This window comes from Scedosporium apiospermum (genome assembly GCF_000732125.1).
Source record: "Scedosporium apiospermum strain IHEM 14462 chromosome Unknown SEQ_SAPIO_0087, whole genome shotgun sequence".
NCBI classification, from domain to species: domain Eukaryota; kingdom Fungi; phylum Ascomycota; class Sordariomycetes; order Microascales; family Microascaceae; genus Scedosporium; species Scedosporium apiospermum.
The window spans coordinates 236,732-361,546 of NW_015971788.1; the positions used below are offsets into that span (position 1 = coordinate 236,732).

The 124,815-nt window shown below is 52.4% G+C and overlaps 24 protein-coding genes and 6 pseudogenes across 24 annotated transcripts in view; 18 read left to right on the top strand and 12 right to left on the bottom strand.

Moving 5' to 3' along the window:
- Nucleotides 1–517, bottom strand: part of SAPIO_CDS2788 (uncharacterized protein) — a gene marked incomplete at both ends in the record, with an annotated part of 1,040 nt that extends 523 nt beyond the window's left edge. The window contains one exon of the mRNA XM_016785721.1: nucleotides 171–517. Coding sequence (XP_016644503.1) covers nucleotides 171–517 — 347 coding nt within the window. The remainder of the gene's footprint in view (nucleotides 1–170) is intronic.
- A 4,964-nt stretch (nucleotides 518–5,481) lies between these two features.
- SAPIO_CDS2789 (Oxidoreductase) lies at nucleotides 5,482–7,863 on the top strand (the record flags this gene model as incomplete). The annotated part of the gene is made up of 3 exons (XM_016785722.1): nucleotides 5,482–6,030; nucleotides 6,090–6,237; nucleotides 6,323–7,863. 3 exons carry the CDS (start codon nucleotides 5,482–5,484, stop codon nucleotides 7,861–7,863), a joined length of 2,238 nt encoding a protein of 745 aa, XP_016644504.1.
- Nucleotides 7,864–10,315: 2,452 nt separating this feature from the next.
- Nucleotides 10,316–14,005, top strand: SAPIO_CDS2790 (Histone deacetylation protein rxt3; the record flags this gene model as incomplete). Its single annotated transcript, XM_016785723.1, has 2 exons — nucleotides 10,316–12,642; nucleotides 12,700–14,005. The coding sequence occupies 2 exons, from the start codon at nucleotides 10,316–10,318 to the stop codon at nucleotides 14,003–14,005; spliced, it is 3,633 nt and encodes a 1,210-aa protein (XP_016644505.1).
- Nucleotides 14,006–14,489: 484 nt separating this feature from the next.
- Nucleotides 14,490–14,825, bottom strand: SAPIO_CDS2791 (annotated as a pseudogene; the record flags this gene model as incomplete).
- Nucleotides 14,826–17,653: 2,828 nt separating this feature from the next.
- On the bottom strand, nucleotides 17,654–18,102 carry SAPIO_CDS2792 (uncharacterized protein; the record flags this gene model as incomplete). The annotated part of the gene is made up of 2 exons (XM_016785724.1): nucleotides 17,654–17,817; nucleotides 17,883–18,102. The coding sequence occupies 2 exons, from the start codon at nucleotides 18,100–18,102 to the stop codon at nucleotides 17,654–17,656; spliced, it is 384 nt and encodes a 127-aa protein (XP_016644506.1).
- A 4,273-nt stretch (nucleotides 18,103–22,375) lies between these two features.
- On the top strand, nucleotides 22,376–23,989 carry SAPIO_CDS2793 (uncharacterized protein; the record flags this gene model as incomplete). The annotated part of the gene is made up of 3 exons (XM_016785725.1): nucleotides 22,376–22,679; nucleotides 22,764–23,547; nucleotides 23,614–23,989. The coding sequence occupies 3 exons, from the start codon at nucleotides 22,376–22,378 to the stop codon at nucleotides 23,987–23,989; spliced, it is 1,464 nt and encodes a 487-aa protein (XP_016644507.1).
- Nucleotides 23,990–24,634: 645 nt separating this feature from the next.
- Nucleotides 24,635–25,877, top strand: SAPIO_CDS2794 (Diphosphomevalonate decarboxylase; the record flags this gene model as incomplete). The annotated part of the gene is made up of 2 exons (XM_016785726.1): nucleotides 24,635–24,693; nucleotides 24,761–25,877. The coding sequence occupies 2 exons, from the start codon at nucleotides 24,635–24,637 to the stop codon at nucleotides 25,875–25,877; spliced, it is 1,176 nt and encodes a 391-aa protein (XP_016644508.1).
- Nucleotides 25,878–26,559: 682 nt separating this feature from the next.
- SAPIO_CDS2795 (Uncharacterized protein) lies at nucleotides 26,560–28,377 on the top strand (the record flags this gene model as incomplete). Its single annotated transcript, XM_016785727.1, has 2 exons — nucleotides 26,560–26,931; nucleotides 27,049–28,377. The coding sequence occupies 2 exons, from the start codon at nucleotides 26,560–26,562 to the stop codon at nucleotides 28,375–28,377; spliced, it is 1,701 nt and encodes a 566-aa protein (XP_016644509.1).
- Nucleotides 28,378–28,978: 601 nt separating this feature from the next.
- SAPIO_CDS10920 (cytochrome c1 heme lyase) lies at nucleotides 28,979–29,861 on the bottom strand (the record flags this gene model as incomplete). The annotated part of the gene is made up of 2 exons (XM_016785728.2): nucleotides 28,979–29,255; nucleotides 29,329–29,861. 2 exons carry the CDS (start codon nucleotides 29,859–29,861, stop codon nucleotides 28,979–28,981), a joined length of 810 nt encoding a protein of 269 aa, XP_016644510.2.
- A 639-nt stretch (nucleotides 29,862–30,500) lies between these two features.
- On the bottom strand, nucleotides 30,501–32,180 carry SAPIO_CDS10921 (GNAT-type acetyltransferase; the record flags this gene model as incomplete). Its single annotated transcript, XM_059463232.1, has 2 exons — nucleotides 30,501–30,620; nucleotides 30,717–32,180. 2 exons carry the CDS (start codon nucleotides 32,178–32,180, stop codon nucleotides 30,501–30,503), a joined length of 1,584 nt encoding a protein of 527 aa, XP_059319215.1.
- A 3,438-nt stretch (nucleotides 32,181–35,618) lies between these two features.
- SAPIO_CDS2797 lies at nucleotides 35,619–36,056 on the bottom strand (annotated as a pseudogene; the record flags this gene model as incomplete).
- A 1,656-nt stretch (nucleotides 36,057–37,712) lies between these two features.
- Nucleotides 37,713–39,677, top strand: SAPIO_CDS2798 (uncharacterized protein; the record flags this gene model as incomplete). Its single annotated transcript, XM_016785729.1, has 2 exons — nucleotides 37,713–38,880; nucleotides 38,950–39,677. 2 exons carry the CDS (start codon nucleotides 37,713–37,715, stop codon nucleotides 39,675–39,677), a joined length of 1,896 nt encoding a protein of 631 aa, XP_016644511.1.
- Nucleotides 39,678–41,776: 2,099 nt separating this feature from the next.
- SAPIO_CDS2799 (Phosphate-repressible phosphate permease) lies at nucleotides 41,777–43,911 on the top strand (the record flags this gene model as incomplete). The annotated part of the gene is made up of 4 exons (XM_016785730.1): nucleotides 41,777–41,852; nucleotides 42,054–42,572; nucleotides 42,650–43,632; nucleotides 43,711–43,911. The coding sequence occupies 4 exons, from the start codon at nucleotides 41,777–41,779 to the stop codon at nucleotides 43,909–43,911; spliced, it is 1,779 nt and encodes a 592-aa protein (XP_016644512.1).
- A 1,354-nt stretch (nucleotides 43,912–45,265) lies between these two features.
- SAPIO_CDS2800 (uncharacterized protein) lies at nucleotides 45,266–51,475 on the bottom strand (the record flags this gene model as incomplete). Its single annotated transcript, XM_016785731.1, has 12 exons — nucleotides 45,266–45,639; nucleotides 45,714–46,482; nucleotides 46,612–46,716; nucleotides 46,873–46,983; nucleotides 47,433–47,533; nucleotides 47,611–48,388; nucleotides 48,469–48,813; nucleotides 48,892–49,981; nucleotides 50,062–50,501; nucleotides 51,169–51,206; nucleotides 51,292–51,384; nucleotides 51,460–51,475. The coding sequence occupies 12 exons, from the start codon at nucleotides 51,473–51,475 to the stop codon at nucleotides 45,266–45,268; spliced, it is 4,260 nt and encodes a 1,419-aa protein (XP_016644513.1).
- Nucleotides 51,476–51,892: 417 nt separating this feature from the next.
- On the bottom strand, nucleotides 51,893–56,187 carry SAPIO_CDS2801 (ABC multidrug transporter; the record flags this gene model as incomplete). Its single annotated transcript, XM_016785732.1, has 3 exons — nucleotides 51,893–54,906; nucleotides 54,979–55,936; nucleotides 56,092–56,187. 3 exons carry the CDS (start codon nucleotides 56,185–56,187, stop codon nucleotides 51,893–51,895), a joined length of 4,068 nt encoding a protein of 1,355 aa, XP_016644514.1.
- A 3,010-nt stretch (nucleotides 56,188–59,197) lies between these two features.
- SAPIO_CDS2802 (uncharacterized protein) lies at nucleotides 59,198–61,012 on the top strand (the record flags this gene model as incomplete). Its single annotated transcript, XM_016785733.1, has 5 exons — nucleotides 59,198–59,408; nucleotides 59,700–60,041; nucleotides 60,124–60,478; nucleotides 60,564–60,871; nucleotides 60,945–61,012. 5 exons carry the CDS (start codon nucleotides 59,198–59,200, stop codon nucleotides 61,010–61,012), a joined length of 1,284 nt encoding a protein of 427 aa, XP_016644515.1.
- Nucleotides 61,013–61,428: 416 nt separating this feature from the next.
- SAPIO_CDS2803 lies at nucleotides 61,429–62,811 on the bottom strand (annotated as a pseudogene; the record flags this gene model as incomplete).
- A 4,019-nt stretch (nucleotides 62,812–66,830) lies between these two features.
- SAPIO_CDS2804 lies at nucleotides 66,831–68,681 on the top strand (annotated as a pseudogene; the record flags this gene model as incomplete).
- A 541-nt stretch (nucleotides 68,682–69,222) lies between these two features.
- SAPIO_CDS2805 (uncharacterized protein) lies at nucleotides 69,223–71,075 on the bottom strand (the record flags this gene model as incomplete). Its single annotated transcript, XM_016785734.1, has 3 exons — nucleotides 69,223–70,273; nucleotides 70,336–70,612; nucleotides 70,682–71,075. 3 exons carry the CDS (start codon nucleotides 71,073–71,075, stop codon nucleotides 69,223–69,225), a joined length of 1,722 nt encoding a protein of 573 aa, XP_016644516.1.
- A 5,529-nt stretch (nucleotides 71,076–76,604) lies between these two features.
- Nucleotides 76,605–82,466, top strand: SAPIO_CDS2806 (annotated as a pseudogene; the record flags this gene model as incomplete).
- A 1,742-nt stretch (nucleotides 82,467–84,208) lies between these two features.
- On the top strand, nucleotides 84,209–88,119 carry SAPIO_CDS2807 (uncharacterized protein; the record flags this gene model as incomplete). Its single annotated transcript, XM_016785735.1, has 5 exons — nucleotides 84,209–84,938; nucleotides 84,996–85,268; nucleotides 85,332–87,307; nucleotides 87,371–87,706; nucleotides 87,781–88,119. 5 exons carry the CDS (start codon nucleotides 84,209–84,211, stop codon nucleotides 88,117–88,119), a joined length of 3,654 nt encoding a protein of 1,217 aa, XP_016644517.1.
- A 3,427-nt stretch (nucleotides 88,120–91,546) lies between these two features.
- On the top strand, nucleotides 91,547–93,283 carry SAPIO_CDS2808 (annotated as a pseudogene; the record flags this gene model as incomplete).
- Nucleotides 93,284–93,854: 571 nt separating this feature from the next.
- On the bottom strand, nucleotides 93,855–95,354 carry SAPIO_CDS2809 (Uncharacterized protein; the record flags this gene model as incomplete). Its single annotated transcript, XM_016785736.1, has 3 exons — nucleotides 93,855–94,121; nucleotides 94,220–94,326; nucleotides 94,415–95,354. 3 exons carry the CDS (start codon nucleotides 95,352–95,354, stop codon nucleotides 93,855–93,857), a joined length of 1,314 nt encoding a protein of 437 aa, XP_016644518.1.
- Nucleotides 95,355–99,590: 4,236 nt separating this feature from the next.
- SAPIO_CDS2810 (Uncharacterized protein) lies at nucleotides 99,591–100,677 on the top strand (the record flags this gene model as incomplete). Its single annotated transcript, XM_016785737.1, has 2 exons — nucleotides 99,591–99,845; nucleotides 99,907–100,677. 2 exons carry the CDS (start codon nucleotides 99,591–99,593, stop codon nucleotides 100,675–100,677), a joined length of 1,026 nt encoding a protein of 341 aa, XP_016644519.1.
- A 380-nt stretch (nucleotides 100,678–101,057) lies between these two features.
- SAPIO_CDS2811 (uncharacterized protein) lies at nucleotides 101,058–105,987 on the bottom strand (the record flags this gene model as incomplete). Its single annotated transcript, XM_016785738.1, has 4 exons — nucleotides 101,058–101,113; nucleotides 101,173–101,224; nucleotides 101,281–101,768; nucleotides 101,970–105,987. 4 exons carry the CDS (start codon nucleotides 105,985–105,987, stop codon nucleotides 101,058–101,060), a joined length of 4,614 nt encoding a protein of 1,537 aa, XP_016644520.1.
- Nucleotides 105,988–108,056: 2,069 nt separating this feature from the next.
- SAPIO_CDS2812 (uncharacterized protein) lies at nucleotides 108,057–109,120 on the top strand (the record flags this gene model as incomplete). The annotated part of the gene is made up of 5 exons (XM_016785739.1): nucleotides 108,057–108,077; nucleotides 108,168–108,207; nucleotides 108,288–108,677; nucleotides 108,748–108,828; nucleotides 108,987–109,120. The coding sequence occupies 5 exons, from the start codon at nucleotides 108,057–108,059 to the stop codon at nucleotides 109,118–109,120; spliced, it is 666 nt and encodes a 221-aa protein (XP_016644521.1).
- A 1,436-nt stretch (nucleotides 109,121–110,556) lies between these two features.
- SAPIO_CDS2813 (uncharacterized protein) lies at nucleotides 110,557–111,450 on the top strand (the record flags this gene model as incomplete). The annotated part of the gene is made up of 2 exons (XM_016785740.1): nucleotides 110,557–110,743; nucleotides 110,855–111,450. The coding sequence occupies 2 exons, from the start codon at nucleotides 110,557–110,559 to the stop codon at nucleotides 111,448–111,450; spliced, it is 783 nt and encodes a 260-aa protein (XP_016644522.1).
- A 1,260-nt stretch (nucleotides 111,451–112,710) lies between these two features.
- SAPIO_CDS2814 (F-box domain protein) lies at nucleotides 112,711–114,061 on the top strand (the record flags this gene model as incomplete). Its single annotated transcript, XM_016785741.1, has 2 exons — nucleotides 112,711–113,484; nucleotides 113,567–114,061. 2 exons carry the CDS (start codon nucleotides 112,711–112,713, stop codon nucleotides 114,059–114,061), a joined length of 1,269 nt encoding a protein of 422 aa, XP_016644523.1.
- A 1,402-nt stretch (nucleotides 114,062–115,463) lies between these two features.
- Nucleotides 115,464–117,991, top strand: SAPIO_CDS2815 (Histone deacetylase; the record flags this gene model as incomplete). The annotated part of the gene is made up of 5 exons (XM_016785742.1): nucleotides 115,464–117,046; nucleotides 117,129–117,189; nucleotides 117,269–117,364; nucleotides 117,424–117,598; nucleotides 117,675–117,991. 5 exons carry the CDS (start codon nucleotides 115,464–115,466, stop codon nucleotides 117,989–117,991), a joined length of 2,232 nt encoding a protein of 743 aa, XP_016644524.1.
- An 870-nt stretch (nucleotides 117,992–118,861) lies between these two features.
- On the top strand, nucleotides 118,862–121,008 carry SAPIO_CDS2816 (uncharacterized protein; the record flags this gene model as incomplete). Its single annotated transcript, XM_016785743.1, has 4 exons — nucleotides 118,862–119,091; nucleotides 119,308–119,318; nucleotides 119,368–119,845; nucleotides 119,916–121,008. The coding sequence occupies 4 exons, from the start codon at nucleotides 118,862–118,864 to the stop codon at nucleotides 121,006–121,008; spliced, it is 1,812 nt and encodes a 603-aa protein (XP_016644525.1).
- Nucleotides 121,009–124,815: the final 3,807 nt, after the last annotated feature.

Sequence of the window (124,815 nt, forward strand, 5' to 3'; positions counted from 1 at the left end):
TGCAGAGTCCGTAAAACGGTGACCTGGCTCTGCTTCGCCATCGTCCTCTCCGAAATCTTGCTTTTCTCTGGGAACAGTCCGTTTCTCACGAGCTACAAACCCGGGGTATCGACTGGATGTAGCTCTTCCTGCGGGTGACTATCGGGGACACTTTGGGGTAGAAAACTCACTTTGCCCATCGAGAAGAAAGGGTAACATCCTGCCCGTTGGGCCAGGCGACAGTCAAGGGCGCCTGGGACATGCCTCCACCCCATGAAAGCCCTACCCATCCCTGACCGACTGGAGCGATGAGCTGGATAGCAATGTCGAAGTCTCCTCCCGTCGAGGTATCGGCAATCGCTATTCTAAAAGCAGACCCGCCTTGAGTCGTGTACTGGTTGTAGCAGAGGCTTGTCGTCGGGCTACACCACCTGGTAAGAGTGGCTTGGCGCTTCTCGATGCCATTATTGCCTTCTGACGAAGTAGGGAAGGCCGCAACAAGGCCCAGGAGGGTCTGCAACGCGAACATGGGCTTCATCTTTGTTGAATCGCTACTTGGGTTGAAGGATCCCGGTTTTCTAGGTTAGGCGAGGAAGCGCGGAGAAGATGAGACTGCGGGTATAAGCCGTTCGACACGTTAGCGGTCCGGTGTCTGAGGGTGAGCGATAAAGACGGACTCCGGCGAATGCGATGCGCATATCACGAGGTTGAATAGGTCGTTGTTGTTCCTCCTCTTGTTAACGACGTACGTCAGAGAGGCAACCACCGCGAAAAGGATACAACCTCTCGAGCTTCCCGTTCTTACTTTGCTCTTCTCGATCTCTCTTCTCGAAGAAATGAAAACCTTTCCCTATCTCTTAACCAGATGGCTTTAGATTTCAGGTTCCTGTCCTCCTTTTGTACTCTAGAGTCGCAATCTCGGAGCTCTTTTAGCCGATTTCCCCTTTCCAGAATCCCCCAGAGAATGTCCCCATCCATCGTGCCGCGCAAGGGAACAAGGATAGTCGAGTAAGGAAACGGAAATCAAAAAAAGAGCCCCAAAGTAAGGATGAAAAGTACTACGAGGATACATACGACCTACATAAGAGCCATAATCAATAGCTCGGTCAAGACCCACGATCCATCGTACAGCAGACCTGATAGACAAGGTCACGATAGAGTACCATGAGTACCATGGGAACTCGAAGAACGGCCTACGCAGATGGACGCCGGGTGGTGGCTTCCGCTGTCCGCCTGACGATTTGGTTGCGTTCGCAAAATGCCGGCTAATAAAGGAGGATGGAGTAACTTAATGAAATGCCATATTAATGGTGATATGAAAACACGGAAACCGACCCCGCGCTCAGGTTCGGCGATCAAAGAGACGAAAAAGTAAACGGTAGGGAAAACATGGCAGGAAATACTGGAGAAGGAAGGAGGGAGAGAAAATAGTTTGCCTCTAACGATATTGGGGAAACACCCGTGTCGACTTTCTGGGACTTCACGATGGTGGATCCTTGGTGAGTCGGCTGATCGGCTTGGAGAGCCTCATTCGGGGTTCCCTCCATTGATTTCCCTGGCAATATCTGTGGACTCCCAGCGATGGAGAAAAGCAGAAGGGGTGGCGGAACCCACATTGGGACGGGCGCGTGTGGTCGAGGTTGTGGTTCCCTCCTTCACAACATTTTGAGGTGCCCGTGACGATCATAGGATCCTCATTAATCCTTTTAACGATGCCCACTTATTTCTTCGGTCTCAATGTATGGCATTTAGAGTTCTTGACTAAGTCTTTCTTGCCTTCTCCTCCGACGAAAGACTTGGCGTCTGGCATTGATCCATCCCATGAGGAGGACACGCCACCTCCATTGCGGAAATCCGTCCTCTCCTTACCGTCACCCCGTTGGTTTCCCCATGAGGTGGGGAGGTCGAATGGAAACACCCTTGGTTCAAGGCGCCTTGCACCTGCGTCAATACTGAGATGTACAATACGAACCGGGTTTGACTAGCCATCACCGCCTTTGCGCATATCTTCCTTGGGAATCCTGTCACAGCGACAAAAGGAGGGGGAAATGTGGATTTAATGCCACCCAACTATCCTCTTCAGTGGCAACTTGTATGATGGCTTTTCCATGGGAGGCGTGACAAGAGGATCTCGTCAAGAGGAGACTCAATATCACGAGTCTATCTTCCTACATTGCCAACACCCCGCCGTCGATATGTGCTTTCGCATGACGATATTAGATTCGAGCTCCTGCAATGGATGGGCAATATGTAGGTGCAGCCGAACGACGCACGAGGGTCGTAGCAACTTCATCGAGAATCTGTACGAATGATTTGAGAAAACGAAATAAATTTCCTGGATGTTACTATCCTCCGTCACAGGTAATCTGGTATCAGCCTTTTCGTCTTGTCTCGACTACCCCCGAAAGGCTATTTATTGTTCGAGAAGGAGTACCGAATGACTTCGTATCTCATATAAATGCACACCGCGGGAAGGCCATGCCGGCTATCAGACTGCAATATTGTAGTGTAAGACGACCGATTGATTCTGCAACTGGGATTGGATATCTCGTTTCATCGACAGGGAACGATTTTCCTCGACAAGCCGACTCGACCTCTCCCCACGCCAACGACAGTCGCTCGTCTCTCGTCCAAATGACCATGGCTTCTGGGCAAGGCGAAGATCCTTACCACAGAAAGAAGAACCAAGACGGACTGGTGACTGCAGCAATCCAATGTGAACAGACATGTGCTCTTGCGCCCGCTTGAAGTTGTGGCGAATGGGAACAAGTCCAAACCGAGGATGCCAAGCTGAGTAAATGAAAGATATCCCTGAAGATGTCCATTTCGTATATTGCATTCTTAATTAGATTTGAGTGGGTGTTGGTCACTTTAGTACACCACTATATTCGAGATATTTTTTTTTTTGTTATTAGGGGCATTGCTTTAGCAGAGGCGCTCCATGAAAGGGAGCCTTCCTGGCGATATCGAGACGGCCGCGGAGAGCGCTTTGCCTCATGGCAAGAATAGAATCTAGATTGAGAGGGAGAGAGCCGGGCGTCAAATCTATTACTGTAAAACGAACATCCCGTTTGACGGAAGTCGTGGATTTCGTTCTTCGTGGACATCGGGAGAAAACTTGAAAGCTGTCTCTGTACGGCAGCGCCGCCAGATGCCGCATCATCTGCGGCTCGTCTCCGCAACAATACCAGAAAGAATGCTTAGAAAAATCTAGGGAGCTATTGGCTCTCAAAACATGGGGTACCCGGGGTAGACCACGGCACTCGAGGTGGGAATGCTCGTTGCACTGCCTGAAGATTCATCAATCAAGACCAATGCCATATCCTTATGGAGGCGTTTGCTTTCTATTTCTTTGCCCTGATATCCTAGCTTATTCAGGGTATTGATTCCACCTGCTACTTTGGCCACACACATCATGAATGTGGTCATGTGCAGACGGTCCGGGCGACGAGGAAGCAAGGCCCGGGAGAGTAGCAAAAGTGGTAGGCTTGGTTGGGAACAATCCGGGTTCCCACTCCTCCTTGCGATACTATTTCAAGATCCTGGGGACGCTCGATTTAGTAGCTACCCACCCCGCCCCACTCGAGAGGTATGAGACGAGAAGTAAGGACACGCAAGATTACGATGGGAGGGCGGCATGACGGAGCTAGTCCTCACTTGGGAGATCATTTAGGAGGAAAACTCAGTCAAAACTATTGTCTAGGCTGGGAATACTAGAGGGCTGAGTGGATCGCCGGCAAAACAGGAGGGATGGTTGTAAACATGGGGAAAGTCGCCCAAGCTGCCCTCCGGTCCATCGATTGGATCAGAATCCATCCAGGCTGGTTGTAGGGTCGGGGCTCGCTTGTCGACTCCATTCACTTGACATCCAGTTACTATTCAAGGTAGCCAATCCAGAGGCCCGATGCACGATTGCTGGGTCAATTTTTAGCAACACCGCTTCCCCCATGTCGACTTTCGTCTCTGGAGGATGGTGCGGCTTAGATGGATAAAGGGAGATGGGCGGGTGGGTGTAGATGTCCTCTTAGTCGAGTGTTCTCTGTTAATAGCCGGCCGGCGCGAGGGCGACCCTTGCGCATTCGATGCAACCGATCTTCCAAAATATCTTCGGTTCCCTCTTAATCAGACGTGAGCTGGCTTGTGGGGAAACTGTTTGTGTCAATCCCGCAACCTCCACATTGGTAAGGATGCGATGTAGAAGAGCTACGAGTTGCGTATGCAGCGTTGTTTGCTGGCGTCATCAGTTCAATATCGGGCTATAAATTCTCAATCACTTCTTTTCAAGAAAGGGAGACGTGGGCCAAGACTTTGTTTTATTGCCAAGATTCGCGTCATTTATCAGGGGACGGCTATTCGGCTGGGGAAGCAAATACACTACGGTGGTTGAGAGAAGGAGAGAGATTTATTAGGAAGGGAAGTTAAGAAATGAGAAAACAAGAGTCTGGAAAGGTGTCCTTGGCCGTTTTATTACATTGGGAGTCTTTTCTTGTGAGTATTTGGATGAGAGAGTTTGGGATAAAGGAGAGGTCCAATGAGATAGAAAGCTGCGCAACCTCCAAGCATACTTTTCTAATAGGGCTGAGAGTGCACGAGGAGAGGCTTCATGGGGAGAAGATAGGAATAGGAACGACCTTGGCGTTGAGTGGATGCCGAGGACATATTTCGTAGGGATATTTTTCGTTCAATGGCCAATGGCTAAGAATCGCTGAATAGGTGGCCTTCCCTTGACAAGGCCAAGACGGTGTCAGAAGTGAGGAGGACCAAGTGGAGGTCACGGACGTCACCCTCCTTCTCTACATGATGAGCAGCATCATTCAATGTAACATTGGTAGTGAAAGGAAAGATCATGGCGGTTTAAAACTTATCGTCCGCAAACAATTGAAGCAGGTACCTGGGCTCCCCGTAAAACCCTGCGCTGACGTGAGATGGTCGAGATAGAAACGTAGCACAAGCTCGCCCGTCATGTCATCATCTCGGTCTCGCCTCCGCTCGGTGAAACAACATCATTGGCCATTCAGCTGCCTGGGAATGGAGGGATCTAAACGCTTGGCGAAAGGCCGTCGTTGAAGGGCGTATCTTATTCGTCTGTTGTCCGAGATTTTTGTGATGGCGGGTCGGATCATCAACGGCTGAAGCTGTCGGGGGTGGGCGGCGATGGTCCTCAGTGCCTGCCGAGAACATAGCGGTCAGCCTTACGGCTGACGATATGTGATAAAAAGACTGTTTGGTGGCGGGGGCTATGTCAAGGAGGTGTCAGATTGCGATTGTGATATCAGTTTGGAGGTAAGCGGAGGTCAGATTTGATCAGATATGGATATCACAGCATTATATGTAGATATAGAAGATGTCTTCGTCGCACCAGCATTCCAGTTGCAGCTTAGCATACTAAGACACTCATACTTTCTTCCCCTCTTGATACCTCTTCACTTGAGCCAGACTAGACGTGTTGAGATAAGTTTCCAGTAGCACCACAGTCCTCTGGAAACCCGCCCAGGCGTCATAATGACTGGAATCCCTCCCTCCAGTCCATCGGCCTGGACTCTAACCACTGACCAAATCCTTCAACAACTCTCGGATGCCCTCGGAAAACATCCCGATGTAGCTTCCGACTTCCCAGGCCTCAAGTCCCTCCTCGACGACTACCTTGATGACAAAATTGACCTCCACCGCATCGAATTCCATCGACGTCTCCTGCGCATATTCCGCGACGCGCCCCGTGATGACACGTATCAAGGTCTCCTCGGGAAACTCGAGGAGCCTGAACGCGAGCGGGTGTCGAGGTTCGTAGATGGCGGCGAGGAAATTGAGAAGTGTGGGTTAGGGTTCGAGCATACGATGAGTCTTGGTGTGAGGGAGCATATAAGGGAGATGATGGGGAGAGACTCCGTGAGGATTGGAAAGGAGGGCCCTGTGCACGTCGCTGGTTTAAGCAGCGAGGAGTTGAAGGAGAAGGATGGAGTGTTTCATCAGTTTGTACATGGGCTGGCGTCGTTGTTCAAGTGTGTGCACTTCTCTGCCGTGAGAGAGATGCTACACCCAGACGAAGTTATTGTGAGTGAATCGCTGCAACCAACTGCTGAGCGAATACTGACTCTGTAATCTCTTGCTAGGTCTACAGGGACACCGAGTTCCACAACTGGGGCCTTACTGAGGCGTATACACCCGTCTACACGTGTATCCCATCCACTGTCGCTGGGGTCCAGAGGATCGTGCGATATGCAAAGCAGCACTCCATGGGTGTTCGCTGCGCCGGTTTCCGTAAGTTTAGCCCACGGCAGCCCCTTTTCACAAGTGAGGTGGTCGATGTCAATTTCTAACAAGACCCTCTCAGGGCATTCATGAGCTCCGATGTTTGGACGCAATGGGCAAATACTCATCTCCTTGCTGAGCATCCAGGAGGCTGCGGTAATCCCAAACACCACAGCCTTCAGCTTCGTCCCGCAGAGACCGCCCACGGAACTTGAGTCTATCGAGGTTGCTCCAGGGACACCCCTTAAGAAGGGTAATACCCTTGTCCGAGTCGGCGCAGCAGTTACCAATGAGCGGTTGAGGCGCTGGTGTGTGGAAAGCAATAGATACACGCTTCCCCTCAACGTCATTATGGTAGAAATGACCGTTGGCGGGACCAATGGCGCAATTTGCCACGGCTCAGGGAGAGCGCAGCAAACGCTTAGCGATCTCGTGAGGAAGATTGAATACGTTGACGCAAATGGCAAGCTCAAAGTCGTTGACGATCCGGAGCACCTGCGGGCTGCTAGCGGATGCTTTGGTTTAATGGGTGTCATTACACACCTCACTCTTGAGTTCTCGCCGATGACCTACGCCATCCTGGAGGCAAAGCACATTCCAACTATCAGGGCCGTGCCTCCTCCTCCCGACATGAAGGAAGAGGACATCCCGCCTGCTCTGAGATTGCCTCTGACGCCCGAGGAACGGAAGCACGACCAGGAGCAGTTTGAGCGGCATGCCGTCAGCGACTACTATAACGAGTGGTTTTGGTTCCCCTTCTCTGATACGGTCTGGGTCAACTGTTGGAACCACACGGCAGACGGTGAAGGCGCGGATGATTATCCAGATGGCGGCGCCATCTTTTTCTCCTTCGTCACCCAATTTGCCCTCAACGTCCTCCAATTCGCGCCTACTCTCCACGAGTTCATCGATGACCTTGGTCTCAACGAGGCTGCCACAACACTTATATCACGAGCTGCCAAGTTCGCGCTGCCTGACGAGAAGGTCAAGACCTACCTCACAGACGCGCAGCACTTCCAGCGAGGGATCCAGAATGTGAGGGTGCTCAACCTTGAAGTTGAAATGCCTCTTGTGCCTAGCAAGGAGGACCCGAAGAAGCCAGACTGGGCTATCGTGCAAAGGGCTTGGTGGGATGCCATCCTCAAGTGCTACCAGCACAGCGATACATGCCCGCAACGCATGCCACTCGAGATGCGGGTGATAGGAGGCAGCAATGTCATCATGGCGCCGCAGAGGGGCAATGACTTGGGAACATGCGCCATCGAGATTCTCACGCTCTACTCGGCCAAGGATGACTGGGTGCCGTACGCGCAGGAGGTGCTCAATAAGTGGATGTCGCTTACTGATTCTGATGGCCGAAAGCTGCGGATTAGACCCCATTGGGCAAAACAATGGTCCGAGTTCAAGGTGGATGGAAAGCCTTGGGCTGAGAGGCTACGCGATGAGGTTTACAAAGAGGAGATTGTCGAGTTCAAGAGGACGCTTGCGAATATTGGGAGATTGCATGGTTGGGGACTTGCAGACTTGAAAGCGAGATTCTCCAACGACTTTTTCGATTGGTTCTACTTTGACGATGTAGTTGCCGATGGGGTCAATGGCGTTTCCCGTGTGGATGTCGGCAAGGGTGGTAAGTAAGGTTGGGGAGATTTCCATCTGTGTCTATGAGTACTGAGTAGCTATTGATTTGATATCAAAAGTACACGAATTAATATTAGTCCAGAACCAGTTACTCGAACAAATGAGACTAAGAAGTAAACTGCCTGGGGCATTGTAGTCGGTGAGCTTCGGGTCACACGACAAAAGGCTGTTTCTCTGGATGAAATGGGGCGGTGACGGTGAGACAAGGAACAGTCCCAGGCGCAATTGATCTTGGAATGCCTTCGACCCGAGGGTCCAGATTCGGACTTCGCGAGCGTGTCGTGAGCTTACCCCGCTGGCTGTGGGTTGTGGTCATAATATGGGCGCATTAATCCCGTTCTGCCCCTGTTGGCACCCGAGATGCGTGTCGGCAAAGGGAAGGGACAGTCGTCGTCTGCAGGGATCATTTCACACAGAATCATAGCTCAGTCAGTCGAAACACTCTTTACAAGTAGACAGCGAGGAGATGCCTTTTCGTATAATATACGAAGTAGTCACTATGACGCTCGGCTATGGTATGGGAAAATGGGATGCAGAAGGAACATCATATTGATCCATCAATATATTCATATATTCATGATGGTAAATAGAATCGAGCCCCTCGCGACTTCCATGACGATGTTGAGTGTCGTGTTAGCGCGTCACATGCTTCATCGTCGTTGTCTGGGTTTAACTTTTTGGAGAAGGACCAACGCAAACCCTTTCAGGGGATCAAGCATAGCACTTCTGTTGGAGGAAAGTACAGTGGAGAAGTTTGGAGTCTGAGCAACGTTGGGAAGTTGCGAATTGAAATGCGCATCTAAGTTGAGGTCAAGCCCCGAGTAATCTGAGTAAACTCCTTCGTACATTGTGATCTGTCTCTGATCAAATTGTTTCTGAGGACTTGAAACAATTCAGTGCAGTTTACGACATCACATTGATCAACCCCGAATCAATCTTGAGCAACCGTCGGATCAAGATTGATGAAAGATGGGGAAATAGGTGGAGAAATGCACCACGCCTATTCAGGATTCAGGCACCGTGCCGTCCCAAGTCAGATCCAGGTCCTCCCTCCTGTCCAGGTCCCGTTGCGGTTGCAGAGGTTTGTCTGGCTGTCCATCCTGTCAGCATGAATCCATCAATGCCGTCCTACATACCAAAGCCGGTTCGCCATTCTCACCCGCTCAGCATCCCGTTGGTTCGTCATCTCGGGGTATTCCGCCGTCGTGGTACCGTTGAACACTAGCATCCCCTACCCCAACCCTTCGTTTTAGACCGATAAACATAAAACTCTTTTCCCGCTCTCTTCGCTTTCCTTTCGATTACTCTTGGCAGACTTTCCGTCGACAAACTTTCTCATCGTTTGTTTCTGTCACCATCGCCATCGCCGGCCCCATCGGATCAGCCTTTTGTCGCGTGCCATCGGCGGCAGGCACTCTCCCATTGCCACTACCTCTGCCACTACTTCGTACCATGCGAAGCCTGCTGGCGACCGTGGGACCCTAGTTGACCCCTGCACCTAATTACCGATGGACAGTGGACGCCTCATCTTCCATCCCTGTCGCAAAGCTTTCTAATTTTTCTGTTTGTTCGAGACTTTGAGTCTTGTCAGTCAGGTTCGCCTCGAGATCGCAAACATTTCCTAGCATATCCATGCAGAAAAGCGGACAAAGCGATCGAGTTTGTTGATCGCAGCCATCCGAAGAAAACGGCGAAACGACGATTGACCCGAAGCGAAACAAAAACAATAGATACCTGTTGTTTGTTTGTTCGATCTCATGACCACCCCGAAGTTTTGACATTTGGCACCCTGTCCTGTCCAAGCTCCGCTTCTGCCACGAGTCGACAACAACATTGAACACACCGGCGTGCAGGTCCCAGCGACTCTTAAACTTCCATTTCCTCGACCTCCCGCCTTCTCTGAAAATCGCGCGAACCATCCCAAAACAACTATTTGCTTCCACGAAAATACCCATCCTGCCAGTTTTCGCTTGCGACAACTTTTTTCCCGTAAAATCTTCGATTCTGTGCTGGCCGACGAGGGCCGCCATGTGTCACGCCTAAGTACATAAATCCACTCTTCACACTCGCCGAGCTGCAGCCACTCAGGAACCCTCTCAAGGAATTCGACCCGACCCAGTCGCAGTCCCCGGCTCCAAGTTTTCTCCACTCTGACTCCAGGTCTCGCCAGCTGTTCCTGATCCCCCGACTAGCTCCACCCTGCTGCTTGGCGCCCAACCAACCACCCTCGGCACAAAGTTTTCCACCGCCAAACTTTAGCTCCAAAAGGCTTGCGACCTGTCGCACCCTCGCACTCTTCCCGCTGTGTGTTGTTTTCTTCACATCTCATAGGCCAGAACAGCGACTACTTTGTGGCCTTCTGCCCTGTTTCCACAAGGTTTTTTGGGGGGAAACGAGGGAGGCGAAAAATAAAGGAGAATAAAGAAACAAATCAGAAAGGAAGAGGACAATGGACCAACGACAGCGTCTCCCGGCGCCGCCACCTCAACAGCTCCCCTACTCGCACCCGCAGCAGCAGCAACAGCAGAACCCACACGCGCAGAACCAGAGCGGACCCACTTCCGCCTATGCTTGGCATCCCTTGCCCCAGCCAACCTCTTCGGCGACAACATCAAATTCTCCCGCAAACATCTCCAGCTATCCGTCGCCATCGAATACCGCCACACATGCATCCTCGCACAATTCCCACTACCCCGACCATCAACGCCATCCTTCCGATCCCGCATTCTATCCCTCGGCCGGTCGCTCCTATTCAGTAGACCCGGGCTCCAACTCGGATTCGAGTCAAGGGTCCCGGCTTCCTCCGCCGTCGCAAACAAACCACGCTAGGCACAAGAGCTCATCATCTGTACCGTCTGCGCCCCAAGCATTAAATCATACCATGCCGCCTCCGGGCTCACCTCTTCAACAGCAGCAGGCGCTTCCGCCGCCGCCGCCGCAACAACAACAATCGCCTGCGCAGGGCCAGCAGCAACAACCCGGCCCTCACGCTTCGCATCAAATGGGTCACTATGGTCTTCCGCCTCCGCCGAGGCCCTCCATCCCCTCGAGGCAATCCTCGACCTTTTCATCTGGTCGCGAGTTACCTTCGTTAAATTCTATCGCCAGGACCGGAAGTACTGGGAGTACCATGTCGATTTCGTCGATGCTTGGCGGACCCCCATCTAGCTCTCGGGAGTCTCACCCCCCTCCGCCACCTCAACAACAGCATTATCCTCCGTCGTCTGCCACGCCCTCATCCAATGCAGCGTACGCACCTTCGATACATGCGTCGCCGAGGATGCATTCGACATCGACAGAATATCCACCTTTTCGCCGGCCGCAAACCCCCGACCATAGTCGGCCTTACGATCCGAGAGCAACCGCCGCGCCCTCACCCCAGACCGGCGGACACTATACACCCGAGCTGCAACGTTATGGGACACCACAATACCATCAGCAACGGCCGCCGTCGATGCCCGACCAAAATCGGGACTCAAGGATACCAGGGAACGGGCTTCCTCCGCGACCTAGTAGCCAGCCAAAATCCTTCCCTAACATCCATCATCCGCCAGCCCCCGTAGAACACTCCCGGCCTCCTCCTTCAGACGATATATATAGTCGCCGGGACGATCCGAGTCGTCGACCACCCTCTTCTGTCGAATATAATCCCGAACGAACAGGCCTCAGGCCCGTTGGCTACGATGATAGATATAGGATGGATAGGGACCGACAACACGACGCCGAGCAACGAGAAAGGGAGCGACACGAACGCACCCTGTCGACTGGTGAAGCCGGAAGGCCACATCCCGTGCATCCCGACTACCCCCCTAGAGGCCATCAACCTTATGGTGGCCCCCATCCCGATGTCCGCGACCCTCGAGACCCGCGCGACCTCCGTGACCCCCGTGATCCCGCGAACTGGCAACGGCCGACAGCATACGACCCTTCTAGACCGCCGTACGAGTCCCCCGGCCAGCACCAACCGAGGCATCCCGACTACCCTTCCACTTCCGCCCCCGCATACCCAAGTCATCCTGCTCCGGTCTATTCGCAACCGCCGCCGGCCAACCAATATCCTCCTCATCCGCAACAACCCCATCACCAGCCGCCTGTGTCTCAACCTCCGGGCAGTGGCGCGCCACACGCGAGATACGATGCATCTCCCGAGAGGCCAAGAGTTAATGTCGTCCATCCACAACAACCACCTCCGTCGGCACCACATCACCAACAGCCGCTCCCACCACATCAAGCACGACCACACGACGAGATGCCCCGAAGCATGCCATACGGTCCGGCTCACCCGCCGGGTCCGTTTGATTCGTCGCGCCCCCGACCGAATGAGGAACCGCCGAGCCAGCACATGCAAAACCGCAATCATCTCGCTATCCAGGAGATCAACAGAACAAAGGGCCGGATTAGCCCCTTACCCCAGGCCGTGCAAGGTGCCCAGCCTCAGCTTCCAGGACCAGCCGGCGAGCCAGGTATCAAATCCGAGTTCGGCCGCGTCTTTTCAGGTCTCGGCGGCGGTATTGGTGGTCTAGGCGTGTCGAGTCCGGTCACTTCAGGCCCGCCGCCAGCTCCATTTTCCAATTCAACGTCACGACGAGACGAGGGCGAGCAGCCGGTAGCGCACGATTCTCCTGCCGATGGGGCGAAGATGGTGCGCGAAGGCAGTCGGGGTCGACGGCGCAAGCTGAAGGAGGAAGATCCACGGGAGGAGGATAGCAGCGGACGGCTCACCCCCGGTGGGAAGGTCAAACGTCCGAAAACTCTTCCCCATCATCACCACCATCAGTACGTTTTATCTACTTCTCCCATTTGTATTCCGCAAGCTAACCATGCCTCCTTCAGTCATCACCACCATCACCACCATCATCACCATAATCATGATGGCAGCGGTCAACCAGCCGGGACACCATTCAAGACAGGCAAGGGCGGGACCCCGATACAATCCCCAACTCTTATTAAAGACGCAGCCATACTAAGCCATCTCCCTCGCCCAAACATCGGCACCTTGGCCTCGGCTGTCTCAAAGCCCGTACCAAGCCCCGTGCCGGTTATCCCGCCCAAGCCGAAACAAATTGTCAACTCAAAAGCCGTCCTTGATTCCGTGGCTGACCGACCCAGGCATCATCTTGGCGACACGCTCTATGAGCCGATTTTCCAACCAGCGAGACTAGTACCAAACGTTCCTTCGAGCCGAGGCTTCTCGACTACCCCCAAACCGTTACCTTTTGATAGGATTCGCGATAGGGAAAACTGCACTATTACCGTCAAAGTTGCGAGGATACATCTTACACCGAGTGCGCGGGAGGAAATCACGGCGCGCCGGGCCCTTTGGGGCACGGAAGTTTACACGGACGATTCGGATGTAGTAGCGGCTTGCATCCACGGAGGTTGGATCCGTGGCGAGTGGCCAGAGGATATTGACGTCAACATGATAGATCTCGACCATGGCATTCCCAACGACGGCGTCATTGAAAAGGATGGCCGCCGTAAGAAGGAGAAGGAAGCCGAGGCGAAGGCTCGGCAGGATGCCAACGAGGCTTCGTATCTCTCAGCTCCGCCAAAGACCGGACCCGTCCACGTTCCCTCCGATCGCGATATGCATGTCACCCTTCTCGTCCTGCCCAAACTACAGAAGTACGCCAGTACGACACGGTTCGGTATACAATCTAGGGAGTTTGGCGGTACTACCAGGCTCCACGACGGACGAAGACCTGTTGAACACGACGGCTTGAGTTTCATGATCCTCGGTGTCAGGTGGGTCGAAAACGGCGCCGGGGCTCAGAGCCGACTTCGAGGGCAGGCCCGTCGGGAACGGATGAGGAAAGCGATGAGAGAAGTCAGCCTCACTTTCCAAGGCATGAATGGGGTGGAGCTGGAGCACGGCAAGGCCGTCGTGAGGAAGCTACGCTCGGAACTGGAGAATGGCGTGATGATTAAAGACGGAGAGGCCAGCGAAAAGGCACGCGTGATGCAGGATGATGAGAATAAGGAGAATGGCGATGTGGTGGATAAGGAGAACCGTCCTTCTGATGCCAAGGATGCTGGCAGGGACAAGGAGGACGGTCCAGTCACAAATGGGGACAGTGGTGATAAGATGGAGGGCGTAGAGAAAACGGATGGGAAGGCTACGAAGGCGGTGCAGGCGTAAGGAAGGACTGGATGTGTTCGGATTTGCGGCTCATTTCTTGTAATATAGATATTAATACCCGCTCCTGTAATATTTGAATCGATCTATTAAGCGTCTATTGAAGATTGTACAGTTGGTATACATCAGTCCCTTTCGCCCTCTCTCGACGTATGGCGAGGAAAGCTATCCCATGCATACTGAAGGTGCATGTCCGCGATATTCTTCACGATCGGCTACCCCAGCAAACTAGCCACTCATTGGTGTTCCCTTTTAGACCGGAGGGAACCGTAGAATCGAGCAAGGGTCGTGTCGGAAAGTTTTCGAAGCAATTCGTCGCCAAAAACTAGCTCATGCATAGCATAGATCAACCGTAAAAGCTCGAGCGTCTCCGTTTCGGAACAAGAAAAACAATAACCCCTCGCAAAGAAAGTAGCAGGCGCAACGAGTTCACGTTCTCCCGTCCCAGGGGATCCATATAACACGTCCGCGCAGCAACCCCCAACGCTCAAAAGTCGGTAACCTTCCCATTAAAGCTCCAATCTCCCTTAGCACCCCACCTCAAGGGCTCGACCTTGGGGCCACCAGCCTCTCCCGTCTTGGGATTCACGTCGCCCTCGAATTCGGGCTTGGCATTCTGGAAGAAAGGGTCGTCCTTGTCCGGGGTGGTCGCGGGGGCGGATTCAGCGGCTTTTTGAAGGGCTTCGAATTCGGCTTGTTGCTCGGCGGGGAGGCGCGGTGGGGAGGGAGTCGGGGGGATGGGGTGGGAGGAGTAGGGGCGGAGGAGGATGGTGCGGCGGGGGAGACGGAGGGGGAAGCGGCGGAGGGCCAGGAGGGACGACATCTTTTTGTCCTATCTGGTGTGGTACGGTACTTTGTAGAGGCTTTGTAGTACTGGCTTGTGTGGTGCAACGGAGATTGGTTGATGTGTGACTGGAGGCCGTCCTCTCGTTAGAGTGAAGATTTGAAGATTTGCTTCCCTCTTGCCATGATTCAATTGTTTGGACCTTCAAGTCTAAGTGGCAACGTGATTACGTGATTGACCGAGGTTGAAGGAAATACTCCCATAACTACATTTTCTTGCACCGGATACTCAAATATTATGAAATTATCCAAACGTTTTAGCCAGTATCCGATCTGTGCGACTTCCGAGACAACCATATCTCGGCCTTCTTAGATCATGGGAGAGTGTGTCGTGCAGCTGGATATCGCTTCAAGCCTAATTCCTTGGAATTATTCCTATTCCAACTATAAGCGGAAGATTTTGGAGTTCTGGCTCGACGTTCTTGGTTTTCGGCTCCTGCTGCATTGCCAGCACCACTGGGTCTCCCACTCACAGCCGACGAAGTAAGCCAGTATCCTAGGGCATTCGGCTCTTGCCAATCGGCCTTTACGGCGTCGGCATATTCATAGCCATGTTATCTACTATGAGAGGAGTTGGCACCGGTCTCGGGATGCGCACAAAAAGTCTACCACGATGCGATCTCGGACTTCCGGAGTCAAAGAACTGTTGAGCCTCCTCCAAAACATGGACTCGCTTCATTCACCCGTTCATATAAGTTGGGCTCCTAAACCGCAGGGACTAGCTTTGCTTCGGAAGAGCAAAGCAACACTCGAAGAGATAGAACTGAGGATGCAGAAATTCGGGATGCAGACTCCTGGCTGGTTGGCAAGAAGGAATCTTCTCAGGTCTTCTCAGACGGATTTTCGATGGTCGTGTATCCGTTAGAGCCTAGGTCAAAGGTAAGTTCCAACGGGAGAGGGGAGTCATTGTAAATTGTGAGCGTTGAAAGCGGTGCTACCCATTCTGGTATTAACGAAATGTCCATAGAAACATCTGCCTCTCTGTGCTGCTGATCTGGCGTCCTGTTCTGGTTTCTCGGGGACTGTTTGGATACCATATCCGCAGTGGTGGGCGCGAGACGACCTGCCACGCCGTATGGTGTCTAGGCCAGAACAAGTGCAATTGAATGGACTTTAGCCACAGAACTGTAGGACGTAATGACATTAGCATGCTCCCTCCGTGCAGTTGAAAACGTGGAGGAGTAACAGGTGTCAATGTTCTTCAGCGACGGAATTAGGCGAGAATACTCGTCGTCTCCGGACATCCTGGAAGTTCCTCAACAACGCAATGGGCGCATAGGGGCAGAGATTTTATTTTTAACAGAAAATCAACATGCTGTCAGCGATCACAAGAATGGTGTCTCAGCATCGAATAGGATGGCCAGGCGGGCAATGGCACTTGCCGCAGTGTACGAAGTGTACGAAGTAAGCTTTTCTATCAGGGTCCACCCACCGGCGGCCACCACCTCGAATTCCCGAGAGCTCTAGATTCCCAGGTTGAAGCGTCTGATCGCGACAAGCATACCCGGACTCCAGTGATATGGCAAGACGCAGACCTACGAAGTGGGTGATACGATGGTAGGGGAGCTTGGGGAGATGTGGCAGGAGATAGAATTACTGACAGCGACGACAAGGACCTCCTCCAGGCCGCAATGTCTAACGTAACATGGCTGGTGGTCGAGCACAGCCAAGCCTGCGCGCACTCGCATTGCATGAGAAGGTGTTATCGTGGTCGAGTTGGTAGTGGGGAGAAAACAAGGAAGGATCGTGTCGGCGTTCCCCGTGTACAGCGCCAAGACAAGTAGGATCCAACGAAATATGGACTTGCAGTGAAGACATTCTGGCCTTCCTCTGGACCCTTACTCTTACTACTCAGTTTCGCAAGGGAATGGGACCACACGGACGAAAATGCCTACTTCGCATGTTGCCCTTTTGCCGTCAGAATGGTCGATGCCCCCAATGAATGTCCCCACCGGGAAGTGGACCAAGTTTGGGGGTGGGGGAGGAGCATCTTGTGTAAACTAGAAGCAGTCGGCAAACCCGTCGTAGTATGAAGTAGGGACCTGAGAGGATCGTCTACAGTGAGAGGTCCTTTTCGTCCCTTGAGACGCATGGGGAGCCATGCATCCTGCATTAAGCTCAACCGGCTGGTAGTGGAATGCTTGGCTTTTTGAAGGAGTGCAGCAGAGTGGCCAATGATAGGAGGTGGAGCAACACTTTACCACCTTCCAAGATTGGTGACGAAGCTCGAGTGCTGGGTAGGCATTGTGGCACCATCTCCCAAGATGAATTCATGAGAGCGCCGGGGACAAGGCTTGACCAAGGCACCCCAGCGTTTGCCAAGGCTGACTGGCCATCCATCACTGGGGGTCGATAGTAAGGAAAGATAAGTGTGACGTCTGATTAGCTACTACTACATGTATGGTAGGCGGGAGACAGGATCTTGAGGGTAGCGGGAAATTTGGCTCAGTTGGGGCATTACGCCCGAGAACTGGAAATGCAGAGAGCTGTTTTCATGAGAGGACGTGAAGAGATCTGATGTGGATCTCCAGAATGGGGGCTAGCCTGGCCAGGGGTGAATGGGCAGTCTTCCGCACTAGGCGATAGGAGAAGAAGAAACGGGCCGATCGAAGAGACCTGCCCCACACTAGTTCCTTACTTTTTGCTCATATCAAACCCTGGGAGCTCCAGTGACAAGTTTCTGGGCTTCGTCCGTGCGTGCTATGGAAGGGAGAGCTATTGCCATCTCTTGTTTGATTCGACCGCAAGATCGCAGCCTCAATCGTCGACTGCAGCCCTAATTATCCTCACTTCCGACCAGCGTCTGCCCTAGAGGTGAGACAAAGGCTTATGGGATCTTGATTTCGATAACTCCTCTTGCTCCTTGGTAATATCCGGCGCTGCTCTCTCCCTTTCGTCGATCTCCTCAGGTTCACCAGTCTCATCGTTAATCCACGTATAAATATAGTCATCTTCAGTGACTTTCTGGTTATCTATGAATATCCGCGATTAGTTTCTGGACGAAGTTGATGGGAATCCTTATGTTCATGAAACTCACCCCAGGGCTGAAACTTCGCCAGTTCGCTCCATTCTTTCTTCTGGATATGCTTTGCAGCTTTGCTGAAGGTACCCTGGGGCATATAAATCTGGTGCCAGATACCATTTCCATCTTCATATGTCATCTTACTTGGCTCAATCACCTTTGTATAAGACCAGCCTGGTCTCTCTGATTTCCCCTCCTCGGAGCCTACTCTATCGATTCTCTTGTTATCTGCCATGGCGGACTCGAGGGTTTAAAACTAGGCGTGGAGAATGATGTGCAAGATGCTTTAAAGAAGGGACTAAGACCGCTGTCATACAGGTGAGATGGCAAAGAAGTTAGGCGGGACTTCTCGAGAGAATAGGGCGAGTGGTTCGGAGAGGCAGAAGAATATCATGTGTGCAAGGTGCTCTGGGAGGGTTCGAAATCGAGGCCTCGAAACCTTTGATGCGTCACGGCACTCGACGCGACTAAACTAATTTACACTTTTGCATATGATTTTTCAGTGACGTGACATCTGGAAATCGAGCATGGAAGACTGTGACCAAGGCAAAATCTTGAGTTAAGTATGCGACTTGAGCTTACTGTCTTAGCTCCATCTTGTGAGTTGAGGTTGGCTTATCTTTCCCATGATGAGGTCAAAATTCGGTTAATGAATTACGAAGGACGATGTATTAGACATCATTTCTCGCCGTGACCAATCTCTACTCTATATAGTCCAAATTGTAGTCTTCTTTACCGTCGAGGGGATCCGGGGTTTGTGTGAGTCGAGAGTTTTTGCTGGAGCACCTGCCTCAGCCAACGGGCGCAACTCATACTTCGTACATGATGGTGGCGAAAGAAGCGGACGGGCTTGGCCATCGGAAGTTGGTTCGTCCTGCTCAGCTGCATTTGCCGAAGCCGAAGGAGCGCTGCAGGACAGGGTGTCATTAGCGGCGCCAAAGAATCGCACGGACGACATTCCTAGAAGGGAAAAGATAAGTAATATCAAGAAAACATGACCAGTCTGCCCTGAGATTCTAGGGTTCGCTTCGCTGGGAGCTTGAAAAGCGCGAGTTCGCCTTGAGGATACTTTACTGTGATCTACTTCGTAGAATTCAATAAACAAGTGATTTGGTGGCCTTGTTGACGTTGGGGCAAAGGTAGGAGGGGAAAGGTTATACTTGACAGCTTTGACCGCTCGATTACAACTTGATGCGGCTTGCGGTCTCGAGTCTACCATTAACCCTAGAGGTGAGACTGGCGCTGACGAGATCCTGATACAAGCAACTCCCCGTCCTTCTTTGTAGCGTCCGGCGGTGGGCCAACACTATAAAAAGTCTGCACGTACGTTTAGGGAGACTCACCCCAAGGCGGGAACTTCGCTAGTTCACCCCATTCTTCCTTCAGGAAATGCTCTGTAGCTTTATCGACGGTGCCTTTCGGCATATATATATATATATATGGTGCCAGACACCGTTGCCATCTTCGTACGTCATTTCGAGTTGGCCGTATCGAACAGACATAGAGCCAACCTGGTCTCACCGGAGGCGGGATGGTTTGAGGCAGGTCTGCCGCGTCGATTCTCTTGCTATCTGACATGGCGAACGGGTAGGTTCTGTGTTCAAGAGTCGACGGGTCAGCTGCTTTGACGGGGCAGGAGTCGTTGTTGTCGAGATGAGATGACAGCAGCAAGTTCTTCAGAAGAATGCTTTGTTCTCGGGAAAGTTGCTCAATTGATGCCTTTAAATATGCGTCATGGTATGCTGCACCAAATAAAGTTTACACTTCCGCTTGTTTGCTTACTCGATATCAAATGTTGTTGGCATTCCCAGTTTCCCCGCTGAGCTGCTTCGCCAAACTCAAGCCTTGTCGACATATGAGCCCGTATCGCCGCCTGTATGCTGTGGCATTTGATGCTCGCTTCAACATCTACATCTCACTAGTCAATGAACTTTGCATCATACTTCGTATTTTACGTATCATTCATCATCTTGGCCAACCCAACCGGTCTTTAATACCAGGCTTCTGGTCTAGGACGTAGTGTGCAGTTGAGGCCAGTGAAAGAACCTGAGATCGTCTTGGATCAATTGATCTGCCTGCTTTGGAGTAGCCAGCCACTTTTACCGCCCCGAGAGATATTCGATTTGATGATAATGAGGCCTCGCCTGGCCCTATTATCTGCACGTTCCACTTACGAAGCACGGCAGCCAGGCGTTGACTCCAAAGTACCTTAGTAGTCGGTAAGCAACAAAGAAGGTCTTGGTTAGGTGGAAGACGCGATGTTGTGGGGTGAACCTGGCTCGTGCAGGCTTAAACCAGGCTTGGTGACAATGCCAAGGTAGGCGTGCCTGGTCGCAACGTTCGCTGGCAAATGGGCTAATTACATTGCAATTTTCGGCCCACAGTGATCCCACCTTATCAAAATTCCCTCGGGGGAGCAGGACCGGGGAGGATGCCTGGGCGACGGGAGTTATCGGAAATGCTAATGGACGAACTTTTATGTAAGTAGATGGGAGACACGAGGGTGACGCCCAGAAGGCTAAGGCCCAAATAGTGCAAGCATGAAACGATGGGAAGCGGAGGATTCGAAGAACCAGCTAACATAGGGCCCCAAGGCGAGGATAAGGTATGGGCAGTGGACACTGCGCACTACTCGTATAGGTGTCAGTCTCGGAGCTAGTCGAAAATCGTCTTTAGCGCACTCACCTGCCCAAATCATCTTGCCTCCTGAGTCTGCCCACATGCGCCCAGACAAGTAAGCTTCCAGAACGAAAAATCCTCCGGCGCTTATCTCGACCCGACCACTGCCCTGCTGCGATGCTGTGCGCCAGCGGCTGAGACCCTAATCAGACCTTTGTCTCGGGTGCGACCACAGCCCAATCCGTGAACTTTGCAGCCTGGCAATAAGCTGAACGAATCTGCCTCGCGATCGACAGGCTTCCCCGTCTTTGATCGTCCTGGCGTACACCCCCCGCACCGAATTGCCTTGATGATCATCGGATGAACATAAGCGACAAGCAACCAGATCGAGGGGAAGAAAGCCTTCAATCCCACCTTCCAGACCGGGTAAAAAGAGGAGCATTCACGGACACCTATCAGTGAAAGTGAAGGAGCCACATCAAGTCTTGGCAGTATTAAGGCAATTGAAGTGGGGGGGAGGAACATTTGAAAGTAAGGAGACGAGTTGATGGATCTGAGGGGAGGATAGGACGAAGTACGAAGTACAGGAATCCGCCGAGACCAGGCCAAGCCTACACCTGCTTGGCTGGCGCCTTCCTATTCCTATCTCGACCGTCTCCCTTGCCTCACGTCTCCTGCTCCGTGTTCTCAAAGGAGGTAGGTTTCAATGCGATGGCTCTACTCCAAGGCCATGAGAAATGAGAATAACTGCTCACGTGTGGCCATGCTTGCCCTTGTGCAGAAGATTGACTCGGGGCTTCTTTCCATAACCAGTTTAAGCTTATTATCCCGTACGCATAGTTGATGAAGTACCTCTACTCAGTATTGCCCCTTCGCAAGAAGAGAGCGAAGAGAATGGCGGGTCTTGATCGATTCAAACGTAATTTTTATTATGGCATCGATGTAACAATACTCCAGATCCAGCCACCGGACATCGCGCGAGGTGCAAATCACGATCTACAACGTCCTCCGTGTCTAGCCGGCCACCGGGGGGGATCAGGGCTAGGAGGAGTTGACGCCACCGCCGAGAAAGAAAGGGAAGGCAAAAAAGCGAAGGATAAAACAGAAACCGCGCAAGAACCACGCAACGAGTCGAGGAAATAGGATTCTTGTGAGCTGTCCGGCCGTCTCCACGCATCGTCGCGTGTTCCTCCAGGCTGTCTCCATTTCCATTCTCTGGGATCAGGCGTTCATGAGATAAGAACGGATGAATTTACTAATAATATCGAGCCTTGTAATAGTACCACCGCCTGCTATTGATGGCATGCCTTTTCTAACCAGCTGGACCTACTGGACTTCCACACTTTAACCTCCCCCATGTTCCCCATCATTTCCCCAGCAAACCTCTTGGCTTTCTGCCCTGCTCCAGTCCCATATGTCCCTTGTGATGTCGCCCTCGAACCCCCTCCCTGGTTGTGCCCGCACCAGTGCAACACATAAGATAACCCAGACCAGTAGGCAAAGTCTTGGCTTGCATCGAGAACGCGCATTTGTTATCTCTTGCACTGCCAAATCAAGCAGCCGGGAGACACCTTGCCACACGGCCAGTCTGCCCAGACCGGCGGATTTGCTTCTTTCTCCACGAGTGCAGCGTTCCCCATCTCTCCTCCCGTGTGTAGCCCCGTCTTCCTTCGCTCGAGACTTGTTGTGATAAGAAACGAAAGAGCGGTCCGCACGTAAATATATTATGTACATATATTAAGGACGGCCTCCGCCTCGCACTCTATTCAGACACAACTTGTATCCTTTCCCGCTTGTGCTTCTCCTCTTCCCTTCATCAAGCTGCCTCACTCCTCTCCATCTCTCCTTCCTGTGACATATAAGTGAGCAACGTTCGCATATCCTCGCGAATGGCTACCACCACTACCACATCCACCAACGAGAAGAGGGCGATCTCCGACGATGCGGGTATCTCGCCCGTCTCTTCGCAGGCGGAAGGGGATATCAGAACTGAGGTTGTGAAGGAGACCATTCCTCAGCGCTTCTGGCGATATACCACAACTCCTGGCCATGCGTTCCAGATCGTCATCGCCGCCGCATTGGCAATTGCCATCGGCATGGCCGTAACCTCAACTGTTGACGATATCCCGTCTGCGGTTCCGACTCTTGTCGGCATTCCAGGAACACTATGGTTGAGGGCACTCAAAGCTGTTGGTACGTCACTTCCCACACACGCAATTCCCAGAAAAGCACTCTGCGTTTTGAGTTGCACCCCATGTTGATTAACGCCTTGCTTAGTCCTTCCTCTTATTGTCACCGCCATGATCCTTGCTATCCAGAGGCTGCGCCAGATGAGCACCAACGGAGGAAGGAAACTCGCCGGCTGGGCGGTCGGCTACTATGTCCTAACCACCATGCTCGCCATCGTCATCAGCTGTATCCTGACGAGCCTTGTATGGCGCCCCATGTTCACCGTCGTCGACGAAGACTCGCTCTCGCTCGACAACATTTCCGAAAAGGACGCCGCCAAGACGGAAAAGCAAGAGATTCACCAAGTCGTCCTGCAAATGTTCGAATCTCTCGTTCCCGCCAACGTTGTCAATTCTCTCGCCACCGATAGTCTGCTTTCCGTGCTGGTCATGTCCATCGTCATCGGCTACCTCATCGACTCGGAGCAGTCTGCCATCTATCGCGTTACACTTGAGGTCGAATCCATTATCACCAAGATCATCACTTGGCTTATCAAGATGGCTCCTGTCGGCGTCTTCTTCCTCATTCTGCCCAACCTTTTCAAGCTCAACATTTCCGAGATTGGCCAGAACCTGGGCATCCTCATGGGCTGCACTCTCACGAGCATGGGCATCCACCTCTTCATCGTTTTACCCATCCTGTTTTTCTTGTTCACGCGGAAGAACCCCTACACGTATTGGGCCAAGTGTTCGCCCGCCTGGCTGACTGCTTGGGGTACTGCTTCGTCGGCTGCCACGCTATCCGTCACTCTGAAATGCGCCAAGGCTCGAGGCGTTCCCCACACCGTCGCCGACTTTGCCATTCCTCTCGGATGTCTAATTAACATGGACGGGTAAGTCATTTCTCATTCCTGTGATAGTGTTGGGAGGCGATCTAATTTGAATTCTGTCATCAATAGTACCGCCATCTACTTCCCCGCCTGCGTCGTCTTCCTCGCCGCGACCCAGGGCCACGAGCTCCTGCCAACCGACTATGTCGTCATCGTGCTGCTCTCCACACTCGCCTCCATCGGCACGACCCCGATCCCTTCGTCCTCTCTCGTCCTCACCGTCATGATCGCCCAGAGTGTCCGGGTGCCCCTGACTGGTATGTTTGCCGTCATCATCGCAATCGATTGGTTCATCGATCGTTTCCGAACGGCCATCAACGTGAGCGGCGACCTGTTCGCAGTCTCGGTAGTCGCGAAGATGACGGGCATCAAGGATGAGGATTCGAGCCAGATGCTCCGGAATGAGAATGAGACGGAGTCGCTGAGGAACGATGCTCGGGTCTAGCAAGATTGAATAGTTGTTGTATTTTCGTAGCTTGAGTTATATATGAAGAAAAAGAAAAGCAAATATTTCACAAAATGTTTTTCGCCATTTGTCCGTCGGTGTTGGCATTGATCTTGCCGCCCAGTTTTCGTCCCGAGAAGTTTTCGGCACGAAATTTGTTGAGGGTGCTGTTCCTCCATTCGAAGAAGTTGAGCTGAACTACCAACCGCAATGTAGTAAATGAGCTCTCCCTTTGTAATGTATTCAGTACAATTGTAGCTAAAATCCCTCAGAAATGTGACTCCTTGCTTTCGTTATCATCGTGCAGTGTTCGTCGGCTTCAAATGTAGGCTAAGCAGCTGTGGACAAGCGCCCCCAGTTGTGTTCCTGGTTCCTGGGCGACCAGAGCTGATCGAGCTTCAATTCAAGTGACCCCGCCCCCACTGCAAAGGGATCAAATAGGACGACTTTGGCGGTGACAACTCTTCTCCTGCCCAACATTTAGGCCGAATCCTAATAATTGACGTTGAGGCTGGCAATATTTGATCTAGCGATCCCTTATTTTCTATAATTGACATAATTGGCACCATCAGTGTCTTCCTTTAAGCTTTCTCTTCCCCCCCCTCGTCACAGCCCCGCCTCTTTCTGAGACCGCCCTTTTACACCATGGCCGCCAAGGTATACCGCGCCAGCACGACGGCACCCGTCAACATTGCCGTCGTAAAGTGCGTCGATAGAACACTTCCCTCATCCTCAGAGTGTAGAAGGCTAACATATCTACCCTACCCAAAGGTACTGGGGAAAGCGAGACCCCAAGCTCAACCTCCCCACCAACAGCTCCCTCTCCGTGACCCTCTCCCAATCCGACCTCCGAACCCTGACCACGGCATCATGCTCCGAGTCCTTCGACCGTGATAGCCTCATTCTCAACGGCGAGGAGGCCGACGTTTCGGGCGCCCGAACCCAGGCCTGCTTCCGCGAACTTCGAGCCCGCCGCGTAGCCCTCGAGGCCAAGGACGCCTCGCTACCCAAGCTCTCCGCCATGCATCTGCGCATCGTGTCCGAGAATAACTTCCCCACAGCTGCTGGTCTCGCTTCCTCAGCGGCGGGCTTCGCCGCTCTGGTTCGAGCCATTGCTGATCTGTATGAGCTGCCCGACTCGCCCACGGAGCTTTCCCTCATCGCGAGGCAAGGGTCCGGATCGGCGTGCAGGAGTCTTTTGGGCGGATACGTTGCGTGGAGGGCTGGTGAGAAGGAGGACGGCACTGATTCGCTCGCCGAGCAGGTAGCGGATGCGTCGCATTGGCCCGGCATGAAGGCGTTGATCCTCGTCGTCAGTGCCGGCAAGAAGCTCGTTCCTTCGACTTCCGGAATGCAACAGACCGTGGCCACGTCGTCGCTATTCAAGCAGCGAGTCGATGCCGTCGTGCCCGTTCATATGAAGGCCATGGAAGAGGCGATACGCGATCGCGATTTTGCCAAGTTCGCCGAGGTGACGATGAAGGACTCGAACTCGTTCCACGCCACCTGCCTCGATACCTACCCGCCCATCATCTACATGAACGAGTATTCCAAGGCTGCCATTCGCGCGGTGCAGCTGATCAACGAGGCCGCGGGGAAGACTGTCGCGGCTTATACCTTTGATGCTGGCGCGAACCCCGTCATTTACTACCCTGAGGAGGAGTCCGAGGCCGTAGTCGGCACTCTCTTTAGCGTGCTCTCCGAGCGACCGGGATGGAAGGAGCCCGAAGCGTACAAGGGATTGAAGGCTGCGGTCGCCCTCGATGATATTGGTTCATTCCTGGCCGAAGGTGTCAACCGTGTCATCATGACTGGAGTTGGAGACGGTCCCGTCAAGTCTGACCAGTTCTTGATTGCTGAGGATGGAAGCCCAGTCAAGACTAATTAGAGGCTGAGCAGGTCTGGCTTTGGAAAAACAGTGGGAAATGAAGTCTTGACATAAAAGCAGCATATATAGGGTCCTTAAAAGTGGCCGTGATGTCTCAATTGATGAATATAATCGAAGTCGGTCTAGGCAAACAGTTTCCTTGATCCCCCTGTTTTATGACCGCAGTGAGTGTTTCGCCTATTTAGGATTTTGGCCGGGATCCTGACGACACGTCAATTTGTTTTCTCCCTCCACGTTACATCTCCATTTTCACCACAGTCGCCAAAGCATCCTAATCAATTGCCAGCTACGTATGGATAACAGGTGGTTTTCTAAACATTGATATCCGATGAAGTTTTCCTCATCGATGTGTCGATGCAGCAACCTCCATCGCTCCTTCTTTTCAGATGAGCTAAAGTGGGAACAGCTCGTTCCTTCCCAATCCTCCCATGACCAAATTCTGTGAATCACAACAACATCAAGGAAGGAGCTCTTGAGAGATGGAGCAAGATGTGAATTGCCCTTTACAGAGTAGAGGCCACAAAAAATCACTACAAAATCCAAAACAACCTCTGGTGGTCAAGATTTCGAAATCTCTTTCCTCCCACACCTTGAACCATCACCATCTCTTTACTTTCACTCCTCATCCATTCATCATCAACCATAACCAGTTTCATCAAATCAAACCTTATCACAGTCCACAATGGCAAGAAAGAAGCGGTCTAAGGCCAAGAAGGCTAACAATGCTGTTGTGCCTGAAGTCCAGGGCAATGTCCAGCCCATCACTCGACTTGGAGACCCCGGCAATCATGAGGAACCTGTGAAGGAGATTCAAGATATGAGGCCAATCGATGAGCCTGTAAAGGATTTAGAGGCTACTGCAGATGACACGACACCTGCCCTTAATGAACCAGAGTCTGAGTTGAGGGCTCTTGCAAGGGATACGCTTGGCCTTCGTGATGCAGAGTCTGATGCCGAGATAAGTGCGAATGCGAAGTCTTTGGACATCATGGAACTTGACAGGGCAGGCATACTCCAACGTGAGTGGGTTGATGCAAATACTGATGTCTTGAAGGTATGGCCATCTCTTCCCCAAGGCTACCATCCCCGAACACTACTGTCACCATAATTCCTCTCATCAAAACACGTTATTCCTCTCCTCATCATGCCCTTCTCTAACTCCAGTTCCCAGGTTGAAACTCCTGCTCCTCCTAGTAACATGGTTCGCAAGTCGATTCGACCCTGGATCGAGTGGTGCCAGCAGACTCTGCGTGAGGGTCTACTGCCCGTTGGCTACCCTTACTCGGTCTCCGAGGACTATCTCGCCTATCAGACATATGATTCCCTCCAGGCGTTCTTCAGTACCATCACAAGCATGCTCTCTGATCGTGCTCTCCTCGAGGGCCTTGGTGTCGGCGACGCGAACACCTCCACCACCTACGCGCTCCTTCTGAACGTTTTCAAGGACTGCGTCTCCCGTTTGGCCACCATTGGCTTTGCTCAGCAATATGGCCTAATCATCGAGCCCGAGTGCAAGCGATACCGCTTCATGGCCGATCTTCTGAACGACGGCGCCTTTTTTCTCAATCTTGGCAGTCCCCTTCTTGGGCCGATCGGCAAACCTATCCTTCTCGCCGTGGCTGAAGGCCTTCGCGCTATGTGCGGTGTGGCCGGCAACGCGAGCAAGGCGGCGCTCTCGAGCCACTTCGCGCTCCAGGACAACCTTGCGGAGCTGAACGCAAAGGAGGCCAGCCAAGAAACTGCCGTTGGTCTCGTTGGTCTTATTGCCGGCACTCTTGTGGTCAAGCTTGTTCAGGATCGCACCGCCGTTTTCTTTTTGATGGTCGCCCTCGTCCTAGGCCACCTCTACGTGAATTACCTTGGCGTTCGAGCCGTCACGCTCCGTACCCTCAATCGCCAGCGTGCTACCATCATTTTTAGCCATTGGATGAGACATAGCTCTGTGCTTTCTCCCGCTGAAGTTTCCGAGAGGGAGAACATTCTTACTTGGAGCCCCATCATCAGCAATTTTACCGGACGCAAGAAGGCGATCGTTCTTTTCGCTAAGAACTACTATGAGTTCAAAGATGGTGGCCATCCTGACATTTGGTTCCTCCAGCGGCCCACTTTTCTCATCACGGTCCGTTACATTGAGAAGAGCGGTCTGTTCCGCGTCAAGATTATGCTCACCTATCGAGCTGAGCCTATCGACGCCGTGAAAGCCTGGTTCCTGGCTATGGAGATGATTTGGGACCTCCCCGCGGACGGCAAGTTGATGGACTATGAAGGCTGGGAGCTGGCCGTCCCCAACGTCGACCCCGATGTCGAGACAGATGTCGACACCGATGATGGAGCCGAGAGTGAATACTCTAACCATATCTTGAATTTCAACCATCCCCTGTTGTTCAAGAAGCTCGAGGCTGCCGGATGGGATCTTGGTACTTCGTCCATGGAGACGGGTAACCCCGTGCGAATCAAGATTACTCGACGTAAGGGCAATGAGACCAAAAAGGATCAGTGAATTGGTGCCGGTGTTTTTGCATGACGGCGTTTATTGGGACTGTCACTTCTCGGAAGATACCAAACGACACAAGGCGAAGGCGCATTTGTAAGTTCATGAGCAATGATGCAATGAGCCAGTTATTTCGGAAAAGAAACAAAAATTAGAGGGGGGAAAAAAAAAAAAAAGGATAAAAAAAAGATAAAAAAGTATTTCAGGACTGATTCTGGAAAGGTTTGACTATTCTGTGTATCTTAGGAGGATAGCAAGTAGCGTTCAGATCAATGATTAGTTTCTGAACAAACCTGTGTTCATTTGTTCGTGTGCGTTTTAGCTCTTGTACATGTTTCCTCTTAGACAAACTCAAGAAACACATAAACACCAATGGAGGGATAGACCGTAACGACGTACTTCATATCAAAAGGGAGATGTTGTCTAATTAGATCTAGATATTCCAGCCCAGTTCATATTCTATGATAGCAGGACATTGATGCAAATACTCCGAAAGTGAAAACAAGAATATGACACTCCCCATACGCGCCATTTCCGATGGTTATACAAAGTCACAGATATAACATACACTCATCCTAACAAAAGACGCCCTTTATTTCGCGCGTCTCCTCTACACGACTCCAAGTCCCCTCAGCACCCTCATCTTGACACCCTCCCACGTATTCAGCTTCGGCCGCACATCAAGATAGAAGCTCGGCCCGCCGGTAGCGCCCTTCGCCCTCCCGGCGTAGAAATCTATCACGTAGTCGACGCGCGTGCCGCAGCGATCGACGATCCAGTCGTGGCGGTCGAAGGGGGCCGTGTAGCCCAGGAGGGTGTTGATGCGGGCCTTGGGCGACATGCGGGTGCTAAGACCGGCGAAGGAATGGAGCTTGGGTCCGTCGCAGCTGTACGTTTCTCATAGTTAGCGAATGCGTCTTCAGCTCTAGAGGTTGGAGAGGGGGAGAAGAAGAAACATACGCAGTCCCAGCAGTATAAGGCGTCTCCCACTCCAAAATCTCCTTCCACGCCCTCTCATTAACAGCGTTATGTATCGGCACAACAGTCTTCATATCCGCTGCCTCAGCGCCATGTCCCTTCCTACGCATAGCGTCAAAGAACATCTTCTCCGACGGATACACCCAGTTCCCTGACGCTTCGTCCTTGCCAGTTTCCGTCTCGTGGTTCACCGGACAGCCCGTCACGGCGTTGGGGTCTGAGGAGCGGGGGATGCTGGAGACGACGCGCGAAGTGTCGAGCGAGGGGTCGTGGGGGGCTGCCGCCGGAGTGGGAGCCGGCGCTGCAGGCGCGGAGGATGTGAAGGGGATGTAGGAGACGATGGTTTGCGCCCAGGACTTTGGCGTCGGAGCCGGAGCCGGCTGGGATTGGGGTGGGAGGGGATGCGGCGCTTGGGAGGAGCCGCCGGCGCGGGCTTGGGCGAGCCAGGCTTCGCGGGACTTGTGGTCGACGGGACAGGCGGATGCCCCGTCGCTTGGGGCTTTGGAGTCGGCCATTGGCAGGAGATTATGGTTCTGAGGTTCGGGGATTTGCAGGTTCTTGCGTTTGCGCCAGGCTGCTTCACTAAGAAGCAAAGGGCTGCTCTCGAAGCGGTTTCTGCTCGAGATCTTTGAGAGGACGCCGGGAAGACGGGACCAAATTTTCTAAGGGCAGGAGCGAATCGGAAATAATGTATATCCAACCCAGTTCGCACTGTGTGATGGCGTCACTGACCAAGCTCAAGCACACTTGTACGCCAAATTTATCCCAGGCGCCGCCTGGATTTAATAGAAGGCGACATTTTCTCACAAATTTGCTCACTTCAAGAAGCCATAAAAAGGGAAGAAAATGATGAGGGAAATGAGAGAGGAAGAAAAAAAAAGGAGGAAAAAACTGCCTCGAATATAAGTGAATGCTAATCAGCTACTACTCTCGAGAATCATAACGTCGTGAATTCTTCTGAACTCCTCATCTCATCGAAAATGCACGATTCTAAGGTGAATTGGGAGTCCCGGTAAGACTCCTCAATCCCCAGTCTCCACGGCTCCCCGGGCCAAGAAAAAGGAAAGAATGCAAGGAAGAAAGAAGAAGGAAAACGGCCGTAGCTCTGCAGACGACCTCGTCCGCGTCCCCATCGACCTTCACAACAGACAGACTTAGAGAGCAGGCCCTTCCCAGTCCTCTCGTCTCATCCGAATAAGCCACGCCTGTTTATGCGGAAACGCAATCTGCCGCTCCCTCGAGAATCCCGCCTTCTGAAGATGAGAAAGGAACCTATACCACAAATTAGTGCCGGCCACACACAACAATAATGCCAAACAATGGAAAAATCCTTCCTCCTCCTCCTCTCCCCTAGGACAAACTAACCTCTCGTTATCGACCCGCGGCTCCAAACAGATGCTCATCGTGCGGAAATCCGCCGTCAAGCACCAATGCACCAAGCTCGACAGCCAAGTCGGCACCCTCCCCCGCGCCCACTCCTCGCCGACCAGAATATGCAGCCCGCGGTCCCAGTCGGCGATCAAGTCCCCGAGCTTTTGTCCTAGAGGATCCTCCTTGACCCAGTATATTTCGAAATAGCCGAACGGTACGCCGTCCCACATGCCGATGACGGGGAACGAGTGCTGCGACTTCACGGCGTTGAGGAGGAAATCGGGGGTGAATTCGCCCCAGAATTTAGACACGCGAGGCTTTGAGAGCCAGGATTTCAAGAGAGCGGTGTCGGAGAGTTCCCGGAGGTGCGTATGTTCGGGGGGGTTGGGCCCCAGAGGGCCGCGATATTGCACGGGTGTCGCCGAGGTCGAAGCTACTCGGAGCGACAGATAATGGCCTATGCTCGGCACGAATCGGGAATAGAATATCTCGCCCATTCGCGGGGGCTTCGGCCGCAGGGGATGCCGCACATTATTCGTAGTCGTATAGGCGAGCGGACCAGGAGGGTAATAGGTTGGTAAATGCGAGCTGGAGTAAAATGGACCGGAGGGAACCGAGGTGGGCGGTGCCGTGAAGGTTGTCGTGGGTATCGAAAACATGGCGGATTGGTCGGCGTCGGCGGCGGCGATCAGCGGCGACAGGGGTGTGCCAGGCCTGCTGCTTGGCGGGGATCCCAGGAGGGAGCTGCTGCCAAGGTAGGTATTGTGCTGCAGGCTAAAGAGAAAGAGGCGACCGGGGATCTGCCAAAACATTTTCTTCGACACGAACATGCGGGACCACGACTCGGCCGACTCGTCGCTGACGGCGGAATCAGCCGACGCGATGAGGCCCATTCGCTCAAGCTTGGGTATCAGGTTCCTGCCGCGCAGCACGCCGTCCTTTTTAACGTTGATCAGCCAGTCGCCTTTAGGCTTCGCGTCGTCGGGGGTGTTCTTGGAGGCCTCGGTGCGCAGGTAAGGAAGCGGCTCGGGCTGGTGGAAGTACCAGTACAGCGTAATCCAGAGCATCATGGCGATTTGGCGGGTTGGACTGGCGGGGGCCTTGTACTCGGAGCTCGAGGGGAGGGACACGGATGAGATGAAGAGATTGTCATTTTGCAACGATGGCTTTGTATAGGGACGGATGCGTAGGTGCGAGCCATTGGCGTGGGAGTGGGCGTGGGCCGCAACTCCGTCCAGATGGTTGTTTGGTCCGTGGCCGTTGATCGGAGGCGAATCATGATATCCGGCACCGACGCCGAGGGGGGACACTTCTCGCTCTTGTGTATTTAGGACCACGGTCCAGCCAATCGGGTAGGGATTAAGTTGATTGCTTAATTCATTGGATTTGAAAAAGAGACCAGAAAAGACGGGTTTGACTGTGAAGCTCTGGCCGTCAGGCAAGTTGATGACCTGGGGCGCCATCCTCAAAGATATAGAATAGATTGGAGATATCAGCGATGGCAAGGTGGCACGTGGGAGTTACCGAGGGTAGGTTCGGAAAAAGCAGAGGAATGATTAGGAGCACCAAAGGTTCAGAGGGTGATGATCTGAGGTTTTCAAAGGTTGAGACGCGTGACCTCAAGAGGAGGAGGAGGCGACTGTGCGATATGCGGAGGCGCCACAAGGACGCTGAACGCACGATGGTGACGTCTAGCGAAATTTGCGAATTCGCCGAATTCCCAGGGAGGGAGCAAAGGAAGGGAGGAGAGTTGGAGGAGGAAGCTCTGCTCCAACCAACGAGCCAACCCGATCCGAAACGAGGTCGAGGTCGAAGCTACAAAGGCTAGTGAGAGTAGGAGACACTAGTTAGTACTTTAGAGTGACAGCATGAAGTCTGGAGTCGGGCGAAGGAGCAAGCTGGAATGAACTGTAATGTTGTAACTTGAGATCTCCAAGGCGGGTATTAGCGGGGTGGTTTTGGTGGCGGGCGGGGGAGCAATTGGCGATGGATCCTCAGGTAAAGTTGTAAGGTCGTCCACCAGCAGACGTCAACGATCATTCGATGTAGCTCCAAAGTAGCTTCTTGTATCACCCTGTCTCACTCGGTAGCTTTAGCTGTAACTCTTTGTCTGGGCGCCAGCTCAAATTCAGCCTCGGTGCTGTGTTATTGCCGTGGGTATCAAAAGACTTCGGTGTGGGCTCAATCAAATCGTGCCGTCATCGGGTACTTCGCAGTTGAATACAGGAACCTTCTTTTTTTTTTTTTTTTTTCCTCTTTTCGTCGTATTGATCTCTTTGATCCGTTTTAGGGCGGCCAGGTTCACTGCTCTGCTGCGGATCCTAATCCTACACTGAGCTACAGTGAGAAAATAGGCGACGGTGGGCGGCAAGACTAGCTCAAAGGAGTCAAGTGCCCCCGAAGCTCTGACGAAACGGACTTACAACGAGCTCTCTTTGGTAGTATTTATGGTTGAGGAGGTCAGACTCAGAATTTCCCCAACTCCACTGCTGATGGACCCGAAGCGGGCTCGGATATAGCGGGCGACGGGAGGATACGGCCGAGATCGCTGCCGTGCGTGGACGAAGTAATGGATGTATTGATGTATACGAAGTAGATCGACTTTGTTGTCGTAATTGTGCGTGCGTAGGATTCCGAGCTTGGGAGCCGTTTTTCAAATTGAGCTGGGAGGATCTGGATCCGGGTCTAGATCTGGAAGAGACCAGGGACAAGGGGGTTAGGGGGAAGGGGGCTTAGGCCAGATCGCTTGGCTATGCTCGGAGGGGAATGCCCGAAGATAATCTCGCAAAGATAATCTCTCTTCCAGATAATCTCTCGGCTGCGGTAACACACAGGCCCAGGTGCAGGCGGCAGATGGGCTGGTCTGGACAGAGAGGGACGTCGAGGCTCTATTAGTACGAGCGCAGGCTTGGGCAGAGCAGTCAGTGGGGTGCGACTTCGCGTTGGTCTGTTCTCGTTCTTATATCGTGTTGCAGAACGGGTTTAGCTGTGCTAGTTGATTTGTGCACCAGGAACAAGAACAGAACAAGAACAAGAACGGGAAAAGAAGGTGGAATGAATGCCGGACCTAAATGTTTATTTAACTTTCATGTTCTAATCATTGCTTCTTATATGCATGTTCCAGATCAGCTTCGGCCCCCGCTTGTAATTGTAGTGTAGCGTGGTTCCCCTAGTTTCCTTCCATCGTCCAGGCACAACGGCTTAGCATTTGGACGGGCTGGCTGTGTTGGCTGTGTTGGCTGTGTACATCGTCGTAGTTTACCAAATCTGGATATCATCAAGCAGGAACAGGAACGAACCTCCCAAAGCTTCGAGATTGGTAAACAGTCTCTGCTGGTTCGTGACATTTGGCCATAGCCGGGTGATACTCTCCGCCACTAGGAGCTTGTTTATCTAACGAGTCGGTCACATCAACTCACTAGACTTTGCCCATCTGAGATACGGCGACGGTGATTCGCCGAGCCATCCAAGACTGCCTTCGGCTCCCCGCGTATGCGGGCTCGCTTTCTTACTGCGGGAGCGGGATCTGGTATGTTTGTCGCGTACTACCGTGGGGTGTCTCCCAGGATTCAAGATGAATCATTGTTTCTTCCGCTGTCGTGTCGCGCCAGATCCCTGTCACCATGCAGCCTGCCTTACGAGTACATGTAGTACTATTTCCTAGTGGACCCGGCCACCAAGGTATTGATCGTCGTTGGCCCAAGGAGTGGAGGTTTCTTTGTGTCATCGACAAGGTATGAACTTTCCTCTCGTGGGGGAAACCGAGAGGGATGATGATGGTGATGATGCGATGAGAACCATCTTCACAAGAAACTAGATCCTCCATACTCGACCCTTCCACCGTGACAAGGTAATGGATCTCATAGGAACGGGACGAGGTCCTCGTGATCAATGAACCGAATCTCCCTCACTTACAAGAGTTCCATGGCCAACTCTGCCCTCTTCATCTCTCTCTCCAACACCTCACACAGCCTCCCCCAACGCCCGAACCCCACCCCCAAGCCTGCACGCGAGATGCACTTCCTCCTTGATCCGGTCTAGACTCGAATGATTGCGATACAAACCGGGTTGGATTTTCTGACGAGTACTGCTAACGGGAGCGGAGCTGTTCTCGAAAGCTGGAGCCTGGTTCCGAAAGGGGATATCCCACCCTCCTCCTCCCGGGCTAAGATTGACCAATCGATCGAGACGTTTTACTCATCAGAATGTCAGCTCTTTTTCGCAACTGAATCTGCTAGTTCCGCCCTCGGCGCGTAAACAGCTTTTCATATTGACTCGTTTGATTGTTTCGTTCTAATGTTCTTGTTTTGTGGACTAGGAACTCTGCTGACATCAAGCGTGTGTGGTGCAGTGTGCTGTATCCAATATACTCTGGATCTCTTGGGCGGACATTGCCAACTCTTCTCGCACTTGCTCCGAGAGAGTGGAGGGGTTCAATTACGGTTTGGACTTTCCATCTATTGAGACAGCTCCCACTTCTGAAGAGCTTAAGTCTGTTTAAGTCTGTTTTCATCGGTCATCGACCAGACCCCCCCAGACCTCCAAGAGATGGCCTTTTCACGGATGCACTCATAAACTTGCTACCCGTGAGCCAAGAAATGGGAACGACGATATCACTATTGGGAGACGTGGTTCGGCGAGATCTTGCATATCGGGGCCCTCAAGTGTGCAAGCCTCGATGTCATCCAGTTTATTGACTGCCCAGGCATGCTAACAAACTGTTTGCTCAAAGACAATGCCGCCTTGCCTGCCATGCGGAACGCCGCGAAAACAGTTTCCTTACTCGCCCCTAAGGGCCCTTGACTCCGGTTCTACCGTATATTGTTTCCAAAAAGCGCCGGCCTTCTTGATAGCCCAACTCTGCTGAGCAGTCCCTTCTTCGCTTCTTCGCTTCTTCCCTTCTAACCCCTACCTCCATTGTAATCAGCACCGCCAGCTTTCCTCAACCTAGCAACGATATCCGCCTCATCCAAATCCGACTTGTCATTCGCATCAACCTGTATACTATGATGGCTCAGCACCTTCTTCACCTCCCCGCTCTCGATGCTAACCCTCGCCTTCCTCATAACCTTGGTATTGTCCCCAATCCAAATGACAAGCACAAACTTGACCCTCGTGCTCTCCGAGTCATTGGCGTATTCCACCCGCACGTACGCGTACTGCACCTGGCTGTCGTCGAGCTCCTCGCGCAGCTCCGAGAGGCCGCCCGATCCCGTCTTGGTCAGCTTGAGCTGGTTGCCTGTCGGACCGTTGCCGATGAGGAGCCAGTTCGTCGGCTCCTTGTCTGAGCGGACGGCGTCGTATGCGCTGGCTATCTCGGGGGAGTTGAGGCCAGACATGGCTTGTATATTCTCGGGGGTAAAAAGGGTCGGTGCGGGGGAATTTCGCGGGGCTTGCGTCAAAGGAGAGGGTCGCTGGTTGTCCCTCTGGCGTTGACGGGCCGATGGTTCTCGAGTGTTGTCTTTGATTTTTTGGCAAGATTTTTTTTGGGGGAGAGGAGCTTCGTGGTAGGAGAGCTTTGCGACAAGTCGTGTCAGAGGCTTGTCGGGGACGGGTTGTTCGGTCTCGTGCCGCTGCTCGGTGTGGAAGGAGGCGGAAGCCAAGTGATCAGCCAGCGATGCTGAACCCCCTGTCTCAGTCCGTCTTGGAGGGGTCGATCGCCTCCATTGAAGCATTGTAGTGGGGAGTTTTCTATTCGCTACTGACATAACCGGGATAGTATGTAATTTATCTGATTAGAGTGAGTATCGCCTTCACGGTGTCAATTCACGGATAAGTGCATGATTCGCTTACGCCAGACATGTCAACACTTGATAGAGACACAAAGACAGCAGAAATAGAACATACCGGGCCAACTTATACCAAGGAATTGGTTCTCTTCCACAGCTGGCGTCACCTTCGCAGTGGTCCCAGCCGATGTCAAGACCGCAGATTCTATGAGCGCTGAGAGCACTGTTCGTTTGCAAGAATTCGATCTTGGCCATACCTTACCAGCAAAAACAACTATTGGCGACAAGTGAAAGACAAGTGTGCCTTCATAATAGTCTTTGGCCGACCTTTGCTTTGTCTCAGAAACAAGCCTTTGGCGGCTGCTTCCGTTGTTTCCCATTGTTATCCGCAATTTCCGTCCGTCCTTGACCTTCAACCCTCTCTCCTCTCTTTAGCCTCCATGTTGCAAGACAGACTAAGCTGCTACTTTATGCCCAGTATGGGACAAGATGTAAATATTTTAATTAATGCACTTCCATTCAATTTCCTTTAGAAAGAGGACAGAAAGGGGTGGCAGGGAGGGATTAGCCTTCCTTCTGCCTTGTCTGCGGATTGTAGTACACAGCCATTTACACTCTCCCCAACTTACACGCTCACTTACACGCTCACACGAAAACACCCTTTTGTGATCCCTTTGAAGGCGCCTCTAGTACCTGACTAGGTAGGATGACTTCTTTCCCTTGAGCCCTAATCCACTTCATCTCTTCCCAACCACACTTTTCTTTCTCCTTACTCTCATCACAATCACAGAACCAGCACACTTCTAGTCCTGGAATCCAGATTGCCCTGCTTCACCTCTCACCTTTCACCTTTCTCTGGTAAGTATCAGATTCTCTTTGTCAACCGGATTCCTCACTTCTCTCATAGGAGAAGACCCTGTCAGTGCTGAATCTTCTTTGTAGACCACAGCTTGGTTCAGGGATCAAGCCCACAGTGTGGCTATCAACCCCCTTTGCCCATACGGCAGAACTCCAGCAAAGGAGAAAGAAACCCACCCAAAGGAACATCGTCAGGCCAACACGGCACCTCTACCTTTGTACAGTAAGTATCAAAAGGCCAGCTTTCCTCGGTTGGCGTTTCCCGTTTTGTTTTCCCCCTTTCTATCTCTCTCTTCTCATTCACCCTCGATCCTCGTCTGATTCCTCCCATCATCCTCCGATCGAGTACGGCATTCTAACATTCAATTCTCTCATCTCTCCCTAGTCCTTCGGACGAACGATGTCAAGATGGCGTTCACTACGCCCGCATTCGTCCCTATGAACCCACCTCTCCCCATTGAGCCGCCTCGTCCTTGGCCTGCCTCGGACGGTACGGATATCCCTCTTTCTGAGTTCATTCAAGACATCCTGCCCAAGGCAAATGATCCTCATGACCCTCCTCCCTTCCAGCATGGTAGTGCTGTTGACCCCCCCACTCTTCGTGTTGGCGTTCCCAACACCATTCTCTTATTCCCCGGTTCCTTCAACCCTCCCCACCATGGCCATATGAAGCTCCTGAAGCAGGTCATGGAGGGGGTCGGCAAGGACCTGAATGTCATCGGTGCAATTATCATCATCGACGATGATGAGAGGCTGGCCGAGAAAGCCAAGAACGGCGACTTGAACCTCAAGTTCTCGCAGAGACACCGCGCTCGTTTGTGGCATGGCGATCGTCGTCCGCCTGTCGATTGGGTTTGGATCTTTTCTCACCCGGAGAGCAAGTGGTGGAAGTTCCGTTCTGATTTGGCCGAAAAGGCCAAGAAAGACAAGTACGACATTCGCTTTATCCATCTCGTTGGACCGACTCAGATTACGGGGGACTCCCTCCCCGATACCAAGACTTGGTCTTGTGACTACATGATCACGTCGGATACGGATTACAAACCGGGCCAAATGGGTGTCTTGGACGTTCCGTCTGACAAAGCTTATGAATGCAGCCCTTGGATTCGGGCCGGCAGTGTGAACAATGATATCCACCAGCTTGCTTGCGCCAAGTTCAACGTTGACCCGACCGTGGCCACGCCCTACGCTTTTCTGCAGTACATTCACAATGAGTCGCAGCGCATCGGCGCCACGGCCTTGAGCAATTGGGTCTGCGAGCGTCGCGAGTATCCTTTCGGAACGATCCGCTACGTTCCAGCAGTCAGCGCCGATGAGAAGCGAGGCATTCAGTCTGAGCATGTTCGGAAGTTGATCGTTGACACCGATGTTAAGAAGTTCCTCCATATCTATCCAGCTCTCGCCGCGGCGGTTCCAGAGCCCAGGCTGATGCTCCTGTTCGTCCGTGATATTCGGGCCATGGAGAATCCTCATCTGTATTTCACGATTTTCCCACCCACTCCCAGAACGCCCGGAAATTCGTCCAAGAAACCGGCCAAGAAGTCCCCCAATGAGGCCTCCAAGAAACCCCTCGGCGGTTATGATGGCTCCGAGGACCCTCATATTTAGGAAAACAAGACCCAAGGAGGTCCGTCTAACCAGTCAGCTCGAAAGAGATTCAAGGACAGCGAGAGGACCAACAGCGGTCCTCACCGAGAGACTAAGAAGGCCAAGTATGATGACTTCGAGTACGAAGCTCTCAATGAATTGAAGAGGGTCATCAACCGTGACAAGACCGAAAACCTTCATGCCAGTTCTTGGCGCTCGGGCTGGATCCCTCTCGGCGATTTCGCTTATCTCGCTGAACTCAGCAAGGTATTTGATGATTCATCCGGCGACGAGAAGAAGCCCATGCCGGCCGATGTGCCGGCCGACGTGGATAGCCCCGTACAACAGCGCACGGCTCGTCGCAAGGCTTTCGCTGCCGCTGCCGCTGCCGCTGCCTCTTCCGATACACAGGCCGGCAAAATGAAGGCTGTCACGACCATGTCTAGCAAGATGGCTTTGAGGTCGAAGGCTTCGGTTTCGGGTCTTAGTGACAACTACTATGCCGAGCTCGCAGAGGCGGCCTCTGTTGGTCATGACGGTCAGCCCGCTGGAATGACTGATTCGACCACGACCACCAAGGTCTTCGCCGTCAAGGCGTCGTCTGATGGCCAGGCTCCACGGACCCCACCTGCCCAGGTTACCTCGAATGAGCCATCCAAGGGAAGTGCCGGCGAGCTAGCCAAGACAGAGATGAACATCGATGGATCTCAGCCGTTCAACATCGTCGACTGGTCCCATCCTAACGGGGGTGTCTACCTGCGGGGTCCCCCCGGACAGCAATCTTGAGCATTATTCGCTCGTATTACACGGCTGATGGTCCGTCCTCATGCAAGGTATCAAGATGCATGTATATTGAGTGGTGGGTGGTGGGGAAGGGATTGTATTGTTCGTCTGAGACTGTCTTTGTTTTTTACAGTTCTTACCCTTTTCATTGTTCTATCGTCCGTCTACCTGATGGACGGCGTCGGCCATGGGGTTTCTTCCTCGTTTGTTCTCACCTTCAGCGTCGTCGAATCAGGCAAGTTATACACGCACTTTCCTCTTTTTCGACAAGAGCTGTTTGAAGTGGCATGGCATTTTACTCAACCCAGCAGTTCGGGTTCCTGTTCGCCTCGTCTTTTACATCCAGAGGATGTTGATTCTCGTTGGTCAAGCCTGGGCAGGAGGAGTAAATCCTGGTTATGGCTGGTAGACTATTGATTTTGAAGAAGGGGGTCTGTTTCCAAGTTGTTCTCCGTTGAGGATCGAGAGTCCTATCACGTTTTCAATTCGTTTTCTTTCTTTTTCTGTCCATTACACTATTATCTCGTACCTTGCGTACGATGCGTATGTATGACACAGCTAGTCAATAAAGTTCATCCTTCCCCACCCAAAGTTCTGCAAGTCTGCAGGGGAGATTCGAGATTCCCCCCACCTCAACCTCATGGCCTTTCGGAAGACAGGAGATGGCGTATTCGTAACTAACTTTGGTGCTACTACTTTGTACTAACCTTGCGCAAGGGATAGAGATCCAGCGAACCGGATCATGACCATGTGGGTGGGAATGGACGCTGTGGTTGAACCATCATAACAGGGGTGGAGACGGCGCATTCTGCAAAGAAAGGTCAAGCTTCGAAACGCCTTGGCTTTGAGGACCATGGCTCTGTTTTACTTCACAGTTCGTATCATGGCATATGGCATGATGTGATGGATGCGATGGATTTAGCGGCAGGCGCATAATTCAGGCGAGCGAGCGCAGGTCCACGAAGAAGAGAACCGGGTGAGGAGAGAAAGTGGCGTTAGATGATGATGCCTGTAGATGTAATTATGGAGCACGGGGAAGCAAGGGAAAAAGCAGCATGAGGAGAGGTTGAAGATTTCAATCGCTTCAGGTTGTGCGTTGCGTTGCGATGCGTGGGGGCGAAGCGCATCCGAGTCGGGGAGGACGTGGTCGAAATGGAAGCTGCGATTGGTCCGACGAGTCCATCGCCAACGTCGTGTTATTTCTCTCTGACCAGACTGTCGGGCTCGGCGGATGGCACAGGCTCGCCCGATTCTGCCACCGAAGGCAATGCATGCGCATAAACCGACTTTTATGAAGCCTCGTCTTGTTCTCGTCTTTGCTTTTTTCCCCTCCTCTTCCTAGTCTCCTGGTCGAGGATAGGAAACGTTTGTGCACGATGTGCATCGAGTTGATCATCTTCCACGCCATCCGCACATCCACCATCCCACCGCGACGTCCACATCCCACCTGGATCCTCGCCCTTAGTTCTACATCGGGATGCCGAGCTTGACAGGTACGCGGAACCAATTAAACTAGAATGGCCTAGTCCAGCCTCCAAATAAGACTGCAAATTCCGTTGCCGCAGCCGATTGGGAGGGAAGCACCCGTCCATCCGTGAGTGACCGGGCCAGTTAATGCCCTGATACCATCCCCCACCGAGTCACTTTGCAGACTCGAAAGCTTGGAAGGATCCGAGCTCAACGTCCCAAGGCCCCGGATACAAAGTGTTGCCCACGCTTCCTCTCCTGTGCAGCGCATTGGACCGGATCCCTCCAGCTCTCCAACCTGGCCGATGGTAAGCTAGAACGTCTTCGGCACGGAATTATTACCACACTTATCTTCAACTCTTCTCCCCCACCTCCTCGCCTGAGGATGTCTCACCTGTCCTCGTTGGACACAGACCAACAGCCTTCCCGATTTCTGTTTAAACGTCGATTGTGTCGATGGTGGTGTCGAGGAGTTAAGACGCTGACCTTCTTCGACTTTCTGATCAACTTACTCGCTTCTAAGAGATCTATGATATCGACGAGTTAACGCAATGGATTATTACATCCGTTGATCATTGACCTGGGATACTTAAACACCACTCACTGGCTGATTTCTTGAACGCCGTAAAGACGACATGGCCGCCCTCTCGCAGTACAATTACATCTTCTTCATCACAGCCATCCTGGCTTTCCTCGATGCCTGGAACATTGGTAAGTGTATTCGATGTCGACGAGTCATTTTCTTGGTCCTCGTGAAATATACATCGAACAGCCAAGTCATCGTCTGTACTACGATATAGCCTCAGGGCGCATCAGTTGCCTTCCGACCAATATCAATATCACCAATCATATACCTACCAATGAACAACATGGGAGTACGTACGGCGCTCAGGAACTAACTCACTTCACCAGGCGCCAACGATGTCGCCAACTCCTTCGCCTCATCCATCTCCTCACGATGTCTCACCATGAAGCAAGCCGTCCTAGTGGCTTCAATCACCGAACTCGCCGGGTCTATCTCCGTAGGCTCCCGAGTCGCCGACACCATTCGAACTCGAGTTATCGACCCATCTCTCTACGCCGAAACCCCCTCCGTCCTCCTTCTCGCCATGATGTGCACCGTCTTCGGCTCCGCTGTCTTCCTTACTATCGCCACTCGCTACGGACTTCCCGTCTCAACGACCCATTCGACGATCGGGGGTCTTGTTGGTGCTGCAACCGCCTCCGTGGGCATCTCGAAAATCAACTGGGGAGTTTCGGGCGTGTCGCAGGTATTTCTGGCTTGGATCATAGCACCAGGTATTGCTGGGTTCTTGGGAGCCATTCTTTTCCTCTTCACGAAGATGGCGGTGCTCGCGAGGAAGCAGGCTGTGAGAAACGCTTTATTCTCTATTCCCGTCTACACCTTTATCACCGTCGGTGCCCTGACGAGTAAGTCACCGTTCCCTTCTCCCCGATGTCCTCTCTCTCCCTCGTATTTCGCATGCTCGCTAACGACATCCCTTCAGTGCTTGTCGCCTGGAAAGGAGTCCAAGTGGTCGAAGAGCCGTCAACCGAACTCATGATAATCCTCGTCTTCACCATCGCTGGCGGTGCCGCCATCATCGTAGCCCTCTTTCTCCTACCCTACCTCTGGCGCCGCATTATGAGTGAAGATTGGCCCTTGAAGTGGTACATGATTTGGCAGGGCCCTTTCCTACTTAAACGTCCACAACCACCCCCGACACCGCCGGGCTTCAACAAGCTCAAAATAAAAAACTATTACCAAGGCCACCTCACCCCCGAAGAGCTCTTCTACGTCCGCGCCTCCGACACCCTCCTCAAATCCGTCCAAACCAGCCCCGACGGATCCTGCCCCATCTTCCTCGACAACGACGACGACTTCGTCCTCCCTCCCCCGGCCCAAGCCGTTCCCTCCATGCACGGGGCCATAGTGGCACCCTCTTCTTCCTCCACCCGCTGCCAAACCCCCAACAACGACCTAATCCCCCCCAGACCCCCGGGCCACTGGACAACCCCAAAAGTCTTCCTCTGGAAAATCAACCGCATCCTCCTCCACGGCCTCGAGCAGGACGTCGTCCGTCTCCAAAAGATCAACTCCGTGCTGACGTGGGACATCGCCACCATGCACTCCAAAGCCCAGCGCTTCGACAACCGCGCCGAACACGCCTACAGCTTCCTCCAGGTCATCACGGCCGCCGCTGCCAGTTTCGTCCACGGCGCCAACGACGTCTCGAACTCGGCGGCTCCACTGTCAACGGCGTACGAGGTCTGGCTGCACAACGAGGTGCCGATGAAAGTGGGCGTGCCGATCTGGATCTTATGTCTTGGCGGCGGCGCAATAGTCTTGGGATTGCTGACATACGGGTACCACGTGATGCGGAATCTGGGTAACCGGTTGACGTTGATATCGCCGTCTCGAGGGTTCTGCATGGAGCTGTCTACTGCTATTACCGTGCTTATGGCCACGAGGCTGGCTCTCCCCGTTTCGGTATGTCTAAGCTTCATAGCCCGTCCCTTTTCGTGTTCTTCAAACTTAAGATGTCGCTAACATAAAAATAAAAAAAAGACGACGCAATGTATCACCGGCGCGACGGTGGGAGTTGGTCTTGCCAACGGCGACTGGCGCAGTATCAACCCACGCCTCGTCGCCTTCATCTACTTTGGCTGGATCATTACTTTACCAGTCACAGCATTCCTATCGGGTAGCATGATGGCTATCATTCTCAATGCGCCAACCTGGGCGACCGGAGTGGTCACCCCAACTTAAAACGATGCGGCACGCGCCATTGAGATGTATATCTCTTTATTCCGTCCAGAAGACGGATAATCTACGTAACCTGGAGGTTCTCGAGGTTTTGTACATACTGATCAGACATATTACTATTTCCTTTTCTTCTTCTTTTTCTCTCTTTTGTCGGATATTTACAGGGAGGGTATCTGTCAGATTTTTGGGCTTTGGAACTAGGACAGGGACTGGGATTGGGAATACAGGACTGGGAATAACACTTGTGATAGATACCCGTGGACAGCGAGGCGCAGTTGGAGTCTTTTAGATCAACATTTACTTACTCTCATGATACTTTTGGCCATGAATATTATAAAACTGTCTCTCGCTACTCTTCTCCTTTCGCCGCTAGGCTGACTCGATTTCGTGAGGACTGTCCGTTAAAAGGCGTCGCCCCCAGCATAGCTCTCGGCAGGGGACTATGAGCGGACAGAATCGCCTCTACCACATGAGTAAAAGAGGAGAACCACTCTATTATACAACATTCTGTTTTTCAAACTCGCGGTATTCGTCCGAGGGTGGAGATATCCTGGGCAACCAGACGCCGGGTTGGCCACACGACACGATGGACCGCTGGCCGCAAGCAAAAGAGAGAGAAGGGAAAAAAAAATAACAAATAAAAATAAAACTGTTAAATTAGAATAAAAATAAATAAATAAAATCAAGATGAAGAATGAAAAAAAATTATCGGAACCCGCCAGTGCCACCTTATCGAGAAAATCCTATTACTTCCCGGTCCGACCAGGGGTCGAACCAAGAACACCTCGAGCGCTTTCAACCAGCTGCCAAGAGGGACGGGGTTAACCAGTTGCTTAGCTGGCGGGTTCCTTAGGGGTCCTGCACAATATTTTTTTCCTATATAGTTAAGTTGGGATTTCGATGCGGTTGCCGTGGCTCCTTCCTGATGCTGTTCTTTCCTTGGGAGTGTGAACGCTATGCGACCCCTTCCTCGCCAAATGGATGACGACGTTTCAGGGGGATTCCGGGATTTCTAAGCTGATAGGTTGAGCGAGCGTACGTTCCGCGGAGGGGTTCTCCATAGAACAGCATCGGCCTATTTGCCCATCTGCTTGTATCTTCCACTGGTGATGGTTTATAGCTAGGTCCCTCGCCCATAGCCTAGTGTCACATAAGACAGATGGTTACGAGCGTTCCCTATTAGGAATGAGAAGTGATTGGCAGGAGATAGGATAAGAATGGTGCTTACAAGTGAACATACAGAATTTGATCGTAAGTTGAAGTTGAGGAGTCCATCCAACATTCGTCATGAAGTTAGCTGAGAATTGACTCACGTCTAAGATGCATCTGAAATATCCATATTCCTGCCCAGAGCCACTCACTCCAATTTATACACTCTCGCCGCATCACTCCACCTCCCTTCTCTCATCGGATCCAACTCCCTCAGCTTCGCCAACCAACCCTTGACCTCCTCCTTCTCATCCCCATCAATATCCTCGATCCCCGCCTTTGCTAGAATACACTCCAGTAGCGCCTCGTAGATCCACTTGACATCAAGATAATCCTCTAGCAGGTCCTTGATATCCTCCACCTCCTTGGCTAGATAAGCCAATCTTTCGGTCGCCGTGAGATGTGGAACGAAGCTCTGCTTCGCGTCCTTGGAAACAATGTTAAGAATGAGGAACTGGTGATAATACCACAGAGACTGGTCCTCGGGGCCGACATTGACGCCGCCTTGGATAAGTTCAAGCTCTTACCAACAAAACCATGTGAGTGAACGAGTCCCAAATGTTTTAAGCGACGGCAGAACGGACAGATTTACGTACCCTTTTCAAGAAACTTTGTCCTCGCAGCATCGTCGGCATCCCGCTCATCAAGTAACCGCGGAATCAATTGACTCCGATTATGCCACGCCGAAAAGTTGGACAAATCCTCGTGGATCTTGGCCGTCGTGTACTGGAACTCCGACTCCACCATACTCTTCCCTGCGAGCGCCGGGTCCTCGAGCTGTGCCACAACTTGCCTCCTGTATCCCCAAGCGTGAAAATTCCTCCTATCTTTGGTCAACATCTTACTCGCCAGGTCAAGCTCCCTCTGCCAGATCTGCCTCGCCGCAGGAACCGCCAGCAGCGCGATAGCCTGGTTGAGTATCCACAGCCTATGGTTCCATATCCAGTAGCATTTCGGAAACTCCATTAGGAGCGGAACGGTAAACATCAACTCGTCCTTGATAACCTCAAGATCATTCCGCTGTTGTTGCTCCTCGACCTTCTTCTTATCATCCTCACCAGAGTCGTCGGTTTTTGTCTCTTTGCTAGCTGTTGTACCACTCTTCCCAGTTGTCCGGTAGCGTAGGCTTGGCGGGGTCTCTGTCGAGGAAGAGGTAAATGAGCCTTCGGAGGAGGGTATGCCAGTGCGCGCTGCTGTAGAACTCGGCGATGCCCTCGAGCGCGAGGGCCCATCCGACGATCTTGAGAATATACCAGATATTAGGCACCGCCTGCGGACGTTCCATATCGTATAGTATTCGGGGTTCGTGCGTAGAAGCTTCGTGGAAAGATCGAAAGTGTCTCGGCTGTAGTTTTGCTCGGCGACCTAGTGTCCCTCATTCGCATTTAGCCACGTTTGCTTTCGTCACAAGGAAAAGGCGGATTGAGGCATCGACGATGGTAGGCAGTCTGTAAAGATGAGGGGAAGAGGGGGAATGGAAATGGATAGACTCACCCGCGCGCGTATTGTGTCTTCTAGGTCGCGGTACTTTTGAATTCTCGTCTGGTCCTGCTGGCGTTGTTCGGCGGTGCGATATTGCTTCGTCCGGGCTATGCCGTGCTCAATGCGCCCAATACACGTTAGCCTTTCCCTTGTTCGTCCTTTTCAAAAAGACAGATCACACCCTTCGGCGGCATTCAACTAGGAGAGTCGAAAGTGACGCCGTCCTGGTATCTCTCCCATCTGTCGAAGGAAGGTTTGGAAATGGGAGCTTACACTGGCCATCTCGAAGGTAAATTGCAGTGAGGGGTTGGCTTGCTGGGTCAAGGAGTTCGGGACGAGGGGTTCCGACGTCTCCTCGGAGGACAAGGGTCGCTTGAAGGTGGGCTGAGGAGAAAACAACCCGGTCAGAAGATCGCACTCTTCGAAATTTACCAAGATACAGGTTTATTCGGCAGCCTAGCTCGAGTTCATTTCACTCCCTAAGCTACTCTTGCACGCAATCATCGTCCTGAAGACATTCGATGCGTCGATTACGTAGGCGGCTTTCTGGCTCTGGGCCGCCAACTGTTGTCACTTGCTTACTGAAAGAGACCAGAAACTTCTGAATTTCTAACTTGCCAATATCTTCGTCCTCTAAAAACTCCAAGAATGCATGTTCGCCATATATAGCGAAATTCCAGTACTACCTTTCCAGACTACGGTGGTGGCGGGACCCTCTTCTTCTTGAGATAGCGACACATGGAGAAAAAAAAAAAATCTAAGCGAAACGCACAAAGTACTCCAACAAATCAATCTAGGCCTGCAGCTGACATGGCCAAGTATCCAAGAGTAACCGAGACAAGAAGGGTAAGTATGCTGCTTGGTACACCAGCGCTGATAAAGTGCTTGACAGACAGGTATCGTCTTCCGGTGGCATCCTCCTTCATAATAGCGGCTATAACACAGGCATCAGGATCGCATTCTTAAAGAAAGGATGGGGTGAAGTAGAAAAATATGAGGAGGAAAACTTACTCATGTTCGGGAAACCACTCGTAGGCAGACCCATGGCAGCGCTGCACATGAGTACGCCCGCCATAACCAGAATGTTCGGCGTCGGGTTGTCCATTCCGTGGCCAACACTGTTAAGCAGCGGCAGGAAGATGAGAGCAGCCACAGTATGACTGATAAAGGTCGCAATGACCAAGATGAGGCAAGAGAAAATGACGAGCACAGAGTACAAGCTCATTCCCTCGACCTTCTCTGTGACGATGCTGCCGACAGTGTAAAGCAGGCCTGAAGACTCGACTGCCCTGCCAAGAGACAATCCACCGGCAGCGAGCATAATGATGGTCCAGGGGAAGTTATTAAAGTCCTCCTTCGTGAGAATACCGCTGCCGAAGAAGAGTACCATGGGGATGATGGCGATGACACCCATGTCTCCAAAGATGTCCTCGAGGGACTTGCTGGCACACCAGAGGCCGATCGTGCCTAGCGAAACGAAAACGACAAACCACTGGATGCCAGAGAAGGACTCCTTGATGGACCGAATCGGCGTGAGCGTCGTTCCTCGGCCAGGCTGGAAAATGATGAGAAGCAGGATCCAGATGAGCAAGATAGAGACGAATCCGACGGGGATGACGATAAAGAACCATTGGGGCCAGGTGGGTGGCGGCGTCATGATGCCCATGGCAACGACGTTTTGGGGCGATGCAATCGGCGAGAGCATACCGCCAATGTTGGCTGCGAGCGCGATTCCGAGGATCACGGCTTTGGACATGTTGGACCCCGATGGTAGCGTTCGAAGCATGGGCTGCTCGGACAAACCTTGGTCAGCATGCCTCGAAAACAATCAAAGGCAGGTTCATCTTGCTTTTCTCCCCCCTCACTCACCTCGATGATAGAGAAACAGAGAACCGGAGCAGCGACATTGCTAATCAGCATACTGGCAAAAGCCGCTACCATCATCGTGGCCAAAAGAACCACTCGCGGCGTAGTTCCCGCCTTACTGAGAACAAAGGTCGCGAGGTATTTATCAATCCTGCACTTGGAAAGCGCGGCAGCAAGAGTGAAACCACCGAGCAAGAGCATAATGACGGGTGTCCACATGGACGAGAAGATGTACTTGGCCGCCGCTTTGGAATCGAGCCTCTCCTCGGGCATCACTTCCGAATGTGCTACACGAAGCACGACGCAGAGGAACGGGATGATGAGCGAGGTAACGAATAGAGGGATGGCCTAATTCATGTGTGGTTAGCATCATTCAAAATACTCTTCTAATCGAACCGTCATGCCCGGAAAAAGAAAGTCGCATACCTCTGTAGCCCACAATGAACTAACAAACACCAGCAGGGCTAAGCAATTTTGCTGTTCGGGCCGCTCCATAATGGGCATCGTCAAGACAGCGAAGAAGACGAGGAACACAATGATCAGAGTGAACATGGCACTGTTCGCCAACCATACGGGAAGCTGGATGCGTCCAAACGGAGTTCTCACATCCTTAGTGACGGGCAGCTTGACATCGTCACCTTGGAGACCCGCAGCTTGCTCTGTCCCGAGGATGGCCCTGCCTAGGCGAGCAGCTTCTGCTCTCCTCTCCAAACCAATCATATCCCTCCACACGGTATTGCGCTCCCATACGACGTGCTCTCGAAGATGAGAGCGTAGGTCTTCCTTTGCTACCTCCAAGTCACCCTGCGTGGCAATGGTGGCGTATGCCGTCTCCATCTGAGATATCCTATCCTCCAACGCCCGCCGCGTCTCTGGTCTGAATGGGTAGGCAGGTAGGACGATCTCATCCATGTAACGGGCGCGGAGCTCCTTCTGGAGGATCTTGTCGAATTTCTTGAGAATTTTGCTGAACCCCGTCTTGTTCAGCTGAATGTACGACTTGAGCTCGCACAATTGGACATAAAGAGCCGTTATTCGCTTCTTCAGCACGATGCCCGTGGAGTAGGCTAGAGATCGCTCGGCAAACTCGTCGCTCAGGGTGGTGCTTCGTCGGCGAAGGGCTCTCCCAAACTCAGCTGATGCCGTCATAAGCCCCGTTATGCTCCCTACAGACTTGCGGCGGCTAAGAGCGCCCCTTGTCAAACCGACCGTCTCGTCATCCTCGTCGCTATCATCAACGCCGTCTGATATATGACTGTGGACACTGTACCGGCGCCCGTCGGCGCTCTCGGCGTCGAGATCGAACTCGCTAACGTCGGCGAGTAACTTTTCGACTTCTTCGTTGAGCTCTGCCTCTTTCGCCGTGTAGAATGACGTGATCTTGCGCAACTCGGGAACTAATGCGCGCTTGAAGATGACTTCGGGGTCTTCGCCGCCGACCAGAGGTCTCGCCTCGGCGTCCATGGCGGCGGCAGCAGCGACGGCATCGTGGACATCCTTCTCAAGCTGGTATATTCTGCACGAAGGGGAGTGTGTTAGCTTACCCAGGGCCCTGTAACATAGAAGGAATAGAGGGCACGTGAGGTGTCAACGTACAGCTTCTTTAGGTTGCTGTAAGAAATATACTCGCTGCTCCAGTCGGGCACGGCATTAAACTGAATGCTATGTGAAAACTTCATTTCGTCTTGCTTGTCGAGCCAGCGGGCCTTCTCCTGTCGCTTCGCTGTTCTCCTGGCTTGTTTTTCAAGATTGTCTTTCCGAGCCTTGATGGCGACGTAATCGTCGAGCTCGTATTCTTCGAACGTCGAGTCGGTGTCACGAGCAGCGGCAGGGGTAATGGAAGCGGTAGCAGGTCGGTTCGCCGTTGTCGATGGCTGTGTCGCAGTCGAGGCTGAGGCCGTCCCAAGACTTGCGATCCCTCCTCTTTCCGTTGCTTGTTGAAGACTAGGAGTACCGGTCCATGGATGGGAAGCAATGGGGTTATCAGAGGAGGGACGCTCGGAAAAGGATTTGAGCGTAATGGTTAACGATTGGTGCTAAACTACCTAGCAGCCTTGGAGGGAGTGGGAATCGGAACAAATGCGGAACGGGGGGGGGGGGTCAATCAGAAAGTCTCGATGTCTGTCACTTGTCTGGTTCCGTCAGATGTGGATTTGCAGAAATGGTGTCGGTACTGTACATACACTACTGTACTCGTCAGATAAGGGGAGTTTGGCGGGATTCGGAAGGTTTCTGGAGGGCTGACTGGGGCCGTTGGGGGGGGATTGGAATCCAGCTGTTCCTTGTGGCGGTGGCCACACGACACAGGCTAGCAGCCTTTTTCGTGCAGGTGTAAACCCAAAAGGCGACGCTTGGCAAGGGACCTGGCCATCAATGCCATCTCCCGTGGGGCTTGATTCTTGAGTCCTTGACTAAGAGACTTTACTTCACAGTTCAGTTCGAGTTGGAGGTACCTCGTTGCACGGAAAGGTGGTAGGCAGAAGCTCGCCTGATGCCCCTTGCACGTCCGCATTCGCAGGCTGACTCCTCGTGTGACGCAATCGACAGGAGGGAAAGATGCAAAATGTTGTGCCTCTCGTTGGTAGATCAAAAGAGGCCAAACTGGCCCGGAGCCAATGAAACAACCCATGTGCATGATTGGTTCGTGATGCTTCGAGTGAGAACTTCAGAGACACTGAGACATCAGCTTAGTCATCCACTCACGAGTCTCTTCTCCAGTCCCTCCTTCTCCCTCCTTCTCCCTGAATTTCTCGTGAAATTCCCAGAATTCAGGGGCGTCGAATCAATCAACCCAGCACTCAACCACCTCGTGATACAGTAGCTTACCACCCGTCCTCATGGGATTGGACACGCCAGTGACAACTTCATCTTGGCTCGTGGGGCTCGGTGGGTGGTCTTGCTTAATCCGGCATGGCGCAGCTTGAGAGTGGGAGTCATGCTTTTACTGGAAACTAGTCTCAGCCGTCTGCAGTTTTCGTGCATTGCCGCACCTACAAAGTACGAGGTACATGTGTGATGTGTAAAATCTCCCTGAGGGTGCCGATCGAAGCGTGATTGATTGCATTTCGATTACAGATCGATGAGAGACCAACCAGGTCAACCAGGTTTAGGCTGCATATTACACTTTTGCCCATCTTTTTCGTGAAGAAAATCTTCTTATTATGGTATGGTTGAGAGATGATGCTATGCCCATGTATGAAATCCAAATCCCATGTAAAGACACAAGGAGAAAGAGAAGGCAAAAAATAGGAAAGAAAAATTTTTACTCCGAGTCAGATCTTAGCGCCCCGAACCAAAGGCCAGAAGGAAAAAACTTCATCCCAACCGCCTCCGGTCCTTTTCTAGTGAGAAAGAAAAAATGAAGAAAAAAAAATAGTAAAAAAAGTTGACCCGCAAACAAGTCGGTGGATTCAAGTCTCGAGACCGTCTAATGCAGTTGTTGATGCAGCGCATTCGCCCTATAGCTCTCGCTCCTCACAATCAGGTCGTCATGTGTGCCCCGATCTACAATCCTGCCTCCCTCCACAACAAGAATCACATCGGCTCTCCTCACCGTGTGGATCCTATGCGTGATGGCCAGCACGGTAATGCCCCTCGCCGCCCTCTCCAGCCCCTCTTGCAGAGCCTTCTCGTTCTCTGCGTCAAGGGCGCTAGTGCTCTCGTCCAAGAGGAGGAGTCTAGGCTTCCTCACTAGGGCTCGGGCAATGGCCAACCTCTGCCTCTGGCCACCTGATAGCCTGGAGCCGTTGGGTCCGCACTCGGTGTCGTATCCCTGAGGGAGGGCCATGATCACGTCGTGCATGTTGGCGATCTTGCAGGCCGCCTCGATCTCTTCTTGAGTGGCATCTTGCCCGGGCTTGGCTCCGAGACCAATATTGAACTTGATGGTGCCGTCAAACAACGCGGGGTCTTGCGGTACGATGGCGATCTGATCCCTAAAGGTCGCGTTTTCCAACCGGCCGATATCGACGCCGTCAAGCTCGACCACTCCGGAAGGAGTATTGTACATACCCTGAACGAGGGACATGATTGTAGACTTTCCCGCTCCGGAGGGTCCAACAAGTCCGCAGAACTTTCCGGGCTCGAGCTCGAAGGACACATGTTCCAGGATTTTAAGTTCAGGCCTGGCAGGATACGAAAAGGTTACGTCCTTGAAAGCGACCCTGAGGCCTCCGTGTCCGGCAGGAAGACCGGAGCTGGCGGGTGCTCCTACCGCGGCCTCGGCGTCCTTTTCGCTCTTGGGTTCGTAGTCGGGAAGAGGTGGGCGCTTCTCACCCTCTCCTAGGCCTAGGTCGACGAGGTTGAGAACGCGAGAAGCTGCCAAGCGAGCGCGGGTCACCTCGGGAGCGAGGGCAAACATTTGTCCCCAGAGCTGAGCACCAACCAGCATGGCCACGAGAATGGTAAAGAACTGCGTAGGACCGTACTCGCCCTGGATGATCAACTTAGCACCCCACCAGTAAGCGAAGGCGTAGATAAAGTTGCCAACGGAGTAGGCGACGGCAAGGTAGAGGTTGACGTAGGCGCTGGCGCCAGCCATCTCCTTGCGCGGCTTCTTGAGAACTCGGCGGTAGGTCTGGTAGACCTCCTGCTCGAGCGACAGCGTGGCAATCGTCTTGATGGAGTTGACAGCCTCGACCGTGATGCCCACGGCTTTGGAAAAGGCCTCCGTGTGGCGCCTCTGGTGGCGGGCGAGTTCTAGCATTTGCATGATACCAGCCCCAAACTGAATAGGGATCAGCACGAGGCAGACAAGGGCGATCTTCCAGGCCATGATATGCGAGAGGATGATGGCGACGAGCAAGTTGACCGTGACGGCGATGAGAGTGCCCATGACCGATCCGCTGAAACCCCCAAGCTCGGTAGTGTCCTTGGTGATAATGGACAGAAGGCTGGATGGGTCCCGGCGGTGGGATTGATGAAAGTCCAGACCCTGCTTGAACAGGGACCTGAAAGAGAGAACTCTCAGTCGGTACAAGAGCTTCTCGGAGATAAGACCAAAAGACGACCAACTAGAGAAGTTGGCCAGGAACTCGACGCAGGCTATCATGAAGAACAGTCCAGACATGAGTTTACCCAGAGATCGAATCGTGCTCGGCTCTGTGCATGAATTGACCCTGCCAACCGTCTGTCCAAAGATGACACCGGTAGCCGAGTAGGTACAGCCGACAATAAAGGCGGCAACGCATCCGATGAGGACAAACGGTATGTTGGGGCGAATGAAATAACCAATCTTCTTCACCACAGCACCTCCAGGCATGTGAGCCTTGAGGGCATCGTCGTCTTCCTTGCTAGCCTCGGATCCCTGTTCCGAGCTAGGGGGAGGCTCAGCGACGCCCGTTTCACTCTTGACGGTATCGATACGCTCGGCCTTGCTCAGCTCGAGGGAGGCCTCCTCTCGCACCGTCGAGGCATTGTCGTCGTCATCTTCCTTATCCAAGCTCTGGAGCCGCACAAGCTCGGCGTATTCGCCGCCGAGTGCGACGAGCTCGCTGTGAGTACCTTGCTCGACGACACCACCAGCCTTGAATACGATGATGTTGTCAGCATTCCTAATGGTTGAGAGACGGTGCGCAACGGAGAGAACAGCGCGGCCCTGGGAAATGCGCTCCAGGTTGGCTTGGATGCGCTGCTCGGTTGCCGAGTCCAAGGAGGCAGTGGCTTCGTCGAGGACGAGAATCTTGGGATCGCGGATGAGAGCTCGAGCCAGGGCAACACGCTGCCTCTGACCACCGCTGAGCTGCGATCCCCCAGTTCCGACAGGGGTACCAAAGCCGTGCTGAAGCTTTTTGATAAAGGGGGCCGCGTCGGCAAGGTCAGCTGCCTCAGCAACAAGCTTGGCGATGGTCTGGACGCCGGCACTGTAGCTGGCAGAGGCCTCGATCATATCCTTGCCATCCTTGACCTCGGCGGCAAGCTTCTGCAGCTCGGGGCTGATCAGGGCGGGCTGGAGCTCTGCATGCTTGGGGTTGGACGAATTGACGAGACCCAGAGCAATATTCTCCAAGACGGACCGGTTGAGGAGAGTCGGCTCCTGCTGGACCATGCCAATAAGGCTTCGGACATACTTGACGTTGAGGTCTTTCAAAGGCATTCCGTCCAAGAATAGCTCTCCATTGATGGGATCGTAAAGACGCATAAGTAGAGCAACGATAGTCGACTTGCCTCCACCAGATGGGCCGACGACAGCTGTATGCTTGCCAGCGGGAATCGTGATCGAAACGTCCTTGAGGGTGGTCTGGTTGGGGCGGGAGGGATACGCGAATTCAACGTTTCTAAACTCGATTGTGCCTTCGGCGGGCTTGCTCGGCCGTACGCCATCGTCGCTGGTACCGTTGATAGCAGGTTGGTGGCTGATATCGTCCCTCAGCTTAATGAAGGAAGCAGAGGCGCCGCTGAACAAGGACAAAAAGGGCGCGACTTGGCTGAGTAGGACGCAGGCTTTACGGGCCGTTAGTTTCTACGGGCACACAGAATTCTTCGAACAACGACAAGAATATGAACTGCACTTACCATCCACGATGAGGAATACCACGGTGTAGATTTGACCAATGGAGGCATTGTTGCCCTTGCCCTCGACGGTATCGGCGATCTTGATACTTCCCTGCCAAAACGCTAACGCATTGGCAGAAAATGCGATAAAGTAAAGCGCACCGGCCTGGATAGCAGTCGTAATTGCCTTCTTGATACCGGCTTTTTGCGCCGTCAACATGTTGTTCGAGAACTTTTCCTCGAGTCTCGGAGCGGCACCAAAGGCGTGGACAACAGCAATATGGGTTAGAGCTTCAGAGGCAACAGACGACGCATGTCCCACGGCCGCGGACACGGCGCCGGTAAACTTCTCGACGTAATGTCCTCCGAGAATGCCCATGAGAAGGAAAGCCGGGGCCAGAGAGATGAGCATGCCGGCGAGCTTGGCGTCTCGCGTGAAACCGACGACGTACGCGGTGATGAAAAAGGAGATTGTGGCAATGTACATGCCGACCTTTTCGGAGGTTCCAGTCTGGACAACCTGAATATCGCTGTTGAGTCTCGACGAGACCTCACCAGCCTTGCGAGTGTCGAAGAAGGCCGCATCCTGGCCGAGGAGGGAGATGAAGTATTTTTCTCTTAGACGCTGGGCTAACCGCTGGCTGAAGAGGTTCCAGGAGACGATGTAGGTGTAAATGAGGACGAAGGACGCGATTCCTAGGTATACTAGGATGAGAACCTTCTTGTTTACTTCTTTTTGAAGCTCATGCTGAGTAGCTTTGGCGATAGCAGGATCGACAAGAGAGATGTCAAGCTCTGGATCGCAACTGCTGTCGTTCATGTCATCTAGAAGCTGACCGAAGATGATACCCATGAGAGGGAATGGGACACCGGAGGCAATGGCAGCAACGGTGCCGATAAGTAAGAGGAGGTAGTCGCGCCATGTCGGGTGCGCGTAGATGAGGAGTTGGAAGAATGTGAGGATGCCTGACCCGGACTGCTACCCAGATGTGAGAATCGAGAACAACACAATAAGTAAATTCAAGCTTTTTCGTTTGACTACAGTCTTTAGATCACGAAGGGTAGTGAATTCAAGCCTCCAGGATTGAAGAAGAAGAAAAAAAGAAAACAAAATAGCAATAACAGCTTTCTTACCTTGGTCTGGGGAGCTTCAGAGCTCAGCTGCGACTCCGACGAAGCTGTGTCCACAGCATCGGTACGCTTCTCGTTGACAACCTCGGTCTCGCCCATCATAGGCGATTTGTGTTGCTTGAGATCTTGACAAGCCAACAGCAAAAGCAAGCTCGTCAACTAACGAAGATCAAGCAAGCTTCGGGACTTGAAGACTGACGATCGCAACCGTTCAATTAAGAGAGATCGTGAGCGATCTCTCAACATCAATTTGTTTGGCTCGGCGTGGGGACTAGTTAAGCTCCGCTGGCATCATATTTTTTTTTCTTCTTCCTCTTCCTATTTTCCTTGCAGAATGGGGTCTTTTACAAGTACCAGTACTGCATGTGCAATGTAGCCAAGCCAGAAATGATGTGCCCGCCCGATAACCTTGGATTTACAAGGATCGACAAATCTGTTAGCTCATAGCAGTGTGGCCCAGGGAACTGTTAATGGGGGAAGCTCCACGCGGGACAAGCTGCGCCGAAGGTGTCAAATTCAATGACGAGAGCACAACTACCTCTGTGGGAGGGCGGGTCTGAACTTCGGGATATTGAGTGGACTCGACTGTTGGGCAGTGCAGTGGGTTTGCAGGAATAGCTCGCAGAGAAGGCAGCGCAGCATCAGCGATGGGGGACAGGACGGAGAGGGGACTTTGAAGTATGTATTGATCAGTGGACACTTGCCAGCAAAATGGATACAAATAGATGGGGAACGGAACAGAGATTGATTGCTACTCTATCCCAAGTGAGACAAGTAGCTCGAAGTGTTAAGGCACTACGGTCACGGACTCCTCTACTCTACGTGACGACCGATGTCCACCCCCCACTCAGTTGGCGGGCCTGGGAAGACCAATACTACCACTTGTACGAGATGAAAACATCGCCAACCTAGAGTTGCCGGCAGCACTTGCACGAGTCACATACGACCTCGCTGCACAAGAGACCAGGAGTGGAACGAGCCCCAATCTCCCATGACCCCCTCACAGATCCTTGTGCCTTTGGAAAAAGGGAAGTACTGTACTTTTGTGGCCAGCCAAGGGTTCGAGGTCTTGGCGCGATTGATAAAATGGGTAAAAGGCCGGTGTCTTCCCAAATGGACATTGCTGTTTTTGCTCTAAACTAGTGGGTGGAGGGAGTTGTCGTCCCACGCCCGGCCACCGTCTCAATCAAGACTGAAGGACGAACGGATCTAAAGAAACGGAGGAGGCCCCCGCTACCGTTGGGACCTTGGGGGCTGTTCCGATACCGGGTGGCTCCCCGCCCACACCAAAATCTTCGGATCAGATAATTTTGCTTGGCAAGGCGGCCGCTTCGGGGAAGTACGAAGTACTTGTCAACTCGATCGCCACTAACAATTTTCGGCGTCTCCAGTTTAAGATTTAGTGGCTCAATAGTCACTGATTGATAAATATGCCTCAACCGATGTTCACTTTGATGGATCAGTTGATGAGTAGCGTGTTTCAATGGAGATTAAAACATTAAAACTGGGCTGGCTTGAAAGCCGCCCCCCCCCCCCCCTCCCCACACAAACTCCCACGACTTCGTAATTGTAAACTACGTTGCTGAACACGACCAAGTATTAAAGGTTCCAGTTAGTGAAGAGATTGCGTTCTACTTGTAGTGTCTCCGTGCAAACTTAGGGTATTGGAGCCTGCTCCATCCAAAGCAACCCTGGACAGAGGCGTGCTGCTTTCACTTCTGATCTGTTGATCTTGGCCTCATGAAGTCGTCGGCTCCGAGACCAGCCGAGCCCGAATTTATGAAGAATTTTTTCCCTCTCCTTCTCTCCATACCCCCCATCCGAGGTGTAATATTGGGCCCTCCCACTCTATTCTCCTCTTTTTGAGCCCTCCTTTCGGCTATACTTGCAGATCTGTCCTAGCTCCAGTGAAGCCCCGCCAGATGGACATGATGAAGAGGTGGCACTCTGGATGTACAAGTATAATGAATGTTGTTCCTCCTCCCATTTTGCTTGGAGTAGATTATATCCCTACCCAAGGATTTCGTCCACCCTGAGAGAGTCTACGCGGATCCTCGGAAATTTGATGTTATATTGATCGCGGTGCCGGCAGCAGTAGATTCTGAATCATAATCATAAAGTCAACACCCGGTCTTGAAGCGCAATCGGAGATACGAGTCGTTGAATCTACGTGACCGCTGCCTGAGCTGATTCTTCCCTGCTTCTTTCCGAGCTCGTCCTCGTCATCCATCGGGTTAGTGCATAGAGAAAGAAGCAACATCTCACAAGCACGAGCTCGGCTGGGGTTACTGTCACACCCTCACCGTGGAAATTCTTGATCTGATAACTTTGCTTGTCGTACACCACGCTGCTTACGGGCTAGGTCTTATTCCCTGTCCTTGCCGTCCCGGAACCCGGACTTTGGAATTTCTACTTCAGGCGATCTCGGTCTTCGTTTGTAAGTCTAGTCTCATCAAGTCCTGAGATCCCCACTATCAAACTTCTCCCAACAACGCCGCCGGCATAGCGTAGAGAGTCACAATAGATTCCTCAACCAAGCTTGACTCGCTCGCTGAGCAGTGAGTACCGTTTCCAAGTTGTCGGAACTGCCAGACATCTTCCTCCCTTCGTTGTTGAGCCAGTGCTCCACACAGTTCCCCTTTACCCTGCGTCACCGGTCTCCTCGATTGCGCGAGCTAGAATAAAAAGAATAAACATTTGGCCTGTCCAAACTTGGACTAAACAAAACCATTCCTCATCATCATCACCATCACTGTCATCCTGCCACTAGATCACTCTTCCTTTACTCTATCCCAAACTCATTTGCTCTCGAGAAGCCCACAAGCTCGACGTTAGACCGTTCCCGGCCCCGGTGTACTGCATGAATCCCTTCTTCCCAACACGTCCAGTTGGTACCAGACTGATCCGATACATCACCTCCTCTCCGCTAGCATCTTACCACTTCCCCAGCCAATATTCCACTTTGGCAAGGCCAACACCCACAATCCTGGTTTCCGCCCCCATCTCTCTAACTAACCGAGTAGAACGAGGCGTTGTGCGTCCCAAACCAGCAACCTCAGGCTCGCACTATCTCAGCTCCTCACCGTGCTACATGTTCTCTTCTGCAGCCATGAGCCCACCACTCACTCTTCCCACGCCGGCCGCCGTGACCAAGATCCTGGTCATCGGAGGCTCCTACGCTGGCCTCTCCGCCACCGTCAACCTTCTCGACCTGGGCAACCACCTCAAGCCTAGGCTTGCCTACCCGAATTATAAGCACACTCCTGATGCGCCGCGGACGCCTGTTGATATCACAATCGTAGATGAACGAGATGGCTTCTGTATGGTTCTCCTGCTTATCAAGTTTGCTTCATCTTCCTCTACCCCTTGTCCTACATCACACTCCATACATCTACTCCACATCCCGCATGATATACGATCCGTATCACCAATCTCCTTCCATTCCTGAATAGTGGCAACAGACCGACCCTGGAACACCTACACCCCCCTGGTCCTGCTGGTCCTCGCCTCATTCCCACTCCCCGTATAAGCAAAGCCCACTAGTGTTCCAAAAACACGCGTCTAAACTAACCTACAAGACAATGGTTTTTCTAATCTCCGCCACCCAATAGTCCATCTCATAGGCTCACCTCTCGCATTCGCGTCCACCGACTACGCTTCCCAGTCCTGGGTTCGCTTCCAGGACATCCCGGCCCTGCAAGTTCCCAACGTACGCTTTGTGCAGGGCAGCGTTACGGAAGTCGATTGCGCCGCGAAGAAGGCTAGCATCCTGAACCAGACCACTAAGCAGATCTCTGTGGAGGATTATGATTTCCTCGTTGCAGCTCCCGGTCTGAGGAGGCCATACCCTGTTGTGCCTCAGTCGTTGAACAGGAAGCAGTTCCTCATTGAGGCGGAGGAGCATGTTCACGCTGTTTCGAACGCCACCCACGGTGTGGTTGTTGTCGGTGGTGGTAAGTATCGTTACTACAACTTATCTTAGTGAATATAGAAGGGAAGTAGTATGAGCGTATTTTGACTGATGGTTTTCTGCAGGAGCCGTCGGCATTGAGATGGCCGCTGAGCTCAAGGTCACCCAACCCGACTTGAAGGTCACCCTCATCCACTCTCGTGATAAGCTTCTCTCTTCCGAGGATCTTTCCGATGAGGCCAAAGACTGTGCTCTCGACCTCATCAAGGAGACGGGCGTTGAGGTCATCCTCGGCAAGCGTCTCAAGGACACAAAGGCCGAAGTCAAGGATGGCATCAAGAAGATTGAAATTGAGCTGAGCGACGGCTCTAAGTTGATTGCCAGTGAAGTCCTCATGGCAATCTCCAACCCCGTTCCCTCGAGCAAGTTCTTCCCCAAGTCTGCTCTTGACGGGGAGGGCTACGTTAACATCACCCCTCGGTAAGTTCCTAAGGGCCCCTACGGTCTTACGTCCTTTTTATCCGATATCCTGTAACTCAAACTAACTCTCATTTCTTCACTGTAGCCTCCAACTTAAGGAAGGGACCCCCAATCCCACCTCCCACTTCGCCGTCGGTGACGTCGTCCACTGGTCCGGAATTAAGCGCGCCGGTCGCGCCATGCACATGGGCTACTACGCCGCTGTCAACATCCATCAAACCATGCTCTCGCGTGTCATTCCTGACCATGAGCCCTTCTTCCATGAGCTCGATCCCGTTCCTGCCATGATGGGCCTCGCTGTTGGCAAGAAGGCTCTGGCGTGTGGACCCGACGGGATGTCGTTTGGCGAGGATGTGATGGAGGCGTACTTTAGAGACGATTTGGGCTTTGCGAGTAAGTTGATTCTCTCAACTTTGCCGATCCCTTTTTGTATTATTTGTTACTAACATCGGTTGTCCGATAATAGTTTGCTGGGAGTACATGAAGCTGTCCGAGGACAAGTGGAAGGACAGGCTTGCTCGTGGGTTACATTGACTATAAGGACAGAAAAAGTAAAAGGGAAAAGAAAATAAAATTGCCGAAAACATGTTCATTTTGAGGAATTCATGAGATGTGCGCGAAATTATGGATTGATATATATTTCTAGATCACAGAGGTCAAGACCACGAATAGATGGGATAAATTGACCATTTGAAGCATTTTCATTCTGCACTTAGACCAGGGCTATTTCACTAACAACTTCGACACCTCCATGTTCCATCTCCATGTCCATGTCCATGATCGAGATCAAAACACGATCCCGTTGACACCGCGTAAAGATACAAAAACATACAGAAAATCGTGGTAAACTTGGAAAGACCAGTAGCGTTTCAAACCCCGAGATAGACCAGGAGACTCAACTACATAAAATTTTCATAACTTTTCCTCGCCGCTAATCTCCTCGTCTTCCTCTACAACTTAGGCACCAACCCAATCTTCATGCCACCCACAACTTTCTCGTTATCTCCCAGCGGCGAAAGCTGGAAGAACCTCTCCCTCGGACACCTCACAAACGCACTCCTCTTGTGAGGCAAATCCACAAACTTATCAATGCCGAACCCATGCATAAGATCGTACATGACGACGGTAGAATTCGTCTCCTTGGGTTCGCCCACAACGCACATGGTCCTCGGCTCGTCGAGGTACAGATAATGCATCAAGCTGCTCCACCACGCACTAACCCTATGAGGTCCTCGGTACCTGACATCGCCGACCAGACTGTGCCTGCCGCGATCGAAATCGTCGGCGTCGTAGTACGCGCCGAGCTTATCTTCTTTGGCCCAGTAAATCTCAAAGTAGGCGAAGCAGGTATCTTCGAAGCGCGCAAGGACGGCCAGCTGGTGCGGGTCGGCGTGCATGTCGTTGATGTACTTCTTGTGCTGCTCGAGCGTGCCGGTTTCGTTCCAGCCTTGGGAGACGCGGGGGTCGTTTTGCCACTGGTGGAAGAAGTTGACGTGGGCCTCGTCGTTGGGGTCCAGGGCGACCATGGAAAAGGTTTCCCGGAGGTGGGGGATCCACCGACTGTAGACGACGGAACCCCCGCGGGGCTTGGCGGGGCGGATGGGATGCCGGGTGAGGTGGCAGCGGTTAGGCTGGTTGGGGTCCCCAAGCGGTGTGAGGCTCATGGTATAATGGAGGGGCGTCAGAGGGTAGGAGGAGAGGGGGTTGCTGGCGGGGAGGGAGCTAGGTGATTCGGCTGGGAGCCAGACGGGGCGGGGCCCGAAGGGAGAGCCGGCGCCTTGCCAGAAGGCGCTTCGGAGGAGAAGGACTTCGGTTTGCGAAGTGTTGGGCTTGTCCTGGGGACGAGTGGGGAGATCAATGGCGAGGACAACATCCTTCATCTGCTGCCCCACGAGAGCCGAGCCCTCACCCTGGAGGCCAAGCCGAAGGCATTCTACGCCAGGCTGGATTGTGAAAATTACATAGACGAGAAGCCAAACCTGGCCGAGGGTCGGGGGCTCCTTGACGTCCCAGAAAAAGACGCAGCCGGGAGACCTTCGAGCTCTCGCCCATAGCGTGTTGTCAGACTGGGGAGGGAGCTCGCTCGACTTGAGAGTGGAAATCTCGGTAAAGTAGAGATCATCGTTGGTGAGCGACACGGGGGGCTCTTGTTGAGAGGTATTAGAGGTTTGGGAAACTCGGTAGTAGGCTGACTCTGGCGCGGGAGAAGAGCTGCCTGGCGTCGAAGAGGCTCTGTCGATTACGTATTCGGTGAGGTATGGGTGCGGGAGTTTGAGGACGATGTCTTGGGAGGACAGCGAGCCCAATGGAGGAGTTGTGGGAGAGGACGACATGGTAAAAAAAAATTCTGCCGGAGACAGAGCTCTCAGCAAAAGTTTCAATGGGTATCTGAGCGATTGAGAGAGCAATTGAGGGGGCGGTTGAAAGGGACCGGGTTCTCACAGCCTCCCGCAAGTAGATCTTGAAAAGTTGAGATGGATAAGAATCCGGGTTTACATCAGGGAATACAGTATATAATACTCGGTATGGGCAAAGGCTATCAATGTATACTTCTCAGAGCGGTATGCAAGACAGCAAAACATGCGGGATTGATCTCTTGTCTGCTTCTAGGAGGGGTGGAGGGGGCCGGCGGGAGAATTTTGCTCGCCCAGCCTCGGTTCCAGGCTTTTATCGATAGAGATAGTTTCCAGCGTACTGTACACCCAAAGGCACTTTCAGCCTGGTGTCCGGTAGTTTCCTGGGAAAGGAGCTTCCAGAATGGCTTGGATTGAACACATCCAAGTTAAGCTATACGCTCGCTACTACAAGTACTTCGTAAGGATGCGTATGAGCAAAATGCCGCTAATCGGTTCTTCAACCACGGGTTGGCCAGGTCCTAGGACTACACTAGACCCATCCACCTTTAGCTTAACTCTAGTGTGGTGTTCGCTCGTTTTCCGTGCAAAGCCGGCAGTCTGGTCTAGTCTCTTCAAACGGTAACTTCGTTACGGATAAGCCCTGCCATATAAAACGGATGGGACATCGTGGGAGTAGTTGGCGTGTTTGACCTGGTGAACGTAAGCCATGCGAATGTCTCGGCTCTTTCGACGCTTCACCCTCCTTTGCGTGTGGTCTGAACAAGGCTTATGCTCCCCCCCACCCTATATGGACGCATGGATGCATACACATATCGAATGCTCTCCTTCACCGGGGAACCCCGGGAAAGTAAATGTTGCGCCCTTGGTATAAGAACGTAATGGTAACAGGGGAGCGGGCCTGGTGGAGGCGTTCAGAGTCGGGGATCTTCTCGGTCTCTACGGTCTCTGCGGTCTCACAAAAGGCCGGCCATGTCAATTTTGTGACGACTGAGTTTCCATGATCAAGCCCGACCGGTGAGCTGGGGAGGGGGATGATCGGAAAAAGAAATTTGGGGGGTCCTGCAACTTCCTGTATTGGTCGTCGAGGCGGAATATCGAGAGTAAAATGAGACCATGCCTGGGTCTCGCCCACTCTCTTGTTAGTGTCGTGTCGCAGGATACTAGCCCATTTTGATCCCGGTGCAGTGCAGCACCATGCAGACGGCACTAAAGTTATAGCCGAAGTGAGCCGTTCTCGGGTGTTCTGAAGAAAGTGTGGAAACATCATCACAAGTGTGGGCACCGCCGGAGCAATCTCCATGACGGGAAATGGCGGCCTGCTGCCTCACGGCAAAGCAGGATACGACGTGTATGTATGGGTATGCATTATCCAAGTCTTAGGGCCTCCAGGATTGAGGCCTGGCAAGGGAATGCTTTCGTGGGGCGGGGGACTACTTAGGGGGGGAATGTGGGTGGCTGTCGCTGACGCGATGTGAATGTGAATCCAGGGTAAACAACAGAATTTTTCCTCAGAAACACAGAATGCGACAGACGCGGATCTGATAACTTTAAGGAATGGTGGCGTTTGTGGATGTGGGGGAACGCCCGGAAGGGGGTGTGTGGAAAAAGACGGAAGACGAGGACGCACGGCTTCATGATCCTGGTTCATGCGGAAATTTTCGTCATTTGGCCTTGTCCGAATTCGGAGGCTTCAAGGTTTCACTCAATCAATCAGATAATCTGACAAGATTGCGGAAGGGGTATCGGCGGTGCCAGGGTGCCGCGGGGGTCCTGCGCAAGCAGTATGCGTACGGCGTCGCAGCCAGAGCGGACTCAACAAGCAGGGACCAGGGCATGCTTTGGTGGACATGTTCCGAGGCTCAACGAACCAGGACATCAAGTTATGGAGCAGCACGACACTTCTTAATACCACGGATTAATGGGCGTTCAAATACCTGGCCCTCTCGGAGACAAAGCTCGACGAGCTCTGGTAGGGGCTTGAGGAATCCGACTCGTTCCTGACTGCCTCGTTAAGTGTGGTAGGAATCTACGGAGGACGGAATAACATCGCAATGTCGCAGAGGACCCCGAATGTGATTCCCATCCCTGTTGGGGTGGCAAGAGCAGTCAAAGGTTCCACGCTTTGCCTTTTTCAGATGTTCCTCCTTGGGAGTGCAACTGGCAATGAAGTACCTCGTATGTAGGGAGGAAGGATAGGGGCGGGGCACTAATTACGCTGCATTATGAAGCACGCTCGAGGGATCAATACCCTACTCCGTCTTACGTCCGCCTCTGTCGTCGGCGCTAGAAAGAGAATACCCGCTATAATTGATGTGCTTCAGGAGGGGGTGGACAGTACTCCGTAGAAGAACAATTTGTTCTAGCTGGAGGTATCCGACACAGCTCGACATCAGACCACATCCCGTTCGGAACAAGGTACTTCTCAGCGCTGGAACTTGGCCTGCCGTGACTAGTTCGTTTGTTTGATGTCGATTTGAGGTGTGCTTGGACTTAAACTGATCTAGTTTATCAATCTTTTCGACTTCATCCATCTCGTGATCAAACGTTTAGATCGACTGCACCGATGAGTTGAGCAAAGACTTCGAGCCACAGTTGTTAGTCAGCTCGCCTCATCAGCTGATGCTTGGGCCTGATATTGCCCAACAACCTAAACTACTGCTGGCTCGTGACGGCTAGAAGCCCAACAGAAGCCCGAGAAACTTGGAAGGTTGTTTGGCATGCGCGGGCGACACAGTGATGAGATGTTGTCTCGTGAACGATCGCATCTAGCCTAGCACAAGATACCGGGGCTGAGCCCCAAAAATGCAGAGAAGGCATCCCCTGCAACTCTATGGGGGACAAGCCTTTATTTCCAAGACATCAACCATTAGATTGATGTTTCAGTCCGTGTTCTAGAATTCCCTTTCTTTTCCGAGGACTCAGACACACGAAGAGCTTTGGAGCGCCGCCTTGAAATAAACTGGCTTGTGTCTATCATATGGCTTGGTTCAAGTTCGATCCCCTTCAGTGTCTCGACACCTAATTGAATATACAAGCCATAGGTTCATAGAGGCTTGGCCTACAGCCTGCGGTGCATCACCTGTGTGGGTTGTGCTATCAACGCCTCACCAAGGACGCCGCCGTGCCAGGTTCCAGTTCCAGAGCCTGGTGCTTGCCTGACGACTCTTTCCCCGCTGCCGCCCGCCTACAGATACATACCCGCTGATAGTACCCGTCACTTAGCGCCCAGCTCGATGCTTCCCCAATATTGATTGATACATACAAGAGATATAAGGGATCTGTATAAGTTGCTGGCCGAATGTGTCATCGCCGAGAAGAACTCCACGGCACTGAGTTATTTCTGCCATCTTCTCTGTAAGCAACTTTGTGCCGGAGGCGCCCAAGATCTGCAATGGCAGTACCTCTTCTAATGCTGGTTTCAGTCACATTTCACAAATCTCTGGCAAATCCCACTTCCGGAAGGAGCTGTCCCTGCCTCCCCGCCGTGGGTTCCTGCCCCTGCTGCCTGCGCTGTTATTCCCGCTCGCTCGACAATAGCACCTTCCCTCGCATCTTACGTGGTGCCGCGCCTTCCTTCAGTCTCTGTCAGCAGCAAGCTTCACATTTGTTCGATCGGAGACTTTGTTGCGCGAAATTTGAATCGTCAACCTGCGCGATGTTAGCTGGGCACCTCAATACTACGGACTGGATGCCTTCTCCATTCGTTTCCCTTTAGTCTTACGCCTGTTGACTCGTGGAAGCGCATGCTCATCTTTGATACCCAAATCCCATTTTTCAGCTACTCTGCATACTATTATCCCCTTTCGGCTGTGTCTCGGCTTGAAAGGCTGTCATTGTTGCTTTTTGCCCTCCTTTTATCCAACCTCTCGACCCCTCTCCATGACCCAGCCTCATCGTTCACGACGATACTGCAGCAATCCCCTCGATATCCAAGGCATAGTAATTCCGTATTCGATACCGCTTTCCACCGACGCTCCGTTGGTGTCACCGCTAGGATGGCGAGTTCCAAGGCCAACTACAATACATTCTGCCCCGCCTCCGCTGGGCCACGGGACGAAGATGATAGTGCTTCGGTAGTTTCCAGGAAGAGCAACAAGGGGGCCGTAAACATACCCATCATCAAAAGGATTGTTAGCTCGCATAGCAGACGCGATGATCCTGAGAACATCCCTTTCAACGTCGACGAGGACGAAGGGGAAGCCACAGTCGACGCCGACGCCCAGGAGGGCGTCCAAGAGATCGAGGCCACAGCCTTGACTTGGACGAGAAACGAACTTTTCCTCTCCTACGCTTTGGTCTGGTTCGTCTACTTTCTCGATTCACTGCAACAAAATGCCACAGCCAACTTTACGCCATGGGTTACGAGTTCTTTCCAGATGCACTCGCTCACCCCTCTCACCAACATCCTCAGCAGTCTCATTGGTGGACTCTGGAAGTTGACTCTCGCCAAGATCCTCGACATCTTTGGCCGACCTCAGGGATACGCCATGTCCGTCTTCATCCTCACAATGGGCCTCACGATGATGGCACTCTGTCGAAACGTCGAAACCTACTGCGCAGCCCAGGTCATTTACTGGGTCGGATACAATGGAGTCATTTACAGTCTCAGCATCTTCATTGCCGACACTTCCGCCCTCAAGTCTCGTGGTCTGATGCTTGCCTATGGCAACTCTCCGTATATTATCACGGCTTGGATTGGCGGTCCTATATCCCAGGCATTCCTCGACGGTCCCGGCTTCCGATGGGGATTTGCGACTTTTGCCTTGGCTACGCCGGTCTTGACCCTGCCATTATATTTTCTCCTGATGTCGGTACTCAAACGTGCCAAGGCCAGGGGCCTTATCCCCGAGAGGAAGCACGAGCGGACGTTGAAGGAATCAGTTCAACATTATACTCGTGAATTCGACCTCATTGGCCTGACTCTCGTTACAGTGGGCATTGCTCTATTCCTTCTGGCCTTCAACCTTGCTCCCCTCCAACCCAAGGGTTGGAAATCTCCCCTCATAGTCACGATGCTGGCGGTTGGTCCCGCGCTTGTGACAATTTTCGTCTTTTGGGAGAAGAGCCTACCAAATGACAGGACTTTCATTCCCTTTAACTTCCTCAAGGACCGGACTATTCTTGGCGCGTGCCTACTCTCCTGGGGCCTCTTTACTAGTTTCTACATATGGAACTCGTACTTCTTGTCCTACCTTCAAGTCGTCCACGATCTCAACACCACGGTCTCGAGCTATATTTACTACATCTTCAACATAGGCGGCTGTCTAACCTCTCTTTTCGTCGGCCTAATTATTCGAAGGCGAGGAACTTTCAAGAACTTTGCCCTCTTCGCCGGTATGCCGTGCTATATTGTCGGTGTTGCCCTCATGATTGTGTTTCGACGGGCCGGTAATGAGCTGTACAAGGTGATTCTTCCACAAGTTGTCATCTCCATCGGCAGTGGTGTCCTGCTCATTTGCGAGCAGCTGGCCGCCCAGTCGGCCGTAGACCACCAGCATATAGCAGTCATCTTCGCCGTTCAGGGAGTATTTGCATCGGTTGGTGGTGCCGTTGGCTCCACAATCTCCACATCTATCTGGCAGGTTGTCTTCCGAGGCGAACTTGAGCGTCGCCTTCCCCCAAGTGCACTCCCCGAAATCGACAAGATTTATGCCGACCTCGGAAAGCAGAAGTCTTTTCCCATGGGGTCTTTGGAACGAAATGCTATCAACATCGCTTACACGGCCGCCCAAACCAAGATGCTTATCCCCGCGCTTATGGTGCTGGGGCCTTGCGTCGGCTTCGTCATGATGTGGAGGAATGTTAATGTCAAGACCCTGCGCCAAGTCAAGGGAACCGTCTTCTAAAGGACGGGTCACCATATCTTCTTTTTCTCTTTTATTTCTTCTCTTGTTGCGAGAGAGTTCAACAAGACATACGCCACTGCTAGAGAGACATGCGAGATGTTCAAGGAGCATTGCCACGGATTGCATCTCCTGATAGGAAGGTTATTTTCCTCTCTTCTTGTCGCAACAACGATATACTCATAGATAGAGGTGCATACTCTGGGAGTAGCATTAGATTCGCATTAGGATTCGGCGTTTGGGGTGCATTGAAACTACACACTCAGGGCTATGAACATGTTATCGGGCTTTTTCAATCTTTATAGTAATGGATTCAGTTTCTTGTTCATCGGAAATGGATAGTCTTGGATTAAGACGAAAGTTGAATCTGATATCTAAACTTGTGGATCGTATAAACATGGCGTGTAAAATGTATCGAAATTTACAGAAGAAATTTTCAACAGTACTGATATAAATTAACCCATCCTCCCCTCTCCCATGGCTGTTTTCATGGAACAAGTTTATATGCCAACGCCGAGCCAAAATCATCTGCGATCATCCCCATTTACAGCTTGGAGGGTGTCGCCTGCTCTCTCAGGATCTTATTTCCCAATTGGGCCATCTCATATTTCTTCACCTTTCCGCTTCCAGTTAGCGGCACCATGGCTGGCACACCGTCCCTACCAAGCCAAAACAGCTTGGCTGGCACCTTGTGCCTACCGAGCCTGGAGCGCACCCATTCCCTCACCTCTTCGTCCTCGGGGAAGATGCAATCCTGACGGAGCTCGAGGAAAGCGCCGACAATCTCGCCGTAATGCTTATCGGCGAGGGCAACGACGATGGCGCGGCTGATAGAAGGGTGGGCGATGAGACGCTCCTCAATCTCGAGAGGGTAAATGTTCTCACCGCCGCGGATGATGATGTCCTTGAAGCGGCCGGTGATGGAGCAGTAGCCGTTCTCATCGAAGACGGCCTCGTCTCCCGTATGGAGCCAGAGAAGGCCGGAGGCATCTCGGATCATGACCTCGTTGGTCTTCTCCGAGTTATTCCAGTAGCCCGCCTGGAGCTGGTAGCCGGCGATACACAGTTCCCCCTTCTCGCCGAGGGGTACGATGTTGCCCTCGCGATCGACGATCTTAGCGTGAGCGTGGGGCATCAGCGTCCCCACCGTCGTGAGCCTCAGGTCGATAAGATCGTCCGTGAAGGCGTTGAAGCACGTTGGAGCCGCTTCGGTGAGACCGTAGCTGCTTGTAAACTCCGTCATGCCGAAGATGTTGACCATCTTCTCCATGAGGGATCGCGGCACCGGAGCTCCGGCTACGATGCCCGTGCGGAGGGTGTTGCAGGTGAAGCCCTCGGGCAGTTTTTGGAAGAGCGTGTCGAACATGGAGGGCACGCCGTGGAGGGCCGTGCAGCCCTCCTCGGTGATGGCCTTGATTGTGGCGACGGGGTCGAAGATCTCGGCAGGGTAGACGATCTTGCCGCCGTGCGTGAGGACGGCTAGGAGGCCGAGCACGAGGCCGAAGCAGTGGAAGAGGGGGGGTGGGCAGCAGAGGACATCGGCGGAGGTGAGGCGCATGCGGTCACCAATGAAGCGGGAGTTGTTGACGAGGTTACTAGTTGGGTCGCTGTTAGTTGGTTCTCGGCCGTCAAAAACTGGACATTTGGGTTAACTCACTGGTGGGTAAGCATGGCTGCCTTGGGATGGCCTGTGGTGCCGCTTGTGAATTGGAGGTTGCAGACTTGGTGAGGGAGGACACGCCTCGTGACCTCAAAGAGCTTCTCATGTGATCGGGATCGGCTGGATTTGATGAGTTTGTCGTAGGTAGGGTATTTCCCGCTGGGGCCTCGGAGGATCACGATCTTGGGGTGCTTCACTTCGCTCTCAAGCTGGGCGAGGAGAGGTCCGTTATCGAGCCGGCCAATCTTTTGTGTCGTAAAGAAGACCTTGCATTCTTTTTCATTTTAAACAAGAATCAGCAATTGGTTTTTCAGTAGCTTTTAAAATGACGAAAAGAACTTACCAGAGAACTTAATCGCATACATAGCCTCAGTTGGCGTATAAGTGTTGTTCAAAATGACCAAGATGGCCCCAATCCTCGTCACCGCAAAGAACACCGCAGCGTACTGCTCGCAATTCCCCGCCATAATGCCCACTCTGTCCCCGGAGCCGATGCCCATGGCCAGCAGAGACTGAGCCAGCAGGTAGCTCTGCTGGTTGAGCTCATTGTAGGTCCAGCGGGCTCCCGTCCAGGGGATGACGAGACACTCCTTGCTGCCATTCTGGTACGTCTGGAGCTCGAGAAGTTCACCGAGCGTGAGGTCGACCAGCGGAGGGTCGACGGGACCTTGCAGAATCGAGAGCCGTTGGGCTGGGACAGACGGCTCGGGAAGGATGAGGGACGGTTGGGCGGCCATCGTTACGGCTTAGGAACTGCCCACTTTTGTGTTGTTGTACGACACACTGAGGGGGATGGGGTGGGAGGGGGGTGTTTTCCTTGAGCAAATTGATAATATCTGTTTGTCCTTCCTCGTCTGCTGCGGGGATTGGAATGACGAGAGAGTTGCAACAACGGTAATATAGTGTAATTTTGGAAGATTGGTATCGGACAAGAGTGTGAGGGGGTCCTTTTTGTTTGCAAAAAGCCGCAAGGCAATAAAGAATCTCCAAACAGCTCACGCTTTCTGACGAGCTTTTTTTTTTTCTTCTACCTTAGTCGCGAAATCAATCAATCAATCATGCAAGTCGGCGGCTGTCGGTCATCGAGGAATATGCCCACGGCATCGGGACTAGTTCTTGCGCCTTCTCGACACACCCCCTTCCCCCCCTCTCCAAGTCTTGGAAGCTTAAGAGACAGAGAGACAAAGCAGACAAACCGACCTCGGGAAAGGACTAAAATAGTTACATTATAATAGCTACGAAGTAGAGTACACTACACGAATTAGAGTACAGGGACCATGGGACCGTGGATCTGGGTAGAGGTGTGGACCCTTTCTTCAAGGGATTGAAGAAAAAAAATTTCTAGACCTTCGGGTTTGCCAGCTTGTGAAGTCGATTCCTCGGAGCTTTGAAGGGTTTAGTACGGAATTTCCAGGTAATCTCCACCACGTACCCCCAACGAAAGCAGGAAATGTCCTATCCCGGAGGTACGCAGGAGATGTATTGTAGTGAATTGGCCTGTCATTGAGAAGAGGGGGCTTTTGATTGACCTTGGAAGAAGGTGTACGAGGGAGACAAGAGCCGTCCAGACTCTGGCTGCCATCGGGTTCCTTGGAAGCTAGTCTAGTGAGAAGCTCTCCTGTCCCTCTTGAAGATTTTGGTGGGGTGGAGATTTTTCCTTTTTTTGCTCCTTCCCTTTTTCGCTCATTATCTAATCTGATGAGATGATCTGATAAGATGAGCATGTCTGACCCTGGCAAGCCACCGTTTTGTGGGTCAAGGGTGGTTACGGTGCTCTGCCGACATCGGGGATATGAGATCAAGGCCTCTTCCTTGTTGTCATTGTTGACATCAATCAATTTCACCCCCACCCCAAGGCCTCTCTTGCTCTTGTGGAAACCCGCTTTCTCAATCTGTCTCATTTTTCCCTTATTACAGGGGTACTATTGAGGGCGCTAATGCCTTCTTACCGTCGACCTCCCCGTCGCCACTGTCGAGCAGTGGTATCGGTACACCCACGCAACCCTCTGCTGGTCTACACTACACTAGTTAGGCCTCCACGCGCCGAGGGGAAATAGTGTCGCAATGGTCTGTCTATGACATGGGTGGCCTTCACATTCTAGGACCGATGGCACCAGGGCACAACATCAAGACCGGTCTTGGATTAGTGCAGGTCTGGCTGGTGCGATGAAGAGTCCTTCTCCCCACGAGTTGAGAACTCCTCGAAGATCTCCTGTGACTTGAGCGCATTTCTTTGGGATACTCCTAGGGTTCCATCGATTCGTGCTGTCAACAGTTTCTTCATACGCTTTTCCGCCTACGGCTATGATCGTCGAGATCACCTCCTAGCTCTGTCTGACAGCTGCCTGCTGTCAAGCTTTTTCCATGCATTTGGAGAGACCCTCCTTGCAGAGAATTGCCCAAGACCCCCAACTATCCAAGTGACCCAAAATATTGAGGGGAAAAAGAAGGGCCAGAAAAAAACAAGGTCCAGAAACAGGATACACGGCAGCTCGAATCTTGTGTTTGCTTAACCAAAATCATCGATCCTTGCTCATTTTACTTTGCCTTGTGAGGTTGCCGAGTCTGGAGTACGAAGCGGGCTAGGGTGGTCTCCTTCACTCAAAGAACACTACGTGAACATGACATACTAGAACCTCGTTGGCTAGGGACGAGGGCATATCGATTTTCAGATAAATTACTTTTCTCTTCTAATTTGGATTCAACGGTTAATACTTGGTATGATGCAACGTCGTTTAATTTTATGCAAATAGATATTCCGCAGATGACGACGACGCCATGTATAAAACCTTGGCATGGTTGTTTGTCAAAAGAGTGTCTTTGCTTCCTCAAATAAGGACATCCAAACAGCTCGTTTTGGTGTTGAACGATCGAACTCACGGGTCTAGCATCCCGCGTCACTTTTGAACATTCATAACTTGAGACTTTTGTGTGCAGCACACAAGCTGGGATTGGGTCTTGAGATCATCACCCGAGGAGGAATAATCTCCAGGCCAAGCTGCAAGTAATCGGAGACTATTCCCAAAATGGAAGAATCGACGACCACGACACCCCACGATTCATCAAATTCTTTTCCATGGCACCAGACAGAACCACCTTCACCTTCACCACTTTCACCACCATCACTCCGACAAGGCACTGAGTGGGTAGTGGGAAGGTGTGACCCATGGATAGCTTTGTACCTCGTAGCTAATGGATATGCACGGAAGACCGGGCAGACCGCATTTCGTGGCGTCTCCCATGCGTCCAGTCCCCAGCGAGTAGCGGCGTGTCTGTTTCCAAAGAGGGCAAGTTGGAAGATACCCACCTCCGGACAAGCTGCCCTTTTGACGAAGTACGAAGGGCACAGAAGTCGTGCCATCAATGTCATGAAAGTTCTGGACAACCATGTCGTTCTTCCCTGGTCCACCACCCGCCCGCGCATGCTTGTAAGGTTGATGTAACCTCGGACTGCAATGTCTGCAAATTCGGCACTTCGCCGCCCTGTAGGGGGGACCACGAACTGTGTGCTCGACGCAACCGAGAGCCAAAATATCACTCTTCGCTTGCGAGTCTAAACACAAAATGTGCCAGATGCGACCCTTTCGCCATCTCCTCCTTCCAATGAGACACGCCCGGATGAGATATTACGCGATTTTTATTTGACCAGGTATCATGAGGGGAAGAAAGAGTTTCCCAGTTCCCAGCATCTCGAGCGCTTCGAATGCTACCCGCCCCCAAGCTGCTGGCCGTTTTGAGAGTGATGGATTGATTGATGTGAGTCTTGTCTCCCCACTTGCACCCTAATTCTTAAATGACCCACCGACTTCCAGTTCCGGAGCATTACATACAATCTGGCCCAGTCGCCGAAGCTTCCTTCACCATTCATGTCGTGGAGTGCGGTTGCAGCGTATGGGTAGTGTAGTGTACGCTACTTCGTTCTTGATAGAGCCCACTAACACGGAAAGGTCGGTCGCAGCCCAATGGCACGCTACTTTAGTGAAAATGGATCAAATTTGATTGATACGTGATTATTTTCTCTCCCTCGTACCAGGTTATGGCTCTAAGCTCTATTTGGATGTCGAGGAAGAGTCGGCATGGGGTTTAGTCTGTTCCTGCAGCACCTTAAGCCGCCCATACACGAAACGACACCAGGTTATTCCATTCCTTTGAAGTTGAGTCGTGAGTCGAGAACGTGTGCTAGTTTCGGGCCATCCAAACAAAACCTTGGAAACAAACTGCAAACTCCGAAGGACTCGACGGCTAAGAAGCAAGATACGGCGCAGATCCGCTGTTAAGAGTCGATTTAGTGCCGTTTCGAGCACTGGTCTCGGCTGTTGCTGTCATTAAGAGATTGATCAATCCATTATCAATCGAATCCATTACAAAGTACGAAGTAGAAGTACACTACTACGTCAAGATGCTTGGGGAGATCAGATCTTCAACTTTAACACATCTACTTTGTACGTCGTAGTACTCAATTTTCCACCGCACCTGCCTAGACTCTCTCGGTACACCAAAGTATATTTCATACTCGCGAGGTTCAATGGTACAACCCGGTACCGTATTATTATTATTATTTTTTTTCCTCTTATTCTTCCTTTCTTTTCCCTTCCTCACGTCCTCCTTCCAGAATGTTTACGCAGTCTTGTACACTACAACAAGGGAGGAGCAGGTGGATATTGCCTGTGCTCCGAGGGCAAGTGCCCCCTCTGGGTCCCTCTGGGTCGGGAAACTACATTGTGGTCTCACCATTCCAGGGCACTATTTGCCCGACTAGTTTCTTCTCCGCGCATCAAATGTTAACTCGATGCCGTCATATATGATGCTGCCATACACTACTACACACCCCCAGCTACCAGGCTGCATCAACCCTACTTTGTCGTGTCAAGATGTCTTTCTTGACCAGGTTTGACCTAGCCCACTCGTTCCGCAATCCCGCACTCCCCCCGTGTTTCTTTTGTCCTTATGGGCTTTGCTGCTTCTAATCTGTGGAATCGTCCCGCCACGCTGTCGCCTCTTATCTAATCGCTCCCACATCGCTCGAAGTCTGCGATCTGCGAAGTATGCCGACTAGTCCGGCTTGGAGGCATCCCGGTCGCCATCGCGCCTGGACAGCTCCCCTTGATCATATTTCACCTGCCGTCCGGACAAGACCCATATACTGCTTATCCTTCGATCCCTGGACGGGAATATTTGGGCCGCCGAAGGGCGCCCATCCGGGAGCGGGCTACGGCGGCGTGGGAGCTGTGTCATTCGTGAGTACTTCGTAGCCCGTCGCACAGAGCGTGCCTGGGTCTAATACAAAGTACGAGGTACTCGACGAGTCTGCCGAAGTCGGGACTTGCCACTTGCTCCGATCTTCCAAGGGACTGGGGAATACGCCGTGGAGATTAAACCATCTAATCTACAGTAGCTTTTCACAGCATACGACTATTACACCACTCCTTTCGACCCGGTTCATGTTTTCCTTGCGCTACGCTGACCTTTCCACGCCACTCACTCCCAGGATAGCCCGTCCCTTAGGTCCGCCTCGAGTCGTTTCAAAGGCCAAAGGAGAACACAGGGTAGCAGTGCTATCCGTTATTCCCACCAAAACACTCCCCAATGCCCGTATTACCCACCCTTGTTGAAGACCAAAATAGTCAGATACAGGACGCTACTGTCCTGCATTCCCAGTTCCACTTCAAGGACCCCATGTGCACACTTTCGTGATCCACCCCCACCCAAGCCCAAGGCGCTTTAGAAAAGTTTCCCCCCGCGAGAGGCTTCTCTCGCGTCGCACTATGCCCTCTCCGAGAGTGACCACAGCCAGACCGAGGAGCCTGAGCACATGCTACCACTCTCGTCTTTCCGCATTAGGCCATTCCAGATCTGCTCTAACCCAGGCATCTGAATGAAGGAGCTCGGCCTCGAATTCCGCCCCTCCCACTCCATTAGACCAGGGATAGTTGGCCACGAGTCTGTTTTTGGTAACTGGGCCGACCATTTCGTTTGTCAAAGTAACTCAAGGCTCCTAGTACCTGTCGATTTCTTCTTCTTAGTATTGGGGTCCAGTGGGAGAAGAGAGAAGGGGTACCCCTTCCTCCGTTGATCATGTTTCTAGACCATTGATTCGATGGTCACTGTGTCTTCAGAGAAAGACATATTATGGGAGCCCTGAGAACATCCATAAACACTTCATCACGCTCATTCCATTTATACCCGCAACCTACAGCTGTGCTGTTCCATACATTCGTTCAATCTATCACCTCTTTTCTGGAGCACTCTGCAATCTACCAACCGTCATGCATTCACGGGACGGAGAGGATGATGTCCTCTCTATGGAGGTTCCGCGCTCCGATCCTCCGGCCGACGTTGCCCAAGCTAGCAACGATCAGCAACCTACCTCGCAAAATGACGTGAACGCACCTGTTGAGCAGCCTGTAGTCGAAGACGGCTCACCTAAACTAGCTCCGGCAGATCTCGAACAGATATGGCAGTGGAACAGGACGTTGCCACCTACCATCACTCAGTGCACTCACGACACAATATCTCAGCGCGCGAGAGAGCAACCCGACAAGCTCGCGGTCAGGTCATGGGAGGGCCAACTAACATACGGCGAGGTCGAAACATACTCGACCCGCCTTGCCCTCCGTCTCTGCCACTTTGGCGTCAGGTTGGGAACTCGGGTTCCCCTTCTCTTTGAGAAATCGATGTGGACCGTCGTTGGTGTGTTAGCGATTATGAAAGCCGGCGGCACTTTTATCCTCACAGACCCAAGCCAACCAGAGGCGAGGTTACGCACCATTGCCGATGAAGCGGGAGCACAATTCCTCCTGACCTCGAAGAGGCAAGAGGAGCTCGGCCGCCGAGTAGCGCCAACTGCCGAACTCTTTGTCGTTCCAAGTGATGATCTCTTCCACGAACAGGCGGCTTTGCCATCTATTCAACCATCTCCGGCGTTGGCTCCGAGCATCACCCCGGACCCGCCCGAGGAGCCTTCTGCCGAACTCCAGGACATACCCGCCGACGCCGACACCTCTTCATCTCAGGCTCCACCCCTTTCAACCGACCAATCGTCACCCACTCTTTCTCCCACCCAGGGAAATAACAGTCCTGAAGCCCTTGATGAAATCCTTCAGCCCGTTGATGAGGCCGAGCTCTCTACTCAGAATGGCCCCTCAACTGACACAACTGACACATCCGCCCCTGACGCTATCACCACTATTCCCCAACCCATAACGCCGCTTAACAGCGACGACACTCCCGCAGAATCCCAGGACGTTTTACAAGCCACCCAGGACCAGGAGACGGAAGATGTCTTCCAGCAGGAACCCGCCGATGATGCTCCGGGATCACCACAACAAGCGCCGTTATCTCCCGTCCCAGTTGTAGCACCCATTCTACTTCCTAGTCCTCCACCTTCGATTACCGACAGCTGTGCCCCGCCTCTAACGGATGTGCCTACGGCCTCGCTTCCCATTGTTCCTCCAACCAGCCCCATGTACATTATTTTCACCTCGGGCAGTACCGGAAAGCCTAAGGGAGTTGTCATCTCGCACGAAAACTACGCAAGTGGTGCCGTGCCCAGAGCTCATGCCGTGGGCTACAGGCCGCATTCGAAAGTCTTCGACTTTGCTTCGTATGCATTTGATGTCAGCATCGACTGTATGCTCTGCACTCTCGCGAATGGAGGCTGCCTTTGCGTTCCTTCGGACGCAGACAGGATGAATGACTTGAGCGGCGCGATCCGCAAGAGCGGTGCCAACATGGCCCACATGACTCCTTCTGTCGCCCGTGTGCTTGACCCCGATATCATACCATCCCTAGAAGTGCTTGGCCTAGGAGGTGAGTCCGTCTCGGCAAGCGATGCTGCGGACTGGGGACGTGACACCAGTGTCGTTATCGCCTACGGCCCTTCGGAGTGCACTGTTGGTTGTACGGTCAACAACGACGTCAGTGTCTCTACCAACATTGGTTACGGAGTTGGTGGTCTGACGTGGATCGTTGACCCTGAGGACCATAATAAGCTTGTACCGGTCGGTGCTGTCGGAGAGCTTCTCATCGAAGGGCCTGTCGTTGGTATCGGATACCTCAATGATCCTGGAAAGACGTCGGAAGTCTTCATTAGTGACCCCACCTGGCTCCTTGAGGGCCACGGCTCGGTTGAAGGCAGGCATGGTCGTCTGTACAAAACCGGCGACCTCGTCATGTACGATCCCAATGGCACCGGCTCCATCGCATTCGCTGGTCGGAAGGATCAGCAGGTGAAGCTTCGTGGCCAGCGCGTCGAACTGTCAGAGGTGGAACACCACTTGCGGAGGCACCTACAACAATATGCTCAAATTGTTGCCGAAGTCATCTACCCTAGCGGTGGCGAGCCGACCCTGGTAGCTTTCCTCGCCGAAAGCAAGTCCTCTCACCACACCATCGAGCCCGAGTTCACGGAATTCTCGGAGGAAGTGTCAACGGCGCTCGCTGATGCCGAGGCGATGCTCGAGAAGGAGATTCCTCGTTATATGATACCCTCAACTTTTATCCCCCTCACTTTGATCCCGACTTTGGTTTCCGGTAAGACCAACCGAAAGAAGATCAAGGAGATTGGCCAGTCGATGTCGCGAGAGCAACTTGCTAGCATGAAGCGGTTACGTCGCACAACTGAGAAGCCTCAGACCGAGATGGAAATTGCCCTCCACGCCCTCTGGACCAAGGTCCTCGGTACGGATGTCGAGATCGGTCTGCAGGACAGCTTTCTGGCACTGGGCGGTGACTCTTTGAGAGCCATGAAGCTGGCCTCCGTTGCTCGTGAGGAGAATTACTTGCTCACTGTCGCCACAATCTTCCAACACCCTACTCTCAAGGAGATGGCATCTCGAATGGAGAAGATCGACGAAGACGCCTCGGCGCCAACGGTACCATTCTCTCTTATTGAGGGATGGGAGCCTTCTGATGCAAAGAATGTTGCCGCCGAGCTTTGTGGCATATCGGTTGACGATATTGAAGATATTTACCCATGCACACCTCTCCAAGAGGCTCTTATGGCCTTGTCTGCCAAGGTGAGGGAGGCATACGTTGCACAACGTGTCGTTAAGCTCGATGGTCTCGACATGGCGACTAGGCTTGAGGCCGCCTTCAACTCTGCAACTGCAGACTGCGCCATTCTGAGAACACGAATTGTGCAAGTCCCCGAGAAGGGACTGGTGCAGGTCCTACTGAACAAGCCTATCGAGTGGTACCGTGGTGGCGATGTCGACAAGTATCTCGTGGAAGACAGAGATGAGCCGATGGATCTGGGCAAGCCGTTGGTGCGTTATGCCATGATCCATACCGAGGCGACTGGCGAATATGAATTCGTCCTCACTATGCACCACGCCTTGTACGATGGTTGGTCAATGCCTCTTGTGGTTGACCGTATCAACCGCGCCTACAAGGGTGAGCCCGCCAGCCCTTCTCCCCACTTCCGCGAGTTCATCAAGTACCTCCAGAACCTCGATCGTGAAGGTGGTGAGCGCTACTGGAAGGAGAGGCTTGAGGGTGCAACTGGACCTCAGTTCCCCATGCTCCCTTGGCCATCGTATCAACCACAAGCAGAGTCGCTGCTGGAGCACTACGTGCCTATCCAGCGTCACCCCAACTCCAACGCCACCGTTGCCACAATCTTGAGAGGAGCCTGGGCTATCGTTGCTTCTGAATATACAGCCTCAAGGGATGTTGTATTCGGAGAGACGCTGACCGGCCGAAATGCACCCATTGCTGGAGCCGAATTGATTGAAGGCCCAATGATCACCACCGTCCCAATTCGCCTTAGAGTTGACCTGAACGAGACCGTTGGCGAGTACCTCGACAATATTCAAGTGCAGACTGCTGACCAGATCCCCCATGAGCACATTGGACTCCAGCATATCCGACGTCTTAGCCCTGATGCCCTTCAGGCATGTGAGCTTCGAACGGGCATAGTACTCCATCCCACGGCCGACCCCAACGAAGAGTTTCCCGACGCGGATCTACCGGCCAGCCGCCTTGTGCCTGCGGGAGACGAGGAAGCGGCGCAAGAGGCATTGAAGTTCAACACATACGCCCTCATGCTTGTTTGCTCTCTCGACCCTAAGGGTTTCTTGATCATGGCCAGCTTCGACTCAAAGACAGTGGACGTCCAGACGATGGATCGGGCTCTACATCAACTCGGTCACGTCGTTCAGCAGCTCTGCCAGGAGCCGGAGAAGGCTCTGGGTGATATTGAATTCCTGACTTCTGAGGACAAGGAGTCCCTCCAGGCCCTAGGTACAACTGGTGCAATGGAGGTCCAGCAGGAGTTCTCTGGCGCCAACGCCGTCTGGGTCGTTGATCTCGCCAATCCGGATCGCCTGGTTCCGCGTGGAGCCCTTGGTGAGCTCATCATCCAGAGCACCGAGGAGCTTTCTCTTGAGAGGGTTGATGCGCCGGAGTGGATCAAATCCGAAGAACAACCCGAAGCGGCCCAAAATCTTTACAAAACTGGGCGCCTTGCTACTTGGACTTCGGAGAACTCCCTTCAGCTTAAGGGCCTCAAGAGCCAGCTACCATCTAATTATGTGATCCCCAAGGCTCGGTCCAAGACCGTGTCTGCTACTTCAAGCAAGCAGAAGGCCCTAAGGACACTCTGGAGCCGAGTTCTCCATATGGCGGAGGAAGACATCAGCCTTGGTAACAGTTTCTTCCAGCTCGGCGGTGACTCCATCTCCGCAATGAAGCTCGTATCGGAGGCTAGAAACGCAGGATGGTCCCTTACCGTCGCAAGGGCGTTCCAAAACCGCACCCTCTATGACATGGCTAAGATTCTGGAAGAGCTGGAGGTTAAGCCCGTGATCAATGAAGTGGTCCAACCATACTCTCTTATAGAAGGTTTTGATACAGATGCACTTCTCCCTTCCATCCAGGCTTCCCTTGCCGACCCCAACTTCAAGGTAGTCGACGTGCTCCCTGTGAGGCCACTCCAAGCAGTTGCCATTGACGGCACGATCCGCATCCCTCGCTTCTCGGCCCGGTACGAAATCATGTACTTTGATTCTCCAGTCGACCGTATCCAGCTTTATAAGGCATGCCAGGAGCTTGTGTCGATGAATGAGATCCTGCGCACTGTCTTTGTCAAGCATAACGATGAGTATCTGGCTGTTGTCTTGGAGGATCTGCAGACCCCCGTTGTCGAGTACGAAATCGACCAGAACCTCGAGGGCTTCACCCGCAATCTGTGCGACTTGGACGTCCAAACTAGGATGCCTCTTGGATCTGCATTTGTCAAGTGGTTCCACGTTCAGGAAGTTGGCGGTAGGAGCTGCTTGATTTTCCGCATCTCCCATTCCCAATACGACGAGATCTGCCTCCCCCTCCTTTTAAAGCAGCTGTCAGCTATCTACGAAAAGCGCACGGTACCTACTAGCCTCCCCTTCTCTTCCTACGTCCAGCATGTCGTTCGCCGAAGCATTCCCGAGTCCATCGGCTACTGGAAGGAACTCCTCGAGGGATCTGCCATGACCCTGTTCCGACCCGATATCCCAGTCACCAACACCGACCACTATGCCATTGAGAAGACATTCGACATCTCCGCTCGGTCAATGGATACCACGGTCGCAACAATACCCACAGCTGTTTGGGCACTTACGCTTGCCCGCCGCCTTTCTCTCCGCGACGTCACTTTTGGTGAAGTTGTCAGCGGACGTAACATTGATTTCCATCACGCCAATACCGTCATGGGCCCCTGCTGGCAATATGCCCCGGTCAGAGTCAAGTTCGACCCCAGCTGGACCGGAACCGATTTGTTATTCCATGTGCAAGACCAGCACATTGCTGGTTCAGCTCATGAGGCTATGGGTTTGCCCGAAATCGTCAAGAACTGCACTGATTGGCCGAGCGACGTTACCTGGTATGACACAGTTGTGCACCAGGATGTCGATCACGTGACGGAACTCCCTTTCCAAGAGACGACATGCCAGATGGAGACATACTATGCGCAGGCCGAACCTCTCCGCGAATGGAAGATTCAGGCCTTTTTCAAGGGTGACGAGCTCACAATCGAGATTGTGACGGTCGAGTCTTGGAAGGAAGTCGCCCATGAGCTCCTCGGGGAGATTGGCGAGGTGCTGAAGGAGTTGCTCTACAAGCCGGACCAGCTTCTTTTCGCGTCTGTTTAAACTATTTCGCGGACATACCGCCTTTTATTTATTATCCCAATTATTCTTGGAGATTTTCTTGTTGATATACTTCGGAGTGGAGTTATCTTGGTTTTTATCTTGTTCATCAATGTGTCAATGTTGTTCTTTTTTGGTTGTAACCTTGAGTTGATATCCACTTATATAGTCCAAGTTTCAACTACCGCAGTCCTTAGACAACTGTGTAATATCACGACAGATGTTTAAAATAATGCCTGTGTCTCAGTACGTGTGATGTATATATTGAGATTTACGCTTACCCTTTCCTTTATTCCCTTTTGCTTTTGCTTTATTCTTCGCGCCTTGTGTGATTTATTTTCTTTTGCTGCTGTTTTCCTCCCCTAAATACTGTGAGCGGTGCGAAGTTAGGCCGTTCATGTGGCAACTCATCTTTGACACTCGAGTCCGTCCCGGCTCCCGACTTACACCATGATCATTACCGGGTCCCACCTCGACTTCATGAATCATCCTTCACAAGCTCGCAAGATGCCTTCTGAGTTTTATGTTTCATGTCGTGTGTTTCACGGTCTGGATCTGACCAAGGCTTCTGGTGACTCTGTTAAGCCTAGGGCACACGACTGGAGCTTGCAAGTCACGATGATCCTCCAGTCGTGCTCCATCACTCCTTCCCTCTTCTCGGGACGTCGGATCACGGGCTCCCAATGTAGCTCCAGTCCACAGATATTTATTCACTCCTCTCTGATCTCCAAAATGAAGTCTTTCCTCTTTTCCGCCTCAAGACGAGTCATTGTGAACCCACGCTTCCCATCCACAGTTCTTGACCTTATTTCATTTCTCTTAAACCCGACTACTCTTGTCCTCGTCCTTTTGAAGTATCTGGTATTCTTTGGAGCACCTATTGGACCAGTATCTCCTTTTAAATTCTTTACCCATTTCTGTCTTCCTCGGATTCCTCGATTTGGTGGAGGCGAAATCTGCTGGAGCAAAAGGCTTGGACGCTGCCACTTTTCAGAGCTCAGTTTCTCGTCTTCTGGCGGTTCGATTCTTCACAGAAGACTCTAGTCCTCTGAGGACGACCCCAGGAACAGTCAACTTTGTGGGAAGGATCGTGCCTTCCTTCTTTGGTTGTCTCCTGGCGTCGCCCACCACAAGCTTCACCCACCCTCCCCTATATCAACCCAACTTCTCCATTCTCGTCCTCCTCTCAACTCTTTTATTTCTAACTTCTTCACCACTCTTTAACTTTCTACCGTCTACCTCATCGCGGAAGTATCGTGTCCAAGGAGGCCCTATCTCGTGCCGCTTTGCCATCGACATCTCCTGTCCATTCTAGGTAAGCTCGCGTCGTCTCATCTCTGCCCTCACCTCCATCCTCGTCCCCATCCTCATCTCTGTCCTGATCACTGCCCTCATCACCGTCTTCATCTCCACCCTCATCCTCATCATCCCCATCCTCTTCTCTATCCTCCAGTTTTCCCCTCTCACATCCCCGGCTCATCGTGAACCAGGAGCGGACAATCTAACCTCCTTTCTCTGACCCAGCAACCCCATTACGTATAGCCACTGTCAAAAACACTAGGGCTTCGTGGATTGTATTCTCGAAAGAGTCTCACGCGCTGCTCGTTATCGTTAGGCAGTAGCCGTGCCCAGCATTCTTTTCGTTGCCGACTGTTGAGATACAGTAGCTACGCCGACTGACGTTCCTACACCTCGATTCCTTGTCGACGAACCATTATTCTCTGCCTCTCCTGTTAAGGTGGAAGATGTCAGACGAACTAGGTTCGGCTGAGACGGCCGAAATTGATTCGCTCTTTGGAAGCGACGGTTTTGCCTTCGACGTGAGCTTTAACGCAGATCCGTTTGAGGCATCTACCGGCTCCGACTATTTCACGAGCTTATTGAACAGCGGCAACGTCGAAGTAGACACTAATCCCAGTGGCGTCATGGCCAATCCTGGCAACTCCAACCCCGGCCCCGTCCGAAATTTGATCGTCGACGGCAGCTCTGGAAGAAGCAGTGCGGATTCCAACGCTAGTCCCGGTCAGAACTCTAGCTTGGCTCACAGTGGAAACAACAACTTGACTCGTGGTACGTCCTCGAATAGCCCCCAGGTTGGTACTGGAGGAAGCAACATGACAAGCCTCACCATGCCGGGGAACAACCCCACTCAAGACATCAACAACGCACCGCCCAATGCCACGGGATTGCTTGTCTTGCCTGATGACAGTACCGACAACATCAACATCAACGATGGTAACCAGATTGGCACGGGCGGTCCCGCTGGCGACTCCACCGAGAGTAATACTACTTCCGTTTCTCAACTCAATCCCACGGCTGTACCGTGGGTCCCCACCAACAACAACGCGGCCGTCCCAAACGCATCGGGAGGTAACCAGGGTGTGCGCTCACAGAGCCTGCCGCAAGCCGATCATCGTGGCCAATCGAAGAGGCCTTGGCAGATGAATCAGAATGAGAACACGAGGAACATGAAGCGTAAGTCTAGCTCTCAATTAACGACTTGGAAAACTCAAACTAACTCTGTCGTTGAAGAAGCCACTGAACAGAATCGACCTATGAGTCAAGTGAGCAGGGCTGGCTCTATACCTCCCCATCACCAACAAGAGAGTACATCGGTGGCCCTGGCTTCGAGCATGGCTAGAGGAGTGAACCGCGAACCAGCAATCATGTCCCATCTCCCTGGTCAGATATCCGGTCAGCAATACACCCAAGCGTACCAATCGTTTCCCAGCCTTGGCGCAGCCGCCCCTCAGAATGGGATCCTGCAATCCGTTGTCAAGACGCAGCCAAAGAAGGCCGCTAGTGGTAAGTACCAGGTGTCTCCTGTTCGATCTCAGCGGCCCGATAATACTAACGTAGAAAAACCAGGCAAAAACAACAAAAAGGGTCAGGGGCAGAAAGGTCGAGGTAAACCGCGATATACCGGTCCGACCTTCGCCGTTCCCCCGTCTGTACCAGTCGCCATCGATCTTACCGATACGGTCTTGCAGCCTCTCAACGTCGAGTTGTTCAAAAAGACAGTTGAAGCCCAGAGGAAAAAGTCGAGTGCTCCTACCCAGAATATCGCCAATAGCAATGGAAGCGCCATGAACAACGCCATCCCGGCCTTGAGCCAGTCTTATCACCATTATCCGCTACCCCAGCCGCTGGCCTACCCGATAGTCCAGAACCAGGCTCCGATCCCATTTCCATTTCCCGTTCAGCCTCAGATGGAGAATGTAGCTCCGCAACAAGCTCAGAAGCCTCTCTATAGTCAGTATCTGCATCCGGCTCAGCCTGTGATTCAGCATCCGGTCCAGAATCCAGTTCCGCAGAAGACTCAGCAAATTGCTCAGCAGAAGGTTAATCAGCAAGCCCGAGAACACAGGGAGGCCCCAGGCCCTTGGAAAATGTCACCGGAAAAAAGGAAGGATTTTCATTTGTTCAATGTTGATTACCAGACACAACTGAGTGATTCAGTTCGAAAGAACCCCCCCAAGCGACAGACCCGGAAGCCTCCTATCAACGTTAGTAGTCAAGGTGTCTTCTCGCCGGAGGCCGAGCCAGCCTCTCTTCCCAGTTCCACCCCTGCGCCCCCTTCGACTCCGAAATCCCAAGTCGGTCCGAATGTACCTCGTCCACCTCAAGCTATCGGTGGAAAAGGCGGTGCGACCGGCGTTATGCGCCAGATCATGGCTGAACGAGATACGAGACTCATCAATGCGAGTTTTGCCCAGGGGTTTGAGTTTGGCATCGAGCGCGGCATCCAGTTGGTACACGCCATCATTCTCAACACTGCGCTGAAAACAGGACTGGAGACCCCTGTTGGCGCTGTCCTGGAGCTGAAAAAGGAGGATGTAGAGGGTGACGCCCTTCGTAAGAGCCTGAAGCAAAAGTCGAGGACTCTAGTCCAGGCCTGGATCAACAGTGTTCACTCGCAAATGGGCGCTCTTTCTGAGACCACTTGGTGTAACAAGGAGATCATCCTGCCACAATTGGCCAAGATTGTGGCTCACAACCAAGATCTCTTTGACCAGAATACCGTTACGCAGCTTAAGGCCGCCTTTTCCGCTGCTGCTGCCGCCAGTAGCGGTGCCAGTGGAGTTGGTGTTAATACCACACCTTCCCGCAACGACAAGGCACCAATGGCGATGGGTGGTGATGGCAACAGGTCTGTCTCTCGTGGTCCGGACCCCAATGACAAGGCGCCCATGACAATAGGCGGTGATGGCGGAAGGTCTATCGCTCGCGTTCCGGATGCCAATGACATCCAAGGTCAGATGGAGCAAGCCATGGGTGGTTCCCGCCAGGCTGCCGCGCGGGTGGCGCGCACCGAAACTCCTACCAGGCCTCAGGGCTACTCACAGCCGGAGCATCAAGCCGGCCCCGACCACGACGCCTTAGTTACAACGCCTGTTCGTCCCATGGGTATGAATGCTGGGGCGCCAAACGGTGGAGCTAGTCATCGAGGCGTTGACCTTTCCGTTAATACTGCTATCGCGCAGATGCAATCAAGCAGTCCGCCAACCCCGTTTCATATCACCCCCGATGGACGGGCGCACGTGGACGAGGAAACGCTGAGGTCGCAAGCGGCTGTTCCTGTTGGCACGAAGAGAGTTGCGAGCCAGGCTTCTGATGTGTCAGATACTTCGATTGAGAGCCCCTCGAAGCGCCGCAAGGCTGCGAACGGAGGTGTCGTCGCTATTCCAAGTGATACTGCCGAGGGCCGGTCGTTTGACGAATTGGCAGCTACCCTCAGAGCAGACATCGCTGGTAGCTCTGCTTCGGCAGCCACCTCTGAAGGCGTGGCGACGTACGCCGAAGCCATCTCTAGTTCTCCTGAGACTATCTCGTGTGAGCCTGTGGTCACTGGACAAGAGCATCTAACCGATGGGATCCTAAGCCCAGCCGAGAATGATGCCACATAGGAATGGGTCCAGGCGAACATCAGAACTCAAGCATACTTTGAGTCGCGCATGCCAGGAGGCATTTCGCACTCGACCGCACATTTTCTGCATACGCTCACGGAGATTAACAACAACGAGTACATTACGGAGCTGGCTAGGTCGTGTGACGACATCGTCGTGGATTTGAGCAAGGGAGAGAAGACCCCGGAGGGGGGTGTTGAGAGTGACGGAGGGATTGCAGCGTCTAATGGAGCGAATGACGTCCAAGACACCTTAGCAAAGAGCCGGGAAGCCTCCAAGAAGAAGGAGTTTATGCGAATCCGCGCGTATCACGACAGGATCTTGGGTAACGACAACGTAAGTGATTAAAATTGCTTTCCCCCCTTTTCTTTGTTCCTATGTAAGCGGGAGCTAACACGCGAGGACAACAGCCTTTTGAACGTGAAATTATGCAATGGTACGGCCTCGATCTCTGGGTCCTCGAGCGAATCCAGAAGGAAACCGGGTATTCGGACGCCGAGATGCGTCGCAAGAACCTCGCTCTGGCCCTGGCCGACCAGGCGATCGTCAAGGATTCGCCCATCGATGGGCCGGCCAAGCCTTACGCTCTCGCGCGTGCCACCATGACCTGGTATAACATGAACAAGCGTCTCCCGGCGACTCTGCTTTTGAAGACGCAGGATAGCCCGGGGTTCATGGCCTGGATAAATACGATGAACGATCCTGAGTGTGTTCATACTGCGGTGAGGGAGCACTTTAAGACATTTTAGATCCTCGCGGCATTGCGCCTGAGTGAGATTGAGGGAACATAAAAAAAAAAGAAAAAAAAAAAAAAGAAAGGGGAGTTTGGGGAGCGAGATAAGTTTGCGAAGTGGAAGGGATGGATGATGGATGGTTTGAAGCAAAGGGCCACAGACACATATGCGTGCCGTGAAGGGGGCAAGGGGAGGGGGTTTGGAAGGAGGGCTGTTTTTTGTTCTTTATTTTTATTCGTTTCTTTTTCCTTTTTATCCTTATGTTTTCTGCACTTGCTTCTTTGAGACCTTGTGGGTTTAGGGAACGAATGTTTTCGGTATCGTACTTGGTCTCCGGGGTTGAAGTTTCTCGCTTGGCAGTAAGTTTGTTTCTTTTTGAGATTCGAGGAGGGCCGAAATCCGTGTTAGTGGTAGGATCACGGTAGCAAATTGACTTGATATATTGGACAGTTGCTCTTCCCTGTAGATCCGAAGCATGGATCAAAGATACAATAATGTCGTAGAGAAAACAGCACGGCTAAGCCACGAGTTCTTTCCAGGCCTGATGCTATCAATATGCTTGGCCGTGCGTGTGAACATTAAACTACCTACCCCTGTGGCTCATTCAAACTTCACTGGTAGTTCAAGAGCCGCCTGGTGAATCGCGGTCCGGGACGCCGCTCGGCTGCCTCCAGTGCAGGAACTACACTGAAGCGACCGAGAGAACTGATTAACACGAATCCTGGTTCCGCTTCAGACAGGAAAGTTGTAAGTTGGAGAAACCATATCCTTGTTACTATTTCCGAATTCGTCGTTCGCCTTGAACAAATCTCGTCATTCATCCAATTGTGATACTAGGACCGTTTTTTGTATAGAAGTCCTTAACTAAGACACCAAAAGTGAGTCACGACCCTAGCATCTGTGCCGTTCTTCCCGAAGTCGTTCCTTCTTCGCAACGGCATCCGGGACGGGGAATCGTGGGATTTGTCAGCGTTTGGGGGTTTTGAGATGGCATCTTGACTTGCACTTGCACAGACTGACTTGTAGCATTTACACGTGAAGGGAACATTTGAAATCTTGGCCGCCGCCAGATCTGGGAATCTTTTGGGAAAGTGGGTTGGAGAGGACGGTGACCATGACCAATGGGGTTAAATTGAGCAGCTGGTGGTCCTCGATAGGATCCACATCCAGAAAGGGTGAGCACCATAAATAATGCTTCCAGTCTCTGGTGGAGAATTGACTCCGGCTCGCTGCACGAAGTACACACTACACTACGGCGCGGGAACATGCTTGGGCGAACCACAACAGCCTTGCCATAATGCGCTAGGATGTACTACGATTGTACTTGGCAGTAACAGTAATGGTGTGTCTCGTTCCTTCCCACTCCGATGTCATGCAGGCGAGACCATCACGGGACGCAGAAAATATTTTCGTCTGTGGCAAGAGCTCGCCTGCCAGCCAATTCCATCCGGGCAGTGCAGTCACTCCATCGTATGGGTGGAGCAGCGAGTGCCGAACAATTGGCAGGTGCGGAGGAGCCTTGACGAACCCGAGTGGGCGCTAAGCTTATAAAGTTATAAGCTTCACCTCAGTGTTGCATCGACGACAAGAGCGCCCTGGAATATTTTCATCAATTGAATGTTGCGGCTTCGCACTTTGCACTTTGCATTTTGCACTAAGAGCTCGAAGCTGGGCCTTTTTGGGCCTTTTTAGCGAGCATCGAATGTATCTCTGAACTATTGATGAACACATCTGTTTCCCCAACCACCCGACCCTTCATGTTCGCAAGCACGGAGCATGAAGCACAGATAATCGCAATAAGCCAAGACGAAAACAATTTCAATTAACATTTGATCAAACGAATCCGTCAAGTGTCTTATATTGTGAGTACAAGAGCCCCTCCTAGTAGAGGTTGGACGTTGGACGTTGGACGATGGACGATGGACGATGGATGATTGATAGACTCGACGCTGATCGGAAATCGCCTAACTTCAAGATCATGAACTTGGATCTCGACCGACCATAACTATACCTCCTAAACTACTTTGTGTGCACGGAGTACTTCTTCCGTACTTGACTGGAATTTAGCTCGAGCTGGAGCCGCCTTGGACAAACCGCCCACCACCGACCGACCGACCAAGATCAATTGAACGACTCAGTGGACAAAGTGGGCCTGGGTTCGTTACTATCAAATTCTATTTTTCTCTGTGTCACTTTTATTTTTATTCTCCACCAAACTCAGCCCAGCAAGCCGAGAGACATCAACTTCCGCTTGTCCTTTCCCAACCTCTTTGCGCCTCGAGTCCTTGAGTTCTCGACTGCCACCCGCATCCCTACCCGAACCCGCAGCCGCACCCTCTTCTCCCTCGGCCGCGCTGTTTCTGTATGTAACATGTAACTCGAAACCACAGACCAGACCAGGCCAACGCATTACGGTCCCCGCAGCCACCAGCTTCCCCGCATCAAATCGCAGCAGATATTGCTCCCTTCCCTCTCCTGGCTTCCCATGCCCTGCATTCTGTCAAAGCACCAGCGGCTCTACTCCAACGAAAAAAGAACTAGCCTAACCCGCTTGAGTTGGCAAGGTCACTCGCACGCAACATTGAATCTAAACTACGAAGCACGCCCTTCGCACGGCGAAAGATCACGAACCACTCAACGCCGACGGCCTACGCCCTGAACCCTGCTGGCTCGCTTTCGATTTCGATGACCATTGACCGCGAACGGCGCTGGCGATCTTGGCAACTTCGGGTACTCCAGCGAGAAGGGCCACTGCACCACGGAAAAAGCAAACCGTCGTCACACTCCATAAGTGGCCGAGGAATGTGTGGTTGCCACCCTCTTGTCTTCGCCGTCGATAACTCTGGTCTCTTCATGCGTACTGATGCTATATTTTTTCGGCGATATTATTAGATCCCCGCATGTTTGCATCCTTACGCAGGGACGCCGTCGAAGACGTAAATACGCGCCCCCGAATTCTATAGACTCGACGTTAACAGCTTTGACGACATTGATGTACATACCCTGCACTTGCACTCTATTTCTATTTTCTCACTCCTGACAGGCAGTAGATCTCGCCTCGGCCTCTTGATCTCCACTCCACCACCAACCGCCACCGGAGGTCTGCCACCTTAAGAAGGTTTTCTAGTCTTTCCCTTACCTGTCTTGTCCTGCCCTGTCCTACCCCACGGGTTGCCTATTCCGCCAGTCCTCTCTTCGGCTTTATGCTGGTCCCTTCACATTCGAACCACCAAATAGCCCCGCCACCTCTCCCTACTCCTTTCACGCCTCCATCCTTGCCCCCTCTAGGGCGGTGAGACGTACTTCGTACACTTGAGGCGAGCAGGGTGTGGTTGAGCTGCCAGCGCCGCCACAGTCCCCGCCTACCAATCCACCCTAGGCTTTACCTCCCCCCCTCTACCAAATACTCCCGCCCGGCCTGCCTGGTCGTGCATTGATGGACATGTCTCCGAGCCTCATAAAGACCTCCTCGCAACCCGACAGCCTCAATCCTGTCAACCATGATTCTTCCCCCTTGACACTTTCCAAGCTCGTCGGTGGAAGGAAGGAGGATTCACCAGCTCCCGGCGAGGTGCCTTCTCAAAACACGCCTTCCTCGAATGTTCCCACCGACCGTCGGAAATCCTACCCTACTCCTACTCCCGCGGCCTCTGAGCTTCCCACGACCACCCCACGCCGCCAGTCCATAACAATGTTCTTCTCCGACCTGTACAAATCCCCCAAGGCAACGCTGTCCAAGTTTCGCCACTCCCTACCCCCGGAAACATGCGATTATGGCGACCCGGATTTGCTGAGCAAGGATAAGATTAAGCAAAAGGCCGCCGTGAAGAAATTCCTCGCCGAAAAGGTCCGCAACGATTGGGAGTTCACATGGCCGCCTGTCAAAACCACCTCATCTTCTGCATCGGCAACCGCTGCCGGTGCGGGGGCACCTACATCCGAACACGCAGCAGACATTGAGCCTAACGCCGAACACGCAGCCCAGACCTCGATTACAACGACGGCAACGGCATCGCCTCCTACCATTACTGACGGGACTGATACTACCCCACATTCTTCTCCTTCCGAGAATGCTACAGTCTTGGCGGTCCCTTCCCCACCGACTAGCATCACGCATACAGACAGCCAGGCGATCCCGGCACCATTGTCCGATGGCCGCCAAACGGAACCTCCCGTCGGTTTTGCCAATGGAGGAATCACCACGCATCAAGACCTAGAGCAGGGTAAATACGATGTTGCAATTGACGACGACCACGAGAGTGATGGCGACACGTCGTCGATTTATAGCATCTTCTCCGAGGACGAAGCGCACTTCCGCCCACGCCTTGAATGGACTTCGGAGCTATCCGATTCCAGCGAAGACGATGACACACCGGCATCCTGTCGATTCGAGAGCCCCGAAACAGTAGGAGAGACGGTTCGCGCAAGAATTCTGTCGAAGAAGGAAAAGCGCCGTCGTGCTGTCATAGAAGAAGCAACTTGGAACGTAGGCTTGGCCTGTTTCGAGGCTAGGCGGAATGCCTGGACGGGTGCGAGAACAGTCCGATTCAGGAAAAAGCCCGTGTCGCCAACGACTGGATTTTCCCCCCGTAGACTATTCTTCAGATCCCCGCCAGCAACGCCACTATCGTCGTCTCCAACGGAGCGCAAGAGTGGAGACTCCGCAGCTGTGCTTTCCGATGCTTCGGACCCCCACAAGGACCCAGGAGCAGCGCTGGTCATCACCAAAAAGCAAACGAAATCCTCAACGGCATCGGCCCCGCCGTCGATCCCTTTGCCCGTCGAAACCATTATCCCCATCGCCCCGCCTATCCTCCCCCCAGCCAACCCCATGCGCGCTAGCATCACCCCCGCCGTATACCCCGCCCTCTACGACAAGCTCGTCCTCAACGGCCTTACCCCAAGCTGCCCCGTCAACCTCGCCGACATGCTTCGCGCCTGCGTCTGCGGCTGGAAGCGTGATGGCGAGTGGCCTCCCAGGGCAACCATGGCTCCGCCGCCCATGGCCATCCGCAAGAAGAAGAGAAAGACGAGCGAGAGCGGAAGCACGGCGAGGCGGATGAGCTTTGGATTATTAGGTAGGGATAAGGATGGTGGTGAGAATGCTGGAGGCGGCGGCATTCGTAGGAGCATGCAGAGGATTCTCGGCATTCATCACCATCATCCTGCGGCGGCTTAAGGGCGCGGCGTACGGCGACGTTCTAGCAACACGGTTGGTTTATATGAGTAGTGGGAGAAAGCGAGCTTGCTTTTGGAGGGATGATATCATGACGGTCATTTATAGGATACTGGGAAGGGGGCGGCATTGAAGTTTCATGACCGACTTGGTACAACTACGTTTTGGGTAATGGGAGAATGGTATCTTTGCGTGTTTCGTGTTGTCTGTAGGTTTTCTCTTGAATATCTTTTTTTTCCGCTCCTGCTTTGCATGGCATCGAGTTGAGAGCGATGGCGATGGTCTTGTGCAACAGTTTCGTATCTATACTATACCCACCTCTTATCGACATTACATTCATAGCATGGTGATGCCGGGAAATGGGAAATCTATGTGAATGTGGGATTTATTGAGATCTATTTTTTTGATATCGACTTGAGTGTCCAGTCTGACACTCTGCCTCACGAAAAACCATAGAAACAAACTCTTTAACCCTCCCATATCTCCCAGTACCCGGAATAACCCCCCCCCCCCCCCAGCACAAGAGGAGGATAGAAAAGAAACTCCATTTCCAAAAAGAAAACAACAGACACACCTACTGCACTTCCTCCACCACCTTCCCAGCTCTCAATCCTCCACCGCCACCACGAGCCCTCAGCACGTCACCGGCATGAGAGGCCAACAGTTCTTCGGGAAGGGCGATCCTGCTCCCCGCGCGATCGCTAATCCACCTAAAGGTCGTGGGGTCAGGTTTCTGGGATTCGGACTCGGCGCCCTCTTCATCGCCACCGGCGCCGCCGGCTGCTGCGCGGCCTTTTGTCTTGGGGGCTTGTTTTTTGAGGAGTTTGTTGATCGTTTCCATCTGTAGAGTGTCGGGAGTTTAGTATACGATCTCTTCCAGTTCCGAAAAACTTTGGGGGAGTCGGGAGGAAAAGAGAGCCGGGGAGGATAAGTATTTACCTTGACTTCTTCGTTGCGTTTTTCGCTGAGGTTTCGGCGACGACGGGCCATTTCGGCGCGGCGCATGGACAGTTCCTCGGCGGTAAAGTGTTTCTTTACTTGGACCTCTATTCGTGGCGCTTTAGCAATACTGGTGGTATATGAGAGGGAAAGGGGTGAGAGGCGAGACGAATGTGAGAAAATCGTAGAACTTACCATCTGAAAGCTTCATGTACTCCTGCGGCGTATCCTCAAACCTCGCCCTCTGCCGCCTCGTCATCTTCGACAGATCCGGAGTTTCAGCCCTACTAGCGCCCTCCTCATCACTGTCGAGCTCTTCCTCTTCTTCCTCCTCCTCGCCCTCGGCGTCAGGTTCCTCTCCTTCGGCGGCGACTTCGATCTCTTCTTCTTCGCCCTCGGCGTCATCATCGCCGAGCATCGTCTCGCCATACGTAATGGTCTCCTCGATGTCACTCGGACCAGGATCGCTGAGGTCGTCATCATCGTCATCGTCGTAGGCATTTGCTGTTGGCTTTTGAGCCGGTGCGGGCTTGGGCTTGGGTGTGGGTTTCGTCGACCTTCCGACGGTGATGCTCGACGCGGGCGCAACATCCATGTCGATATCACCCTCGCCGTCCTCATCGCCCAAGTCATCAGGTTCTCCATCTGCGTCAACATCCATCTCGTCAACCTCGCCCTCTGCATCCTCCTCACCAGACCCATCCATATCCTCATCCTCGTCTTCTTCTTCTTCTTCATCATGACCAAGAGACTCATCATCTTCCGCCTCAGCTTCCTCTTCTTCCTCCTCGTCGCTATCACTATCAACGACGTAATTCTTCCTGCCACCGCGATTCCTCTTGCCCGAGATGATCTCGCCGCCGACGAAGTTGTCCCGGCTGTTCACGGAGATCTGCTGCTCCGTCCTGACGCCATCGCGTCCCACGGTGGCCTGGCGGAGTTTGTTGGAGGATACCTTGATGTTGAGGTTGAGGTGGTCGGGCGAGGACGGCGGCTCCCGGGATACGGTGGCGCCTGAGGTCCGGCCGGAGCGGCGGTCTGAGCGGGAGGACATGGGGCGGTCGTTGGCTTCTGCCATGTCAGTGATTGCTTCGTTTGCCCGGAGGGCCGCGGAGCGACGGGGTCGGCTGGACATGCTGGGTATGTGTGCGGGTATGTGTGTAGGTGTATGTCAGGTGTAGATGCGTGTTTGTGTGTGTGTGTGTGTGGAGATGTGATGGAGAGTTGATATCTGGTCTAGGTGTGGGGAGTTGATATAAGGTATTGGAGATGGGGTTAGGCTCGTTGGGGGTTTAAGGCTGTAGTTCGTAGTCTGGTTCGCCACACTAGAGGCTGGGCAGGAGGAGGATGTGGTTGGGAGATAAGCCTGAGGAGACAAAGGGATAATCAAATTGGTAATGGCGAGAAGTGCGTGGGTATGAAGGCAAGTTAGGAATGGATCAAGGGTGATTGGCTTGACCGGAGCTTATGGCGCATAAGGCCGGGGACCATAGAGACTCGCAGGAATCGTCACTGGAAACAACGTGAGTTGGTCGCAGTTGACGCGCAGGTTGCTGCTCCACGTCTAACTCCACGTCCCGCCTGCAGGCGCAATAGGGAAAGATCCAGAAGGTGGGCACAATGCAGAAGCGGGCAAATTTGGCTTGTGAGACAGGCAAACGACAAACGGGCCTTGGACCAGAGCAGATGTCACCAGGCGACGTCTGCCCACGGTTTGCCACGGTCGCGATTTGGATCCGTCTCGCCTATTATGCGTTATGCTCTGGCAGGATCCGGTCCGCGTTCTCGACGTCGCACAGGCTGGGCCAATCCTAAGATTGTTGATCGTTTGTCTCCCTTGGTGATCTCCCTTCATCCACCGGCACTGGCACTCTTTGTTTGTTTTAAAATGGCAGCGGCGGGTTGCCGGTCCAGGCGTTCCTCTGCCGTTGAATACGGATTCTCGGCTACGCTTACGCGCCAGGCTGAAGATGGAAGGAGGAGGGATTTGAAGGATGCGAATGACAGTGACAGTTGCGGAAGACGGCAATGCAATGGGACAATGGGATGACGGCGACAGGGCAAGGGGAATTAAGAGACTAAGCTCAAAGTTGCATCAACATCACTTGAGGCCTGGGCTCACTTTATCTCCATGCCACCCCTGGTCTAGCTAGTGATGAAAGAACGCTTGCGTCGCACACACACGCATTTCGACTGGTGATTTTACATTACCGCCACTGGCGAAACCTGGCTCCTTGGCCCCAATCCCGACCAACCGTGGAGAGGCAGAGACCACAGTTGAGTTTTATAGTAGAGGGAGATGGCGCGACAAGGGGGGACAATGAACTAAGATCAGAAAAATAAAGAAAACAAGATCTTGAATTCTTGGCGTCGACAGCAATGGACATGGGGGGGAAAAAAAAAAGGGCATATCGGATTCTATTAAAATGCAGACTTACCGGGCAGCGGCGTATAATAAGGATAAAAGGATCTGTGAAGGGTCTGGCAGCGGGTCCTTTCGTACAACAGGGAGGTTCCTGCAAGGCCAAGACTACAATTGGCGGTTGGGCACGGTGAGTATATCTTCGTCTGTTTTTGCTGGATGCGAGAGCTCGAAATGCTGGAGTCGCTGGATTGGATTCTCACCCAGGGTCAGATCAGAGAGACCAGAGAGACCAGAGGCTAGGCAAGGTAACAATGTAGCTTCCATATTTGCTGGAGCTGCTCAGCCTCAGGTGGCAAGATCGGATTCGAAGTGTGGCGTTTGGTGGTGTGGCTAGTATTTACCCCTCATTACAGTGATCCGCCCCTATAAACACATTTATTATGCTAAATTGCATCCCGGCTTAAATTTGCAATTTGGAGTAACTCGCGCTTCTTTCTCACCAAACTCGAAGACAACGACATCCCATGCTCCATCACAAGCTCTGGCGTTAACCGGGTTTCATTTCGAAAAACGCCAAAAGGCATGTGGAACACCTCACTAATCCCACGTGGAATCTCGGCTCAAGTCTCAGAACTCCTTCTTTAGCATATCAGTTTCCACGACCTAATCACCGCATCCACTACTAGTACTTAGTCTTTCCACTGAGGCGGTAAGATGAATGCCTCTCCTCGGTTTCGATGCCCCAAAGATAGTCTATATAAATACCATCTCCCTGGCCAAAAGCCCCTCCTCTTTTCTCTGTCACTACTCCACCTTCCCTCCTCATCACTTGCTCGCTCGGACCTAAAGACAAAGCCACCACCTATGCCGGAGGTATAGCCATGCAGCGAGGCGCGAAGCTCGTAATGGTCAGTGGGGAAGTCCTCCAGTGGTCGCAACTCAGTCAGTTCCATGCTCAAGACTTCAAGCATTTGTCATTCCCCATGCTAACAGCATATCAGATCTGGTAGAGAAATTCATTGAGTTCATCACCATGGAAGGGAAACCGACGGGTAATGCATGCCGCATCCTGGGTCTGCAGGATCATGCTCGCGTAGCTCCAGCGGGGCTAGCTAGCTTAAAGGTGTTGTTGTTGACAAGAGGGCAATTCGAAAGGGAGCTCGTCAATCACGGCAGCTGCAACGACGTTTCAACAACTTAAATTTGCAATTGGCGTACCGAGGTTCGAGGTATACCATTACTCTGACACCTGAGTCTATTTCCATTTTCGGAATGCCTAGACGGTACTACCCGCTCGACTGGTTAGGCCTAGGACAAACCTAGCACGGACATGAACGCGACGAAGAATCATCTGCGCAGCAGATGACCCGCGAACACGCTCTGTGCGCTTCTCGAAGACTGGTTTGGACGGATATCGGGCGTGTGAGCAATGCCTCGCCCGGCAGTGAGAGGGGCCTTCGTCCTGTCGACTACTCTACGCTACTGCCCCGGCTCAACAAAGGAGAAAGGTCGCAAAAAGTATCCTTACAAGTATCCCTACAGGTATCCCTACAGGTATCTTTATAGGTATCCTTATATGTATCCTTCGGAGTATCTATTATTGATCATGTTTAGCATTCATGGCTTTTGATTCATGGGGCATTCATTTCTGTTTACTGCATTGGCATCGGGAAGGCGTTTTTGGGGGTTTGCTAGGTTCGATGCATTAAGGCATTAGAGGCGTTGGGGCATTTGACGCATCAGAGCATTTCACACATTAGAGAGGCGTTTGAGCATTGGGGGCATTCGAGCATTGGATGCATTAGAGAGGAATGAGACCCGGACAGCATGACAGCATGAGAAGCTTTTGACGCATTTGACCCATTAGAGGGCATATAGACCGCATAACACAGCGAGCATTGTTTTTAAAGATCGATTGCCACTTCAACAACTTATACGACACCGTCGTGTGATACGACGTGTGGAAGGAGAACGCTACGACTCCGCGTGATAACACCTAGAGGTGGCTCTCTTGTATCCATAGAGAGTGGAATTCTGAATGATTAGACGAAAAATATTTTCAAGTAATGCATGAAGACGAAGGGATGTTTTTTTTTTTTTTTTTTGGAGCATCTGGGGAAGGAACATTGAACCTCGACAGCGCCGCGCCTTCCCATCTTTCCAAGTCCATCTTCGAGCCCAGCATAAGCCTTGAATACCAAATCCGGGGTCAGGGTCTCCAACACCAGCAGGGAAGCGCGGCGCGTCTCGGGAGTCACTCGACAATGTACGCTTGAACTCCTGGGTCCCCCGAAAGTACCTGCTGGGTTCAACAGAGCGGAATAGAACAACTTTTTTTTCTTTGCGTCCTTTCCTTTTTATTTTAAAATCATCCACATTTCCTTCGATTCCAGCTCTCCGCAAGACTACTTGTGTTGTTGACCTACGCTTTTGATATAACTCCAGCTTACCAATTCCTCCTAACAATATTCAGAAGCTTGGTCTGGGTTAATGCCTTCTCCACTCGTGACATGGATCTGGCTTTGAATCGTTGGCACCATTTCGGATGAAAGACAGACTCTGCCTGATATAAAAATAAGATAAACTTGCCAGCGTAGACAGCTTCGCTATCTTCTTCCGAACTCTCCTGGTGTGGGCTATCTTCTTGCGACTGCTTTTTTGCCCTTCAGAGAGATCGACGTTGATATTGTTGTCTGCTGCGACCTGCTGCAGTCCAATCAGAAATTCCCTTTTTCCCATTGTGATGAATGGATTTATGATGACTAATCTTTCCCGAGCAAGCTCCAAGTCTCATGTACCGATTTGGCACTTTGACTCTCCATGTCCCAAACGCCTGGGCTGAACCAAGCCGAGGCACATGCAGACCGACCGCGCATCTTCAACGACCATCTTCCCTCGCCGAAAACCTTCCCGACCTTGCCATCCACTGCCCTCAAATACAGCCAGTTTGTCGCCCGGAAAAACAAAACCCCTTCAAATTGGTATCCGACTCAATAGGAACGAACAATGTCTGGTCCGGAAGACAAGAAACCTGACGAGCATCCCGTCATCGAGACCGTCGCGGAGCCCGTCGCGAAGGTTGTCGCAGCGGGGGAACCCTCCTCTCCCGTCCAGGAAGACCGGCTCGAGATTGCGCGCCGTTTCCTAGAGGATGAAACGGTCAAGAGCTCGCCGAGGGAGAAGCAGATCGAGTTCCTAAAGTCAAAGGACCTATCTGACGAAGAGATAGAGTCCCTTCTCGGCCCCAGCCCAACTCCAGAGGTAAACCCAATCGCATATCACACACACCCTTTCCAAATCAACAAACTAACACTGTCCATAGACTTCCTCCTCCTCAACCTCAGATCCCCTCCCCACCCCCGAACCCGAACCCTTCCACGACGCCGAACCCACACCACACGCCCCCATAATAACCTACCCCGAATTCCTCGCCAAACCCACCGGCCCCGAACCCCTCCTCACCCCCTCCCTCGTCCTCTCCTCCACCTACGCCCTAACGAGCCTCGCCACCCTCCTCTACGGCACCAAGAAATACCTCGTCGAGCCCATACTCTCCCAGCTCACAGCCGCCCGCCTCGACCTACACTCCGAGACCTCGAAGAACCTCTCCACCCTCATCGCCAAGCTCGAAAACACCGTTTCCGAGATCCCCCCTTCTGCGTCTTCTTCCTCCGCTAACGCCGCGGCGAATAACGATGCCGACAGCGAATGCGAGGATCCGTCGGAGCTGTTCCACCGCGACATGGGCACGCAGACCTCGGGTCGTTCATCGCCCGTGATCCCTCCCCCGGCGTCGGCGCTCGTGACGGAACCCGCTGCTCAGACCCAGGCGAGGAAGCTTGCCAACTTGGCGAGGAACTTGGGGTACTTGAAGGAGGGCATCGATAGCCAAGTCGACGATATGCAGGATATTTTGGCCGTCGTGGATACCTTTAGGGATGAGCTGCGCCAGACTTCCGTGTCGAGGTCTTATGCTCACCTGGGCTGGAATCAGCCTGAGCCTGATGATGAGATAAAGAAGGCGAAGGATAATATACGGCGGCTGAAGGGCGTGTTTTTGAGTACGAGGAATTTTCCTGTCTCAACAAAGTAGAAGCCGATGTATATACCCTCTCTACGCACCGCCTCCTCGCGAAGGCCGAGATATATCGTGTATTATTATTAGTCTTTTGACATTGACACCACAGTAGGAGATGGAACACAAGATAAATGTATAGGTACAAATACTCTCACTGTTAAACTTGGCGAAACCGTCAAGTCATTACCAAGTTCTATGAAATTATGAGAACCTTGACACAATAAGCCCCCCCCCCCCCCCCCAAAGAAATGGAGAAGGATACTACCACTCAGACCGACCCCAGCGCCTATAAAAGTCATTCATACATGGCTCCTATAGCCGTAAACTCCGATATCTAGAACTGCTGGGTGTTCGCGCCAAATATAATAACCATGCACGCCTCGATGGTCCTTCCACTAGGACCCCATGTCGGGCTCGTAATCATACAAAACAACGTCTTGTGTCGTGGCACCTAGCCCTTACGGTTAACTAACACTCCGAAGAGAATTGTTCTGCAGCCCCGACACGTACCTAAAACCTCCTCATATCGCAACATCTCGGATCTCCTTGCTTGGCGTCCTTGCTTGAGTACAACGCGTCAAACATCCCCGTCTCTCTTTTGGTAGCGTCTTTGCATACTTCTGCATCGTCGCCTTTCACGCCTCCAAGAGGGTCCTGCGCTCGTTTCTTGCTATGGTGGGGCCGATACGAGTCCAGCAGGGGTACGCGGGTCGGGTGGACTTGTGGGCCGCGGCGCGAAGGTAACTCGACCGTCGGCTGGTCATCGTTTCGTGGACCGCGGTTGGCGGCCTTGCCATTCTGTTCTTTCTGTCGGCTCTCTTCAGATTTCTTCGGGTTCGATCTCTTCTTCTTCCATGGGTGGTTCTCCTCTTCGTTACCCACCCAGCGTTTCTGTCCAGCCTTCTGCGCAATCGCTTCTCCGGTTTGTTGGGCACTTCCCCTTCGGTGTTGAGGACTAGTTCCCGCGCCAGAGCTTCCACCAACAGGGAAACTCTGAGGAGCCTCGAGATTAGGGTAATTCGGGCGTTTGCGCCAATACGAGGACGGCTCCCCAATTTCGGGACGGAGAACAAGTGCACTAGACTCATTGACGACCCGATCAATAGCTGACGATCGTGGTAGTCTGAACGAAGATGACGGCTTTTTTGCCCTCTATGACTCTTGAGGCTCGCCATTCTGTGACTGGATGCCAAGTATCTCAAATCCTTCTTGCCATGGGGCTACAAGGATGTGGGCGTATCCGCGCCCTTCTTTGCACTGATCTTTATACCACCGCATTGTGGGTTCAAATCTGAAAGGGAACGCACTGTCATCCTGAGTGAAGCCGCGCTTCCTAGCCTCGGAGGCAGCTCCATAGAGGATGTTGTTGTTATATGGAGATGGGTCGCCAGTTCGGTCTCCCGGTGGTGGAGGGAATACGATAGCCGGATGACCTTGGGGGGGCTTTTCTTCCTCAGTTGAGGCCCAGGATGCAGGAGATTCCACGTCCAGAATTACCCGTCTGTAGCCAGACCGCTCCAGTTGTTGTGACGTAGCAGGAACCTCTTTCTTTAAGTTGGTTAACACGCTACCAAGAAACTCCAACGTCGCGTCCATGGGGTGGAGATCGGCATCAATGAGCGGATCAAGTGGAAACCCTCCCAACCAGACGGCTCCGAGTCTCGAGCCCGCATTCTTCCTCGATGTTTCTTGCCTGACGAACCGGATAAGATCCTGCTGGGCGTCAGAGAGAGCATTCTCTGTCGGCTGTTGTCCAAGCGGGAACCTGACGATGGCGAAGAAATCCCAGATGATGAGGTCAACCTCATCGCTCCCATCAATCTTCTCCCCTGAAACAAACTTATGCGGGTTACTAGGCCGGTAAAATGCAAGCCACGGAAGCTGCGGCAGGAACTCGGTGGGACGTTGCCCTGATCTGACGGTATCCCATCCCCTCACAGCGGTATAAAACAATCCACCGTATACACATTTTCGTCCGGAAGGATCGAATGGTCGTAGATAATCAAACCACGCGGTGAAGGTATAATGTTTCGCGCCGCGTGACCCAGAATAGTCCAAGCATGAATCGTGGAAGCCCACAGGGAACTTGTACATGATTAAGAAGCTGGAACCACGCCTAATCAGCCCCTCAACATAATCCGTAATAGATTGACTTGAATCGGTTTTCAGTAGTCGGCTCGGGAAAGGAAAAGACTTTTGTAACACCCTCGCGGTGGCGTCCGCGTTCGACTCCATTGCCAAGTCATCGGGCCAGCTCGAGTCAAGAACCAAGTCCAGTCTGTAGTTTGGGAAACGAGCCATCATTTTGCACCCATTCTCGCCTTGAATGTCCTCTTCATTGGTACCAATGACGACAAATCGGCGATATTCTTCAGCGACGGTGACCGACCACCACGCAAACCAATCCACGAGGCTCTGCTCGTCGTTTGAGACAATGGATTCCGGCGCAAAGATAACCGGGGAAAGACACTCATCCATGAGACCAGCCTCATCTGTCGCCTCGGAAACAAGATGACCGAGTTTCTCCAAGAGCTTGAACCAGACGGCGCAATTCTCGTCCAATTTACCCTCAAAGATTGGTACAACACCCGAGGTCTCTGCACTTTGAAGCGCCCTTTGGCTTGCGATGTCACGAACATATTGCTCGGCGTCGCTCGCTAGGACGAGTTTGGTGAAGCGAGACTGGCGGCCGAGAACCTTGGTGGTGTACCATTTCAGAAGTTCATATGCTCGGCGTGGTTGGGTTAGAAGGAAACTCGGTGTCACTAAGATTGCCCTGCCCCCAGGGAAGATACGACTTAGCGTCGCGCCGGCACCTGTTGCCACCATACCGGGTTTGGTGCTGTCGGTAGGGTTAGGACCTGGGCGAAGTAGCATGGTCCCAGAAAAGGACCAGAAAGTGAAGCAATGATCACCCCGACGAAGCATATCCCAGATTCCCGGCATGCGACGTACTATGTACATGCTAGGCTCATGGAAAATTATGGTGCCGACACTAGTGCTCCGGCACATCGCTTTCCAGGCTCCGGGAACTGAGGACAGGTAGATCCTGCTGTCAGGGTCGCGAAGCTTCAGACAAATTGACAACTCCCGAAGAATATTGTCCTCCGTTGGCGACGCGACCAAAAAGAAGGCATGCTGTGCTTTCTCAATGCTTCCCTGGCCTACGGCATTCGGTTTCGCAGATTTTTCTGTTTCCTTTCCATCCGTTTTCTCCTCGACCTTTTCAGTCTCCGTGTTCTTCATTGCTGTCGGCAGCAATGAAGAGTATTCGCGGCCAAGGATGTGCTCGAAAACTGCATGCCCACTGACAGAATCGTCATTCTCAGCCAAGGCTTCAGAGACATCACCACCTAGAGAAAGCATCTGGTCTCCTTCCACCCGCTTGGCATACATCAAGTGACGAATTAGGCACTCAGGTGTGGTATTGGAGGAGGCTTTGAATATGGGGTCCTTCCACATGTCACATCCATTCGGATAAAGGATGATAATGTACTTCTCGTACTCACAAACCACACCACGTGAGCCAGTCTCTAGTTGCTTTGATAGTGTTTTGAGTGCATTGGAGGCTTTCTCCGTTGTGACACAACCGGAAGCCAGGTTCGCCCCAATCAAGTCTGGCATCTGGGCCGCAAGATCTTGTGGCGTGAGAAAATGGGTGAAGTGAATAGGACCTCCACCAGTGAGGTGAACATACCAGTCCTCGGCCGGCATGTCAGGAATGCCGTCAAACAGTACCTCGAGCTCGTCCAAGCCACTCCCGCCAATGGAAATCATTTTTGTGATCCGGGTTGTCTGGTGTACAGGCGGGGGAGGGCTGTTCCTGGGAATAAATACAGCCTCCTCGTCGTCCATACCCGCAGGCTCCGCAGTATAAGGAGCATCCATTATAGGCTCGCTGGGGCCATGAGCGACGGATTCGATCTCGGCGAATCGAACCGATTTCTTCTTTTGTTTCTTTCTCGGTTCCGGGCCACCATCTGCACTTTCCGCTGATTCGTGGGTTGATTTACTCGCACTTTTCCTCCCGGACTCCCTAGACTCACTCTCTGATTCCGGCTTCTGGATAGACTTAGAGTGCTGCGCCGTATCAGTGATGCGAAACAGGCCACTAGGTAAATTATCGGGAGCACGGTCCGACCCGTCACGAATCCTTTTGAACGCAATATTCTGGATACGCATTTTAGTGAAGTGCTTTTGGCCTTTGGTCGGATCGACGAGCGCATCCTTAAGGCGCCGTCTTTGTTTCCGAACAATGCCAGTCACGAAGATGTTCGCACCAGCCCCGAGTGAGCCCTTAGCGACCGTGGTTCTTCTGGCAGCGAGTCTCGACGATCCTTGGGATGAGGAAGGGGTTTGCTGTGGTGCCGCAGGGTTGCGGCTCGTGGGCCCGGATGCACCAGAAACTATCCTGGAATTCTTGCTTGGATGGCCGGATGGCAAGAGGCTTCTAACTCGAGCGGGCGTTGCTACATTTGCCCGAGTAGTCGTGGCGGAGGATCCACTCACTTTACTCACGGACCGGCGAAGGAGAGCTTCTTGCTTCCCAGGAGCCGGGGCCTGCTTCGTTGAGCCGGAATCTCGATGTGGTGCCTTCGGACGGCTTTGAGGCGCGCCGTCCGCTCCACTAGATTGAATAAGTCTCGAAGGATCCTCACGTTGGCTAGTTCCGGGAGGCGCATCTGGGGTGTTAGGACTATCAGGCTTTACGCGACCTTTGGGGGGCAAAGCTGCCTTCTCGGGATCCTTTTCGGCAACCGGGCGAGGTCGAGACAGAATTCTCTCATCTATCTCGTCGCTATAGCTATCATCGCTATCGCTCAGAAGCCCATCCGTTTCAAAGTCGGTGACATCGATGTCTCCCTGAGTAGCTACCTCTTTGAGCTGTCGCTGCAGCTCCTGAAGCGTTGGTGTCAGGGGTCGACCCAAAGCAATACGTCTGGCGTTCCTTAGTTCGGCTCGGCCAATCCTTTCTTTGAGGTATTGAACCTTGGAATTGAACCATGATTCGACATCAAAGGGCTCCTTCTCCCCTTTCTCAACGGCTGCTTTATTCTCGGCCCATGCCTTCAGGGTGTCCGGCTCAAGATGCTCCTTCGGCTCCCAACTTGCCTCGTGGAGAGGAAAACCGGTCCACAGAATCAAATAATGGGGTTCTCCATGTTCCTCCATGGGCATCTCCGCGAGGACATCCTCAACGGTCCAAAGCATATCGTCGTCGTTTTGCTCCTCGATTGTAGTATCAGAAGAGAAACCAAGGTCTTCCACCAAGGCTGGCGCATGCTCCTGGCCTGAGCCCTTTTTTAAGCCATAGGAGGATGCCATGTCGGAAAGGCGGAAGGCGAGCCAGTGCCAGGGTATAAGGGCAGTGCTGGCAGCCTTCCTGAGAGGAAACCGAACGCAATTACCTGGATCGGCTTGCAGGGATTATGTCTGGGTGTATAGTAGTGGGATGAGAAACTGAGACTGGTGAAGAGGGCTGAAGAGATGGTGGTTTTTTGGAATGAGAACGGGTAAGAGCTGATGCAAGAGAAACTCGAGGGATGGAAGGGACTAAACGAAAGAAGCGTCGCGCTTTGCGGCAGACCCAGAGGACTGGTAAACAAGCCCTGCAAAGGCCTTGTTGTTCCTCCACCCCTCAGCTCCTCTGTCCTGGAGATGTCCTAGCTAGGTCAGGGCAAGTTGGCGGCAAGACAGGCAAGATGAAGCAGAAGGAGATGCAAGAGTGAGGGCTCGGAGCACATCTAGTGCTAACAGTTGATGGACAGAGAGTGAGAGAGTGAACAATATCTTAGCTTCAACTTAAGGAGTATGTTAAAGAGCAAGTGAAGAAGCAAGTAGGGCAAATGTGAAGCAACAGAGTGAAAAATGAAAACATCACGTGTCGTACACATAATATGAACAAAGGCTGGTTGAGAGAGGATTATATTGTAAGGTGAACAATGGGAGAAGGAGGGACTGAGCAGAAAATGAAACCATCACGTGTCCCACATCCTATGAACAAAGGCTGGCTGAGGAGAGTGGATTATATTATAAGTTGAATAAGGGGAAGAGAGGGAACAGAGCAGAAGGAAGGTTGGATGGGCTGAACAGAACAAGGACACAAGTCTGTTTGTGGTATTATCGTGCCTTCCTTGGACATGGGACAATGAAGATTCAAGTTCCCTCTTGACGAAAATGCTGATTCAGCAGACAGCTCAGAGGTGTTGAAGGCGATACAAGAGGATTCTATGGAGTTTTCCGGTCCTGTTTCCTGGTATGCGGTAGCGGATGATATTACCTCGTAGATACTCCAAGGCGTCCAGGCTCGAATTCTGGTGTGTAGGTTAAAAGGTCCATCGGCTCTCACAATATTGGCGGCGCTGTTGGGCTCCATGAAGGCTGGCGCAGATTCAGTATGGCGGAAATCGATGCGAAGTGGTGCAGGCTCTACAGCCTGGTCCCTCAATTGATTCTTCAGGAAAGCCAACAATTAAAGTCCGAAGGTACCAGCTTCCATCATTGATACTTCGAATTAAGTCACCTTTCTACGCAGGTACAGGGATGTAATAGTTCTGGAAAGTGGACTCACAAGACACTGTTAGGATCACTGGAAGTTAGAATCACTGGAAGAACGATTGTCGAGTTCCCAGGTGGACGACGGACTGGGAAATATTAGATTCTTCCAAACCCACGGTATTGTTGATAGCGAATAGGTTCGATCCTCTAACGGTTTGTTTCAAACCGCCGGCGTCGTACATGTGATACGACAATACTTTCTAATTTCAATGTTCTATTAATTCTGCTGCCTGGCGTCGGTTGTGGAAGGCTGCCAAATTATTTCTCGATTTCGGGCTTTTGGTGAGATTGGCAGTTAATACAGTAGAGCGACCTCTGAAGTGTCCTCGATAGGCGAGAGGGCAATGTGGACAGGATATTATGGCTTGGCCTAACCATGGCGGGGAGCACCAATCAATTCAAGATTGGCCAGTCGAGGTATGGTAAACTGGTACTGGGTACAAAGGGGGCTAGGTACATGTACTTTGTATCTCTTGACTGCGGTCCTCATCTACTCCCAATTCACCATTCATTCCACACAAAAAGCGAACAAAGAGACCACGCCAAAGGTACCTTGCCCCAGTCCAGGCCACTGTGTAATGTTCAATGTTGTTGTGTCTTGGTTATGCATTGATTGTGTGTGCCTGACTGGACCATTCCACTGCAGGCAAAGACTTGGACTGCACTGTCCATTTGATGTCTCCTCGATTTCAGAGTTGGAGCCATCTGAACAGAGCCGCGACCTCCACTTCGACTATCCAACTCACTCCTGAATACAACTCAAACCTGCGCTTGCATTTCGTAGCCAGCCTCATCTTCTCCAGACTAGTTGCCATCCAGCTCCCAAATCGCCCATCATGGCCAACGACGAATATGATGTGAGCCCCCTACGTTTCCCCCCCGTTGCACAGCTCACCGCATCTGATCCCGTGGCTTCTCGACGCTAACCACCACCCACCATCTCATAGTTCCTCTTCAAAGGTGCCTGCCCTCGCGACTTGCCTCCCCGTCGACTGCTCCTCCCTACAGCGTCATACACCGAGATGAATGCGAGAGAAACTGCCTACTGACATTGCGTACAACAACAGTCGTGTTGATCGGCGACTCTGGTGTCGGAAAGTCCAACCTGTTGAGTCGTTTCACCCGCAATGAGTTCAACCTGGATTCCAAGTCCACTATTGGTGTAGAATTTGCTACGCGGTCTATCCAGGTGGACTCCAAGACCATCAAGGCCCAGATTTGGGATACCGCCGGACAGGAGCGATACCGAGCCATCACTTCGGCCTACTACCGCGGTGCCGTCGGCGCGCTTCTCGTCTACGATATCAGCAAGCACCAGACCTACGAGAACGTCAACCGGTGGCTGAAGGAACTGAGGGGTCATGCCGACTCCAACATCGTTATCATGCTAGTCGGCAACAAGAGCGATTTGAGGCACCTGCGAGCTGTGCCTACGGACGAGGCCAAGGCCTTTGCTAGTGTGTCCCTATCGCCACTATCCTCCAGGCCCCAAGGACAAACCCGGAATACTGACCCCTTTTTTACCAGGCGAAAACCACCTCTCCTTTATCGAGACTTCTGCCCTTGATGCTAGCAACGTCGAGCTTGCATTCCAAAATATTCTCACTGGTATGCGCCCCCTGTCCACACGCCCGCCTACCCCCGCCTTCTTGCCCACCATCTAAGCCTCACCCCACCACCCACCACCCACCACCCCTCTTGTCTGCCCTGGACATCCCTGGACGTGCGACACTATGATGCTAACAATGATTCTTCCCCCTCCCCAGAAATCTACCGAATCGTATCAAGCAAGTCCCTCGACAGCGGCGACGGCGCCCAAGCCACCATCGGAACCGGCACCAACATTTCCCTCAGCAAGCCGGCGGAGGATGGCGCGGCGAAGGGCGGAAAGTGCTGCTAAAGTCAATTCCTTTGCTGGGTTTGTCGGGCTACGGGTAGGCTGTTTCTGATGCGTGGGCATCTTTATACGTCTGGACATGTAACGAGGCGTGAGATTGGAAGGGGGATTACGCACAACGGACATCATTTAGGGGCTTTTTTTTTTCTTTATTGTGACCGGAGTCTTGCTGTTGTTCTTAATTTCTCTTACCACCCTGACGTCCCTCTGTCCCTCCGTCCCTCCTTGTGTCCCTGACTCTCCGATTTACGCGCGTGCTGGCGCAAATGCGTTCCTTTTGCCAGGCAAGCGCCTGGAGAGAACGCTGATAAGCTTGTCCTCGTGTAGGGGGATATTTTGTACTGAACCGCTCCTGCCCAGCGCCAGCGATGTTGTGTCTGTCTGCTTTATGGCCGATGAGGCGTGCATTGTCGAGTACACAGGTACCGCAGGTGGACACCCTGTATACTCAAGCTATCATGGTGCACGGGCGGCTCCGATAGGAAAGCTCTTAGCCTTGAATGTCATTCCATCTACGATTCTGCAGACTGGGAAGCCGCTCAGTGAAAACAATTTTTTTTGGGGGGGATACACCCTTACCCTTGTCTTTCAGCACATCTTCGAATTCTTGCAGAGACCTTGTAGTCGATGCCTTCCAACCAATGGCACAACATCGCGGGGGCCTCTCTCGACGTGAACAATACTCACCTGAGACTACATGCCGCAAACGACAGAGGAATTGTCTACCAAAAAAAGCGTCACATCCTTTATCGCAATCTTTGGAGAGGGGAACCCCACGTTTCACAACACCAGGCCGCTCTGTTTGTAATGTCTCAAGTACTCTTTCCGGTGATGAATGATCATCCGGATAGTTCACAATCGTCCGAAGGAAGAATATTTCGGGAAATCCTCTTTCTTCCCTTTCGTCTTGGAGAAGGACTGGGAGGAAGAAACAGTGAAACAACATATCAAATCCCATCAGAGCACGAGGTCCCGAAAAGGCGGGGTGGGTTCCAAGGCCCTGGAGCTGCCTCATTTAATGAGGTACCTGGTACTTTGTACCTAAGTTAACACACAGGGGTTGCCGCACGGTCACCGATAAGGAACGCTTATCAATGGAGGGACGAAAAAAAAATAATAAAAATTTTGGAGCCAGCCTTTCTGTAGCAGCCTTTCCCAATATCACGAAAACCATCCTTTTCTGGACGACGAAATCGAACGAAAATGGCGGCTGTATACAAATCCATATCGAAAACCAATGGGGAGAAGGCAGAGGGCCAGAATGGAGTGAGGAAAAACAAGCAAAGGGTATTGATTCTCTCTTCAAGAGGCGTCACATACAGGTAGGCTCATCGACTCTGCGCTTCCAGCCAAGCCCCCGTCTACGGACTGTTCACCGTGCTAATCAAGCCCATTCTGAGTCGCCTAGGCACCGACATCTATTGAACGATCTTGCATCTATGCTTCCCCACGGCCGCAAAGACTCCAAGTTCGATTCCAAGTCGAAGCTGTACCAGCTCAACGAGCTTGCCGAACTCTACAACTGCAACAATGTGCTCTTCTTCGAGGCGCGAAAGGCGCAGGATCTATACATGTGGATGAGCAAGGTTCCTAACGGTCCTACCGTCAAATTCCACGTTCAAAACCGTGAGTTGACATCGAGTCGCTTGTCATAGAGGGAGAGAAAAAAAGGAACTGAAAGGAAACGGACAAAGACCAATGTCTGAGCAAAGTCTAACGTCTGTTGTGCATGAACAGTCCACACCATGGAAGAACTACACTTCACTGGAAACTGCCTCAAGGGCTCGCGACCTATTCTCTCCTTCGACGCCGCCTTTGACCAAGATCCCTACCTCCAAGTTATTCGCGAACTCTTCCTCCACACCTTCGGCGTCCCGCAAGGCGCGCGGAAATCCAAGCCCTTCATAGACCATGTCCTCGGCTTCACATATCTTGACGGCAAGATTTGGGTGCGAAACTACCAGATCAACGAAGTCGACACGACAGAAGCTCCCAAGGAGGGTGAGGAGGCCGAAGAGGACAAGAAGCAGAAGAAGCACAAGGCCGGCAGCAAAGACACAGACATTAGCCTAGTGGAGATTGGCCCGCGGTTCGTCCTGACGCCAATTGTGATACAAGAAGGTTCGTTCGGTGGGCCGTTGATCTACGAGAACAAGGAGTTCGTGTCGCCCAACCAGGTCAGGTCGGATTTGAGGAGGCAGAAGATGGTGAAGCACTCCGCGAGGGCAGAACAGGTGGTGGAGAGGCAGGCTAAGAAGCGGGATCTGGGATTACGATCGGACAGCCAACAGAAGCCCAAGGATGAACTCGACACGAAGATGCTCTTCGCTTAGACAAGACGAGGGCAGTGCTTGGAGGGCCGGGAGAAAAGGAAGTTGTTATTTTCTACTTTTTATCATGGGACACCTGGAGTTTACGAGGGTCAGCACAACTGTATCTTCAATGTTAGGACGGACACTAGTGTAGAATCAACAGTGGGACATGCCCATCCTACGAAACAGAGTTCAATGGACTCTGATCAATTGATGTCCCGTCCTGATGCATTGACCAATTGATCGATCGCGTGCTAATTTCCCAGTTCGGAGAATCGCAGAATGGCGTTCTCAGATTAAGTAAGCAGGCGATCCTGGCTGGTTTCACCTTGCCAAATGAATCACTCAGCTCTTATATGGCTTTTCCTTGCCTCCCTTCATCTCAAATTCCTCCTTTTTCTCTTCCATCACTCATCCATCTCACAACAAAACAAACTCAATTACATCGAACAGCGCAAGCAAACAAGTCCACAGAATATGGCAACCAAACAGCATGCAACCGCCATAATGGCGGTGACTCAAACAACCCATTCCCAAACCACCCAGACGGCCGTTATCGCCTCTACCTTTTCAAGCCCCAACGTCGGGGTGGTAGAAAAGTAACTTACGTGTCTTGACGCGTCGAGGTCATTGTTCGGCCTCGGCGCAATTGGGGAGTGAACAACCTCCCCGGACACACTTTTTCTAAGTTGTATTTTGTGAGCTGTTTGTGCTCATTTCGTCGTAATCGACACCTCCCGGATTAGGTGTAAGTGGTGAACTCTCGAGTTCAATGTTGAATTGTCGTGATGTGATGACTAACTGAGAGGATCAGTCCGGACAAGACAGCTTCATCGAAGCTTCCAGCACTCGCGATCCCGAAAGCGGTGCTTGAAAGAACTCAAAGACCTCTCGAGTCTGATTTAATTCAACCTGTATTATGATCAAATTGTTGGTCAGTCTGCCTGGTCTTTGTTCGTGATGTTATCAGTCCTGATACTGACATCTGGAATCGTCCAGCCCAGTCCATTTCAAGTGAACATTACGCAGCTCTGATATACATATCTGGTCGATATATCTTTGCTCGATAGAGCTTCATTCTCATTCATCCCTTCAAATTTTCATTTCATCTTCATTTTCATTCAACTAGAACAAACGTCGCTTTCGCACATTGCAGCCATCTCATCCTACTATTTCACTATCATCTCCCAGACATACCACATAGAACATCAGTCGACCTAGCAACCACCTCGACACGTTTTGTTAATGACAAAGGACCTACCCGATCAAGGACTCTACAAAATGTCTTCAGCATCACTTGAGGACCTCCCTACGGAGGTCCGTTTGGACATTTGCCAGTACCTAGACGTCAAGAGCGTCTTCAACCTTACCCAGGTCAACCGGTCATTCAATATTATGATCAAGTCCAACAGAGCCGGGATTCTCCTGCCGATTCTTCAACGGGATTTCAGCCCATTGGACGAGCTTGTCCAAGTTCTCACCGCCTCCGAAGAAGACCTTGAGGTCCGCGGACACACTTATCAGCCTCGTCGCGTCATTTTCCAGCGCCGCCAGAGTCATTGTAGGACCATACTCGCACACGGTGGCTTTCAACATGCCGACAAGCCCGAACAGGATTCAAACGGTTTCCAACGAATCGGTAAGAAGGCAGCGAGGCCCAACACTGGCCATCATGCACCTTTGCAGACGGTTGTCCTTCATGCAGGAGACCTCGATCGTCTTCTACAATACTGTCTAGTTGTGCGACAGTGGGAGGAAATTTTCCCACATTTGCGCTGGATCAAACAGCCAGCCTACTGTCGCTTCCTGGATGACCACGAGCAGCACAAGTTCCGGCGGGCATTGTATCGCTGGTGGCTGTACACGTTCTACTTCCACGGCGATTTTCGACGGCCTCGTGATGCGCAGCCATCGGCCTTCGTTGATGACATCCGTGTTTGCCAGATGAGGATGTATTCGACTGCGGAGTTGCTTGAATTGTTGGATCTACTCACGGCTGTGTTCCACCTAGTTCAGCATTATATCTGCCCGAAGCTTGAGCAGAATCTTGTTGAGGTTTGTTCCCATCTTTTCGTCTCCCAACCCCCCCTCTTTTTTTTTCTTCAGAATCCGGTGGCATTTAGTTAACATGTACCAGGGCTACGGGACGAGTCAAGTCTCTGATGCTGAAGTGCGATGGAACGACCCAAGCCGGCTTGGCAGGATCATTCGAACTTACGCCAAGCTTGATCCGAAAGAGCTTGTGCTTTACTTCGAGTCCATTTACAGTTATTCTAAGAAGCGACTCATCTCGGATGTTCATCTTCGGCATCCGGGGTTCGTTGATGACCAAGAGTCTCTCCAAGCTTCCATCCGGGCTGTATTGGAAGAGAGGAGCTGGCTCGAGAAACTGCCCGTCCCAACTGACACGGTCGGTGGTATTGTCGACTTTGAAGACGAGCGAGACGACGAGGTTGAACGCCTTAGGTCGGATAGTAGTGCGGATGGATCTCTTCCAGAGCCTGCAACGTACATCAGGTCTTACTCGACATTTAATCCTCGCGGAGACGATGGAAGTGGTAATGACGCTTGGTCGTATCCTACGCAGTCTGGCCCAAGCAACCGGCTTGCGCTCGCAGAGGGCGTACATTGACAGTGGGACGTGGCGATGAATAACACTGGGCTTGGAGCGGCGGAATGTTAATGTTATTTTTTTTTTTTTTTCCTCTTTGGGGATCTTCGTTTCTTTTCCAGCAGCCTGGGCCTCCATACTCAGATACGCCTGTGGATGGAGACCTATGATGGCTGAAGTTTTTTTGGGTTGTCTAAGGGAGTATATAGATGGAATGAGAGCTGTCAAGCGATTAATTCCCAGTTGATCAAAAGACGGTTGTCTGCCGCACCTTCGTCGTCTCGTTGATCCGTGTGTACCATTTACTTCGTACATATAGAACCTATATTGATTACTTTTGGCCATTTCATAGACTATGAAGATAGGAGAACTATATTAACTATGGACTACTTCGTATGGATCTAGATGATAAGGTATTCGGTCTAAAAATTGATACGGAACAGACGGATGAGAGTGCATTCCCAAGGGGCGGACTGCGGTGCCGGGAGCTGTGGCTTGTGTGGTGCTTCAGCCACCAAGACCACTAGAGCATGGTGAAAGAGGCGCCATTAGCCCGGCCTTGGTTAGTGCTCCTGCCGCATGGATCTATCAATACAGACATTGCGAACCTCGACCTTACATTGCCCATACATCTCCTGCTCTACTCGGTATTAATCCTCCTCTTTCGCATCCCACCCTTGGTTAAACTGTACGAAACCACCAAATTCGCAGTCGCGTAAAAGGAATTCTGGGGATAGCCTCCTAAATTTTACTCCCAGGAAAGCGCGACTGGTCTGGGGTTTCTTTTCCTGTATGTCCCTCCTGTGACGCTCACTTGTTATTCACATTCTTGTCTGAGAGATTCACACTTCTCCCTATTATTGATCTCCCCTCCCCTTCTTCATCCCTTCCTATTCTCTCTCTTATCCTTTACTTTTCCTTTCATTTTCATCTTTACACCCTCCCCACATCTGCTTCACTCAACCACTAAAACAATTGTGTAGAGCCCTCCAGCATTACTCTTCTCAAACACGTTAGTAGGTCGCCCCCTTCCATCATTCCATATTCTCCTCTACCCCTTGTCATGAAAGAACAGCCCTCAAATATGTCGGGGGAACTGGTGCAGTTGATCGTATTTGAGGACATCCGCTATTTGTTGACTCATACCGTCTCGCCCGACCCGAGTTATCGCCTTCGGACGTAAAGGTCGCGACTAAACAGAGAGCATCGATCTCTATCACTTTCCTCTCAACGCCAGTCTTCCCTTGCTAACTTGCTCTCAGGCCCGTCGGAATTTTGGGAGCTAGCTCCCGCGCCTCTCCTAAGCGCCTTCTTCCTGCATCTGTCCTCCACCTGCAACTCTTTTGCCTTATACGAAACCCGCTGTGATATATGCATCTCGCGCACAAAGGCATCTCGCCCTTCTGCACCGTCGCCTGACAGTATGAGTGACGGCGCCAATCCCAATACCACCACGCCGGGTCAGTCCCGTGCGACCAGTGATGATGTGTCCATGAACGGCTTCCAGGCCGACCATGTCGTGAATGAGGACGGGGAAGAAGAGGAGTCTTCCTCTGACTCGGGTGTGGCAAATGAAGAGCTCCTCTATCACCCCACAGTCCGCGGATCTCTACTCAACAGGAAAGGCCTACAACCAACCGGTGTATGCTATGATGATAGAATGAAACTGCACATGAACGTCGACTGGAGTCCTCACGACCACCATCCCGAGGATCCCCGTCGCATCGAGGAGATTTTTAATACATTCAAGGAGGGCGGCCTTGTCTACACCGGACCTCACAAGGATCTGCCCAAGATCCTTCGCGACGCACCTAACAAATACATGTACCGCATCGCCGCCCGTAATGCGACAAAGGAGGAGATCTGCACTGCCCACCACCCTCACCACTACGACTGGGTCAAGTCGTTGGCAAGTATGAGCTACCAAGAGCTGCGCATACTCACAAAGATCAAGGACCAAGGTCGCGACTCACTCTATGTCGGCAGCATGTCTTTTGCTGCCGCCCTTCTCTCCGCCGGGGGTGCGATTGAGACATGCAGACACGTTGTCGAGGGCACGCTAAAAAACGCGTTTGCTGTCATCCGTCCACCCGGCCATCATGCCGAATATAACCATGCGATGGGGTTCTGTTTCTTCAACAACGTCCCCGTTGCTGTTCGAGTATGCCAGAGGCAATACCCCGAGAAGTGCCGGAAGGTGCTTATTCTTGACTGGGATGTACATCACGGAAACGGTGTTCAAAATATATTCTATCAAGACCCGAACGTGTTATATATTTCCATTCATGTGTACCAAAACGGCGAGTTCTACCCTGGAGAGCCCGAAAATCCCGACATCCCCGATGGCGGCCTGGGGAACTGTGGCTCAGGCCTCGGACTAGGAAGGAACATCAACATTGGCTGGCACGACCAGGGTATGGGAGACGGAGAATACATGGCGGCTTTCCAAAGGATCGTCATGCCCATCGCCAAGGAGTTCGATCCCGATCTTGTCGTTGTATCCGCCGGCTTCGATGCTGCTAAGGGAGACGAGCTTGGCGGGTGCTTCGTCACTCCCCCCTGCTACGCCCACATGACACACATGCTCATGTCTCTCGCCGAAGGCAAGGTCGCAGTCTGCCTCGAGGGAGGATACAATCTCAAGGCGATTTCCCAATCTGCGCTTGCTGTGGCCCGCACGCTGATGGGGGAGCCTCCTCCGCGCATGGAGATCCCCAAGATCAACAAAGAAGCCGCGCGCGTCCTAGCCAAGGTTCAAGCCTATCAGGCTCCCTACTGGGAGTGTATGCGACAAGGCGTTCTTAGCGCTCCGGACGTGGCAAACCTCCATGCGACCAGGCTCCATGACGTTATACGGGACTCTCAACTGCAGAGGTTGCAGAGGAAGCATAAGATGATGCCACTACATATTCACCGCGAGGCTCTTTTCAAGACATTCGAGAACCAGGTTTTAGTTACCCCCAGCATCCATAATGCGCGCCGCCTCTTGGTGATCATCCATGATCCGTACGTCACCGATTGACTTTGAAAGCAACTATGCTTTGCCTTGTTTGGCCGTGTTGGCTGATGGCTAATATTCCGGATTTAGACCCCAACTCGTTGGCCAACTGGATGTTGACAATTCCTTTGATCCTCACAATGCTTTCGTGGTATGAAATTCTCCCTCTACTTGCACAGCGCTTCGGACGCAGCTCCGTGCCCAACTAAATACTAACGTCTCCTAATCAGGTTGACGAGGTTCTCCAGTTCATCGACTGGGCTGTCCAACACAAGTTCGGCGTGATGGACATCAATATACCTGCAGGGCCTGAACCCGAAGAGAGCGTATGCTGACCCCAGACGAGAGGAAGCTTGAATCCTGTTTCTAACTTTAGATTTAATAGGATATCGTACCCTTCATGCCTAGTCTAGCCGAGAAAGCTCTTGAGGCGAGGATCCAAGAGCTTGTCTGCTACCTATGGGATAATTACCTCCAATTGTACTCCGATGAGACCGAGATTTTCCTCATCGGTGTCGGCTACGCCCACATTGGCATCCGTTCGTTGTTGACATGCCGAGGTTTGTCTTTCGAATACCAATTTCGGATGTGCATTTTACTCCCCCTTCTTTTACTAACACTTTCTTGGAGTTCCAGATTCTATGGGCAAAATTACCGGGATCGTCAACTTCGTCAACGGAAACCTGCGGGCTGTCAAATCCGACATCTACCACGACCTGACCTCCTGGTACAAGGATCACTCGCTCGTGTACGTGGATAACGACCACGCCTGCTGGATCGATCCCGAACTCCGTCGGCGCGTAACGAAGCGCCGCTTCGGCAACGTCATACATAGCAGCGCGTCGGGTCTGAGCAAGATGATGCACTCGCACGCCGGCGAGGTACAGGGGTGGATTCTAGATCGGGTGAGGGAGGAAGATGGTGATACCACAGAAGATGAGAAAATGGAGTGAGCGCTCTTATTGTAGTAGATTGGGAAAGGGTCGGAAGTTCATCATTTGTTTTCTTCTCTTTTTTAATTCATCTCCCGGTGTGCGCCATGTGTCGATATCTTCCTCAACGAAGGCATGAGTTACCAATGATGTCCATCACTTGGTTTGTGACGAGCTCGTCTCGCCTCTTGTTTTCGATGGGAATCGTATCAAAATTTGTCTATATTAATGTTTATATCCAGCGGCCATGACGAAATAATTGGCATGAGCCTCAATCCGTTTCAATCCCATCATCGAGGAATCTCGACTGGAATGCTGGTGAATTCATGGTGAGACGAAGTACCTCGGTATCGGGTACCTTGTAATTATAAGACCTCAAGCTTCATAGCTGTTTTCGGAAAGGTGTCGGCGCCGGAAAATTAAAGCACCGAATTCCGCAATTCTGCCAAGCCGTCTCGATCCGACCGCACTCCCTTTTTCGCTCCAGCCCAGCCCATCGCGTAACTTCTCAAGCAACAAGCTGCCTAACTCGCAGTCCGCAACAGGAGCCCATCTCGACTCCTGCTCCCGTCGACGTCCGAAATCGCGACCTACAAGAGGAACTCTTCGTTGTGTCTATACCCCCTCGGTGTTGGTGGTTTATTCCCTTTTGCCGCAACTTTTTCTCCCATTTGGAAGCGGGCGCGGAAGGTTGCTCGACTTTCAGCCTTGCATTTTTTTTTTTTTTTTTGCCACTTTTTTCTTCAGTTTAATTCTTGATCGTTTTGCCTTTTTGCTTTTCTATGCTATTTAGCTTTGGCTGCTCCTAGTTAGAGCTCTGGATTTGTGGCTTCTCTCGTCTACTTCCTTTCGCCCCTCTCGCAACGATTTGAAGAATTTGCCGAATTGATCATGGATCGCGACCGAGATCGAGACCGGGACCGAGATCGCGAGCGCGATCGCGAGCGGGAAAGGGAGCGGGATAGGGACAGGGATAGGGACAGGGATAGAGATCGCGACCGTGATAGGGATAGAGATCGAGATCGAGACCGGGATCGAGACTGGGATAGAGACCGAGAGAGAGATAGAGACAGGGACAGAGATCGGTCGCGGGACCGAGACCGGGACACCAGGAGCAGAAGGTTTGTGCTTTACTCCTTCCTTCTCTTTTCAATTCCATCTGCCTTTTTCTATGTGCACAAGTACCCACCTTTCCCCTGCCGACATTCATTTTCCCCCTTTACACTCTACCCTTTTTACTCTCATTCGCTTTCATCCGAACACTATTCCTCCACCTCCCTACCGAACCACAAAAACAAAGACCTGAAGAATACCAACTGATATCCCCCCTTCCTTAGGTATGAGGATGGTGAGGTAAAAATGTATGGTATGGGCGAATCTTGGCGGCCATTCAACAGAGACCGCTCCCCCCGAAGAGCACGAAGTCCAGCGCGAGATCGTCCTCGCAGCCCACGCCCTCGAAGCCCGTTGCCCACCTCAGACAGCTATGTGCCTCAAAGGTCACCCCGGCGTCGATCGCGTAGTGCGGATAGATACCGACGAGACCGATCCCGCGACCGCGACCGCGACTGGAGACGTCGTGATCGTTCGCGTAGTCCCCCGAGGCGTTACTCTCCACGCCGAAGCCCCAACCGTCGCAGCCCCGCCCGGTCGCCTGCCCCCAGAGAAGACAGCCGCGACCGTGGTCGCTCGCCGCGCCGAGACAGGGATTGGGAGAACAGAGATAGGGAGAAGCCGCGCGAGCGTGATTGGGAGAGGTCCGACAGAGATCGAGACCGGGATCGCGAACGCGAACGCGAGCGTGAACGAGAGAGATCGAGGGACCGAGACCGCGAACGAGAAAGGGATCGCGATCGGACACGGGACAGAGATGACGTACGGTAGGATCAACCCCGTTTGCATGATAGATCATACATTCCTGACTGACCCGCCACAGTGACAACAGACGCTCGCGTTCCCCTTTCAATAGGGATCGCCCACCTCGGGAGAGGTCACCCTTTAGGAGAACTCCCCCGACGGGACCTCGAGGAGGGCCTTATCGGCCTCGCTCCCGTAGCCAGGGACGACGGGACGACCGAGCCCTTCCTCTAGCTGTCCGCTCTCCCCAGAGGGCTTCTACCACATTTTCGCCCAACATCTACCCTCAGTCTGCTTCCAGACGATCTTCTCCTCGTCGTGCATCCAGCATTGCCCATTCTCGACCCCCGTCCCGCGAACAAACCCCCCACTACTCAGCCAACGCTACACCCATACTCGCGCCGCGAGAGGTTCCCAAACTGAGCACCCAAGAATCTGGGTCCCAGGCTCAGAGGTCTCCTCCTCGTGGACCCGCCGCCCTTCGACAGCCACCCACTGGCCCCTCTGGAGCCCCCAGGACCATGGCTCCACCCACCCCGCCGGCACCCTCCCCCGCCGCTCTTGCACCCCCGACGGGTCCCACTCGATCCGGTGCTACTAGCCCATCAGTACCCCCCACGGGACCACGAGGCTACGTCCCTCCCGCGAGAGCACCCTACAACAGTCGCGGTCCCCGTGGCTCCTGGGGTTCACCCGCGCCCCCTCGGCACGCGACGCCAGCAGCTCAAGCGCCTGCCGCGACGTCTCCCGGGCCCGGCGGTATCCCAACCGGTCCCCGCTACTCTGTCTCCTCGGCAAGCCAATTACCTGCGAATACCAACAAGTCCTTCAACCCCCCTACAGCCCCAGCCTCCCAGCTCGGAGCCCCCAGCGCGCGTCCCACCCTCGCGCAAAGCCTATGGTCCACGATGCCCCCCGTCATCAACGGCGGCAAAGTAGACCCGTCCATCACGCCGCTGACGACGGGCGTCACGCGCGACGTCGAGGCCCACTACAAGAAGCTCCGCGAGGAGGAGGAGAAGCTGCGCGAGGAGCTGAGGATCAAGCAGGATAAGCTGAGCAAGAACCTTCGGCAGTGGGATAAGTTGGAGCGCGATGCCAAGGTTTGGGAGCTCAGGAGCGATTTGAGCGAGAATAGTATGAGAAGCTTGGCGGGGGATGGTCCTGGTGCGGCGTTTTAGTGATTACGTCCCTTTTTGTATTTTATCTCCCCTCGAGTTCTCCGCGCTGTTAAGCGAGCTTCGGGGCTCACTGCTTCTTCGTCCTTTTTGAAGAAGAGTATTGAATCCAGGCTGGCGCCCCATGAGAGGAGGCTCTTTATTACTGTTCTTGTTTTCTCTTATTCCTACCAAGGGAACCGCATGGGGATTACAGGGTTTATAGCATGATAGATTGTGCGACTATTGATAAGGGAACGCCAGGACCATAACCAGGAACGAGCGGGCAGGACGCAGGAAGGAGGAAAAATGAGAAGAAACCCCCCTTTTTTATTCCTACTTCAACAATACAAATGCTTCGAAGGGGAAAGGGGTCGATGGTTGTATGTTTAGTTGAGGGATTCTGGGTTATCCCCGTAGATCATCAGAGACGTCATGTTTTAGGTACCCTTCTAAATACGATTTACGTTGCCGAAAATGGGTTGGCCCTTATTGCTCGTCCCTGCGCCTCCGACTTCATGAACGCGATCTCATGAGCCTTGGACGTGCCTACCCCAAGCAAAGCCATCCTGAGAAACATAGCATGTACTTACTTGACCAGACATTCACATGTTATGGCGCATGCAAGGAAGGATACTTTCCACATGCCTCGCCCACCCAAGTGGGAAAGTGGACTGGCTGTAAAGACGTTGCAGGAGTTAACGGGTAGGAGTGCCAATTTCTTGGCTTTCTGTACTTCTGATGCCTACTTCTTCATCCCTTCTTTCCCCTCATCGTCGCGGAGTTGCAGTCACCCTGTAGAGATTTCAACGTGGGAAGCTACGACAAGAACGTTGATAGAGCCCCGTAACTCTTTGGAAACTAGGAAACCACGCGGTCCGCCAAACCCCGAGTTGAGAAAGACCAAGACCTCAGTCAGGTCGCTCAACTGCTCCCCAAGCATGTGAGCCAGCCTCCTCGCTACATAAAACCTTAACGTCCCAAAAGACTTCAGCGGACATACCTCAAGTATATTAGTGCCTTCCTCACGACAATACCTCAAACCTGTCTTCCTCCAGCACCTCCCCTTCGACCCATCTGACCTCGAAGCAACTCCGCATTTGTACCTTCTTCGTCGAGACAACAACTTTGGATTTGGACCTTCTTCATCGTTTCCTCAGAAAATCAGGAACATCTGACGGGAAAATTTCCTGAAGGAGCAACGAAGAGTCAGACAACCCGCCTTCCATTCACAAGCAACCAACAAAAGCTCACGCCGAACTTAAAAGGTTCGCCCAGGATGTCTTTCAGTAACTCGAAAAGTATCGCCGCCGCCGTCAAGAACTGTCTTCTCGACCAGGTAGACAGCGACGGAAACCTCAACCCAACGCTCCTCGCGCTCGCCTCCCGATGCTACAGGATTCAGTCACATGTCCTCCATGTCCCAGACAACTGGGGCTTCTTCTCGCCCGGTCCTCCCCGCTTGCAGGTGCATCAGGGAGCAGGGCTCGTCGTGGTGCTTGGACTGCAGGTTCATACAGCTGCCTTGGGTGGATTTGTGGTCTACATGCTCGTTATTAGGAATCGGCCAGTGTTTGGTTTGGTGGGATTCCTATTGGCAATGCATCTTGCCACTCTAGTCGCTTTTTGGGCATTATCTTTGTTTGACCGTCACCGCGCCATAGGCTATGACTGGGGTGACGGAAAGTTGCGGAAGGAGTGATATGTCTGGAGTAGATGGAGGTCTTTATTGTTCCTTCCACGACACAAATCACTGAATGACAAGAACCGTTGGCCGCTACTCTTTCCATCTTGCATACAAAACGTGCCCCCATGTGCTCCAATCCACGGCTCCAGAACTTCCTAAACTTTTTCGGTGGGTTGTAAGTTGATGTACCTTGGGGCACAGCTTCTGCATATTGGCGATGGTGCCAGCTATGCCTTCTCTAAACATCATGACCTGCAGATCCTTCACCGAGGGAAGATAAGACGGACGGCCGACGTCCCTTCCTCTCCCTCACGCCAATACCCGCAGGCTCCTGCCTCAGCAGTACCAGACCATTTCTTTCGTCTATATCTTTTTCTCTCTGTCCCAGAGCAGAGCTTGATTCTTCCTCTTTTCTTCTCCAACTCGAAGACGATCGTATCGACTACTATTCAGCATGATTCCGTCTCTCTCCTCGCTCCCAGCTCTCTGGGATAGAAAAGTCTTGCTCCGGTATGCGATCATACCACTGGCTTGTGTGCTCCTTACAGCTTGGATCCGGCGTCGCTTCGGCGTAGCCGATCTTACCGGTGAGTCGTTTGCCTGTGCACTAACCCCTCCCCCCAAAACTAGTGCCTGTTTCCACAAGGGCATGTTAGATCCGGAGATTTCTGATGATCAAGTCTACTAGGACGGGGATTCGACGAACACTACTTCGTCGCATTGGGTCTAAGCATCCTCGTTGCGGCCATCATGATCGCGCTCAGCCTCGGCGTTGAGGCCATAATGTAAGAACATAACCAGACCTCAACTTGGCTTTTTGTCCAGGAAGGGGTTCTCCCATTTCGGCTGTAATGGTCGGATTGGGCAGTGCCGTAGGCCTGCTGTGCTTATTGGGTTGGTACTTCAGTTCAGGTGAGAGACCAGTACTGGTGGGTGGTGACACCAGTACACAGATGCCACAACGAAAATTCGAAGGGGCTTTTCCTGAGGGCTGTAATGGTCCGATACGGATTACACAATACCATTTTGTGTCTGAGGGCTCGTTTGGTCTGGGGGCTTGTTCCATCTGAGGGCTCGTTTGGTCTGGGGGCTCGTCCCCATCTGAGGGCTTGTTCCCTTTGAGGGTATTTTGACCGGAGGCCCTTTGGGTCTGTCGGCTCATTCCAGGTCAAGTACCTGCGAATATTTCTTCTTTTTTTTCACTTTGTTCTCGGCCTGGTTGCCGGGTCAAGGAGAAGAAATCCACGTGTGGGCTGCAACGACGTCTTTTGTAGGGCCCAGCTTAGATGCGGAGGCGTACTGCCCAAGGCGTGCTGATGTTGGTCAGACAACACTAGCGTCGTCGAGACCTCTATCTAGTTGACCTTCGCAGGTTCTCAATGGCCTTCGGGCCTTCTCTACATAGCTGGCTGTTGACCGATCTCCCTCTCCTCCATTTATCGCCATTTATTCACGAATCCTCTATCCAAGGTCAGAATGAATGATCGGAGGGTCGGGCGCCGAAAGCAATATTCGTTTATAAGGTCTAATCGTCTCTCTTGGTTGTGAGCGGCCAACATTACCCCCAAAGGATCGGATCCACAAACAAGCGCCATTGAATTTTCCGAACGACCAGAGCCATTGGACAAATCTTGGGCTCGTCTGCTCTCCACTAGATAAACCGACGAGCACTAGATTATGCGTTGGGTTAGTGACGGTCAACTAATACTCGGTGTTGTATACTTTTTTCAACTTCTTTGGGAACCTGCGGTCTATGGAGCGTTGGCGAACAGCGGAGAGTATGTATTTGATACTTCTTCAAAGCCCAAGTCTCGATAGGTGGCGAAAATTTCGAACTCCTCGCGCAGCGGCCAAGGACGCATTGTTGTTAACTCAAAGATGGAGACAGCCCTCAAGTTCCGTGATAAGGCACTGCTGGTTCAATGGGCTTGCATGTGAATCAAGACAGGCATACGGAGTTTCCTGTGCATTCGAAACCTTGATAGTGTAGGACCATACATTCTTGTCTTTCCCGCTACCCCTATCATGGAGCATCTTATTGGACTCGAAATATATGGCCTCCAACTCTGAGGGTTGATGTCTCTGTTCCCAAGGGAAATAGCATCACAATTCTGCGTACAATTTCAAGAGAATTCATACGAGTC